The 144,179-nt window shown below is 42.3% G+C and overlaps 2 protein-coding genes, 1 non-coding gene and 1 pseudogene across 3 annotated transcripts; 2 read left to right on the top strand and 2 right to left on the bottom strand.

The window, feature by feature from the left end:
- Positions 1 to 4,553: 4,553 nt before the first annotated feature.
- LOC118642736 lies at positions 4,554 to 6,110 on the bottom strand (annotated as a pseudogene).
- A 49,193-nt stretch (positions 6,111 to 55,303) lies between these two features.
- SLC1A3 (solute carrier family 1 member 3) lies at positions 55,304 to 143,231 on the top strand. Its single transcript, XM_036280547.1, has 10 exons — positions 55,304 to 55,407; positions 56,929 to 57,201; positions 75,966 to 76,103; positions 119,230 to 119,434; positions 122,221 to 122,263; positions 132,619 to 132,911; positions 135,778 to 136,011; positions 136,787 to 136,981; positions 140,283 to 140,417; positions 142,640 to 143,231. Exons 2-10 carry the CDS (start codon positions 57,021 to 57,023, stop codon positions 142,842 to 142,844), a joined length of 1,629 nt encoding a protein of 542 aa, XP_036136440.1. The 5' UTR covers positions 55,304 to 55,407; positions 56,929 to 57,020; the 3' UTR covers positions 142,845 to 143,231.
- LOC118641474 (60S acidic ribosomal protein P1-like) lies at positions 102,712 to 103,032 on the bottom strand. Its single transcript, XM_036278767.1, has 2 exons — positions 102,973 to 103,032; positions 102,712 to 102,891 (listed from the first exon to the last, which is right to left on the bottom strand). Exons 1-2 carry the CDS (start codon positions 103,030 to 103,032, stop codon positions 102,712 to 102,714), a joined length of 240 nt encoding a protein of 79 aa, XP_036134660.1.
- LOC118643040 lies at positions 114,044 to 114,203 on the top strand. The gene has a single exon (XR_004961928.1). It is a non-coding gene; the product is annotated as a U1 spliceosomal RNA (small nuclear RNA).
- Positions 143,232 to 144,179: the final 948 nt, after the last annotated feature.

Raw genomic sequence — 144,179 nt, 5'->3', positions numbered from 1 at the left:
AATCCCCAAATATTTGGAAACTAAATAATACACTTATTTTTTGACAGCTTTATTTAGACCTAAGTGACCAAAAAAAAAAAAAAGTATATATTTAAGGAGTGTAAGTACACTTATAAATAACCCGTGGCTCAAAAAAAAAATTAGAAAAAGAATTTTTATAGACTTTTAGAGATAAAGGAAGGGAAAGAGAGAGAGAAACATCGTTGTGAGAGTGAAACATTGATGGGCTGCCTCCTGCACACCTCTACCAGGGATCGAGCCCGCAACTCTGGGCATGTGCCCTGACCAGGAATTGAACTAGCAATCTTTTGGTGCATGGGATAATGCCAACCAACTGAGCCACACTGGTCAGGGCTAGAAAGTGTTTTTAAATGAAAACATAATATATCAAAATATGTGAGATGCAACTAAAGCAATACTTAGAGATGAATGTATAGCAGTAACTACCTATATTAGAAAAAAAAGAAAGTTCTCAAATCAATGACTTCATCTTCTACCTTAAGAAACAAGAAACAAAAAGCAAATTAAACCAAGAAAATACAGTAAAACAATAGGAAGGAAGTAATGAATAGCAGAGCAAATATCAGTAAATAGATAAACATAAAAACAATAGCAAAATCAAGAACCCAAAAGCTGCTTAAGAAGATCAATAAAATTGATGAACCTCTAGGAAGAATTATCAGGAAAAACACAAGAGAAAACAAAAATTAATATTAGGAATGACAGAGGTGACTGCATTTTAAATTCTACAGATATCAAAAGAATAATAAAGAAATATTATGAACAACTTCATGCCAATAAATTAAAAACTTAGATAAAATGACCCAATTCTTTGAAAGATACAAATTAATAAAGTTCATTTAACATAGATGAATCTAAAAAGAATTATGCTTAGAGAAAGAAGCCAGACAAAAAAGAGTACATGTGTCTGATTTTATTTATATGATGAAAACAAATCTAATATGAGAGAAAGCAGATCAGTGGTTGCCTGGGGAATAGGGGTGGAGGCCAATGGATAGGGGGCAGGAAGAGGGTAGAGGGATGAATTACGAAGGGGCTGGAGGAAACTTTTGGAGGTGACAAATATGATTATTATCTTTATTACACTGATGATTTTGGGGGTGTATACATATGTCTGGACTTATCAAATTGTACACTTTATTTTATGTCAATTGGTCAACCAATTTCATCAACAAAGCTGAGTTGGTTGGTTTTTTCTATTTGAAGTTTTGTTCTATAAATCTTAGCTCAACATATCCATTTTTAAAGTTTGAATTTGAAGGACCATCCAACTATATTTTTTTAAAAATGAGGCACACTTGAAAGAAGGAGTTATGTGTCCATGGTATTCTTATATGTGTGCAGAGAGAGTCTTGTTCTGAAGAGAAAACAGGGAGGGAGGCTGGAAGGGGGAGGGAGGGAGGGAGGGAGGGGGGGAGGGAGGCAGCAAGCTTTGTGGAACTACCCTAAGTGCTACCACAAAAAAAAAAAAAAATGTTTACTCGCCCACCCTCTCCCTAGGCAATACACTGGGCACAAAGTTAGTGAAATCAAGTTTCTTTACTCCTGGCTAGAAGCAAGAGAGCTTGTCCAGCCAGCTTGCTAGTTACACCATTCTGGCCAGGCCACACGCTCAGCAAACTCTAATTCAAGTCTGTGTCCCAGCTAAGCCCCCAAGAGCATTGCTCGGGATCATGCTGTAGGCAGTCCCCAAAGACTTGCATTTGTTTTCTCTGGGGGAGTCCACTGAGGGGGATCAGCTCGGGTGTCTGGAACACAAAATGCAGTTTTGTTTGATCTGTTAAGGAGATTGAGATGTTGTAACTCATTTGTAACTGATTTGATTTTACTCCAAAAGTTTTTCCCTCCAGCCTAGACTTGGCTTGGGTGTCCTGGAAATCAGTAGAACTGTACATGGATAAAAAAGTAAAGAGGTCTGATGGGTGAAAAGAACTTAATGTCTCTCTGTATAGGAGTATTTTAATTACTTTGGAAATCACGCCTTCCTCCTTTATGGTTTCAGGACATGTTTCCTTCCACTGGGGTGGGGAACGGAGCTGCTGGGAGTGCTGCTGGGCTCCCAGAAATGCCACCACAGTTGCCCTTGGCAACCCTCTATTGTGCAATGGCTTTCTCAGGAAGATGAATACAAGCTGTACATACCAAGTGTCAATCAAACACTGAGCAACCACCCATCTCATTAAGCAGAAACTGAAAGGACCCCAGGGAGAAAAAATACGACTGAATCTGGAGTTCAGGGGACAGGGGAGCAAGGGAAAGCAACTTCCTGCAATGTGGAAACCACTTCCAGGCAAAAAACCTGAAGCTGGGTACAGTATATTTCTCTCCCTTCCAAAGGCAAGGGTGTTTGTTTGCTTGCTTGCTTGTTTGTTTGTTTGTTTGTTTTTCCACAACCCCTCACTGCAGCCAGGGCAGTAATTGCTGCTTGTTGATTGAGAACATTGACTAGAGAACCCCCGCTTTGTGGCCAGTCCTCTCAGCAACTCAGAACACAGGGATCAGCTCAAGTCAAGGGCATAAAATAATAAAGAAACAGACCAAGGTAGCCAAGAGAATATTTTTATTGTTTTCTAGGTGCTTATTATATATTTTATATTTATATCCATTTTTATACTCAATAATTTGATTCTGTTTATTTGCTTATGCCTTTTTATGCTTTATAGCAACATGACATAAGAGCACTTTATAGTTTTTAATTGCATAGTTTATGTAGGAGATTTTTATCTCCCAGATCTTATCTAACATACCCAAAGCTCTGGATAATAGTAATAGTGGTAGCCACTCTTCCATCATTATAGAATATATAGCATGGTAGCAGCACACTGTCCCAGAGTTGGACTGCCTAGGTAGGTAGGTAGGTAGGTAGGTTGGTTGATTTCTCAAAGAGCAAATTATTCCAGTACTTTATTTCTATAGTTTCCAGGGTTGGTTGGTTGGTTGGTTTTTTCCTTTTCACCCCACATCCCCTGCTCCTTTGGCAACCATCAGCTTGTTCTCTGTATCTCTGGGTCTGTTTCGGTTTTAATGATCTATTTTGTTTTCTTAGATTACACAAAAAAGTGAACTCATACAATATTTGTCTTTCTCTGTCTGACTTACTTCACTTAGCACTTAGAGGTAAGATCATCCATGGTCACAAAGGGCAGAGTTTCATTCCTTTTTATGGTTGAGTAATATTCCATTGCACATATATCACATTTTCTTTATCCATTCACCTATGGACATCTAGGCTGCTTCCATACCTTGGCTGTTGTAATTAATGCAATCAGACTAAAAAGTTTTGACCAGTGAAGGAAACCATCAATAAAATGAAAAGATAGCCTACTGAATGGGAGAAGATGCTCATAAATGATATATCCAATAAGGGGTTAATATGTAAAATATATAAGCAAGTCATACAACGTAACTCATAGGGGCACATATGGGGGGTACATAAAACATAGGAGTACATATATCTTTTCAAATTATTGTTTTTTCAAAAAATACCTATGGCTCATTCTATTTTTAAATTTTTGAGGAAACACCATACTGTTTTCCAAGGTGGCTGCACCAATTTACAGTCTCGCTAACAGTGCACAAGTGTTCCCTTTTCACCAGCACTAGCTATTCTGACAGGTGTAAGGTGGTATCTCATTGTGGTTTTGATTTATATTTCCCTGATGACTACTGATATGGAGCATTTTTTCATGTCTATTGGCCACCTTTGGAAAAATGTCTATTCAGGTCCTCTGTTCATTTTTTAATTGGATTGTGTTTTGGGAGTTATGTTGTATGACTTGCTTATATATTTTACATATTAACCCTTATTGGATATATCATTTATGAGCATCTTCTCCCATTCAGTAGGCTATCTTTTCATTTTATTGATGGTTTCCTTCACTGGTCAAAACTTTTTAGTCTGATGTAATCCCATTTGTTTCTTTTTGCTTTTGGTTCCCTTGCCCTAGGAGACATATCTAAAATTATATACCTAGGACCCATGTCAAAGACTTTACTGCCTACGTTTTTCTCTAGGGTTTCTTTTGTTGTTGTTGTTTTTGTTGGAATTTAATCTTTATTTATAGAACACTGCAAGATATAAAATTCCACATAGAAATGAGAAATCTATTGAGAGGAGAAGCTTCATACAGTATATACAGTTTGGAACTGTTCTAGTTTCATTGTAAAAAGTGCTACAGTAACAAACCACATTTAAAAAGAGTTCTTAGCCCTGTCTGGTTTGGCTCAGCAGTTAGAGCATCAGCCTGCAGTCCAGAGAGACCCGGGTTCAGTCCCTGCTAAGGAAGGGCACGTACCTTGGTTGCAGTTTGTCCCCAGCCCTGGTTGGGTCGTGCGGGTGGCAGCCACTCGATGTGTCCCTTTCACGTAGATGTTTTTCTCTCTCTCTCTCTTTCTCTTCCTCTCTCTCCCTCCCACTCTGTCTGAACAAAAAATAAAATTAAAAAATAAAGAGTTCTTAGTAGAGAAACAGTAAGACAAACTTATACCAAACATAGTACACAACAACCAATTTGATACCTCAGCTGTACTATCTAAAAGTTAAAGGTCCCAGGAGTGCCACCCTGAACTTAGAATGTATAGCCTTCAGAAGTCGTTTCTGGCACAACATTTTAATTTTTCTCTTCCTCTACAGAGAAATACTTCTCAGTCAACTTTAGTAAAGCTTTGTATACAGGCTCATTTTCATGGTTTTGTAGAGCTTTGATTTTGTTCAAACTTCTACATTCTTCAATCATTATACTAAGTTTTTCACTTTCACCTAGTTTCTCAGCAGCCTGAAATATATTTGAAATAGATGTAGAATAACCAGAATAATTTTGGTATCTTTCGCAGTTAAGAGGTTCATCAATGGTTCTATTATTCTACAATGAATGAGGTATACAATCCGTTCAACTGTTCCACCACTTGTGTAGTTGGTCACAGCCCATACAGGTTCCTTTTGTCTTAAAATCTGCCTCAGAGAGAACAATGAGGAATGGGACTAATCCATGATTCACAACTTGCTGTATCTGGTCCCGGTGGCCAGCTGTGATGTTTGACATTGTCCATGCAGCTTCCTTCTGAATATTAGTCTTAGAATTCATTAGCAGGCTGGGAAAGACAGCGAGTGCTCCTGCATCTATTACAACCTGAGTCTGTTCATCTGTCCAGTGACAATATTTCCTATGGCTCTTAGCACAGGAGTCACGGCTGGCAATTCAGTAGCTCCTAGGAGCTTCACAAGTTGGGGCACAACTCCTGTTTTCACAACCATTTCAGTCCATTCATTTGGACCATCAGTAAGGTAAGAAATGGCCCAACAGCTGTCTGCTAATACTTGAGTCATCATGATACAGGAGACAAACTAAAGTAGGAAGAATCTGCTCAACAGCATCTAATGGGGGTGCAGGATTCTTGTTGTGACGAAGGTTTGAAAGTGTCCAGGTAAGATTATGTATATAACCACATGCTAAATAAAAATGGCATATCAGGAACTGCAAGAGGAGCCAACAGTGGGTCACCTGCATCATACTTGATAAGCAAGTCTCGGAAAACTGAGCCACCACCTGCGATGCTTCCTAGAGCCCGTACTGCTTGTTCACGGATGTGAGCACGGGGAGATGCCCACAGAGAAGTGAATGCTGGCATAGCACCTCATCTACCACAGCTTTGGTCTGCTCTGATGTTCCAGAAGCAATGTTAGTGAGGGCCCAAGCAGGTTCAAACCGGATGGGACTACAATCAGTTCTGCCCAAGGAGGACACAAATTTTGGAACCAAACCAGGCCAGATTACGTTGCCTATGGGTGGCTGTTTTTCTCTAGAAAGCAGTTTCCTCGCAGCCTGAGTAGCTTGGCATCTGCCTTTGACAATGTCTTCAACAGATCAATTGCAGTGCCCCGGCTGTTGCAGTTTTCCTGGAGTGGAGAAGTAGCATCATCAGGAAACAAACTTCCATTTCTCCTTTTCGGCATCTGGTCATTTTCTTAGCTTTCCTCAGCTCCACATCAACTTCCATTCGGCAACACCTCATTTCTGTACTGTCTTTCCCCTTGTTTTTGAGTCTGTTAGGTGGGCAGCTGGTGAATCAGCACTCTCGTCGGTGGACATGTTATGAGACAAAGGGAGAAAGCTGCACAGCCGGCTCGGGCTTTCACAGGAGATGGTGTGGGGAGGACAGACTGCCGTTCGGTTGCTCTGAAAACGTCCACCATGGATTAGCCCTAAACAGTGTTCTCTAGGGGTTTTATGGTTTCTGGTCTTAATATTTAAATCTTAATCCATCTTGAGTTTATTTTTATATATGGTATAATTTCTTTCTTTTTTTTCTTGCATGGGCTTGTTCAGTTTTCCCAGCACCACTTATTGAAGAGATCATCTTTAGCACATTGTATATCCTCCTTTGTCATAGATTAATTGACCATATAAACAAGGACTTATTTCTAGGCTCTTTATTCTACTCCACTGATCTATTTTTTTTTTTTTTCTGGCAGTACCATACTCTTTTGATCTCCTACTTTGTTCTTTCCTAAGGTTTGGTTTGTTTTGGCTACTCAAGGTCTTTTGAGGTTCTATAAAAGTTTTAGATTTAGTTGTTCTAGTTCTGAGAAAAATGTCATTGATATTTTCATAGGGATTGCAATGAATCTATATATTGTTTTAGGTAGTAAGGACATTTTAACAATATCAATTTTTCCAATCCATGAGCATGGTATATCCTTCCAAAAGCCATTATACATTCTCTTTGTCAACCTGTTTCATTGGTAAAACCCCACATTTCGGAGCCATGGTCAGAAAGACTTGCTGTAGGGAAAGGTCTCCTACACTAAACAGGACAGCACTTGTTTCTCTTAGAACTGAAGCTACATCCGTGGAAAGGATGGTGCACCAGAGTTTTTCTAATCCAGATCTGTCTTGTAGGGCAGAATGTTATTTTCCCTCTACCCTGAGATTTTAGCCGAGATCCCCATAATCAAAGACAGATTAACAAGAAAAAACCAAGCAGACATTTATTAACATGTATACCTCTTGTATTCATGGGAGATACCCAGGGAAAATGAGTAAATCAAAGAGATGGCTTTAGAATTCCAGATGAAATACCATCTTAATTGGGAAAGGGAGAGGGAATGTAGGCCTCTTAGGGAAAAGTAAATGAATTTGGGGAACGATGAATGGGCCCTTAGAAGAAGAGCTGAGAGTTATAAAAAGTCTGTGACAGTTTGTCTGGGTGTGGTGTGGACTTCTAGTCTCATCTCCTATAATAAGAGCAAATCCACCCTGGTTGATGAAACTCCCGAGGAGAGGATTTATGACAACTGAGTTGCTTTTGGAGGATCTGCCTCCTGGCAAATAGGGGTTATCAGAGAAAGCCTCTTCTTGCATTTACTGTTCTTCAAATGCCTGCAGCTTAAAATAATCAACATACCAAAGCAGCATATTTTGAGGTTGGGTGTTTTAAATTTCTACAGTCACATGTGGGGTGGCATATTTTGTGTCACTTCAGCCTTGAATTAGTTGTGAAACATGCAAGACACTTAACCTTCCTGGGACTCTGTTTCTCCATCTGCAAAATGAGACTGCAATCTGGTGTTCAATCTGTAAGGTTCGATAGTGAAAGATTTAATAACAAAATCCACGTCTGGTTGCTTTCTGGGACCCTGAGCTCTTAGAAAAGGAGTTAGAATTCAGCAGAAAATGAAAGTCCGCTAAGGAGAGCCATTGTACTTTGATTTGTTTTTGAAGCATTTCACCTTTTGTGTAATATACTTGGCACATACTGACAAATGAAACAATAACCTGCTACAAGGAGCCAAAGTTGTAATGGCAGAAATAATTTAATAAGAAAAACTGTTCTTGGCCCTGTGTCCAAAGAACTCCTTCCAGTGTGCAATGATCAATCAGGCCCCCTTTTTAGACTCTTAGAAAACAGAAACAAATTCTAAATTTGAATGTTTCATGCAGTACTCAGTACTAGGCCCTACTCAGATCACCTTAAAGTTTATCGTTATTGTTTTGATTTATCTGATCTCAATGTACTAACATAAGCCCAATATCATATAGCAAAACATCACATATCCAGTGTCATGAAAGTTCTATTATTCAGTGTTTTTAGTTGCATGCACTAGAACCAATTCACGTTAGTTCGAGCTGAAGAGGAATGTTTTTCTTGAAGGATAATTCTGTGGGTGGGATTTTTAACCTGTGACCTTATGATCAGGGACATTATCTACCAGACTCTGCTGCTGCTGCCTGGGTAACCAAGTCAGTTAACCTTTTCTTTTTTATTTATTTTTGCCAATTTTACTAAGCTATAACATGGACATATAACATCTAATGTAAGGTATACATACAGCACAATGATTCGATATGAGTACATACAATAAAATGATTATCACAATAGGCTTAGTTAACTTTCATCACCCGCTGCTTCCCCCTTCTCCTTTTAAGAACTTTTGTGATTACATTGGGTTCATCCAGATAATCTAGGATAATTTCCCTACCTTAATTCCATCTGCAACTGTAATCCCTCTTAACCATTTAAGGTAACATGTTCACAGGTTCTCAATATTCATGCACAGATAACTTACAGGGTCCTTATTCTGTCTACCACATGTCCTCAGGCTCCCAAACCACCTGACCTGATGTAATTAACAGTCCTCACCACCACCAGTCACTCTTGATTCTCTTCACATAATTTATCGTTTTCTTAGATACTTCCAACCAAGTTTTCGGTCTGCCTCCCCCTAGAAGGTAAGCGGCATGAAGACAGGAGCCTTTTCCAGTTCATCACTGTTGTGCCGAAATGCTTAGCTTAGCACATAATAGGGACTCCCTAAGTATGCAATGAGTGAATGAATGAATGAATGAATTAATTAGAAATATGAGGTTTACCTTCAGTAATAATAAAATAATAACATCTAGCAAATGAGCACTCCATATATACCTTCTTATACAAAATTTACACTGTATTGTTTAAGGTTTAGAATCAGAGCAAGGTGAGAAACCATATTCCTTGGCTACAAGTTGTATAACCTTTAGCCTCAATGTCCTCATCAACAAAATGAGTGTGATAATAGTATTTACCTCAGAATGTGCATAAAGATTAAATGAGATGTTTAAAGTGCTTGGCTATCATCTTCTTCTTCTTCTTTCTTCTTCTTCTTTCTTCTTTCTTCTTCTTCTTTCTTCTTTCTTCCTTCCTTCCTTCCTTCCTTCCTTTCTTTCTTCTTCTTCCTTCTTTCTTCGTCTTCTTCCTTCTTCCTTCTCTTCTTCTTCCTTCTTCTTCTTCTTCCTTTCTTCCTTCTTCCTTCTTCTTCTTCTTCTTCTTCTTCTTCTCCTTCCTTCCTTCCTTCCTTTCCTTTCTTTCTTCTTCTTCCTTCCTTTTCTTTCTTCTTCCTTTCTTTCTTCTTCTTCTTCTTCTTCCTTCTTTCTCTTCTTATCGTTCCTTTCTTCTTCTCTTCCTTTCCTTCTTTCTTCTTTCCTTCCTTTTCTTCTTCTTTCTTCCCTTCCTTTCTCTCGTTATTCCTTCTTCCTCTTCTCTTCTTCTTCTTCTTCCTTTCTTCTTCTTCTCTTCCTTCCTTCTTCTTCTTCTTCTTCCTTCCTTCTTCTTCTTCTTCTTCCTTCCTTTCTTCTTTCTTCTTCCTTCCTTCTTCTCTTCTTCTTCTTCCTTCCTTTCTTCTCTTCTTCTTCCTTCTTCTTCTTCTTCTTCTTCTTCTTCTTCTTCTTCTTCTTCTTCTTCTTCTTCTCTTTCTTTCTTTCCTCCTCCTCCTCCTCCTCCTCCTCCTCCTCCTCCTCCTCCTCCTTCTTTTTTTAATCATTCCATTTTTGCACATGAGAAAACTCAGTTCCAGCTACTATGGGGTATAAATGGCAATCTTATCCTTCTGTTTGACATCAAAACCTAGTAATGTTAGCTCCTGTTTGTCCACACTGACCTGTTGGAATAAGGGCCCAGAGTCCGGCCCATGGAAGTGGGCACAGTTTGTCTCCAGAGCTATAGGGATGATTCAACAAAAATCTAAATGTGCTCTTGGTTTGGAATGATTTGTGGAAAATACCAAATGCATAGGGAACTAATATAAGATAAAAGGTCAGCAAAATGGGGAGAGCTACAACATTGACAAAACCAAGCAGTAACAGTCCCAAGAGAATTCCACAAAACACATGTGAGACAAGTGTAGAGTACTGGGAACATCAGTGTCCAGGAGAAAAGAGTCCTTTACAGAAAGCTATGACTTGACCGATGGGTAGGGAGGAAGCTGAGAAGGGCACTAATGAAATGCAGCCTCTGTTGTGGTCCCACCAGCTGAAGGACTGTGCCCTTGGAAGTCATACTACCCCCTCCCGGTGGAACTTCCTCCCAGGATCCTGACCATAATTGATGACAACTCTAATAACATATTATTCTTCTACTAATCATTTCATTTTGTAGGTCACGCACAAGTGCTATAGAAATGCAGAAACAAGATCCCCACACAGACTATTTTGACACTTGTTAGTGGCCCAGTGTCTCCTATTGTTTCATCCTTTACTGACAGTTATCTCAGAAAAATCTCTGACAATATAATTACACAGCATTGTGACCTCTTTGAGAAAAATCAATACTATTTGGCCCTGACCAGTGTGGCTCAATTGGCTGGAGCATTGTTTTGTGCACCAGAAGGATATGGGTTCGATTCCCAGTCAGGGAACATACCTAGGTTGCGGGTTTGATCCCTAACTGGGGCACATACAAGAGGCAAGCAGTTGACATAGTTATTTCTCTCTCTCTCTTTCTCTCTGCCTCTCCCTTCCTCCCTCTTTAAAACCGATCTTTTAAAAAAATGCTATTTGTTTTTATTGTGAAATTTTATTACAGAATATTGTAGAGTAAAACTGATAAACCTCTAGACATATTACATCAATGTAAAAGCTAACAAGGAAATATTGCAAGCAATTTGAATCCCATAAATTTGAGAAAATAGATGAAATTTAAAAATTCCTCAAAAGATACAAATTACTGAAACAGTAAAAACAGTAAAAAAAAAAAAAGTATAGGAATGTCAATTAGTACAGCCACTATGGAAAACAATATGGAGGTTAATCAAAGCATTAAAAATGATATCACCATATGATCCAGCAATTCCACTTCTGAGTATTTATCTGAAGGAAGTGAAAACACTAACTGAAATGTATACGCATGTTCATTGCTGCGCTGTTTACAATAGCCAAGACATGGGGGCTACCTAAGTGTCATTGATGATGAATGGATAAAGAAAATGTGTATATATAATGGAATATTATTTAGCTATGGAAAAAAAATCTTGCCATTTACAACAACTTGGGCATCTTGAGAGCATTATGCTAAGTGAAATAAATCAGACAAAGACAAATATCACATGATCTCACTTATATGTAGAATCTTCAAAAAAAGTGAACTCATAGATACAGAGAACAGGGGGTGTGGAGGGTGGGTGAAATGGGTGAGGGTAATTAAAAGCTAGAAACTTATGGTGACTATTGTTAACAATACTGTATTGTACATTTGAACGTTGCTAAGAAAGTAAATCTTAAAAATTCTCATCACAATAAAAAACGTGTAATTATATGAGGTTATGGATGCTAACTAGACTTATTACGGTCATTATTTTACAATATATACAAATATCAAATCATGATGTTGTACACCTGAAGTGAATATAATACTATATGTCAATCATATCTTGATAAAAAATCAAAAAATTAAAAGATATATATCATATAAGGTCTCTTCTCTGCCCACAGCAAGATGAAGTTAGAAATCAATAACAGAAGGAAACTGGAAAATTCACAAATTTGTAAAAATTAAACAACACTTTTAAACAACCAAAAGGGATCAAAGAAGAAATTACAGGAGAAATTAGAAAATACATAAAGACAAATGAAAACAAATACACAATATACCAAAATGTATAAGGCACAGGAAAACAGTGCTAACGGGAAAATCTATAGCCTACATTAAAAAATAAGAAAGATCTCAGGTCAACAATAACTTTACAATTTAAGGAACTAGAAAAATAACAATACAAGACAAAAGTTCACAACATTGGTTTTGGCAACACAAAAGGCACCAGTAATAAAAGGAAAAATAGACAAATTAGGCTTTATGAAAATTTTAAAATTTGGTGCATCAAAAGATATTATCAACAGAGTAAAAAGGCAACCCACAGAACGGGAGAAAATATTTGCAAATCATGTCTATTAAGGGTAATATCCAGTATAGCAGTTCCTCAATAAATTAAAAATAGACTTACTGTATGATCAGTCTAGCAATTCCACTTCTGGAAATATACCCCCAAAAAACTGATACCCCCAAAAAACTGAAAGCAGGACCTCAAGTCTCTTTGTACACCCGTGTTCAAAGCAGCTCTTTCAACGTGGAAACCACACAGATGAATAACGAAGTGTGGTATAGACACACAATGGAATAGTTTGCAGCCTTAGAAAGGAAGGAAATTTTGACATGTGCTACAACATGGATGAACCTTGAGGACTTGATGTTAAACGAAATAAGCAAGTCATAGAAAGACTGTATGATTCCTCTTACATGAGGTACTTAGTAAAACTCACAGGGGCAGAAGGTAAAGTGGTAGTGTCCAGGGGCGTAGGGGAGACGTGAGTGGGGAGTTATTGTTTAATAATGCAGAGTTTTAGCTTCAGTTTTACAATATGAAAAGAGTTCTAACAATGGATGGTGGTAATGGTCGTACACCATGATGAATATATTTAATGCCACTGAACTGTACACTTCAAATGGTTAAAGTGATAAATTTATATCATGTATATTTTACCACAATAATAATATTGGGAATATTAGATTACGGAATGAATATAAGATGACATTAGGAAACTACAGTTAATTTTGTTAGTAGAATAATGGTTAGGGAAAATGTTCCTTTTTTACAGTTGAGTGCTGACATACTTCAAGGTGAAATGTCACAATGTATGAACTTTAGTTGTAAATGATTTAGCAAAAAAAAAAAATAAAAGATAAACAGATGGTCAGGTGATAGAGAAATGATAGAGAATTAGAGGAAGGAAACATGGCAAAATCTTAACAAATATTGAACTGGGGTAGGTGTTATATATATGGGTGCTAGTTAAAATTTTTTTTTTACTTTCCTGTTTCAAACTTTTCATAATAAAATTCTTTTAAGGGCATTAAATATTTTACAGAATTTCTAGGAGGGTTAGAAATTGAGGGAGAGAGAGAGAGAGAGAGAGAGAGAGAGAGAGAGAGAGAGAGAAACTGCTAATTGTCCTATCCATACATCTTTGTACCTTTAAATCATTTCCTTAAGATAAGTTGCTAAAAGTAAATTTGCATCAGTAAGTATATATTAATTTAAGGCTTTTGATGTAATATGTCATTAAATTATGTCCCAGAAGATGTTAATATTTGCACTCTTATAAACTGTGTACAAGAGTGCATATTTGCCCTGGCCGGTTTCATTCAGTGGTTAGAGCATCAGTTCATGGACTGAAGAGTCAAGGGTTCAATTCTGGTCAAAGGCACATACCTGGGTTGCAAGTTCAATCCCCAGCCCTGGCCAGGTCATGCAGGAAGCAACCAGTTAATGTGTCTCTCTCACATCGATGTTTCTCTCTCTCTCCCCACCCTTCCCACTATCCCTTCTACTCTCTCTAAAAATCAATGGAAAAATATCCTTGAGTGAGGATTAACCAAAAAAAAAAGTGCATATTTCCTCATATGCTCATCATCATGAAGTATTTATTATTTCAAAACCTTTGCTAAGCAAAAACCTGTCATGTATTTCATGTTGCTTTCATTTCTTTGATTTACAATATTCATTATTTAAATGTCATTTACAATAATCCCTATCATTTCTTGTTCGTTTTCATTGTTCATTTCTGCTGTGGTAGTCTCATTTTCAATTGAGTTCTTTTTTAATTCTTTTTTTCTTTATTGATTTTAAATAGAGAAGAAAGGAGAGGGGAGAAAGAAACATTAATGAGAGAGAACATCAACTGGCCGCCTCCTGCATGCCCTCCACTGGGAATCTGGCCCACAATCTGGGTATGTGCCCTGACCAGGCATCGAACTGGTGACCTCCTGACGCATGGGTCGATGCTCAACCACTGAGCCACACCGGCCAGGCTCAACTGAGTTTTAAAGTCTCTTTATGTATTAACAAAACTACCTGTGTCACTTTTTCACATATATTGTCATTTCTCCCTACTTTATAATTTATCGATAGATAGATAGATGATAGAGATAGTTTTAATTTCAAGCCTTTCCTTTATGATTTGAGCATTTGAGCTTGGGGCCTTTCTCACCTCCATATTAAATACTCAGTAATATTTTCATTTAATTAATGGTCTCTTTTACACTTAATACTTTAATCCTGCAGGAAAATATTTTATTATAAGATATGTATTAGTAGTCTTTTGTTCAAATGGTAAACTAGTTTCTCATTATATATTAAGTCTAAATATATATATATATATATATACTTGAGTTCATTTTTATTATGTTTTCATTTATGTTTGTCTATTCTGAGTCAGTTTCATGTAGTTTTATTTATTGTAGTATTATATCTTAATCTCTAAATCAACAATCTTCTTACTTTCTTCATTTTTAACATTTCCTTCAATTTTCACCTATGATAATTCTCCCATGTGACCTTTAGAAAAATTGCGTCAAATTCAAAAATAAATTCTATTGGCATTTTGATTAAAAATGTCATTGCTATAGATATTTGGGGAGAATTGACATCTTTACTATATTTTGCCTTTTATCCATGAACATGACCTGTTTCTACATTTAAGCAAGTGTTCTTTTATTTTATTTTATTATTATTTTTATTTTTTATCCTCACCTGAGGACATTTTTTCATTTTTTGTTCAGGTAGAGTGGGAAGGAGAGAGAGGAATAGAGAGAGAGAGAGAGAAACATCGACGTGAAAGGGACACACTGAGTGGCTGCCACCTGCACGACCAACCGGGGCCGGAGACAAACTGCAACCGAGGTACATGCCCTTAGCGGACACCGAACCCGGGTCTCTCGGGACCACAGGCCGATGTTCTAACCGCTGAGCCAAACTGGCCAGGGCGCAAGTGTTCTTTTACTTCTCTCAGAAAAGTTTTTAGTTTTCTTCCTATAGAGCTTACACATTTTAAACTTATTCCTAGGTATTCTGTATTTGGATTTTTTTATTGTATGATTTATTCTTTTATTCCATTTTATTTTCCAACAGAAGTTTTATTCTCAAGTTTTACTACCTAGTCAATCTTCAAATGAAATTGGCTTATGGAGTGAGATAAAGAACCGACTCCTTTTCCCCAAAAATGACAAACAGTTTAAGTAGCAGCCTCCCTAGAATACTTAGCCACAAAGAAAGACAATGCACAGTACATACTCACCGTGGTTGTAATTACATACGATATGTCAACAATGATTGTAAAAGAATATAGAACACTGAAAAATGGTTTCATTAAAGCAAATTCTTACTGTTTAAAATGTGTTGGTTTTCTTTCAATCTTTCATAATTACTATAAACTGAGTGTTCAAGAGTTTGTCCTTACTTTTCATTCTTGTCACCTTTTCCTTTAAGTCCTTTTCCAGTAATAATTTCAATGTAAGAGGTTCTTGAGATTTCGCATTAATCGCGCTTGGCATATACTCCCCTTCCGGTGTTTGCTGAGTGGCATCTCTCGAGCTAGACAACCGGTGCCTGCTTAGAATGAGCGCAGATGAAGAGAAGCCCTGTGTGCTCCCAAACATGCGATTTTGGAATAGGTACACCTTCTTATGGCTTGAGTCATGCAATGTTTTTCTTCTTACCAAGAAATCTGGAGCAGACACTGTTCAATGTGACATGAACATGAAAAGGTTTCTGGCAGAACCAGGGCTTCATTGAGCAAACACCTGCCACTCCACTGCCTGGACCAAACGTCCTCAGCCCCTTCCCGGCTGCGGCTCTAACCCTTCATTAGCTGTGTCAAAATAAGAGCTGCACTTTCTAGTGTCTTTATCTCTGCTCTCAGCATAGTTTCTTGTTTCTTTTCCTTTTTTTTTTTGATTGAGGACAATTTCTGATACAAATGCGCATAGACTCTTCATGAGTTCAAATTAGAAGAAGATTCCCCTTTTCAAAAGGATGGCCAACCTATAACCATTGAGGAACATCTTGTCTTATGTTTTGTGAAGTAAAAACAAAATAGGATACAATTACTATTACCCATGTCAAAGGAAAGTGACAGATTTTCTAAAGGATTGAGATACGTAAAATCAACACGCCAAATGTGCCGATACCCCAGTGCCCAGCGTCATGAAAATACACTGGTTCGCATAAGTAAGCTTCCCCGATAACTGAAAGTCCACACTGCCAGCCCGTTCTTACAGGGATGATTTCAGTGCTTGTGAAGTTGTAGGGTAATTAGTCCCCATATTCAATAGCCTCATCAAGCCTGTCTTTTGTCAGACTGCAGGTTTCCCCTTTTTTCTAGCATCTCCCACCTCCCTGCTCCAACTTATTAGTACTGGACTGTGGCAGAGAAACCAGATGACCACACTTGCTGAATTGGGCCCCAAATAAAAGCCTAGGGGAATTCTGGACATGTTCCTTACTTGTCCCCCTGCTACAGCTTTGCAAGGACAATGCCTCGTTAAATCTGTCCTCCTTGGTAGGGCTGCAGAGGAAAAACATATCATTCATTCATTTGTTCGTCCATGTGTTGGTCCATTCATTCAACAAACAGTTATCCTGTGCCTCCATCTACTGCTCCAGATGCTGGACATACAGTCGTGAATAGAGCGGACACCCAGTCCTTGAAAGAGTAAAATTTGAAATCTAGTTGGGCAAATAGATATTGTGAAGAAAGCTTCAAAAAGGACCATGAAAGCATGACACAACAAAATTAATCTATATAGATAACTCAGAATTTAAATCTCAAAAAGAAAAAGAAAAGAAGAAAAAAAAAAAAACCACTGCATTTTCAAAGGACAACTTTGTGGCCAGGAAACCATAATAGTCCTATTAGTGGCATGAGGCAGAGGCTCTTCAGGGAAGGAGCTGTTTCTGGAGGAAGGTCCGGTCCAATCACAGCCTCCCTCCCTGGGGCTGTAACAAGAGACCTGTCCCCGATCCCTTCTGACCCTTCCCAGCCATCTCCTCAGCTGCTTTTCTAACTGAGTCTGCACAAGCCCTTGTGCTACTGGAGAAAGATGTGACCAATTGAGGGGTTTGAACTGCCATCCACAGCCGGCTGCCCCAGGCAGAAAGGTCCGCGACACCTGGTTTCCTGCACATGGGGTGTGGGAGTCAGCCAGAGCGCCTTGCTTTCAAGAGCGAATGCAGTGGGGGGACAGGGCCCTCTCTGGACAGTTTCAAATCTGAAGACACAGCAAAGAAAGTATGAGCCTTTGCATGAGGTGTGTGTCATGGACACTGGTCGAAACATCAAGTTTGCATTTTAGTTTAGGAAAATCTGAACCGGTATTTCTAGTCTTCTTTCCTTACAGTCCTGAATTTTGTGCCAGTAAAATGAAGAACCCTAGTCCCCCAACCCCTGCCCCTCCCCAAACCTCCCACTTTGTGTTTATTTGTGAAAAGAATATAAGCAGTTGGCTGTCTCTAATGACTCTTGACAATAAGCAGGGCAATGGTCTAAATTTTTATTTTTTTAACCTGGAAAAGCATTTAACAAGTGAACTGGTGGTTTCTGATGTGTTTCAAAATGAGAGGATTTAAAAAGAAGGCCCTCTCTGTTGCCTATTCAAGAAGGAACTCAAGATATCAAATCCCAAACCAGGGCCCCTGGAGCAGTAAGATGAGGTCACTGATGACCACATGAGTGGACTTTGTCCAAGAAAATTCTTTGAAGGTATCCCTCCTGGTGACTGAACAGATTGTCCCCTGAGGTTGAAGTAAACAGAAAGAAAGAGAGAAAGAGAGAAAGAGAGAAAGAGAGAAAGAAAGAAAGAAAGAAAGAAAGAAAGAAAGAAAGAAAGAAAGAGAAAGAAAAAGAAAGAGAGAAAGGGAGGAAGCAAAAAGGAAAAGCCACAGAGACAATGATACCTACTGATTTCAGCTACTGACTGCAGGCTCCAAGTCATTTTTTTTTTTTTTTTTTTTTTTTTTGTACGTGCCCCTAGCAGGAACCGAACCTGGCACTCTGTGGTCCGCAGGCCGATGATCCAACCACTGAGCCAAACTGGCCAGGGCCCAAGTCATTTTTTATTAACTAATTCCTATGTTTACCCTAAACTCCAGAACCTTCTATCATGATAAAGAGGCTGATGAATGTCAATTAAGTTTGCTTATCAGAAAAATGATAGGAGAGCGTCCTTCTACTTCATAACAACCCAGGAATTAAAAATGTCTATACATAATAAAAACTCCCTGGTCTCCATCCATCAGAATAATCTTCCTAAAAAGTCACTTCCACTACCCGATGCTCAGAAGCCTACAGTGTCCCCCACATCAGATATAAGTGCTTCATACATAGCCTCTTGACATGAGCTTTGTCCTGGACACAAGCGTTCTGTTCGCCGGAGGCCAGTTTCACACTCTCCCACCAACATATCTTGTTAATGTCGACACCTGTGCCTGAGCACGAACTAGCTTCTCTGCTCAACCCTACTTATTCTCAAGGTGAACTTGAGTCCTGTCTTGTTCATGCACTCCTCTCTCCCACAATTGGCAAGCATTTTATTTCCTCCATTTTTCATGAATACTTTACTGCAGGTAGCTGGGAATTCTGCTCCAAGTAACACCAAATGGCGTCTGTGACCTAGCAACCCGTAGGGAACTAACTAGTTGCCTGAAACCTCGTCCAGACTCCAGGGTAAGGAGAAAAGGGGGGTATTCATTTCCAGACTTTTCACTAAAGCCCAATATTCTCACCCCTCCGAGAATCTGTGGGACATCAGAAATTATTTAAAAGGTTAGGGCTGCCCAGGTGTCAGCAATCCAGGAGATTCCACCATGAGTGAGGTGGTCTGTGCGTTCCCTCCCTCCCCACCTTTTCTGGCCTGCCTTTGACAAGTTTCCATGGAGAGGGTGACAATGTCCACCTGGGTCTCCTTTCAGGACGCATGCTAGCCTTGGGAACATCTTTTACCCCCACCTCTATCCACCCTACACCCTTTCACATGTCCAAGCTTTTGCCTTTGCCCCTTCTAATACCTGGAACGTCCTTGCCCTCCTTTCCTGCCTGGGCAAGGTCTCCCAGCCTTTCCAAGTTCAGCTCAAAGTAAATCCTTTCTTCATCTTCTCTTTACTGAACTCTTAGACAAGATTGACTGTTATCTCTTTCCTATTCCCAAAGTATATTATTCTTTATTTTGCTTTTGAACTTAACATTTGTGTGTACAGTAGCCCTGCCCTTGTTGTGGGGGATATGTTCCAGGGTCTCCAATGAACGCCGGAAACCACAGATGGTGCCCACATATACTATTCTTTGCCCTATACATACATCCCTCCTCACGCAAAGGAAGCAGTTTACAGTTTCTCTTTGGCATACCTGAATTACTCATGCCATTATTAAGTAAAATAAGGGTTACTTGAACACGAGCACTGTTTTGATAACCAAGATAGTTACTACGTAACTAATGGGTGGGGGACATATATAGTGTGGAAATTGCTGGAAAAGGGGTGATTCACATCCCGACAGAACAAAGGACAGCGTGAAAGTTTATCACACTACTCAGAATAGCGTGCAATTTAAAATTTATGAATTGTTGTGTAAATGTGCCAGAGCTTTTGTATCCACTCATCTACTAGACACGTGAGCTGCTTCCAAATCTTACCTAGTGTAAATAATGCTGCAATGAACATAGGGGTAGAAAGAGACACCCTTGGGGTGGTGAACACACAATACAGTGTGTACAGATGCTGTGTTATAGAATTGTGTACCTGAAACTTGTATAATATTGTTAACCAGTGTCTCCCCCAGTATATTCAATAAAAAGGAAAATTAAATTAAATTTATGAAGTGTTTATTTCTGAAATTTTCCATTTAATATTTTCAAACCAAGGTTGACCATGAGTAACTAAAACCGCAGAAAGTGAAACCGCGGATAAGATATTGTAGTCAACCGTTTATACTACATCCCCGGCCCCTGGAGGGGAAGGACTGTCTCACTTGATCTGTATAGCCCCTGTCTCTAACCCTGCGCCAAACACATTAATGTGCGGGACTGAGTGTGAATAGCTAAGAGGTTGTTGAAATGGACCCATAGGCACAAATCCAGCCTGGGACAATATTCTGATGCTTCTGATGCTTGCTAGCGACCCCCGTCCAACTCTCCCATATCAACACGCTATTTTTCGTCCTAGCTCTGATAGTCACTCTGGTTATGTTGACTCTGCAGGATCATTGCGGGCCCACCTCCCTGGCTTTATTTGGTTGAATTCTCTCTGCACAAGCATAAGTACTTGCCTCTGAGCCTCCGTGTCCTCATCTGAGCACAGTTGTACAGAGGAAAATGAGATCTGTATGTAAAAAGTGTTTTGTACTGAAATACCAATAATGTAAACAAAAGAAACTTTAAGTATATATTTTAAGGTAAAATATATTTCTGATAAAAAATAGTGATGATACAAAAATAACTCGCAGAATAAGAATGCAAAGGAGTTGGGTATATTTCTATGAGTGTCCAAATAGATCAAAAAAACAAAATCTAACAATGCAAAAAAAAAATACACTGGATTGAAAAGTTCCTAAATATTACCAATTGTCAGGGGAAAAAAAAAAGCCCGCCTTTCTCCTTATTCCGTGCTTAGAGATCTATTATTATCTCTCCATAGACGCCTCAAATTCAAGATGCTCAAAACTAAACTCAGACTCTCTCACACACCCACCCCCAAAATAACTTGCTTCTATGATTATATTCCTTCTCTTTGTCAATGCCACCACTATGCATCAGTCTCTCTAACCTGGGAGACCTCGCCCCTAACTCCTCCCCGTCCCTATTCCATCTGCCCCTCTATCCAAGCCAGTCCACGTCCTACAGACTCTAAGCCCTAAAATATCTCTTTTATCTGTCTCCTCTTATGCACCTGAGTTGCCCCCACTTTCTATCCCTTACAGTGTCTCACCTGTTCTGCTTCGGTGGTGTTCCATGAGATCTCTGCCTACTATTCGTCCTCCGTAATGCTACTAGAGGGAGCTTTCAAAGACATAACTCTTTTTTTATTTTTTTTTTAATCCTCATCCGAGGACACTTTTCCATTCTTTGTACAGACAGTGTGGGAGGGAGAGAGAGGAAGAGAGAGAGAGGGAAACATCGATGTGAAAGGGACACATCGAGTGGCTGCCACCCGCACGACCAACCAGGGCCGGGGACAAACTGCAACCGAGGTACATGCCCTTAGCGGGAACTGAACCCGGGTCTCTCCGGACCGCAGGCCGACGCTCTAACCGCTGAGCCAAACCGGCCAGGGCTCAAAGACATAACTCTTTTTTTTTTTTTTTTTTTTTTTTTTTTTTTTTTTTTTTTATCCTCACCCGAGGACACTCTTTCATTTTTTGTTCAGGTAGAGTGGGAGGGAGAGAGAGGAACAGAGAGAGAGAGAGAGAAACATCGATGGGAAAGGAACACATCGAGTGGCTGCCACCCGCACAACCGACCAGGGCCGGGGACAAACTGCAACCAAGGTACGTGCCCTTAGCGGGAACCGAACCCGGGTCTCTCAGGACCGCAGGCCGACGCTCTAACCGCTGAGCCAAACCGGCCAGGGCTCAAAGACATAACTCTTAATGCACCACTTACACATACCCCATGGCCGCTCCCCATAATTCAGAGTAAAGACTAAATTTCTTAACATGTCATTTAAATTCTATCATGATTTAGCCTCTGTTTATCTGTCAAGCTATCCTTCTGTGTCTCTTCTCATATGGAAAAACTTCTCAGACCTTCTCCAGGTGAGCTCCTCTTCCATGCCCCATAACAATCTGTTTCAAACATTGTCCTTTCTAATTAGGTATCTTCCCTGCCAGACTGTATTCTCTTTGCTTGTCACCTAAAATTATTACATGAAGACATTAACTAGAATTCTCCCACTGCCTTGCCATCCAGGTAGGCCACCCGTGAGGGAAGTGATAGGAAGTAGAAGAGAGGAAGGAGGGAAATGGAGGGACAAAGAAGAGGTGAGTCCTGACATCGGAGGGGAAAGTGTAGGGCATCGTAGCCTCTGTTGGTACATGACAAAAAAAAACACGGTCTTCAACATAAGCTTGACCTAGCAAGGATCCAGAAATTTAACCCTTCATATAAGTCATCTTAAAACAATACAGGCAGCCCTGGCCAGTTTGGCTTGGCGGTTGGAGTGTCAGCCTGCCGACCAGGGAGGCCTGGGTTCAGTTCCCGCTAAGGGCACGTACCTCGGTTGCAGTTTGTCCCCGACCCCAGTTGGGGTCATGTGAGTGGCAACCAGTCAATGTGTCTCTCTCACATCAATGTTTCTCTCTCTCTCATCGATGTTTCTCTCCCCCCCCTCCACCCCTCCAGCTCTATCTGAAGATAAATGCAAAAATGTCCTTGGGTGAGGATTAAAGAAAAAAAACCATACACGTAGCCAATCTCCCCATCAGGACCTCTAGAAGAAGCAACTGACCAGACAAGCTTTTGCTTGATGGATATAGATTAATTCCAAAGGACAAATGTTTCACCGTGAATTGTCTTGACCACATGCCAATAGGTGATTGCATTTAAAGAACTACCATTTTTGCCCAGTTGGTGTGGCTCAGTGGGTTAGAGCCTCGTCCTGCGCATCAGAAGGTCTGAGGTTCGATTTCCAATCAAGGGCAAACACTTGGGTTGCAGGTTTGACTCCCTGGCCCCAGCTGGGGTGTGTGTGGGAGCAACCGATCCATGTTTCTTTCTCTCTTTCGCCCTCCCTCCCTCCCACTCTCTCTGAAATCAATGGAAAAAAAATATATCCTTGAATGAGGATTAGAGAACTACATACAGAGTTTTTTAAATGTTCTTAAATGTTCTCATCTCTGAAATCTCCAAGGGCAGATAAACATTTCAAAATCAACACACTGGCCCAAAGTAAAAACAGATCACAAAAACAGTAACTCCTAGAAATATAAACATTAAATTTAGTTCCCTGTGTTCTTCTCCTTGGTGTTAACACCAAACCAAGCCCCAATTCATACCATAAAAAATAAGACATTCAAAAATTCTCCTTCTTCAGGAATAAGACTTATACAAATAAAATGAGGATTTTATCCACTTAGTAAATGTATTCTCAACAATACTTTCTGCCTTAAAATCACCAATATTGATAGAGTATAACACAGACAATAGTTTCAGTGTTATCAGGGACTCTGCGGTTTTAGATACATCTCTTAGCTTTTTCAGTGTTATCAGGGACTCTGCAGTTTTAGATACATCTCTTAACTTTTTCAGTGTTATCAGGGACTCTGCAGTTTTAGATACATCTCTTAGCTTTTTCAGTGTTATCATGGACTCTGCAGTTTTAGATACATCTCTTAGCTTTTTTTAAAGATATGTTCTTCTTTACCATAAAATAAGGTATAAAATAAGGCTGTTTTTTTAATATTCACATTAAATAACTATGTAACCTTCTCCTTTACTGTGGAAAAGTATTGCCTCCTTCGTCAGAGTAACTTATCTCCCATTCCACGAGAAAAAACCCCAATGAGTCTTACTCAGCCCAAGGGGTCAGTCGCAGTTATTATCCTCGTGATGCAAGAAAAGTGGAAGCTATAAGAATTCCATCCACTGACAGGTGCCAGGATCTGCGGCAGCTACTGCTGATGGCGTATCTGTGGAAAGTAGATGGTAGGATAGTTAAGACGTAAGACTTGGTTATTGTTTGGAGAACAGTGGTGTCTCATGACATCTGAGCTGGCCACCAATCCACTGAAGAAAGGGACCTGGATAGCAATCCGCAGCTATGCCACTGGTTTGGCAGGAGTTTCTCAAGGTAGAATATGGAAAAATAGAAAGAAGTGTAAAGGTCGGCAGTACTCAACTACACAGCATGGGCACAGTTATTAGTTACCTGGCATGTTCTAAATGATGACATACAGCTGTGTTTTGGAGGTATGTGCAGGATGCCAGGAAGGTTGCATCGGGGGGACTTGCAGCCTTGGCCACATGCTGTGTTCCAAGCCAACCCTTTTCTGGACTTTGGTTCCTGTCCCTCATGGGGAATGTCACTACCCACCAGTTAACCCTCAGTCTGAGCCTCCTCAATCTATTGGAAAATTGGTCTGTTAACACTAATCTGTAAAACAGAGGGTATTGGAGTCTCCATTATAATCCTCTTAGAAGGCTCCTCAGATCTTTACAAATTGCTCACTACTGCAACCCATAGACACATCCTAACTGAGGAGGGTGTCTCTGCAGAGTCCTGACCACAAATAGATGGCACGCATGTCCATTTGGGTACAGTCAATAAAGGGACTATTTAAAGTTGTATAGGCAAGAATATACAATACCATAAGAGTAACAAAGGCCTGACAGGCAAGGGAATGGAGTAGAATCTAAAGAGACCAGCCGTAATGACAGGGCTACCCAACAGGAGCTGTGGCCTTTGGTAGAGGGATGGAGACACAAGCAATCTTCAGTGTCCCATTAAGAAAGAGCTGCAGGAACAAACACTGCAACTTCACTCTTCTCCTGTCCTTCCACTTCCTGCTGGTTATATCCATTGGCCAAATGCAACAGGAAGCCAGAAAGCTAGAGACCACAATCTATGCACGCCAGCCTCCTGAGGACAAAGCAGAGTGGAAAGGATGAGGAATAGCACTGGAGGCGGGGCAGGAGAGAGATCCAGCCCAGAGAGCTAGACGGAGAAAGCTTGTATACGTGTTCTTCATAGTGCGTTTCGTGGACTGGTCCCAGTCTGTAAAATGATTGTGGCTGATCTGCCATGAGATAAATACAGAGTTGGAGAGTATGCACTTAGAAGCCTTGACAGCAATTTGATGTTGCCACAACACTCGAGTACATAATCATAGACTCAGCTCATTAAATAGCAAATAGAGCAGTTCAGGGCTATTGATTAAGCAGGCGAATTACATGTGGCATGAGCTACATTCTAGTGATGCACTAATAGGCTCAGGATAACCCATGAAATACTTTAAGATAAGTTTGTCAACTGTAACCCAATTATTTATAAAAAGTCTTTTAAAATGTATTTATTTTTACAACTTATTATTCTATCATTTTAATTGTTAAGTATATATACAACACATATTTTTTCCTTTATTAAGTAAATTAAAAAATAGCATCTGTATAATGTTTTCATATCTGATATTGGTAAAGTAGCTTGTATTTTCTGCAGATAATGCTGAGAAAATATTTTAAAACAACCATTTAAAGTCTCTGGAGAGCCATAAAAAGCAGTAGAAACTGGACAGCAGTCAATCTTTGAAAGAAAACTAAATTGGATGAAATGTACACATATATAGTTCTTTTGCCTGAAGGTATTCCCCAGTCCACACAAGCATAATGCAACTGGACCTGAAGCAGAAAGTCTCAGTCTTACTGGTTTGAGCACTCAAACTATAGAATTTGAAGAAAGGGTCAATGAACTTATTAATGGATCAATAGAAATTATGTAACATTAAAACAGGGGAAAAAAAGGTTGAAAGAAGATGAACAACATACTTATAGTTAGAGTCCCAGACAAAGAGAAAGAATAAGAAAATCTATTTGAAGAGATAATGGCCAAACAGATCCCAAATTTTGTGAAAAACAACATCCAGATCCACAAAGCACAGCCAACCCCCAGTAGATTAAATACAAAGAGAAGACACACTTAGGCACATCATAAGCACACAACTGAAAACCAAAAATAACAAGAAACTCTTGAAAACATTAAGAGAAAAGAGGCGTATTACTAAAAGGAGAACAATTATATAGATGATGGTGGAATACTCATCAGAAACAATAAAAGTGATGATATCTATTTCACACAAGTCCTACCAAAACCTATATAATCATCTGGCCTCTGCAATAAGGCAAATAAAAGAAACAAAAGACAAAAGATTATAAAATAACAAATAAAACTAAAACATCTTCAATCACAGACATCATAAATATTAAGTTGAAAATCCTTAGGAATCTATAAAACTATAGAATGAATACATGATTTTATCAAAACCACAGGATAAAAAGTCAATATAAAATTTTATTGTATAGCATTTCGATCTACTAGCAGCAACCAATTGAAAAATAAAATTTAAGAACAATTTAATTTATAAAGCATCAAAAAACATAAAATATTTAGGAATACATTTAACAGAAATGTGTCAAAACTACAAAATATATGAGGATAAAAATGAAAGATCTAAGTAAATGGAGAGATATGCCATGTTCATATCAATATTGTCAAAATCTCAATTCTCCAAAAATTGATCTATAGATTCACAATCCCAGTTACAATTCCTGCAGATGTTTTTACAGACACTGACAAGATAATTCTAAATATGTATGAAAGAGAGGCGACCCTCACCTTCTATCTTACCATTCACAAATATTAATTTGGTACAGATCACAGACCTAGCAATAAAAGCATCTAAGGAGATCTAGGAGAATATCTTCATGACCTGCATATGAAATTCTGAAACAGGTAAAACTAAATTAAGGTGGTTTTTAAAAACTAAATTAAGAAAAGAAAAAAAAAAACTTTGAGTATGCATACAGTAAGTCCTCATTTAATTGTTGATAGATTCTGTGAGTTTAAACTTAAGGACAGATAATAAAACCAGTTTTACCATAGGCTAATTGATATAAACAAGAGTTAAATTCCTGGGCATCTCATCAACGTTTTAATGAAGCAGAGTAGAATGAAATGTTATTCGAGGACCTACTGTATTGCTGGGACTTTCGAGCGAAGGGGCACAAAGAAACTCATTGCGGTGATAGAAAAGCTCTTTATCCTGATAAGGGCTGTGTTACACAGGTATATCCATTTGAAAAATTCCATCACATTGTACACTTAAGATTCTACACTTCACTATATGCAATTTTTACCTAATGAAACTATACAGCTATATTAAACTCTAGTGAGTAAGTGTTTTTCACAACAGTATGGTTGAGCAATTCTGAAGCTACTTTCTGTATATTCTAGGCGTGGGCACATGATTATGTATTATGTATTATGATTTATAGAGGGAGGTACTAGAATGTATCCTGTGGTGTTGGATTGAACTGGATGTGTCTGTATAATTCCTGAAGAGAAAGACAGAGAGATTTGTACATGCACAGGTGCGTGTACATATGTGTATGAGTGTGTGCTAGCACCACCACTGAGAGGACCCCCAACAATGACATGCATGTAACAATAAACACATCCAGTGCTTGGATCTTGGTTTATAAATACCAGTATTTACTAAAAAGCCAGAGTTGCTTAGAATAAAGGCCAGTTCCAGGCTTGGAGCAATAAGAGTACAGGAGGATTCTACAATACCTCGTGATGAAAATTAAGGAAATGTTTAAAGAATATGAGATCATAGCAAAAGAACAAAGACCCGTTTGAAGGAGTTCCCACTGGTCATGTTTAGGACAAATGGTAAAATCAACTGACATTAAATATAAGGGGTAAAAATTTGATTTACATAATCTCCAAGTAATTCTCACAACATATATCTCCACCTTTCAGGGGAAAGATCTGGTGGGCACCACCTATCCAAGAGATCTGAGGCAACATCACTAATATTGGGACAAACTGTCCCCTGTACCTCCACTGAGATGCACTGACAAGGACACCTCACTTCAACTCTGCCAAACTGCATGGCCTGAAATTAATCACACCCACACTGAGGGACAGTCTACAGAACAACTGGCTTGTTCCCTTAAGTAATGTCAAGGTTAAGTAAGGCAAGAAAACCCGCGGAACTATTTCAGGTTAAAAGATACCAAAGAAACCTGGCAGCTGCTGTTCTATGTGAGAACTGAGTTGGATCCTGGAACATTATTGCAATAAGACATGAAATTTGAATACAAGCTATGGACTAGTTAATAGTATAGTAATGTTAAATTTTCTGGAGTCAATATCTTTAATTTTCAGATAATCCACATGAAATTATTTTGTACAAAAGGGATGTGATGTCTTGAACTTACATTCAAATGGTCTAGGAAAAAAGTCTGTATATACATAAACACATTGATTTGAGAGAGAAATGGGAAAATGCTAAATTAAATGGACAAAAATGGAAACTGGTGAAGGACAATGGGAGCTTCCTGTAAGATTTTGTAACATTTCTGTAAGTTTGAAATTGCATCAAAATAAAAACTGAAGACTAGCAATTAAAATTATATAATCTTTTCAATATTTAATAAGTGACCAACACATCAATGTTATTTTACTGGAGAACTTGTAAATTATTTTATCAAAAATTATTTTCAAAAATAAAATTTTTTCTTAAAAATTAAAATAATATATCTGAGTAGTTTAGGACAAAACTTTTGAGTCTTTATATTAATTATCTAAACATTAAAAATAACATTTAAAATAATTATGCTTATATATTCAATTATTGAATCAATTTTTAATCTGTCTATAATACCATGTCACTGGTGTTTTTGTGTAGAATTTTTAAAATACAAAATTATTATTTTTAATTTTCTCATAAAATTCCCTGCAATATTCTTTTTTTTTAATCCTCACTGGAGGACATTTTTCCATTTTTTGTTCAGGTAGAGTGGGAGGGAGAGAGAAGAACAGAGAGGGAGAGAGAAACATCGATGTGAAAGGGACACATCGAGTGGCTGCCACCCGCACAACCGACCAAGGCCGGGGACAAACTGCAACCGAGGTACGCACCCTTAGCGGGAACCGAACCCGGGTCTCTCAGGACCACAGGCCGACGCTCTAACCGCTGAGCCAAACCGGCCAGGGCTGCAATAGTCTTTATTATTGAATTATATGATTAATAAACTTGAAATTCATGACAGCTTCAACTGACCCCTTCTTTTGGCCATAATATTTTTATTCAGGAAACCCTTCTCTCTAGAGGTGTTGGAAGCTCTAAGCAAAGTTGGCTATACAGAGCCTATTCCCAAACTTTAATTTTTAAATTGAGATCTGTAAATTTCTCAACCCCAATTTTTTTTTTAATCCTCACCCGAGAATATTCTTTCATTTATTTTCAGATATAGTAGGAATGGGGGCAGAGAGAGAGAAACATGGATGTGAGAGGGATACATCAACTGCTTGCCTCCCACACGACCCCAACTGGAGCCAGAGACTGAACCCAAACCAAGGTATGTGCCCTTGACCGGAATTGAACCTGTGACTCTTTGGTCAGCGGGTTGACACTCTAACCGCTGAGCCAAACCAGCCAGGGCTCGATCCAAATATTTTTGCAGGTACTTTTCTTTAACCCCAGAGTACTTTCTCCAACAAATATTTTTACAAGATAAAATTTATTCTAAAATTTTTAATTAAATTTCTAAATGTTTCTAAATTTCTAAATTTCTAAATCTTCTAAATGTTTAATTAAATTTAGGTTATGTAACATCACAGGCCTTCTCAGTTCCAATCCATTCCAGAAAGGATTATAAATTTATCAAATTAAAAATAAAATCTTCATTGAAAGATTTTTTTTACATGTTGAACTATTTCATCACTTAAATTCTCATTAATTTTGTTCACGTCTTCCCTTGCTTTTGTGCGGATAAATATCAATACCTCCCTGTTGACAGCTTTGTTTTTAAATTATTGCATTTTGCCATAAACTTTAAAAACTAAAGGGTTGGGTTGTTTCCTTTGTTGAATAATTTGCTTACATATTTCCAACAAACTTTTAACAAAACTCAATAAAAATGTAGATAATTTGTTTCCCATGGTTGACACTTAAGTTGATTTTCCACGTGATTCTTCAAAAATTTCAAACATTTATAACATTCAGTTGATGATGCATGACAAAGAGAAAGTACATACTGCCATGCTCAAATGTTTGTTTGTTTTTTAACATCAGCTTCATCACACATGCACACACAAATTATAATGCAGTTACTCTGTGTACATGGGAAAATATTTGCAATATTTAGCCACTATCAGTTTCTATTTCAACTGGCAAAATACTGAGATTTGTTTGGATGCCATTAGGAGTTGTATGTTCACCAAAATCAATTCTAAGAATATTTCTGCTCCACAGTTATGATTAGAACAGTTTTTACCATCATTCCAGGCTCTGCCAACATTTATGTTCATCATATCACCACAACAACAAATAATTTCATCTTCAATGTTGAATTTTAACTGAATTTATCACAGTATTACAATGCTATCAGATGTTTCACCTTCAACAGATGAGCTTCTGAAAGCTTTACTTTGATTTCATGAACTGGCAGGTGGAAAAAGAATTGAATCATTAACTGGAATTAACTTGGCTGATTTCCTACTTCAAGTATCTGCTGACCTTGACACGAAACTGGAATTAACTGTTTGTAAAATTCTTTGATTGCTAATGAAGCCAACACTTTAACGTTGCTTTGCACATGCGCAAGAAATCTTGAAATTGAAAATGACACTCGATCTAAATGAAAAGTCACACTTCAAAGAGTAATGTGAAAACGTTAGCTTTCCACAGCTGCACATGTAGTTTTTTTTGGCCACAATCCTCTTAAAATAAGTTTTAACTTTGAAGTAGGTGTTGTTGCTTCTTCAGCAGATGTGTGTCTCTGCTTTTTCTACATTTAGTGATATCACTAAAACCCGGATGTTAACAAACGTGTGCAAGTTTTGTATTTGTTATCAACTATCTTGAGAAAGGAACATTCAGGATCTTGTTTTTCATTAAATATGCTCTTTCAGGTCTTTGGTTTTACTTTGTTGTTGTAGCTTTTGCCTTTGAGCTGGTCGATGCTGAAAGTACTTACTGCACAGTTTTTAAGCAGCATTCCCAGTACAGCAAGAGTTTTCTGTATATCGATCTGTCTCGGGACTGCTGAGCCTTTACATCCAACGTGTATTTTGTACACACCCAACCTGTCATTTCCTATGTTCACTAATGGACAGTCTCGTGGCTTTGTTGAATCTCTGTGGCCATGGTACATGCCTGGAGGCAGCCACTTGTCAAAGAGCAGAAGGAGTTAGTTCAAGAGGGGATGCACTTCCGCGTAACAGCTAACCCTCTGCATGCTATTCTTGAAAACATTGTACCTAATTACATTGTACCTGGAAACAGCTGGGAACAGAGCTATCAGTTATCATTGGTCCTCTTTCAGATTTAATCACACCCTGAAGTAAAAACTGTTCACTACACAAGTATCTTTTTTCTTTGTTTTGAGAGAGAGAGGAAGGGGGGGGGGGGGAGAGAGATATCAATGAGAGAGAATATCGATTGGCCGCCTCCTGCATGCCCCCCACTGGAGATAGGGCCCACAACCTGGGCATGTGCCCTGAGCGGGTATCGAACCAGTGACCTCTTGGTGCATGAGTTGATGCTCAAACACTGAGCCACACTGGCCGTGTTGCACATGTGTCTTATAATACAACCACAGCAGAAGCTAAAAGCACAGGGTGAAGGGCTGCTCTATTTGTTATTTATGCTGCATAACAAATTCTATTCATCCATAAACTGGGAATAATAACAGGTCTACTCATGAAGGTGTTGCAAGGAATAAAAGAGTTAATACATATAAATATGCCTGGGTCAAGGAAACTGTTTTATCAGAATTAGGTATTATTATTATAATAATTATTGCTTTCTAGGAAAAAAGAAAAACAACACTCTGATTCCTTCAACAATCCTTCATTGTTGAAATAGTTCGAAACCAGCATACTTTCCAGACCCTTTGTCATCATGAATACTCTCTTAGTGCTCTGTTGGCCAATTCTTGTTCCTTTACAGTTGTATTTCTGCAGATAATACTTCTATTGCTGCAGCCACAAGAATCAGCTTTGGTGGAGAGCCATCTTAAATGTGTTGGCTCATATTAAACTTAAACCTAAAAAAAAGAAGTAAACTTAAGGGTATTTGACATAAACTGTTACTAACCCATAGTTCCTCCGTTTAAAACTCAAGCAGCTGGTTTCATAAAGGTACGCTCAGAATTTTTCATCTAGCTTCATTTTAGCATAGCTCTATTTCTTTAATATCTTTTTGATCTTCCAATTATTAGCTTTGGATTCTTCATCATCAAGAACATGGGTTTCGATGCAAATAGTTGTAGACGTAAATACCAGCTCTTTTGTTAACCATGTAGACCTGAGCAATTTCTTCCTAAGTCTCAGTTTTCTCATCTGTCAAGTGAGAATAATAATATTTTTGCATCGCAGGATTCTTGGAATGACAAAATAGCTGGTATATCTCCTTAATATCTTATTATAGGAATAAAATATTACTATAAATATATTTATTATATTTAACATAACATTAAATATTTTGTTTATTATTTATTATAATAATTAATAAAGTATTATGGAACACACTTCAGGAGAAGGGTGATCCTGTGATCTCCTAATTGAGACCTTCCAGGTCGGCGTATGACTGTTTAACAGCTACACATTGACCTAGCGACCAAATGCAAAACCCTACCAGTAAGAAATAGGATTCCTTTGTTATGAGAGTCAACACAAATTTTGGTTGGCTTCTTATGCTTAGATCTTTCATTTGTGATGTGTTATTTTTCATGCCTTATTCCCATTTTATTCTTCAACTTTTTGTGGGTGTCCAAATCAGTGTATGCACCTCAGAAAGCAGGTCCCTGGGCGGAAGACATGTCCTCCATCCAGCGCCATACATAAGCATAGAACAGGTACTCAGACAGTATTCCATGTGATCATTTTCCTGACAACAGTTAACATTTATTAAATGTCATCTAAGATCCAGATACTTCATAATAGTGACGGTCAACACTTCCTAGTTCTTGCCATGTGCCACCCAGTCTTCTCAGACTTCATATGTGGAGACCTATCTAACCCTGTCACAACCCTACAGCGGACACTTATTCCATTTTACAACTGAGGAAACTAAATTCCAGGGAAGTTAAGTTTTGTCCAAGTGGCAGAGCTATGTCACAAAACCAGAGAGTATGGCGCCAAAGTCCGTGTTTTTAACATCTAACTATGCAGCCTCTCTGCTGCACGAGACAGTGCTTGGCCCAGCGATGGCACCAGGTACCACACTGCCCTGGGGGAGCGCCTGGGACAGCATCTGCTGTGTGGAACGTATGCACAGTAAACACGCCCCAAGATAACACATCGCCAATGCTGCAAACTCTGCTCCATTCAGGAAAAGCCACCTGCTTCAGCTCCGTACACAGAGTAGGTGTTGCACAGACACGGAGACAGCGGTCCCTGCCCTGCTGAGTTGCAGATGCCCTGCTGAGTTGCAGATTCCCTGCCTGGTCCCAGAGCCCGGTGAAAGGACCCTAGGATATCCCACATGTTCCCTCTAAGCCCATCTTCTTCTACATTATTTTCAAAGCACCTTAACACCCAATGGATCCTGTCTCTGTCTCTGTCTGGGTGGACTTCTGGCTGGCAGGAGGAAGGGGTGGTGAGGAGGGCCGCACTGGATCTTGTACATTATGTCTGATGCTGAACAAAGCCCAGCGCTTCTCAGGACATCTCTCCCTCCTGCACAGGCCAAGCACTCAGCCCAGCTGCCCGCTCACTACTGTCCTGGCAACCCCTGCTTGGTTTATCTTTCCCTTGCCCTACTTTTTTATTCTTTTTTTTTTAAGGCTCTTTCAACACAGCCTTTCCCTTTGGAATATAACAAGGAGGGACAGAGATAGAGCAATGGCAGCTCCTTGTCACATTCTTGCCTCCCCGGTACTAGGTGACCTGAATTTCCAGAGCAGTCACCCCATCCCTAAACCCTGAGCTGCCTGGGCACCCACCCCTGCTGGCACCTGAGCTGGGTTGACCGGCAGTGTGGTCAGCTGACGCTGCCCCCTTCCCCTTTGCTCCATTTCCCTTTCCTTGGCGTGCCTTTGCCATGTCACCACGTCAGGCCCCCTCCCAGCGACTGCTGCTGGACAGTGCCCTCCTGCCAAGGAACCGTAACTCCGCGGTGAATGCCAGAATCTTCCCTAAAAAGCCCCCTGGAGAAGTCTCTTCCTTAAGATCACAACTCATCTCTCCCTCCTTCCAGAACCACAGTAACGTCCGGGCTGTGCCAAATGCTCCCTACTCAGGGCCTCATCTATACTCCCTCTGGGAGAAATACAGTTCACACCCTTAGGGTCTGCAAACCGAGACTAGATTAGTAACCGGAGGAAAGGAGAAAGCACCAGCTCTTCAGTGTCTGATAGAGTCCTCAGCTCTACCTGCATTACCTCCAGCTGAGGGCTGCTTTGGCTGTTTACTGAAGCCCCCAGCCCTCACCTGGCCCCTCCCACTGCAAACCCAGCGTTCTCCCCACCAGGCCAGAAAGAACAGTCCCCGAGATCTCTCAGGGAGAAAGTCGGTTCCTCCTCAACGCCTCCCCCCCCCCCAGCACATGGTGGATACACTCCCCCCTCCCACCTTGTCACTCGCTTTCACAGCTGCCTTTTTCCATCACTGTCTGGGAGGGTAAGGCTAATGTCTTATTCACCTTTATAGACAACTCCCTCGCCCCCATCTTGGAGGTTCTCAACAGTATTTGCTTTACGGATATGAATTAAGACACACAAGAGAGTGTTCGTTAATATTCTGGACCAGGCTCGTAATAAAGGGAATTGAGAACAGTTTGCCTTTTTGCGAGGTGATCTGCCACTATTAAGACCCAGCCACCCAGCACCACTGAAAACACAACTGGTTATCTCCTTCTTCTGTCCTTCCATGGGATTTAGTGATCGTCTCTACTATAGCACCTTTCACAATACGTCAATACAGATTTTTGTCCTATTTCCCTCCTGGACCGTGACTTCATCCAGGTTAGGAGACCATGTCATTCCTCTGTGGTCGAGGAATAAAATAGTGCTGGATTAATGCTTCTTGAACAAATGAATGAGCTGAAGACTGAATGAATGAGATTCCCCATTGAAATAGGAAGTGGGGTGGGTTGATATTAGAAGCTATCAGGGTCTTAGAGCTGTAGAATACTAGCATTTAAAGGCACTTTAAAAGTGAAGCCCAACTCCTCATTTTACCCAGGGGGAGGCCAGGGAAATTGAGCAATTTGCCCAAAGTCACACAGTTAGTCATTAGCAGGAAATGAACCTCAGGCCTTCCCAATTCAGTGAGTCCCCAACACTTTGAGAATTTGAGACAGAAAAAAAAAAAGAGTGAAGACTGAGAAATCTCCCAAAGTGACCTCCTTTTTCCTTCCGCCCAGGCTGCCCGAGAAGCCAGCCCTAAGCTGCCACCTTCCTCCGAGACCTTGCACGGGGGCAGCGCAGGAGGCTGGGAGGCTCTGGGCTGTGATGGGTGAGGAAAACCACCTCCACAGACACTCCCCACCTTTTCCCCAACAATTCCTTCCACGTTCAGGAATTTTCCTTCACGTGAAACATGGACAAAGTTTGATATTCAAGGAAATTGCATCACAAAACCATTTATAATAGCAAAAATTTTACCCAATATATGTCCAAAATAGGGTAACAGTTAAATAAATCATGATGCATTATACAAAGACATATTATTCCCTCACTGAAAAATCATACTTCAATAATATAATGAATTAATGCATGACTTGAAAAATATTAATGTTAGCTAACAGTTAATGAGTGCTAAGCATGTGCCAGGTACAAACATAGATAGATAGATAGATAGATAGATAGATAGATAGATAGATAGATAGATAGATAGATGGATGATAGACATAGACACAGAGACAGATATAATCTTATAGATATATATTTTCTAGAGAGAAATATAATCTTATTTAGTCCTGACAGAAATCTTGTGAAGTAGGTATTATTATTATCTCCATTTTATAGAAGAGGCTACTGAGGTTCACAGAAGTAACTTGCCCAAGCTAGTACAATAAGTAAAAGAAGACCTAGAAATGTTAGGAAAATGTTTGTATTATAATGTTAGGTTTTTTTAAATCAGATGCACAACTTTATGCATTACATTACTCAAACTAGCTCTTTTATTAAAAGTAAATGCCACCCAAGGTAATTGTCCATGGCTAGTGGAAGTTTGTATAGCTCTTGTTTTCTAAGGATGCTTAATATTTTTTTAAGTACATATTTCTATTATTTGTTTTAGTTTATTTATTTAAAGACACATTGAAAGCCTTTATAAAAGTGCTGCTCCTAGGAAAATGGCAGGTGCATCTCCAGAATTTGAAGAAAAGAGGGGAGACCTCAGAGAAGGCACACGGGAAAGTGACAGAGGCTGAGCTATTCGGGGTGCCTGCACCCCAGTCTTGCCTCCTCCATCTCCTGCCCCAAGATCTAGTTCAGGTTCTGCCTTCACCAGTAAGAACCTGGAGTAGAAAGACAGAAAACCTACACAAAACAATGAATAGTGTAATAAGGGGTAAATATGAAGATAAATATACAAGCCATTCCTTTCTTAACATTGAAAGTTTTTAAATGATAGTTGACTTTTAAAACAAACCAAAAAATGGTACTCTGAGGTTTATACCATATGGAAAGGTAAAATCCATCACAATAATGAAACAAAGAAAGGAAGGGGGGAAGGGAAGTATATTGCTGTGAAGTTTTTAAATTTTATGGGAAGTGGTATAAAGTCAATGTCTTACCTAACCCTCTTACCCTTACCCTTTCTTATGCCAGCAAATCCTAATGACTCCAATCTTTGTCCTCATCATGACTTCCAGTCCCTATTCTTCAACTCGACTAGAATTACTCCCTTGCCTTCCAACTCAGCAGGACCCCGTGGCCACAACATAGAACCATAAACACTACAGAGCTAAAGGTTATCTATTGCAAAACCTCACTTTATAGATAAAGAAAGAGAATTCAGACCTCCAGCTTCTTTCCCTGCAATGATCCTCTTATCATGAGCCTTTGTCTCCATGACCAATGCCCGGCTTGTCTTGCCAATCCTGTGCTATGCAAACATCTCCATTCAATGTCTCCACCTTTGTATGCTCATTGCTGCAGTTAATTGCTTAAGAAATTCATTAATAACATCAAGAACTTCTATTGATATTGTCTGCATCTAACCTCGGCCAAGTTTTCAAACACTGTTTTGCATTCCTTTTTTCATCTCTTTAATTTCTTAGTGGGATTCTTAACTTCAGTCTCAGTTGCTTACCTTTTAGTTTTCTTGTGTCTTCACATACAGTCTTTCCTCCTGTGGTAGACATCTGTAGAGCTTCTGTTTTCTGACATTGGAACCGTCTATACATCTTTCTCTGTTGAGACTTTCCCATGGTGGAAGGCAGGCTTCTCAAACAGCCTCTAGACCTCCGAGCCCCTGATGTACACACACCTGCTCCCAGTTATCCAGGCACTAGCGCTCTGAGCTCCCAGTTATTTAAACACCAATTTCAGACGTAACGAAATTTCCAAATCAATTGACTTTAAAATAGGGAGATTATCCAGGTGAGAGTGACCTAATCATGGTAACCCTTTAAATCTGGGTCTAGAGATCAGAGACAGAGAAATTTAAATCATTAGGAGAGGTATTCAACGTGAGAAAAATTCTCCATTGCTGGCTTTGGAGATGGAGGGGCCACATGGCAAGGAACACAGGTCGTCTCTAGTCTTACAGTTGTCACTAGCCGACAGCCAGCAAGGAAGCGAAGACCTCAGTATTACAACCACAAGGAACTGGATTTTCCAAAACCATGTGAAGCTCTACATGAGAAATCAATCTGAGCAACACCTTGACTTGAGTCTTGTAAAACCCTAAGCAGAGAACCCAAGACTTCTGGCCTGCAGAGCTGAGGGCTGTTTTAAGCCACTAAAATTTTGGTAGTTGGTTATACAGCAGGAAAAAAGCTACGCTCACCCTTTACCTTTGGGTAAAAGCAGAAATCAGTCCCCTGTAGGCTGTAGGATGTGGTTCAGGTTTTGCCTCTGTTGAAAACAAGACAATGGGCCCAAAATAAGAGTCCCTCATGCTAAGCCTCATGTCACCAAATGAAAACTTAGTGATAGTTTCCTGTCTTCCAGCAATGGAATCTTAGGCCAGCCCATCAGAAACTGCCCGGCCAAACCTAGTGGAGGTAATCTTCCTGATTAGACCCTGCCATCCCGGAAAGGAAAGTAAATGTGCAACAATCAGCTCGCTTTTCGGCCTCATATACTTTCTCGTTCCCAGTCTCTTCTGCCTGTAAGTCTTTTGTCTCGTACAGCACCTCAGAGCTTCTTTCTATCTGCTGGATTGGATGCTGCCTGATTCAAACTGATGTTTCTGCTCAAATAAATTTCAATTTTTTCATACGCCTTTGCCTTTCAACAGTGGTAGTGTCAGAAGGGGGACTGAAGGAGGCCGGGGGCCCTGGAACACGGAGCAGCAGAGAGGTACCTGCGGAGTCCCTTCCACCGCTGCCTGTGGGCGTCGTGGGACAGCCCCCGGGGCGAGCCTGCAGCTTGTGCGTGACGAAATTGCAGACTCTATCTGAGCATTTCCTTTTCCAGCCTGGGTCCGGAAACCGGACTGGGTCCGACTTAGAAACCAGTCCGGGTGGGACTCGGTTTGACTTAGAAACACACTGAGACCACTGTGAGGCCTCAGGTGAGTAAAATTTTGTTTTAAGGCTGAACAAGTAGGTTAACGTTATCAAGAGTGATCTGGAGTTGCACTGGCCACAGTGGAGAACTTCTAACCTAGACAAGCTTATCCGTTTACTTACAAGACGCCCTGGAGAAACTGGGATCTCAGCCAAGCACCCACTACAAGGGTAGAGGGAAAATTATTTTTACTCTTCTACAGTTTCTGCTCACCAGTATCAGACCCACCGGGCCACCCACTCACTCTGGAAACTGCAGATGGCATTCCGGGGAAGCTGGCAGAAGCCAGCAAAAGGTGAGAATTCTTGTCAAAGTCGGTTCTCCTGATCATGGTCTCCCATGCTGACTCCTAGCCAGGTCAGTGCAAATCTGCCAAAGGAAGTTCATTTTGAATCATTAGTGCCTCTTGGTAAAGCCTATTTGAGTCTGTGGCTCAGGACTAGAAAGCAGGCAGCCATGGAGGTCAGTAAAATTTAAGGGTTTGGAGACACACAGTCGGTTCTGTTCTGGTTACCCTTGCCTTATGTCCCACTCTCTCCTTTCATTTTGTACAGCCTGAACTCTTAAAATTTTTAATTTCCCTCAATCGATCTTTTAACACCTCTCGGATCCACTTGCACCGTACTCAGGAGCCAGTGGCATAATAAAAAGGGGTTGTGATGTTCTCAATCTCCCAGGGGTATTCATGGCAGCTGCTGAAAATCGAGTTTCCCCTGGAGAAGTGAAGACCTGGTCTGGGTTGTGCAGGAGGCAACCAGTCGATGTATCCCTCTCTCTTCGATGTCTCTCTCGCTCGCTCTCTCCCTCCCTCCCTCTCTCTCCCTCTTTCTCCCCCTCCCTCCTACTCTATCTGAAGATAAAATAGGAAAATATCCTTGAGTGAGGATTAAAAAAATGTTTTTTAAAAAACTGTACTATCTCTTCACTGCCTGAAAAATACAGTCCAGATATCGCAGGCCCTTCATGACCAGCTGCTAACCTGCGCTCTGGTTTGCTTGCTCCACAGTTCTGTTCTCGCGATGCACTCCAGATAATCCGGACTTCTCAGTGTTCTCTGGCCACACCCCTCCTTGATGTCTCTGTGCTCTCTATCCCTCTATTGCAAATGCCTTTTCCTTACCCCTGTGTCCAGGAGTCTGCCTCCTGTGATCCACCGATGCTCCTATTTCACACAACAGACATCAGGATTTTAGCTGAGCTCATGGCCAGCTAGACACTACAATTCTCACCTTTCTAATGCAGCTTGACACAATCATAGGACTACGTTCTGGAAAAAGGAATATAACCCGTAACGGTATGTGCCTTCTCGGTTATACCCGGAAAGGGACAAGCATGCCCTCCCTGGCCTTTTTCCTTCCTTGCTGGCTGGGATGTGCAAGGGCTGGAGCAACTGTCCTGGTGTCAGAGATGAAGCTGCCTGTTGAAATGAAGGGGATACAGTCTGACCTGTGACCTCTAGACAGAAAAAAATAAGCTTCTGTCAAGCTGTGCTACTGGATTTGGGGGTCTCTTTGCTGCAGCAGCTTAGTCCAAACCCTATCTAATATCCCAGCTAATCTTCATATTGTGGGTTTTTTATGTGGAAGACATTGTGAGTCACATCATTTCATCCTTACAACAATATTATGAGGAAGCTGATATTAGAGATGAGGAAACTGAAGCTCAGAAAGGGTCTGCAACTTGCCCAAGGCCGCACAGCTAGTAGGGAGTGAAGCGAGAACGTGAATGTAGTCCACTTGATTTGAGAGACTATACTTTCAGTCATTACTACCCCTCCGCTGCGATCCACAGCCACAGAGGCAAAGACAGATCTTACTGAGGTTTGCCAAGTGTCTGCATAAACATTTACAAAAACACACTGCATGTGGTGGATGCTCGATATTTGTTTGCTGAATGAGTGATTGATTTGTTTCAGGAAAACAATCTTTTTGAAAGTTCTTAACTATAATAATATGATACAGTTGTTTCTGGCTAACCAGCAACCCTGCCTCCCTGTTTGATACAGAACACTCTCCTAGGTGTTTAATACCAGATCATCTTCCCTCTGAAAGAGTACGATATACTGCGGTACCTTGGCCATGTCTTTATCCACGCTATACACAATCAACAGAAAGCCCGTGTGAGTGTAGCAGGCGACTGGGGCAAGCATTCAGCCTGCTGCAGTCCTCGGTATTTATTTACACAGCTGTTCTTCCCGCGTTCAAGCAGCAGACTCTGGCCTCGAAATCAGAGATGGAAATAAAATGAGGGGGCTTTTTGAAGACTGCTGTGCAGCATCCTGCATCCTGGGCTCGCAGCGGGGATGTGGGGTCCGGGCACTTTCAGCGTCGGCCTTTGTGCTGGGTTAAGGGTACTAGGACAAAGTGAATAGTGCTCAGAGCTCGGGGCTGTGGGAGAGGTTATTATAAAGCACTGACGTCCTGCAGAGAGGGCTGAATGTGTTCCCTTCTTCATGGCTCTTATCTGGAGCCCTTCGATAGAGAGGGAGAGAACAGAACGCCTGGACCGTTCTGGGGTTGCCCTCAGCCCTCTCCTGGGAAAACTTGTAGCAATAAACACAAATCAAGAGGAAACTAAAGAATGATTTTTTTAAGTGTCTTCAAACAGCTAGGCTTTATTTTTTCAAGTGAGGGGACTAAAAGACGAAATTAAAGCCAACTTTCTTTCTAATTAAGTTCTACGGACCTCCCAAAATGCAACTCAGATGCTGTGATGAACAAGAACAAGCTTTTCAATAGAGTGTGCTTGAACTCAGTAGATCTTAGATAATTATTTTTAAAACTAAAAACAAAAACATAAAAGCCATCACACAGGGAGAAAGACCATAAAAGTTTGTTGTAATCAGGACTTGCATTAGCTCTTCGGGAAGTTATGCAATAGGCTGAATTCCTTTTCGTCAGTACGTACATTTAAAGATAAACTCACTCTTCTGTTTCGATTCCAATAATGACATACATTCAAGAGTATTCTTTCTTTTCTATGAGCATATACCATATTAAGGTATCCATTCAAAAGTAAGCATTATTTTGTGTCAGAACATGCATTTGGGAATCATGCCCCTGCCCTGGGGTTCTCCAGAGCCCTGTGTTTTCAGGGCTAAAGTGTAAGGGTTGGAGGGGCAAACTGGATCTCCCACCTAATCTGCATATGAATTAGGAGGAGCTAGATGATTATTGAAGAGGCACTTTGACTGACTGGTGGTCAGTTTTAGTACAGCCAGATCTCATGTGATAGGAATAGAATGGGTGTAGCCTGGCTTCAAGTTCAAAAAATCAGAAAGGATGTGGGTCTTCCCCACCAGTGTTAGGGTCCACAGCAATAATCCCATAGATACCATCAAGGACATGATAAACACACTGTGTAGAGGGAACCAGGTGGTATCACTTTGGGGTTAATTAATTTGAGGAGGGATAGTCAGAGCCGAGCTATGTGATAGATGCCCAGAAAGATCAATGATGCTGTCTTGAAATACGCACTGGAAACAGTTGAATTCGATGTCAGAATTTTAACTGGAAGCAGTTGAAGTTTGGACTGAGGATTATTTGCCTGTGAGCTTATATTAAGGATTATTTGTAAATCATTTCAATGAAGGAGAAAAGCCCACGGGGAAATGTTTCTTTATGAGTTCCTTCGTGTTTACATTGGGGTGAGAGAACACACCCACGTAATTAATGCAGGGGATCCGTGGAAAGCAAGATAGGCCCTGAACATGGAATGAACTCGGTGGAAGCTGAAGGTTGCAGTGTCTCTTCCTAACATCTCTGTGTACCATGTCTATCATCTTAAAAAGCGAGATAATAATTTACTCCTACCAGCATCAATTTATCAGAAGGACAAGACTGTTTTCTTTCCTATGAAGGGTAATTTTCAAGGGTTCTTTCCAACGTCTCACTCTCCTCCCCCTTCTCCTTTGGCAAATTTGGGGAAATATGAAGAGTTTATTGCATATCAATTATACTTCAGTCAAGCTGCTTTAAAAATACCATAAATGAGAAAAACACTGACTATTCAGTAAATGGTGCTAGAATAGTTGGCTGCCATTTTAGGAGAACAAATTAAAGTTAGATCCTTAGCCCTGGCCGGTTTGGCTCAGCGGTTGGAGCGTGGGCCTGCGGTCCAGAGACCCGGGTTCGGTTCCCGCTAAGGGCACGTACCTCGGTTGCAGTTTGTCCCCAGGCCTGGTTGGGTCATGCGGGAGGCAGCCACTCGATATGTCCCTTTCACATCAATGTTTCTCTCTCTCTCTCCCTCTATCTGAATAAAAAATAGAAAAATGTCCTTGGGTGAGGATAAAAAAAATAATAATAATAATTAAAGTTAGATCCTTAGCCCTGGCCGGTTTGGTTCAGCGGTTAGAGCGTCGGCCCGCAGACCAGAGTCCTGGGTTTGGTTCCCGCTAAGGGCATGTACCTGGGTTGCAGTTTGTCCCTGGCCCTGGTTGGGGTTGTGTGGGTGGCAGCCAGTCGATGTTTATCTCTCTCTCTTCCTCCATCTCTCCCTCCCACTCTATCCGAAGATAAATGCAAAAAAAAAAAGTTAGATCCTTATATCATAGCAGACACAAAAACAAATTCCAATTGGATTAAAGTGCTAGATGAAAAACAAAACCCTACAAAAACATTGAAAGATGTCAACATAAGAAACGTCCAAACGGATAAGAATTTTTATAAGTTTTTTTTTTTTTTTTAGCCAAACTGGTAACAATTGCCAGGAAGCAGAATCTCAAGGGATTGAGGAAATGCTCCAGAGAATGGCAGTTTTGCACCTACTTCATACATTACAATCAAAGGAGGGGGCATAAGGGGTTACATGAAATTCACTGGCGATAGATTAGGGAGGCCAGAGAAAGCAAAATGGGGAAATCTCTGGGACTGGATAAAAAGTAAAATGAATAGACACATACTTCTTTTATATAGGTGGGTATAGGATAGTTAACAGTTACCAGTTTACTTGATAACAATAACAATGAGGGGCTCTGTGTTCTGCTCTGGGGGGAGATTGTGCCCTCAGAGGTCTGGAAAAAAATTACCCTGGAATTCCAAAGGTATGTTATCTCAGATGCAAAACGACAATAGACAGACTTAAGTTAAGACTGACCTTTGTCTGGAAAGATACTGACCCAGGAAATAACTGCCTGCCATGACCTGCTTTTAGTTATGTTGCTGATGGAAATGAGGTCCTTCCATAGAGTCACAAAACATGCATTTCCAGGGACCCGTGCATGGGAGGATGAGGTGAACTGGTCAGGTTTATTGAAGCTGGAACAAACACAAAGGACTGTACCCTGGTGCCCAGAGTCTGTGTCTCATCCACAGCCAGGTGGTTCAGCTCCATCTGCTGTGGAAGAAGTCTAGCCATGTCTTCATCAAGCCCAGAAGAAGAACCAGGGAACAGAAGTTCTGTGCCATCAGTTCAGTCTCTGTCCCTTGCCCGCTAGTGTAGTCTCTGTTCCTGGCTGCAGTCTGATGGACACTGCTCTGCCGTACCCAGGCTCTCGCTTGGAGCCCATACTGTTGCTAGGCCCGCATGGCTGCTATGGAGAGAGAACATGTGACCCAGTGGGCCAGTCAATGCATGTTACCAAAAGAGAGGCCTTTGTTAAGCTTTGATTATATTACCTTGGCTTTCAAACTAACCCATCTCTTTTCCAATCCTTTGGCAAGCTTGTGCTGAGCCCTCCTCCTAACCAAATCAGTCTTTTTCTCCTTTATGGTCACCATGTTGGTTTCTACAACACATGCCTCAAAGTAGAAGCACCTCCCCCTGTGTCATCTTGGCTTCTACTGGGCATGTGCCCAACAGAGAAATGTCCCCCTAAATGCCCCATAGTTCAGGTGACTGCACTGGTTGTACCCAGGCAGATTGGAAAGTTGGTTCTTCCTCCCTACATGGGGACAAAGGGGCATTAAGCCTTTTGGCAGGGTAATGCTGCTATACCCTGGAGTTTGTGAAGCTGTAGCTTCCTACCTAATTAAGCTTAGCCAGTTTTGCTCACCTCTCATTTATTAATATCCACCTACCTATGCTAACAGAAAGTTTTGATTTCAGGCCATCCTATGTGGTTACTTCCGGTCTCCGAGTTGGTAAGGCCACCATGCAGGCCTCCCCTGAGCTTGTCAGGTTTAGTATGTGCCCCTTTGCATCCACAAAGAAAACATTGGAGAATACTGTACTTTTATAACTTTAAACAGAAGAAGGTCTTTCCAAGAAATACTCAACACACAGAGGCCATGGAGGAAAACAAGTAACAATAGCAGACTTCACTACTTAAAATTTAAAACCTCAGATGAGAAAAGACACCATGAACAAAGCTAATATCATTGACAAAAGCCTCAAGATATTCAGTAGACTATCATCACCCTACCTGTCTTTAAGAGTTTGGTGGTGCCAAGAAGTGGAGCATATGGAAAGAATCCAAGAGACAGCAGGGGTTCTGCACCTGTCTGTACCATTGTTCTCTTTGGGAGTCTAATAAGGTCCATTCTCAGAATGAAGTAAAAAATATAAGTACATAAAACAAAATACAACAGATAACAAAGGGAGCCAATTATATTGAAATATATGTGTATGTGCTTTTTGCTGACACAATTAAAAGATAAAAGATATAGTATCAGGTCTAATCACTACTGCAATTTTAAAGTAATGAGGAGCATAGATAACATTTTGAAATATCTGAAACAATTATAAGATGATATAATTATCTGTGCTTTCTATTGGTGAGAAAGTCCACATACTGCTAATACCATTATGGTTTATCGCCTACATTCATAATTGAATGAATTGTTGAATTTCAATTAAAAGTTAATGAAAACAAAGTTGTGATTTTTACCCAACCAAGTTCACAGATCCCTGGGTGCTATCCACAGAAGTCCCCATAGAGACCTCATCCAACTCTAGCTTCAGAATTCCAGGGAAATATATTCACAGAACCTCAAAAGATAAAGACATGTAAAGTTCAATCAAGTGTTGTAGCTGCCCTGTGATTGTTTAAAGACTCCAACCTTATTTGAATGTCAGATAAAAAAAAATTTTTTTAACTCAACTGCCCCTCCGATGTGTCTCAGTGGTTGAGCACTGACCCATGCACCAAGAGGTCACTGGTTCAATTCCTGGTCAGGGCACATCCCCAGGTTGTGGGCCAAATCCCCAGTGTGGGGCATGCAGGAGGCAGCCAATCCATGTTCTCTGTCATTGATGTTTTTATCTCTCTCTCCCTCTCCCTTCCTCTCTCTCTGTAATATCAATAAAGAAAAAAAAAGATCATTATAACAGTTTGGTGAAGTAAGGGTGGGAGCTGGGAGGAGGGTATCAATGGGGGAAAAAAGGAAGGACATCTGTAGTACTTTCAACAATTAAGATTATAAAAAGTAAAAAAGATCATGACTCACCTTTCTCTCCTGGTGGTAAAACAGTATCAGCAGACATCATAAGGTACATGCCAGCAATTAAGGGCTGTCTGGAGAGCTCCCAGGGCTAGTCATCGTCCTTGATGATCTACTCTTAAAGATCTATTCTCTGGCTACACTCACTACTATTAAGATGACATCCATGTCATTAACATTAAACTGTACAATAGTTTTAAACACTATCTAGATGCTGATAACACCAAATCTAATCTCAAACTAGATCTCTTCCTCAAATTCCTTCTCTTACATCTAATACCCTATTTAACAGCTTTACTTGATTATCTCAAGTTTTGATTTCCTGCCCTGACCACACCCCATATAAATCTGTTTCTGGTCTTCCCCAAATCAGTAAATCATAACTATAGTCTGACTGGTTTATCAGACCAAAAAACCTTCCTGTTCTTTTTGAGCCAAAAGAGCTTCTAAAAATGTGGCTAACAATATGAGGCAGAATAACAGAGATTCCACTAGATATCATTGCAGTCTTTGTAATTATGTCATAGTACCCTTTGCCATGGTGGACTAACATGGATAATGTTAAACAAAACAACTGGGACTCTAAGTTTTAGTTCTCCACTCCATTTGCATTAGGAGTCTCTGTCTTCAAGCGCGCTCATGCACCCCTTGGCGCGCTCATGCAGAGGTGTAGCTTTGAATTCCGTGTGTGTGCAGAGTCCCAAACGTGGGGTTCCGGCTTCCTCTCCTCCTTGAATGCCATTGCCACCTGGACACGCCCATTTAGAGATGAAAGGATCCAGAACAGAACTCTTCATTCACCTACCTCGCCCTGAACTTGTGGCTCTCCGCCCATTTCAGGTCAACTCCATTCACCCAGTTGCTCAAACCTAAAACCTTAATTTTATCTTTCACTACTCTTTTTCTTTTATACCCTCTGTCCAATTTATTAGCAATTTCTGACCGTTGTCTTTCGAAATGCATGCCCAAATGGGGTCACTTCTCACCACCCCTCTGGTTAGTCACCTTAATCCCAGCCACCATCATCTTTTATTGCTACTTTCTCAGGAAACTCCTAACTAATCTCTCACCCTACTCAGCACGAAACTGCTCTGGAATAGGCTTTACCTGGCAACTCCAATTTCCTGGAAGAATTTGAAAACGGAACCAGCAGTGAAAGTTCTAGTCCTATTGGATTTGGTGGAGGAAAGATGCAGCCCTCGTGAAAGGGAAACTCCATCCATGTGTCAAGGATGTGAGGAGTGAGCTCTGTCTTAAATACAACATTTAAAAAACATGGTAGACGTCTAAAAAGGGATGCCAGCAGATGATCTAATAAACGTATTCACTCTCTTCTACCCCTGGTGAAAGATGCTTTTTCTAATCTTTTCTACCTGCTCCATCATATGTCAGCAATTGCTATCCCTTGGTGAATCAGTTGCCCCTGAAACAGGTCTTCCTCTGATGGAAGAGAAGAAAGCCGGGCTTTTGACCAGAGCGTGGCTTGCGGTGGGAGTGGGGCGGGTAAGCAGGCCTCTGTCCCTGCGGATGGAGACGCTGGGATATGGAAGAATATTGGCCACCAGAGGATTGCTCCCCTGATGTCTTTGTGACACTTGCATATATTCCTTTTGGTTCATGAGATTGGGTAGTTCTAGGAAGATTTTAGGGGCTGATTTTATTTAGTTGGTGTTATCGCTTGTTATGACAAATTCTAGATAAAAGGACTTAGCATTCCATAACATACATGAAAACAAGGCTACCTTTGATTTTGCAAGTCCCACCCAAAGACTTTTTTTCAACCTAAGAAATGCTGTTTCCAACTTCTCTACTTGTCCAAAACACGGTATGCTCTAGCTGTTCGGTCTTTGTTTCACCTTTGCCAAGTGTCAGTGACCACCCTGGAGTCCTTGCTGGCCCCGTCCCACAACTGCCTCTGCCGCTGGGGTTTTCTCCACCTGGAGGGCTTCTCCTGCTATTTTCAACTGTGGACAAACTCCCTCACCTTTCCAGTTCCTTCTAAAATGCCGCGTCTTCCATGAAACCCTGCCTTTCCCCACACAACTAGAATCACTCCGTCTCCTGTCTGTCTAGAGAATTGTATTTTTTAATCTCTCGTCAGGTCTTGTTTTGTCATATATTTCACATGTGTTTCCCCTACTGTATTGTAAGATCCTCGAAGAGTACAACTACTTGGCCCTTCTCTGTGTGGTCCACCTCCCCTCCGGCGCCTTCAAACATAGGGGGAGAATTTGTAGAATTCTGAGGCAGTATTTTCACTGGGAGTGTGATGTCCAGCAAAATAGAACCGCGTGGCACTCGAGTGCTGAGCTTTCGATGCAAGGGGCCTGGGGTGGCTTTCCAGACCAACCCCTTACCAGCTCGTGACCTTGGCTGGTTGCTCAGAACCTCAATTCCTTCATTGGTAAAATGGGAATAATGAAACTTAGTGAGAATAAAGTCGTCGTGACAAGTAAATGAGGCACATGTAAAGCACTCGGCACAGTGCCGGCACATAGAAAAGACTTAATAAGTGGTAGCCATCATCATCATCATCATTATTATTATTATTACGATTACCATTAGGATTAAACCTCTGTGAGGAGAACAAAATATTCTTACCACATATTAATCTGTTTAAACAAATTGGGAGAGAATTAACTAGAGAGAAGATTTTGCTAGTTCTGCTAATTCCAAGGACTCCCCTATGAAGAGTAATCACTATATAACAATGCTACGCAATAGAAACATGAGTCATATATGCAATTTAAAATTTTCTTCTAGTCCCATTAAAAGCCAAAAAGAACAGATGGAATTGATTTTATTATATTTTAACAATATATTTATTTAACCCAGTATTTAAAATACTATCATTGTAACATGTATTCAATATAAATAATTCCTAATGAGATACTTTACTTTTTTCTTTTATTAACTTTTCAAAATCCCGTGCGTTCTCTACACTTTCAGCACATCTCAGTTTGCCCTGGCACATGCGGGTGCTCATGGTGTGTGTGGCTAGTGGCTACCATATTGGGCAACACAACTTTATGACACTAGATTTTAAAAATCTATCTCATAAATGAATCAAATCATACCAGGCTTTCACTAAATATAATTGGTGTTATAGGACAATATGTTTCTCTGAAAATGATTGGGGCTGGGAGTAAGCACTGGGTTCTGGTCTTGACTTTGACATTCACTTGTTTGACTTTGGGCAAACCATTAATTTGGTTGTATTCGTTCCCCACATGTCCTGTGCCATAAAAAAATATGACCGGTCCTCAGTCCAGTCTGTGTTATCGCCACCACTATCCCCATACTCCCAGGCCTAGAACTGAGACCTGAAACATATGTCCCCACACAGATTGCCTGTGGTTGAATTTTCTAAAGCAAGTCATAACTCTATAAGTTGTATTAATTGAAGCATCACCAATACCGTGGGAGTTTACTTTATGCCTTTCACCTTTTCCTCAGCGGTTACTCCAGCTTATGAGAGTCTTATTCTTAGAATGGGAGTACTTTGAGTCACCTGATCTAGTCAAAGAGAGACAGGGAAAGGACAAATCTGGTGGCGCTGGGCTCCCTGGCCTAGGCTGATCCCTGATGTGCTATATTGCTTTTTGTCTCATCATGAGATTTTATTTGAACAAAGGATTAAAAAAAACTTTGAAACCAAGTTCTTATTTCACCTTTCACTTAGTGGGGAGGACCACAACATTAGCCCAAACTTACACAACCCAGTCCCAGTGTGTTTTTCTTCAATACCATATTACCTCCCCTACTTTGACCTGTTGATGTTAAGAGATTTTGAAGAACTTACTAATAGAAATACTTTTCTCCAAATGAGGACTGTTGACAAGAATGAACTGGTCACCCTGAGTTCATATCACCTGAGCAGGTGTGATCTCATGTGGGGAGGCAGGTGGGTGCCTCTGCCTCTTCTGTGACCCAGAGGTGACCTGCCTCACCGCATGACAGCAGTTCCTCTGCCAGCCCAGGAAAATGGGATCAGTAGGGATTCTACCGACTTTCTTTCCTCGTCTTTCTGCTTAGAATCAATCCATAATCACATTAGCAGGAGGTAAACTTTGACTCAGAAGCACAACACCAATCTTGAATGTATGTTTTAAAGCATAGAATAGTATTCCGACCTTACCCCAGATTACTGTAATAACATCCAATGACCAAAAATTATTTCAGCCACCAAGGTTGATTTGTGTTCGAGGCCCAGTCGGTTTCTGCCATTTGTTTTCTCAACTCAAAGCTGCATTTTCTCTTGCTTAAAAAATTTGCATATTTTCTCAGTGCCCGTTTCTGACTCACAATAAACAATGCCCAGACCTCCTGCCAAAAAAATGTCCAAATGTGAAATAGTTACCATAATAGTCGTTTTTGTGATGGCAACTTTGAGTGGTATGCTTTTAAATTATAATTACTTTTTTTTCCCTTACACATGATGTGTATGTGTCTTGATGGCTGTAATTATGATTCCATACCAGCAAATGCTTATGAAAGATGCATGTCATTGCTGTGCTTCATAAAACCCATGCCCTTCAATAAGATTCCTTTGGTTACTGTTTAAATGTTTGTGTTTAATTTGTGGCAGAGAAATCTAATGAGAAGCCATTAATCATTGAGTGCATATAAAAATATGTGTTTTTGGCCCTGGCCGGTTTGGCTCAGCGGTTGGAGCGTTGGCCTGCGAACCAGAGAGTCCTGGGTTCAGTTCCGGCCAGGGGCACATACCAAAAATATATATATATGTATGTGTATCTTTAACTAAATAAACCAAAGTGAATGGGGCCAGCCCATTATTGGCATGGCATGATTTAGAATCATAGAATGCTAATTGGGAAAGTGACTTCAGAAAAATAATCTAGTCGAACCTCATTTTACAGATGACATGCAAATTGGGAGGGAGGAACATGTGATTTAGTGATGGAAAACCCAAGCTCTAAACCTGGACCTGGCACCAAGGAATCATGGCACCAGGACTTGACTTCCTCGTGCATCTTTGTTTTCAAGGATGATGGGTTGGATCCACAAACTGATGCAGTGCCTCAGGGCCTGCCCGAGGGAGACAAGGGATCTCTTAGGAACTCCTCTTGTTCTTCTTCCCCTTTCCATTGGGGTCCCCAGGCCTGTGCCCTTGCTCAGCCTGCTTCTTTTTATTTTTTATCCTCACCCGAGGACATTTTTGCATTTATTTCTAGAGCAGAAGAAAGAGAGGGAGGAAGAGAGAGAGAAACATCAATGTGAAAGAGACACGGCTAGTGGCCGCCACCCACACAACCCCAACCAGGGCCAGGGACAAACGGCAACCGAGGTACGTGCCCTTAGTGGGAACTGAGCCCCAGTCTCTCTGGTCTTCAGGCCAACGCTCTAACCACGGAGCAAACCGGTCAGGGCTCAGACTGCTTCTTAGACCCCATCAGTGGTCTAAACGTTAGAATGTGCTAGGGGAAGATGCTGGAAACTAAAAGGAATTAAGTGGGCAGGCCCAGTGGCCTGGAGAGTACACACCTCAGGTACTGATCAGTCCAGACTCTGGGCCAGCCCGTCACTTGAAGGGCCTCAGTAGTGTGAGGGCGTCTGCATTTTCCAGTGGCATTTATTTTTTTAATGTGTGAACTATCCCAGTTTGCAAATGCTCCTCCTCTTCCTTGCTTTCTAATTCAAGCTTATTCACTTAAAGGGTTTGCATCAACCGACGAGTAAAATCACCCCTATGCTTATATCCTATGGCTCCCTCTTGCCTAGGAGTAGAGTTCAAGTTCTTTGTTTTGGTGTTGTGGGTCCTCTGTACAGACGAGGTTGAGCCAGGCACAGTTCCTTCGAGGAGCTCGGTCCCGCAGGGAGCCCTGGGAAATGGGCCTCAGCACAGAGTGACGTAACTCCCTGGGGGCCCTCCCAGGGGGCCCTCCCACTGCTCGCTGCAGAGTAAGGTGCTGTGGGCTCCCGAAGGAAAGGGACTGATATTTGGAGCACAGTACTTGCCTAAGGTTTGTTGAATGAATGAATGAATAAATGAATGAATGAAATCAAGGTTAATTATAGTTCACCAGTACTTGAGATTTTCAGTTTTCATATAGCCTAAAATAAACCCAGTCAGTTAAAAATCCAACTAGCTAGAGTTTAGTACAGATTTTTCTGTTGGGCTGCTTTTATTTTGTTTTATTTTTTTCCCATTCAAACCCAGGAAGAAAAAATATTTAAGACTAAACAAGCCCTGGCCAGTTTTGCTCAGTGGTTAGAGCGTCGGCCTGTGGTCCAGAGAGACCCGGGTTCGGTTCCGGCTAAGGGCATGCATCTCGGTTGCAGTTTGTCCCCGACCCTAGTTGGTCGTGCAGGTGGCAGCCACTCAATGTGTCCCTTTCACGTTGATGTTTCTCTCTCTCTTCCTCTCTCTCCCTCCCACTCCGTCTGAACAAAACATGGAAAAATGTCCACGGGTGAGGATAAAAAAAAAAAAAGACTAAACAAGAGACCAACTACCACAAATGCTCCTTCTAGTCCTACAACTTCTAGTACTTCCACTGGGGTTAAACCTGGTCCTGTCCACTCTGGTAATATTCTATAATTTCCAACTTCTGGAAAGAGAATTGACACTCTTCAGATGATCCTAAAATACAAGCTATTTGAATGAGGAATGACAAGATCCCTCATGAATTTTTTTAAGTGAAAAATATTAATAAACATTCAAAGTTTTGCTAATCCATTTTCTTCCTCAAATATCAGAATTCCCTCATCTTGAATGCTGAAATGTGACTCTTCTGTACTATATTATAGCACTTACTTATTGATCACAATCCCTCACACTTTAAACTAATGAACGGGAGGATCAGTTAAGGTTAGGTTGGATTTGGTTGTTTCATGTTACAGTGACATTTTTCTCAAAAAAAAAAATCACCACCAATATACTTTATAATAGTTTATTCAAAGAAAATTCTTGAAAGCATTTTCAAAAGCAGCATTTGCCAATATTTTTTTTTCCACTCTGAAATACCACAATTAATATGACTCCCTGGCTCTGTCTCCTGCCCAGAGTTTTAAATAAAATGCAGCACACAGAGGCTTGTTATAATTTCTTGATCTTTTACACATTTAGTATTTCTGTGAAGAGAACATTTTTCTAATGCTCAAGGGTTTTGTTTATAAAGCAGGGGGAAATAGGATGTGTGTTGAGTGAACCCAGGTTGCCCCAAGGGCATTATTGTTACAGCTTTTCCCAAAGAGAAAGCGGTGCCTGAAAGAGGAATTCCCAATTTTTCTCCCAGACTAAAAGCCTTGTAATTCAGAAGAACTCTGCACTGAGACTCTGTGCATCTCATTTTCTCATTAGGTTTTATAAAGTTAACAAAACGTTCGGTGGTGAATTACTTCCCTTCTCAAGGGTACACCAGACTCCCAGAATGTCTGTGCAAACCCAAATAATGAAATGATTTTAAACCAAGCTTTAGGAATTAGAAAAAAAGGAGAGGAAAAGAGGGTACTGGGGCCTTCTCTCCTCTATGTTAACCAAAGTGTGGTTTTTCTGGTCCTTTTTCTTCCCTGTGGTGGTGGGGGGTGGACAGGATTAAAAAGCGGAAATGCCACTTGGCTTGAAATTTCACTTAAAACCATTTAAAGATTTCGCTTTTCAATTCCCTAGAAATACAGGTCGCTGCCACAAGAAATATGAACAAATTAGCCTTAAACCCATGGCCCAGTAAGGACTTCATATAGTAAATAAATGCTTTAAAATGCAGTCACTGTGTTGAGAAATGACATCTGCTCCACGCACCTAGGCCAGAGGTGCCAACATAAAATCCAGTGGTTTTGTTTTAACATGGAAGGTTGAAAAGCATTTTGCTTCATACCCTCATATTATGCCATCCACTTATGAGTTATTTAATGTTAACTCTGCATCATGCATAAGACTGGTTCTTGTCCTCAAAGAACATATACTTTAGGTGAGGAGCCAAAGTTTAACAGGATTTTAAACAGAAAGGAGCAGCAGAAGACAGTATAATTAAGTGCTAAACAATGCGGCACAAATGCTAAGTGACCTAGGATATCAGTGGAAGAGAAAGACCGCTGAGGGCCAGCACTGTCAAAAGCATGTATTTTCAATAAACTCTTAAAGTGATGCCAGATTTAAAAGTTGTTATACTTGCTGCTAATTTGTCATCTTAAAGCATTTTCGTGATTCACCATCGCTTTGCACCCAGCAGCTATTCAAACGGAACAGCTGAAGCAGGCAGGAGACATATCTTTAGAATCTCGCCTGGATTTGCTAATGAGGGGAAAAGACATGCTTGCTTCTTGGATAACAGGCACAAAAATTAAGCTGGTTTTGCATGGGGAAAATGAAACTTAATGAACAGGAATGCAGACCTCTGGTTGTAAGTTTTGGTACAGGTTTTCGTTTCTATTAAACTTTTTTCTTCATGTTAAACAAGTTCTACGTTTTGGAGCTGAGTTGGGCTTAAAAAAATTTTTTTTTATTTTTTAGAATCTATTTTCACCACCTATTTCCCTTCTTAAGGAAAGAGCACTAGATGTGCAAGGTACATTCTCAAGGCAACGAGAATTTTCTTGTCCCTAAACATGATGGGGGGCGGAATACATTTAGCATCCTTTAAAATTGAGGTATCTATCTGCACAGCATCTTCCGAAACCATAAAACTTCAAGTGTGTATTTACACTCTTGACCATAAAATCATTTTAAGTCTCTAGTTTAGCAAAGATCCTCGTCTCTCTGCGTCTAATCAGTTCAGTGTTTGCAAGGCCGGCCCTTGGAGCTCAGTTAGATTTGTTATAACAGAGTTTGAACTGCTTAACTAGAGGCATGTCCCATCTTGTGTTTTGAGTAACTTTAGGCAAGTTTAAAGAATTGTAGTAAGCTGCTTCCCCTCGGTACTTGATTGCTTTCCGGATCTTCCCAAGAAATGTCAGTTATTACCCCAATTCTAAAACGAGAGACTCTTTCATAACAGTTGTACAACCAGGCAAAAGAGCACGCTCTCGTGTTTCCTTAAGGGGAGGAAACCTGCAATAATGTGAGATAATTCAATTTAGCCTCAGAAAAGTCTTCTTAGAAACGTTCTAATCCAGACTCCCAGCTTTCTGAGGGGGCGCTGGCCCTATTCTTACATCCTCCCCGGTCCCGGTTTTGCATTTCTAATGAAAATGAACTGACAATGCGTGAAAGTGGCGTAAGGAGCAAAACAAAGCCAGCAAGCACGCTCCTGGTGCGCCAAGGTTCATCAGTATTCCAGAAACCTCGGGCTTCCCCGCTCCTTCCCCGGGGTGTTGTCCTTTTCCCCACGCCCCCTTCCCCGGCCAGACTCCGCCCCTTTCCTTAAGTGGCCCTGGTAGTAAGCAGCAGTGTCAGAGCACATGCACGCCTGGCCGCTGCGAGCTCCTGGGCTCTTACCTGCGGGGGAATTCACCTTGTCATTGCCTGGGCTGCCTCCCAGCCGCTACAACAGCAGAAAAGGTAAGTCGAACATCCTGTATTCCTGCTGGGTTGAATTTCTCCTTTCCCAAGCAGAGGACTTGCCAGAGTAAAAGCTAGCCATTTTGGTCAAGTTCATGATGGCAATTTAATGTCATGAGCGTGTGGGGTGCCTTTATGCCATGTCTTAATTTGAAAGTTAGTCACTCAGGGCGATGAGGGGTAGATGGTGCTTCGAGATCTAGAAAATAATCAAGGCTGAGCTGGTCTCTTTAAAAGTGACTGGTAAAGGGGATCAGAGATTAGAGGGAAAAAAAATCTGGTGTCTGGCGTCACCTCTTCTAAATTTGTAATCTGCTGTGAGGTGTTAAAAAACGTGCAAGTCTTATTATCGCTGACGCCACCCTGTAATTTTATTTAAAAGTCACACTGTTGAGCACGTCTTTCTTTCCACGCTTGGATTCGCCAGAAGCTCCAAGGAGTCCTCTCCAGTTGCCTCCCCCACGCCGCGCACGCTGGCTGCTTGTGTTGCCAGAAACACACGTCCCCAGGCAGAGTAGATTTTCCTCTCCGCCTGATCCATGGTGAAGATTAAGGATTTGAAATTTTGTAAAACAGCAGGAGGTATGCTTTGATTCTTAAAAATAGAGGATTTCTACCTCTGCAAAGATGTACTTATATAGATTTCAATAACGTAGGAACACTTTAAAGAAACTGGAAACCACACACTGTAATGTTTGGAATGGAGACTAGATTCACCTCATCTGTTCTAGAAACACTAAAATTTAAAATACTTAGAAGTTGGGATATTTTTCTCAGAAGACCTCAGTGTGTTTGCCACAAAGACAAATGCTACTTTGTGCTTCTACTTGAGACAAAAATGAAAAATAATTATGATTTCAGATCATTTATAGATGTGCCCAAAGTACTTTTCTTATTTCACAGGAAAAATTAAAAAGTTACCTTGTGAAATAGTCAGATGTAGTTCCCAAGTCCTGTGGTTGCTTGTGTTCTTTTCATGGCCATGTTTGCTACTTGGTATTATGATGATTTGTTTTTAATAAAAAAAAATAGTTGTTTTATTATATATAGCAGGAAGCTCCAACTGCGAAATGGCAATACCATAATCCACTTCATTGACCTGCTTATGCCTTCACCATGCAATACAACATAAGCCATCAAGTAATTAAGTGTTTCCTGTGCATCCAATTCAACTGAACATTTATTGAGGGTGAACATTGTGCATAGCACTTTTCTAGGTTCTGGGGGATAGGGTGGGTATAGGGGGTGCTCAGTCAACCTGGCTCTGATGAACCCTTTTATAGCCTGGTTGGAGGAGGCATGACAAGTTTTTAAAAATAGAACGCAGGTTTCTGCTCATATATTCTGAATTTATGCACATTCCTCACACGTGGTCCGTAAAATATGCAGTCTAGGCTTTGTGACTCCAGCCCTTGATTCCTACCGAGATTATGCAGTTTGCCAATAGCTTCTCCTAGTGTGGAACTCACTGACTTCTCACTGCTGGGGAGGTAACTCTTGTCTCTTTCTCTCCCGCTCTAGCTGTGTTCTCAAACACCGAAGAGGTCTGGCTTTCTGGGGGTGATTCTGGGACACTGAAGTGCAAAGAAGAGACACTCCTAGAGAAGTAAAATATGACTAAGAGCAATGGAGAAGAGCCCAGGGTGGGAGGCAGGATGCAGAGATTCCAGCAAGGAGTCCGTAAACGCACGCTCTTGGCCAAGAAGAAAGTGCAGAACATCACAAAGGAGGATGTTAAAAATTACCTATTTCGGAATGCTTTTGTGCTGCTCACCGTCACTGCGGTCATTGTGGGTAAGTCATTTGATAACAACCAAAAAAACTAGATCTTGTTTCTCTGGGCATCTGGCTGCCTGGGAATACTATCGTGTAGGTATGCAAAATTATAGCCTAGGCTTTCCTCTGGCTTTGAAGACTTTTTTCCCCCGTTAAATGACAGTCCACTGACATGTTTGGAGCAATAAACACATGGGAATCTGAGAGAAGCATCATTAGGCATTATGCAAATCAACTGATTGTGCGGAAAGGGAAGTAAATCAAAGGTTTTCCCAACTCATAGGACAAAAGAGTAATCATTTAATCATTAGGCCTGAGCAGTTAAATAACAATAAAAGTAAAAAACAAGCAAGCACCCTAGATTTGGCTAAAATGTAATCATTATACAATGTCACTTTCACGTAAAACTAATTTATACAATTAGTACACCCAAAATGAGATCCAGGTCCCTAAGAGTAATTATATCCTAACTGTTGCTGACTTGCGTATCCAACGTTTAGACATAAAGGCTGACTCTTTCAATGTGTTTGCACTCACTTTCTGAGAGTAAACAGGGGAAAATGTAAACACAGGTCTCTCTCATTTGTTGCCTTGACACGCCTGCCATAAATAGCTATACCTTTTCCGAAACATTTCAGTTCTTAGAAATTCTGAACGGTTAAAACTTGTACTAATCTGTACTAATAAAACATTATTGTTTTGTTTGATGTATTGGTATCTAAAATAATAGTTTATTACTTTTGGGTGGCATTTATCCTACTTGAAAAAACTACTTACATCCTTGGAACTTTTGACCTACCCTCATATAGAAATCCTTTGGATGATAAACATGTAAGTTAATGTCATGCTGTTAAAAAAAAGAAAAAAGTTTTAACTTAAATTTCTAATAATGTGTCAACTCAAATTTCTAATAATCTGTCACCAAAAAAGGCATTTGGGGACAGTTTCCATCTCTACCTGGTGTTTGCTAAGGTCTCCATCAAATATAAAGAGGTAATGACAATAAAAACTAAGAAAATTCTGTAGCATGTAAATGTAATTATAACTTTACCACCAAAATCGGGATTCTAAAATTGGGATTCTAAAATTGCAGATAAATAGAAATATAGCGGAAGAGTAGTTTGTCACAAGACCTTAGATACATTCCATTTCAATATCTTTGGCTCCTGTTAGTAATAGTTGTTGATGAATGACTTGAGTTCTTTATAGAGATGTTCAAAGACAAAGTATCCTGATTGACTCAGGGAAGTAAAGACTTTCTTTCGTAGGTTCCCAGGTTTGAATTCATTCCTGGAAGAGTGTTTCAGTACTGTGTCATTGTCTTGAAAGTTGATGTAATATGCTGTATTATGTAATATGCTCACCTCGTTTTTGTTCTCTTTGCTTTTGTTTTTTTGTTTGAATTGTGGTTGTCATCAAGACAAGCAATCACTACATAATAATAGTAAACAGTTACATATAGTACTATTCCAGCTACTTTCTGGTGTCTTGTGTATATTCGCTTGCTTATTCTTTAAACAAGCCTGTGAAGTGAGTGGGCAGGGATGAGTACTTTATTTTGTAGATGCGAAGACTGAACATGGAGAGATTAAGTAACTTGACCAATGACGTGCAGCTAGTAAATGCTTGAGCTGGAAGCCAGACTGGGCTGTCTCGTGCCAGAGGCCATTCTCTTACCCACTCTGCCATCCCCCCTCTCTGCTCTGCTGGTTACTTGACATCTTGTTAGAGATGCCAGGCGGGAAAATGTTGCTATGTCTTGGTGGAGGCCAACAAACAAGCAGTGCCTGTTGCATTCATGTAGCATTGTCATTTTACTATGTGATTTACCCATTTAAACTCAGCAGGAAACATAAATCTTCTGCACATGATTAAACCACATCCCTCTCGTTCATTTAACAATACCCATTTATTTGGCAATCCTATCCGTATGGTAATAGAGCTCTGGAGTGATACTGGAGTATGTTTGGAAATGACGCAGAAACGCTTTTTCAGAATGGCATTCTAAACAGCAGAAGAGTTCAATTTCTAGGACAGAAACTTTTCAGTTAAAGAATAGAAGAATGGAAAGTAATAAAACCAGAGCATAGAAAGCAGGCTGATGGAGAAGGAAGTTCATGATTACAAACAAATAATGTCTCTAATAGAAGGAAGAGCGTGCCAGAATGAAAGAATCCGTTTTCTCCATGAGTTCTGGGATCATTTCCTCGCCCAAGGAGGACTTTCCTAAGACTGGTGAGAACCGCAATGAGTTGGCTGAGCTGGGGTACATAACTTGGCCGGATGCCCTCGTGGTTGGCTTTTCTAATGGAAACTGAGGAGGTAGAAGTAACAAGAAGAAGGCACTAACAAAGAAACTAATAAAAAGAGCTCATTGACAGTCAGAGAGACCACTGAGTCTGCACCAAAGACTTGGAGCCACAAACAGACAACTTACTAGCAAACAGAGTTGGGACAGAAGGAAGGACCCTTCTGTTATCTCCCAGTGCATCTTTCATTGAGGGCCGAGCGGAAACAAAGGCTCCATTTAGCTTGTCATGGGTAGGTGCTGTGTCTACATCAGCCCTAAAAGAAATAATAGGGAAAGCACCTATTTAAAATCAACTCTCAAAATAATATTGAAACAAGAAAAATAAAATAAACATTAAAATAAAAATTAAGTAAATTAGCGTCGACTCTAATTTATTTGCCGCAGTGTAGGAACAAGCTGGAAAGATGCTAGCAAGGGAGAATAAAATAGTTACTTTTCCCAAAGAAGAGATGAGAAGAACTGTAGCTGTTACTTAGTTTTCAAATTCTTCCATTTTAATCACTTAGAAGTAAAAAAGACGGAGGAAACCTATATATTGAGGTACATTTTTTGTTCAATCTCTTTTGTTTTGTCTTTTAGAAATAAAGTGAGTGTACCTGTAGCATGTAGAAATGGAAACTAGAAAATATTATGGAGGAGTAGAGACATGGGAACCCATATATTCAGAATAAAGCAGAGCATTGTAAATATCGTATACCAATTCCTCTGCAAGCACAGGCACAGTACCACTTGTGCAACTTGTCATTTCTAAGGAATGACATTTGTGATGTCATTTCAAAGTGTCGTCCAAGTCTGAGTGTGCTGTGCCCATGTAACAAAGCCCATGTAACAGGAGCAGGTTAGCAACCCGAGGGAAGGCAGTGCCAAGTGCTAAGTCCCTTTAAGAGTTCATTATTAAAGTATTAGGTGAAGTGCCTTCCAGTGCGGTTGCAGACATCTGTCTGACAAAACCACACTGAGGAGGGTGCTTTCTGTCTTTCTTCCCCAGGAAGCGATTTCTTGTTTCAAATTATGGTAAGTTGTGCTAGAGTAACCTCAGACATCTCTCTGAGAGACATGCAGTCCTTTGTCACGTTCATGTCACAGAATGCCTAGTCTTCCCATGCCCAGGGAATGAATAGCACAATAAAAATGAAATCTCAGACCAAAGAAATGATTGGCCATGTGCTCAGCTGCAAGGGGAGGGAATCTGCAAATAGAATTGGATGGTGGTTTTACCTGAGGAGTTCACAGACACAACTAGCACCGTCCTCTGGGTTGGTACACACACACATACACACACACACACACACACACACAAGTTTATGTATGGGTTGTCCTTTATATGGGTTTGCGAGAAATCGGTGACTTCTGAGGAAAGAAAACACACTGCCTAAATGTGCATATCTTTGGCAATACTTTACATTGCACCAAAATTCAATGCAGTTCACTAATGTCCCTGAAGGGTGCATATATAAGAAACTGGTCACCAGGGCTGCTTCTTGAGATAGGAGCTGGTTGTCTGGGGCATGGGATAGAAGAAATAAAACTTTCTTCTAAATAATTTTTTGTAGGTTGACTGCATTAACCACAATCAAATATTATCTCTTAGTATCTAGTGTCTGCTAAATAAATACGTTTATTTTTATAAAAAGATCCCATGCAAGTCAGCAATTTAACAAATATGAAATGCTATGTCCCTGGCCCTGTGCCGCTGTGCAACGGGGAATCTTCCCTCAGGTGGTTTAGGAGGAGAGATGGGTGAAAAGGAGATGACGAAGGAATATGCAAGGTTCACAGGAGTCACAGGCAAGTTTGTAATTAACTCTAAATGTTTTTTTTAAATGAGATCATATTATGCATACTGTTCTACATACATCTGTCTGTATTGGCACTTTAGAGGTTCCACTTTCTTATTAACAACCTAGATGTGCCAGGTGCAGGGAAAAATAAGAGCGTTGCTGTAGATCTGGATGCACATGCTGTGTTGCTGGGTAGCCGGGGATCCTGAGGAAGGTGTTTCACTGCTCCGAGCCGCCATTCCCTCATCTGCCATTACCCGTGGAGTACGTCTGCCGACTCCACTGTGTGCCGAGACTGGTGTAAGTGTTGGTAGTATATTAGCTTTATTTTGTCCTCACAGCAAGCCAGGGAGGGAGGGATTTTTTTCTCATTTTGTGGATGAGAGAACTGAAGCCCCGATTCTTATCCCACAGTTGATGAGCAGCGACTGGGATTCAAATTCACCATTCTGGCTCCAAGGGCATAGCCCCGTCCACCACACCGTCCTGGCTGCTGGTCACTGTCCTCAGGGAATGTCCCTTCTTGTTTCATGGCAGCAATTAGCTAAGGGTGTGTACTGGCCTATCAGCAGAGGGGTGGAAAGGAGAGGTTGATTGGAGACCTCTTTCCAAGGGTCTCCCTGCGTCCTGGTGACTGACTACCTGTGAGCTTGACAGGTAAGGTAGACTGCAAGCCAATGGTCCGATTTCTGGCTTGGGCGACCAAGGCATGATGGTGACACCAGTAAAGGCAGAATAGAGGAAGAAATTGGGATAATAAGTTCAGTTAGGGGAGTGTTGAGGTTGATTTGTTAGATGCCACTGCAGTGGAGACACCATGCCAGAGGCACACCATACAGATCGGGAAGGTGTCCCTACCATCTCCAGATGGAGCAAGGACAGGCGCTGTCTTTGAATGTTAAGTGAATAACAATCAATGTTCAGGTCATCCTACTGCATGCACTCCTGTGAGCGGACCCCAGGGCCCCTCTTTACGACACAAACCATCATCTCCCCAGGGTGCTGCAGCGGTGTTCTGTTTCATATGCAGTATCCAGTGAGGCAGTTAGTCAGCCACACCGCCCATAGGCGTGGTCAGCTATCAGCTGGAGAGATGGTTGTGAGACCAAACAGGCCAACTACTTGAGTTAGTAGTGTGGGCACAGTCTGCTACCCCCCTGTTCACCAAGAAAACGCATCTCCACACAGGTCGAACAACAGGAATCCAGAGAACAGGTTTCTGGGTTCAGATGTATGGTTTCTCCAACACTTCCTAGAAATAAGAAGGGAGGGAGGCAGCTTCAGGAAGCTTGTGGGAGGAGGGGTCCCCGGGCAGAGGGCTGGGAGGGGAGGGTTAGGCCTTCAGAGCTGAGAAGTGGGGATTCGCAATGCCCTGCTCTGGAGAATTAGCAGGAATGGGGGTAAGGACTGGAGGCTGAGGTTTCTCTGCTGCGTCTTCTGCCCCAGGACACAGAAACAGAACAATGGTCAGGGACAGCCACACCTGCCACGCGCTTACGGCACACTCGGATCCCAGCCCTCTCTCCCATCTTCTCAAAAAGCATTCTGGGGGGCTGCCTCCTGCTGTGGGGGTGCAGCCCAGACAGTCTTGCGGAGTAGATCAGAGCTGCCGATTCTGCAGTCAGGCCCGTGGGTTTCTGTCCCAGTTCTGGAACTGAGGCTCTGTTCCTTCATGTGTTACACAGTAATTATAGCGCCTCTCTGCCAAGATTTGTATCTCAGTTCTGCCACTTACAACCATGTAACCTTAAATAATTTCGTCAATGCCGGCAGGCAAAATGTTCAGAGAAACTGGAAAGGCCTCGTCTTTTGCTTCCGCCTTTGCTCTGGCGTCGAGTGCAAACGCACACTAATTTGACGATGCTGGCATGCAGGGGACAGAGACCCAGGGACAAGGGCAAAGAGGGACAGGGAGGAGAGAGGACGGTCGCCTGGTTTAGGTCTAACAGTGGCTCATTTCCTTGGCTAGAGAAGAGGCCAAGAGGGTTGTAGAAAGAGACTTACTAGTTGTAAAGGGCTTTGAGAGGCAGAGATGAAAGCCCAGAGTAAGCGATCCGGCATTATCAACCCTTACCTGCCTGGCCTCCTGAGCCAAAGCAGAAAGTAATCCCAGGCCGCTGTTATCACAATCCAGGCAGCTCCGTGGAGGGAGCGCTTGACAGCAGACCCATCTCAGGAAAACGGGAAGCTGCTGAGAAGAGGTTTGCAATTCATGTTTTCACATACTCAGTAGTGCATTTCCGTCCCTACCACTTGGGACCAGTGTGAGTTCACCTGCTCCCTGCTTCCTCCTTTGCTCCAGTTTTGGTGTCTACTGCTCATGAACTGCCACCCCGTCCCCTGAGATAAGGGGTTTGGGAAATTTGGGAGAAATGTTTCTGGTTTCTAGCACAGTTGGTGAAGGTTATTTTGAAGGTTCAATGTTCTGAGATTATCTCTGGCTCTATGTTTTCCCTGCTACTTCAGATAACAAGAAAACTGAAATAAATTCAAATTTATTTCTCTTTCAAGTAGGTAATCAGATTAGCAGGTGTGCCCAGAACAGCTGCCCGCAGTAATAATCCTTCCCACAGTTACCGTGTTCCGGGTCACAGAGTGCTGTCCCTCTGCACTCGACAGCAGCGAGTCCAGGGCCAGGCCAGCCCCTTCCGATCAGCACCTGCGAATGTCCAGAAAGCGCTGAGAAAGCAGAGTCTAAAGTCCTGGGTACAGACCGGCTCTGCCATCAACTAACTCACTTTATGATTTACAGCAAATCTCTGGGCCTCTGATTTTTTTTCATCAGCAAAGTGCATTTGGACTAATGTCAGCTTCCAACTACAAAATTCTATCATTAAAAGTCTCCCTTGCCTTCTCCTAAAGCAGAATGTGCAGGAGTGGATCGACAAGCGTTCTCTCCTGGTCCATGACACCGTGTGATCAGAAGGGCCTTTTCCCCATACTGACTACCTCCCAATCCATCCTCTCCAATCTGACAAGCAGCCTCTTTCTCTTGCTTTGAGTTCTTGAGGGCTGTCCAGTGCCTGCCTCTGGATGTGATGGCCAAGGTTTGGGCACACAAGGGAGGCACACCTTTGCAGGAGCTGCTGCCCTTCAGCCTTCTGCGCAACCCTTATCAATCAGACTAGGGAGATTGTGGACCTTTGTGCTGTAAACAAGGTTGGGAAGAGCCTGCACCGGTTGGAGAGGCAACTGGAACGTAGGCACCGTCTTTTCCAAGTTGTACATTCCAAGCGTTAGAGCACCGATATTTATGGAACTGAGATGCTATCATTCATCAAGTATTTGGCCTAGCAGCTAGGTGGGCTGGATCATTGCTGAGAGATGAGGAAACACACAGAACTTCAGGACACGAAATTCCGTCGTTGTGCTCACCGAGGACAAAAATTATGAGTTCACATCAAGCGTCCGTGCTGTCAAAACAGCCCAGAGCTTGTTCCTTAGACCAAGAATATCCCCACCCCTGTGCCCAATCAAGAAACATACGCAAGTGGTTTTGAAACCAAACAGAGAAGAATAAAAAAAAGCACGCAAACCAGATAAAGGCAGTTATGCCCTGGATGGATTAAGATAGCATGGGGAAAAGGCATTTCTGTTCTTCTCTGTGTATCGTATCAGAGATTCGAAGGTAAATTTAGGAGCAGCAAGTTGAAAGGCACACTTAAGTTTTGAATTTCAAGACTGAGTTTCTGTCTCCAGAGAGGGCAACTCCATTCTTCTTGTCCCCAAAGAGACTTCTCCAGTTCTCCAACAGTGGTTCCAGGGCCAAGACCACTGCTGCTCCCCAGGGAGGGGACCGCGGGCTATTAGTGAGAGACTGTGTTCAGGATCTTGTAAGAGGAGGCTCATTTATCCCTAATGAGCGTAGAGGTGAACAATTGCTGCCCTTCTCACCCCGAAAAGATGGCCCCTGCTTTTAGACACATTGCATCACTTGAAATTGCATCTTTAAAGCAAGGAAGGCAAAACCCCAGGGTTAGCTACACCTGCTGGTGTCTTCAGCTGGTTGATGAATGTGAAGAAGGCATCAAGAAGGACATTACGAATCTTTTAAGAGACTGCTTCTAACCAAAGTTGTCTTCTTATCTGATTATTTATTTTTGCGTTCTTAGATTTCCTTTTTTAAGGCAAATGAAGTAGTCATGTAAACAGAGCTGAGATTCAATAAATTTCCCAGGGCTTTGTAAGTTCTGGCATTGCAATGTTTTGCACGCTATGATGGATGATGAACATGTGTGTTTCCTCTGCCGAGTGGCTTGCAGTGTGAGTTTTCAGCTTTAGGATCCTTGCAACTCCAGTGGCTGACTAGTTGAAGCAGCACATGAGCCTATAATGATTGAGTTCATGGTTTTTTTAGATCCACTTCCTGGTCTCCAGAGAAAAAGCCGTTTGGTGAGAAAGTGATCCACTCACCATAAATCTGAGCACTCGTGACTTTTTTCTTTATGGCCCAAATTAAATAAATTCATTGTTAAAGCAGGATTGAGGAGAAACCAATTCAGACCCAAAGAGACTTTTTAGAAAGATCAAAGCATCTAGCAGAAAAGATGTAGAATACAATTCAGTCCGATTTTTTAAAAATTGTGGGCCATTTCTTTGGGTTTATTTATTTTGTTATTTTGCTTATGAATGAATAAATGTATATTGTCCCAAATCAAAAAGTACTAAATGGTATAGAATGAAAGAATGGAAGTATTCTACCCCCCCCCATGTCCCCATTATTCAACTCACTCCGTTATCAGTTTCTTGTGTGCCTTTAGAGTTCTTTTATGAGCATAAAAATAAACACTGTTTGGGGGGGGTTTTGCCTCTTATATACAAATGGTAGCACAGTGTAGATAGCCCACTTCACACCTTGAGTTTTTCACTTTACAATATTTCTTGGATATTGTTCCTTATTAGCACATAAAAAGCCTCCTCATTCTGCCTTGGGGCTGCATTGCATGGGTGTACCATGTCCTATTTAAGCAATCCCCAGTTGATGGACACTTGGGTTGTTTCCAACCCTTAGATATTTTTTTTAATGGTGTAATGAATAATAGTGTATAAAAGTTACTTCCTCCAGGCAACTGTGAGATATATCCCTAGAAATGGAATTGCTGAGGCTCCGGGTATACACGTTTGTAATTTTGAAAAGTATTGCTAACTTATACCCCATAGAGGTTGTAATTTGCTCTCCCAGTTTGTAGTGTTTAAAAGCCACTGGGCCCACTGCTGCCACTGCCCGAGGTAAGGACGCGTGGACGGTGCCATCTGCGGGCTGGCAAGCCTGTGACCACACAAGCCGAAGGCACAAGGGGGACGTGGGAATGTCACGTACATTCCATGTCCAGTTCTACTCGCTCAGAACAGTATTTTGACCGGAGAGGAAGGTAACAGGTTCTGATGCTTTTACTTCTGATGATTGTTATTTCTCAAATAGAAGTCATTTTTAAATGGCAATGGCTTGGAACTTCAAAAGACCTGCAGGGTTATTTATAAATTAAATTGCCATTCCACACAGCCTATTAGTGCAGTTTTAGGCCTCTGGACTCCACGGTTCTTCTGGGCTAGCTGTCTCTCAGGCCGCCCAACGGGTGGACTTGAGTCTGCACGTGTACCCTGCTTGGCCATCAGTCGCTCAGGGCTGGTTCATCTGGGCACCACCACCGGTAGAACAATGTCGCAGCAGGTATTTCCTACCTCCAGCAACAGGAAATACCAAAGGACAAAAGAATAAGCCAAGCCAGGGCCCAAACCTCCGAAGGATGTGGGAATTGGGTGGTGGTGGTGGTGGTGGTGGTAGTTGGGGCCAGGGAAGGGGGGTGGTTGAAAGGTGCCCTCAAACAGTGGCTTCTCACCAGGAAATGAAGTTTGGGCTGAAACAAAATACCAGCAACCAGCAGACTTCTTTTGCAGGTAATTGTATTAGTATGCCCTTGTCCTCTCTGTGAAAACAAGCTGACGGAACTTGACGTCCACCAGCTTCATCAGGCTGGCAAGAGACAGGCCATGACTTCTCCAAAGTGGGCTAATCAAGCCGACATCTGAAAGAGACACTTTTATTCGATCTCGCAAATAATTATTAATTGCATACTTGTCATAATAACTGTAATGGCAAATTGATATAGCATTTTTTGACATGTGTGCTTTCGTATTCATTATCCAGGACTTTAGAATTCATTAGAAGAAACAAGATGAACTCATATAAAGCAACTAAGCTTTAGGATGTTTTGTTTGTTAGTTTTACATGGTTCTGTTAAATGCAGAACATTTAACTGAGCATATTCAAGTTTAAGAGGATCTTAGATACCGTGCATTCCTATTGATCCATCCCATTTTTCAGAATGAAAAAAGAGAGGGAGAGAGGTTCAAAATGATCATGTGATTTAAAGATATGGGCTATGGAAACAGGCAGGTCAAAGTTTGAGACCTTATTCTGCCCATATCACTTAGTAGTCATGTAATCTTGGACAAATGGTTTATTCTTTCTAGGGCCCAGTCTCCTCATCTATGAAATGGTGATATTAAATCCTGTTGGTTAGATAAGAAGGTTAAAACATTTAAATAAAGTATTTACTAGCATAATTTACTGGCAGTATCAGGTCCAAAAACCTCATCTCTGACTCTGAGCCCATGACCTTTCTACAGCATCAATCATAGCTACTGGCCTTCATGTTCCAACAACCTGCCTTGTGAGAGATTTAGGGATTGGGAGCTATCACTCCTAGTTTGTGAATCTAGAAATCACGGTTCAGTCAATTACCAGTTTCACAGATCATGAGAGAGGAATCACAGTTTGAAAGAGAGGATGTTCCTAAGAGTAGGCTCTATGTTCATGGAGGGCAGTAGGAAATAAGATTTATTATAACAAAACAATGCCTCCATCCAGAAAACTGTTCAGTGCCAGCTGGGGGCCAGGCACTCATGAATACCATCCATCTGAAAGGGAGTAGTCATCCTTTTTGTTCATTTATTCAGCAATATATTGAGCACCTGCTGTGCCAGGAACTGTTTTGAGGGCTTACTATACAGTGAACAAAACTGAAAAAAACAAACAAAACTCTGATCTTGTGGAGCTTATATTTTAGCAAGGAGAGACGATTATAAATAATAAGCATGATAAATTAGAAAAGCATATTGGATTTTGGAAGGTGATAAGAACTACTGAAAGAACTAAAGCTAGATGAGGGAGAAGACAGTTTGGGGTAGGCATTATGAAGAAAGACTACATTTGAACTAAATCGTAAAGGAAGTAAACCGTGTAACTCTCTGGGAAGTGTGTTCTAGGCAGAAAGAAGAACCAGTACAAGGACCATACGTGAGATCATGTCAACAAGGAGGCAGATGTTGAAGCAGAGGTGGGGGGTGGAGAAGGGGTGAGGCCTGAGTACCGCGGAGCTGGGGAAGCAGGCCAGGTACAGACATGGCATGGCCTGCGGCCTTCACTCCCGTGGGATGGGCAGCCAGTGGAGGAAGCCGGGAGGAGAGACGTTCTGACCTAGGTTCTGAAAGGGAACCTCTGGGTTTTATCCTGGGAATAGACTTGGGGCCCAAAGTGGAAACAGAGAAGCCAGTTAGAAGGCTACTGCAGTATTCCAGGCAAAAAAAAAAGAGGGTTCTTTGGAGCCTTCTTTGTTTATAAATCAGGGGCAGTGGTGAACTGAGGCATACAGAAGGTCACACAGAGAGGTAAAGGCAGGACCAGGACTAGAATCCCAGCATCACTCATTCACCAAACATCCAGAGGACACCTTCTCTATGAAGGTGTTCTACACCTTTCTCAGGACTTCTACACCACAGGAGAAGCAGCATGATGAGGAGGCTTAGAGACTTTGCAGGTTACACAGACCCCTAACCACTCTGTGCCACTCACTTGTGAGTGTAGGTGGGACCTGTGGCCTTGTTTCTAACCAATAGAATATGGCAAAGGAGAAGGGTGTCACTTCAACAATGTTGCTACATCATGCAGCACATCTAATACATTACAGCTCCTGACAGTTGTTACCTTGAGACAAAGTACTGCTAGGTTTGTTTTGTTACAAAAACGAAAAAAATTTTCTTTGCTGAGAAATGGTGATATTTTGTCATATAAAACCAGTGATCCACCAGCAACAAAAATATTTGGTACTGTCATTTCCTTGACCATCGTGCATACTAGTGGACAGCATGGTCCTCTTTCTGACTCAAGATTGATAAGCCACGGTTTTTCTGAGTCTGAATTGAATGCCGTGGACTGGGTGGGCAGTGTGAGGCTGGCAGAGCTGGTGGGCCCGTCTCCGGTGGGCACTGGGTGGTTCTCTCATGGCCGGCCTCCGAACGTGAGCCTTTCAAGATCAACGCCACAACTACTTTTAGATTCTCTTCTGGCATCTGAGCAATGTGGGGACATCATCTCTTTTCCTGGAGAATTTTGCATTCTGAGTAATAATTCTAGAAGGCATCAGCCTGCCAATCTGTTCATGACACAGTTTGGAGATGAGGTGGCATCTTTAGGAATGTTGCATTAGTAAATAGGTTATTTGGTCCAAATTTCACCTCAAAGTATGCCTCACCTTTTACTCTTAAAACTGGCTTTTTAATATTTTCAAAGTTGTGGGGTTTTTTTCCAGGTTCATAGTGGACCAAATTCTTAAAATAGGCCTTTAGCGTTTTAACTCGTGTGTTTGAATTTCAAAAACAAGCCCACTGTCTTCTCCCTGTGGCTCCCGTGTGCACATTGTGTCTTAGTTTAGAAAGCGAAGTGATATTTAATCTTCCAAAGAAGCGATTGTTGTACAGACTCCCAGGGGAAACAGTAAATCCCTGAAGGACTATCTTCTTGGGCTTTCCACAGAAGGGGAGAAAAAGTATTTAAATTAAAATACGTCTTTTTTAAAGCATTCCACCAGCAGAGTTAATTTTGATCACCTTAAGCATCCCAGTTAAGATATGTCCTAGATTCTAGAAACCTTGCTAAAATAGGAAAACAGGAACGAGAGAAGGCTGTTGACTGAGACTGGGCAATCTGGATATTGCTCATAATATCTATGTATTGCATAATGTCACCAAGAGGGAAACTTAGCAAAGTTTGCTTCAGCTCTCACAAAATCCTGTTGGGAAGTCATTCTGCTAATTATTGTTATTTTTGTCGAGTCATCGATAATAAAGCATCTGTTCTTTTGCACTAAAGATCTGGTGGCCACAGAGGTTTCTATTAGCTCTGGGAACATCAATCAATGTGCTTCACATAAGTGCCCACTAATGGGGCCCAGCTCCGCAGGGGCCGTGAGCTGCTCTTCTGAAGGGCAGCAGCGCCCCCTCCCCCGCCCGCCACCTCCAGTTGACCAGCAGGGCAGGGCCGAGGGGCTCTGGGAAGCCTGCGCATCAGGCTGTGAGAACGTCGTGTTTCAGGGCAAGTTTTTTCATAGTTGGGGCGGAACGTAATCAGAAACTTGAAGTGTTTGCCCAAAAAGCAGCCCTCGCATTCAGAGCGTTTCCCCCGGACGTGATGCTCAAGGCCCCTGACCTGGTCACACTGACCACCGCGCTGCTGCCCCTGGGCGCGCAACGCTGGAGAAAAATGTCTTTTGTTTGTTCGTTCAACAAACGCATTGAAAAATGCTGGACGTTGACTTCACCAAGTAAAATTAACAAAACTTCTTCCCAGCGTAAGCTCTACGTTTAGTTAACCTGATTCAACATAGACAAGGCCAGGCATTATATTGTGTATTCGCTTGGGCTCTTTAAATGACGATGAGCAACCAGAGGCCCGAGTTCAGCATGTGAGTGGAGCCTGGGCCTGGAGCTGCCTGCAGGGGCGTGAACATGGCCTCGGGCACCCCCCCCCCCCCCCCCCCCCGGCCGTGGGGAAGCAGACTGAGCCCTCTCTGCAGAGAGCACAGCTCCCACCAGTACCATCTGTGTGGTTTCGGCAGTTTTCCTGGCCTCTCATTGACGCTGGCCCTTCCTCCGTGAGTGGTGGGCATCCCTAGCCCCGGCCCCAGTGTCTGTGAGGCAGTGTGCTGTGCGGACTTGGCGTCTTGCACGTGCTGAAGACTGGTAGCTGCTGACGTTGCCCACGGAGACCGAAGCATGTTTTTCTGTAATGTTCTTTCCACCTTTGCTGCTGATGGTTTCCAAGAGTTCAAATGTGTCTGTGGAGGGGAAAGGAGGGCTGTTTCAATTAATAAATTGTATCTACGTTTAGTTACATCGTCCCATAAAAAGAGATTTAGTGTAACTCTTTTCAACAGTGACCTGGTACAAATAACCATGAGGTCCTCATATGGGGGACCTGTGACGGGTTCCAAGATGTGCTGGGTGCCTCCAGGACCCCTCCAGCAGATCCAAGATTATTACTCAAATGCATCCCTAGTTTAGAGGTTAGAGATACCGAAGTCCCAGGAGCCAGGCTCATCTGAGACTGGTTCTCAGGACCCAGGCTGCCGCGGTGTGTTTGTGTTGGAGAGGCATGAAAGGGTAGCAGAGGCTTTGTTGACAGTCTCCCGCTTACTACTCTGTAACCTGGAGCAAGCTCACTAATTTCTGAGCATCCATGTATTCGTCTTGAAAACAGACATGATAATCTCTATTTCATAAAGTTGCCATGAGCATCATACCACCGTTAACACATAGTATGAGCTCAGTAAATTTTCCCCTTCCCCACCATGGTCCCAAGAGTAGACATGACTCACTTGGTAAACCCAGAGACAGTAAACAGACCAAAGCATAGTCAGGGTTCAAACTGATTTAAAGTATTAACAATATTTATTAGTCTAAACAACTCTTGTCTTCAAAGCATTGGACTTAAAACTATCCCTTATAAATAAGTGATGTCTTCTCGGTTGTTCCTACTATAAATAAGAGCTTTTAGAAAATGTGGTTTCCGCATTGGAGAATGTAAAGAAACAGACATTCTAGAGTCGTGGATGTCAGGGCTGTACTTCTAAGCAAGACCTGCTTGTTGACTGGAAGAAAACAGAAGAAATATATCACCACCTCTTAAGACTCTGGCTCCTTGACTGTCTTGCTGTTGTTCTGTTAGATGTTTATTTGGCAGATTGGGGAGTTAAGAGACTTTGTCATTCACATGTTGCCCAGAATCCATTCACTGAGCTTGCTTACTTTCCCCTCCTAACACCAAGATGAAACTTGGTTGTACTGAGTAAAGGTGGGGTTTGATGGGGGAAGAGCAGAGAAGGTGTGTGGAGCGTCCAAGGAGAGAAAGAGGCTGGATACATACAGCAGGTGCAGTTGTAGAGAGGGGAAGAGAGTCCGTGTTGGCAGAGATTAGACTTTGGGGGATGGGATCAAGTACCCTTAGTATTTAGAAAGAATTGTGTCTTTCTTCATCGACATTGACTTGACTCTTGATCCTAGAATCTGTATCATTTGTAGAGCAGCTATTCTATCCATTTGTTCTCAATTATAACTTAAATAGGTTTCTGGACTAGCCTGGATCCTACTCACCCTTGGAAATATTCTTGTATATGAGTAAATACATTTCTAGTAACAGCCAACTTAGAGATGACCTTGTAAAGCCAAACCTGGTGTTAAATTGTTACTTGAAGGATATTGAAAATTTCTAATAGCTTGATATATTCAAATTCCAAATGACCAAAACAAGTTTCCTGTGTTTACTGTGCATATTTTTCTGCTATAATCGAATGACAAAAGTTTAAAATCATTCACATAGAGGCCAGAAAACATAATTCCAGTGAAATTACATTTGACTAGAAGTAAAGTAAAATTTATAAATCTTTATTGATTTACTTACTTGTTATAAGATGAAGCACTTATCTCACTGTGACTTAGCCTTTATATGAACAAGCAGGAAAGAGCTATACATAACCAGAGCCTTATATAATTCCTATGTGCACTGAAACTCAGAATTCAATACCTTACCCCAAACCAAATTCAAAAAGATGAAAAGTTCAGTATTTTAAAACAAAGTAAACAGCCCAGCAGGTGTGGCTCAGTGGATTGAGCATCATCCCATGGACTGAGAGGTCCTGGTTTGATTCCCAGTCAGGGCACATGCCCGGGTTGCGGGCTCAATCCCCAGTGGGGAGCAAGCAGGAGGCAGGTGATCGATGTTTCTCTCTCACATCGATGTTCCTATCTTTCTCTCCCTTCCTTTCTCTCTAAAAAATCAATTAAAAAATATTTAAAATAAATAAATTAAAGTGAAAAATGCTGAGCAACCTAAGTGTTCAACAAGAAAGGAAGTATTAAGTCAAATTTATTATAATCATTGGATCTGATATCATGAGATAGAAGTGAAGTTTATCATGACCATATATAGGGAAGTATATTTTTCGTGACTTCCACATATTTAACTCTGCGTGGGAACATTCTGGAAAGAAACTCTCAGAAGTGCTAACGGTAGTTGTCTGTTCCCGACTTGGAGAGGCAGGAAGGATGTGAGACCTGAATCCAAACTGCCTGGGTTTAAATCCCAGCTCTGCCACTTTAGTAACTATTTGACTTTAATTTTTTTTTTTTTTTTTATCCTCACCCGAGGATATTTTTCCATTTTTTGTACAGATAGAGTGGGAGGGAGAGAGAGAGGAAGGGAGAGAGAGAGAGAGAAACATCGACGTGAAGGGACACATCGAGTGGCTGCCACCCGCACGACCAACCAGGGCCGGGGACAAACCGCAACCGAAGTACATGCCCTTAGCGGGAACCGAACCCGGGTCTCTCCGGACCGCAGGCCGACACTCTAACCGCTGAGCCAAACTGGCCAGGGCTTGACTTTAATTTTTTAATTTATTTATCTTTATTGTTGAAGGTATTACAGATGTTCTCCACTGTTCCCTAGCCCAGGCCTTCACCATACCATTGTCTGTGTCCACAGATTTTGCATATGTGCGTATAAATTCTGTTGTTATTCTCTGCACCCCACCCCACCCCCAATCTTCCCTCTGAGATCCGTCAGTCTGTGCCATACTACTTGACTTTGATATTGAGTAGCTATTGGAATTGGGCAAGTTTTAAGTTCACTTTGATTAGATTTCTCCATCAGTAAACTAGGATTAAACAGAACCTACATGCTGGGTTTTTTGTGAGGACTAAAGTTTCTAACCGAGGAAAGCATGGCCAACAATGCCCAGCCTGGACGAAGAGCTCGGCTAAGCATTAGCTATTTGCTATCTAAGTGGTAGGACCAATATGGGCAGACTTTTGCTGACAGTTCTCTACATGTTCCAAATCACCTTTTCTCTCTTGAACATATTTCTGTTACAGGAGAATGAACGCAATAAACGTTTTCCCGAAGACCCTGAAAACTGGGTCAGCCAGGTTTTCTAGTCACATAGATGCAGACTCCTAATTGGAATATTGCAGTATGTAAGCAAATAGATACTTCGTGGTTGCTGAGACCCGCGTTGAAATGGGAGTTGCAGTAACAATTAACTTTATGCCCCATTTCATAAGAAGTTAGGATGGTTCAGCTTCCTTAAAGGACTGCTTGCTTCTTTGGAAAAGCTTGTGTGTACCCAGCGTTCTCTCCCATCCCCTAACCAGTAACGTCTACTACTTCTCTATAACATACGTTTAGTAATAGCTGGGCAAAAAAAAAAAAAATTGAAAATATCTACACTAATGAAATAACTAAATTTTCCTGGGAAAGGAAAGTAAATTAGGGAAAGGGGAGAAGTAGTAAATTTATTCACTACCTTTGTTAATTTCCAAATATTTTAAAAGGTAACCTGTTCGATTTGATTTACCTATAGAGTTATTATTTTAAAAATCTATTGTAAAGTTTCAGGAGCAGAAGGAAAATTAAAGAGAAAATCACTTTCTCTTTCCCCTGATTTCTCCTAAGTTTCAGGGAAAATTTTGGGGGAAAAGTCTCTGTGATCATTTCATAGTCTTCTCTTGCCAACAACTAACAGATCTGTACAATACAGTCGCCAAGGCAACGCCAAGACCATGTAGACAGAAAGAAAGCGTGATGTGCAGGCAGGGAAATGATGAAAATGGATTAGCAATGTGAACAAGGGGAGGGGTTCTTTTGTGTTTTGGGGAAAAAATAAAATTATACCACCCTTTCTAAGTAGTTATGCTAGCCGTTCTAAGATGTGTTGTTACAAAGGAACTTCATCATAATAAGGCTTTTATTTTCTTATACTGCCTTGTTCAGGGGCACATCATTTGTCTCCCAGTTATACCCCTAGTCTCTGCAGCTCTGTCCTGAGCCATGTCAAAATTGATTCCATTGCATTTATTTATTTATTTCTAATTGATTTTTTTTTAAGAGAGAAAAGAAGGGAGAGAGAGATAGCAACATTGATGTGAGAAACATCAATCGGCCGCCTCCTGCATGCCCCCGAAATGGGGATCAAGCCTCAAACCTGGGCATGTGGCCTGACTGGGAATCGAACCGGGACCTCTCAGTCCATGGGATGACGCTCCACCCACTGAGCCACACCGGCCAGGCACTTCCAGTGCATTTAAGTTCAGACAAAGAAATTTTTCGTTTGCCGAAACCAGAAGTTTTTTTTCTATAAGTTCCACTTGAAGTCCTGGGTTCAAGCCACGCCCTTCAGACTGACTGAGAAGACAGGCACACCCTTTTCTCTCCAAACAGCACACATATTTGTTGCTTAAGTAAAGTACTCTTGTTAGACAGGAATGATCTCCAGGCAAATACTTATTCATTTTTCTAGGATTGTTACCTCAGTTTCAAAAAGACTCAGTTTTTCTTCTTTTATTCCCCCCCTCAGGTACAATCCTTGGATTTGGACTCCGATCTTACAAAATGAGCTACCGGGAAGTCAAGTACTTCTCCTTTCCTGGGGAGCTTCTGATGAGGATGTTACAGATGTTGGTGTTGCCACTGATCATCTCCAGTCTGGTCACAGGTACCATAGGCAGTGCTGTTAAATGTGCGCTCAAAGATTGCTTCGAAGGACACGTTCTTTAGGTTTCTGTGGGATGCATGCTCTGTTCTAGAGAAAAGAAAAGAAAAAGCCCCTTCAGAAGGATGGAAAGGCGGCTTTAGTAATGCATGAATGATAATAACGTGTACTTTACCAATCACAAGAGGAAACAGATTTAAGCAAGCACGCAATCTGGTCTGCCTCGCGGCTGCGGAGGCGCCTTGCTAAACAAACACTACACAGCCAGCCTCCCTGACCACAGCGATCTCATTGACAAGCGCGTACAACAGGTCTGTTTTCTCACCCTCTCATCCCACCCAGATAACATCTGGTTGGACAGCCTCTTAGCTATTGATGCCAGAATGCTTGTTCTCAGGACCACCAGGACTTGAGCGGGAGCCTTCTTGGAAGCCTCATCCAGAGGTAATGCTCACGGCACACTTACCAGCTGTGCTGCCATCAACACTCTTTTCCTGGTGAACCCGCATGATTTCATTGCCTTCTCCAGTTGCCCCACCCCGGCCCCTCCCCCCACCCCCGTCACCTGTTACGCTCTTGGGAGAAGGGGGAAGGGGTGGGAGATGTCCTCATCCTGATATTTTGTCAGTTGACACTTGGGTTTCCAATGAGTGCAGACTTTGCAGGATAGGATTCTACTTCCTATGACCGTGAGATAATGATGTACTCTTGCATGGGAAATGGTTACTCATTTGTGTATGTGATTGGTGGACGCAAACAGAGCCAAGAAGTTGCAGGAAAATGCTACTACATTCCTTTCTGCCCACTCTTCTCTTTCCCCATAGCACATCTCTGACTTAGAGGAGGAATGTCCATAGACACTGCCCAACACGATGGTTTCTGGGTCTATAGCTACGACCCAGAACTCAGGTATTACTGACCCTGTTCTCTTCTACCCTTGGCTCACTGTGCCCCCTTAGGCAAGTCACTCCACCTATGTGAGCTGGCTCTGCACATCCATTCCCCTCCCAGGGAGTTCTCAAGGACATTTACAATCTCCTTTCAAGATCTCTGGGTAATAAGAGCTTCACAGTGCAACTCACAAGTCATGAAGCAAAGTTCTAACTACTGCATACCTTAGAGAGCTGGCCATACTTGAACAGAAACTATGTCAGATTTTTCCTCAGTGCCTGGCAGGTGGCAGGTGGCTGCTGGCTTCCACTTGCCTGAGTCTTTAAGCAAGTGACTGCACATACAGGAGCCCCCATTGGAGGAGGGATCGCCCATAAAACAGTCATGCAGATGAGGTGGCTTGGGGCACTTGTGTTTGAAGCTGGCCTGGCCCACCGCTGACCAGGGGTAATCACTGCAGCCTCAGTTCTTACCACAGAGGCTAGAGTAATGCTAACGTGAGGGCACAGTGTCATGTTATTATCCACATGCTGCTGTTTTTCTGGGAAACAAGGTCTTTGCAATAAGCACTTAGAGGACAGAACTCACACATGTCATTTTATTTTGTGGAGCTGGAAGTCCCTCCTCACCATGCTGCTGGTGTCTGCATCAAGGACCTGCAGTTTTCCTGGGTGCAGACCGGGGGTCCTGCATCCTTTATCCTGTCTCTTCACGGGAGACCAGTGTTTCCAGGTTTCGGCTTCTGGGGATTGTGCTGAAAACCCCACTGTGTCACCCTTTGTAAGGGGAAAGCCCTCATTAGGTATCAGTTGAGAAAATATTACTTCCCTTTGGATTACTTCCCTTTAGGATTATTATCCCAATCCTAGCTGATGGATACCTTGAAGTGGAATTTTCCGGTATTTTCTGATACTTAATACATCGACTTTACCGAAGGAATAAGAGCATACTGAGTAATTTGAAGGAGAAATTACTCTAACACAATCCCTTTCGCATGGTTAAAAGGAAATGCGTGGGTAACCTCAGCAAGATCATCAACATTTATGATGTTGTTAAAGAGAAAGAAATTATAAGCTGCGAACAACCGATATAAAATGGACTTTTAAAATGTAACCTAATCACAAGTTGGGAATGCTGTCACTTGGGACCATTAAAAAAGCAGTATAACCCTGCCAGTGTGGCTCAGTGGTTGAGCATTGACCCATGCACCAAGAGGTCACCAGTCCGATTCCCGGTCAGGGCACATGCCCAGGTTGTGGGCCAAATCCCCAGTTGGGGGCATGCAGGAGGCGGCCAGTATATGTTCTCTCTCATCAATGTTTCTATCTCTCTCTCTCCCTCTCCCTTCCTCTTTCTCTAAAATCAATAAGGAAAAAAGAAAGGAGTATCCGCTCTTTTCCAGGATGGTGTTAAGACAAGGGGCATAGTTATTTAGTTTGCCGAAAATCTTTCTAAAGAGTAATTTCCAAGCTACACAGTAATTTAGATACTTATAAATAATTGGAATGCATGAATGATTCGATGAGAATTTCCTTCAAAGTTTTAAGTACAGTGATTCTACACCAAAGTGGGGTATGAGCCAGTGAGAAGGAGAGGGAGGGGTACTTCTGCACATTGCACGCACCCCTGGAGGGAGGGGTACTTCTGCACACTGCCTGAGGAGGAACGAAGTCAGGGGCCACTCTTAGACTGGAAAAGCAAACTCAAATGCCTCCAGTGGCCAAGCAGGTGGCCTCTATATCTGAAACTGCCATTTCTGCCTGCTGTTTGTTTTCCTACTTTGCTAGAGTCATGGATGCAGAGAAATACTTCTGTTTGACAGAAGTAACATGGACAAGTGTGGTGATAAGTGGAAAGTGACCCGGCTTGCAGAGCAGTGTAGACAAAGGGGGGTGAGGAGACTATTGTGACCTAAAAATGATCAGTTCCAGCCTATTGTTTCCATCTGTCAACAAGGGCCGAATCTTCTAACTTTTCAAAAGAATCCAGAAATCCTCAACGTTTTAAGAACCTCTAGAGTTGTATATGTTGATGCTATCAACAGAACCAAACGCGGCAGGCCAAGCAGATTACATCTGCCGACCCGGTACAACCCTCAGGCCGCCAGTATCAGCATCGGGGTTGAGTGTCCATGATATAAATTATAAGCGATGGCACTGATAGACCTGTGCATCCATCGGACTCGCGCTTTATTCCACTGTTGACGGTTCCATGCCGAAGCCTAACGCAGCGTGAAATCGGCTCCTGAACCCCACATGCATTGCCCACGAAACAAACAGCATTGGAAAACACCTCGTCCCCATCCCCTGGCCTTCACCACGTTATGTCGTAGCTGTTCTGAACTCCTCAGCACCCAACAGGAACACCGGAATAAGAACTCAGAGGTCCTGCTTTCACAGAAAGAATCTCCCAGTAGGAAAGGGCTTGACAGGCATAGTGCTCTTAAGTTCAAAAGTCCCAGGGTGCAGACAGAAATTGAAATGCATGAAACCCTCTATTGCATGTCTTGGATTAGGCGTTTTGTTTGGGAAGAGTCTGTACATTTAATTGTACTAAGGTCACATTTACACTCTGAGAAAACGGACTTGGGTTTTTGTACATGAAACACCGTGTTTGAGCTCTGGCTCTAAGCCTCTGCAAGCTGTGCTCTCTGTTCCCTGAACTTGAAATTCTACTCCTTCCCAACTTCATTGGTCATTGGTGTGTATTAGCATTCCAGAAGCTGCTAGGTTTGTACTCAAGTACCTTTTTTTTTTTTTTTTTGGAACAAGAATAGTATGTCTGTGCCAAAACACCACACAATAAAATAAGAGTTTGGCATCAATTTCTATTGATTTGGTCAGGATAGATAGCCAAACTAGATATTTCATGCCAGAAATATGAGTTGGCTTAGCTGGCTTCGTCTGATTAAAGTCGCTAGATGATAATGAAATTCCATTTCCGGTTGTGCTGTGTAAACGTAACGATCACCTCCTCTTTACTTCTGAGTCCTTTCAGAAAACGAATGCTTTCTCTTCCCTCATCCTCAGGGCGCATCCCTCCTCAGCCCCTTGCCTAAAGGAAATCTTTTGTGCCTCTAGTTTTCTGAAATGGGGGGATCATCACTTTAGACAAGTGATCACTGTGGAGTTGGGCGAATTGTAAGGTTGGTAGGGGGTTGTCCACAGCAACAGTACATGTAGCAGCAATGTCTGGGCTTGTGGTAAGGCACACTGGAGGCAGGGTTATCAAACATGAAGTGTATCTTTTAACCTTCACTTATCTATTAGCAGCTATTTTTTGAGCTCTTGATATATAAGAACTGAGCCAGGCACAGAGGATACATGAATACAGTGGTCTAGTCCCCTAGAAGATGTATTTTGGGTGGAGCGGGGGATGTTTCCCTGCATTGCCTTAAATCATACAATATATGTAAATTCCAATTTCAACTCTAAGGGAAGGAGTAGGGCTGGTTCTCTGTACTCCCAGCAAGAAGGAGACAAGTTGATTGATTTTTAAGAAATTGATCCCAACTGATTTTTCAAGTCATGGCATCTCCATCATTCACTGAAAATGTTCCTCAAGTCAACATGCTTCTCTTCTAATGCCTCAAGTCATCAGGGAAGAGGGAGTCCAGGTGATGCTATTGGCTGCCAAAGACTCTGGGAGCCTGAGACCTGGGAGCGAAATTGCAAATGTTTGGTGGAGTTAAATACATGTGGGCACCAAAATAAGACTTTGTTTTACCTGTCATCCAGAGGATAGACAGAGAATTGAGAAGAACGACTTTCTCACTATATGATTTAAAATTAGCCCAGTCGGTATGGCCCAGTGGATTGAGCGATGATGTCTCATGAACTAAGAGGTCCCGGTTTGGTTTCCGGTCGGAGCACATTCCTGGGTTTTGGGATTGATCCCCAGTAGGGGGTGTGCAGGAGGCAGCTGATCGATGTTTCTCTCTCACATCGATTTTTTTCTCTCTCTCTCCCTTTCTCTCTAAAAAAAAAAAAAAAAAATCAATAAAATTAAGGAGGGGGTTCTGCACCACCAGAATAAATAAATACTGTTGTATTTATTCCATTTTGGGAAATTGATCTAGTCCAATCATCCCTTCCAAGTCATTGTCCAGCTTCTGCCTAAACATTTCCAAGGACAAGAGCTCTTTGGAACCCACTGGTCCTTAGAAAACCATAACAGTTCTTTTTTGCATCCAAAATGAAACAAATTAAAAAAAAAAAATCAAACCAAATCAAACATCCACCTGCCTGTATCCCTCCTCTATATGACAAGCTCCAAGGTGTGTCACATGTGCCTCAAGCAGCTCCTTCCAAATCTGTCACCTGGGACTTGGCTGTAATTGAAGCCAACAAGCAGCAATCGCTGGCAAATACCTGAGAAAATAAAAGTAGAGACAATAATAAAAAATAAAAGTAGCGACAATCAATGTACCTCAAAGTATGGCCCTTGGCTTCCAAAATATGACAGTTGCAATACAAGTGTCATTTTTGTCATTTCATTTAACACAAGAGGGCAAAAAAAGGAGCTGGGCAATTCTTAATTCAGCACATGAAGAGGGTTTGTTGAGGATTTGCCAAAACTTAAGAAAAATGTAATATTTTAAACTATTCACCGCCGTGGTTCTGGTGTACGGCAGAGGCCTATTTGAAATATTCGAGGCATTTATGTACAAGAAACGAGACTGTAGAGTTATCCTTCCCCCACACGTATATTGATTGAAGAAAACAAGAAGTGTCTCTTTGGAGTGGGGAGGAGGTGAGCTTCCCTTTCATCCTCTGCAAAATGAAGGTGGAAACAACCTGTGTCGCGGGGCTCGGGGGAGCACTCACACCTGGCACAGGTGTGGCAGCTCAGTTAGTGGCAGCTATTGGCAGTAATAGTAGCTGCAGTAAGGGCTGTCCTGTGGTCCACATCGTAGCCGTGAAAATTCTAGAGCAAGAGGAGAGAGCTCGGTTGAGGAGCGTGTAACTAAGCCTCCAGATTCCATGCGTCCCATTTGTCTGTGATCCTTGCAGCGATCACTGTCCTATTAAGCAGAGATTGAAGAAACCATGAAGCTCATGGAGTAACAACATGGGAGCCAGAGAATTCCGTCCTCACCACTGGAGGGGCTGGTTTCTGCCCTGCAGCATGGCATGTGATTACCTTCTCACAGCTGCATAATTCTAAAAGCTATCGCCGGTGATACATCTCCCCAGTCTCTCCTGAGACGCCCCAGCCCCAGCGTGCGGCACCCTGGGGTCCACGCGCAGCAAATTCTGCGTGCCGCTGACCTACTGCAGCAGAGCCTTCCCAGCTAGCACAAGCTTCAGACAAGCCGAGTCTGTCTCGACACGTCAGCACCCATCGTGGGGGCCTGGAAACAAGCCAGGAAGGCGCTCTAGCCAACAGGCTGGTCCTGCTTTATTTTCTCCCCAAGGCCATTCAAAACACAGGAGGGAAGCCAAGCCATGTCCATCCCGAGAGGGAGGTTGTGGGATAAAAGTGGGCAGACACATCTGAGGGGTAAAGAGATCACCTGGCTTTTTCACATCATATAGAAAGTAAATCTGGGTGGTAAAATGCCTTCTTTTTTTTTTTTTTAGTGGATTTGGACTTTGGAAAGGTGTAGACAAAGCCATCTAATTCTAGTTGTCCCAGAAAGTGTCATCCTTTCCTTCGCATACAGTCTCATTCGAGAAGCCTCTGTTGATGTTTTCATGAACCAGCCGCTTTCCTAGGACTTGGGTACCAAATCGAAAAAGACAAGGTCCCTGACCTCAGGGAGTTCAGAGGCTGGTTAGGGGTGGACTTGTGATTGAAATAGTACAGGGTGACGGGGCCCGGGCAGGACGGCCGGGAAGGCAACACGGAGGGAAGGGGCGACGCCACCTTCTGACGCTCCGGCTGTCCGGCTCCCTGGTCAGGAGTCACTATTGGCAGAGAAGGTTTTGTGTGTTCGGTTGGTTCTGGTTTTGGTTCTATGGTCCTGCCTTGTTTTCTTATACCCTACTCTTTCACCACTAAACTAGGGTGGGACCCTGAGAGGTTCCCAGCAAAAGTCACCTCAGGGAATGTTTCAACCCCAGAAACACCCCTTTCAGACGGGAGCCACTCAGCTTTCAGGGGGCAAGCCCAGAGGGGCGGGGCTGTGTGAGCCGGAAGGCAGGTGGGAGTGAACTGGAGCCTGGCACCCAGAGTGGGATCCCCTCTCCAGCACGCCTAGAAGGTGGCCATCGCTGCCACCCGAACGTTCCTTTCTCTGACGGTCCGAACTATCGAGCTGAAGCCTGCGTCCTGTCTGGCCCACCTGTGGTCCCAGTCGCCCTGTGGAGCTAGGCCGTGATGGTTCTTGTCACGGTGTCAGGAGTGCACCTGAGCAAGCCTAAGTGTCTCAGTTCTTCTAGGCCCTTCCCCACCCTCCCCTGCACCCCTTTGTTCCCAGAACGGAACCCAGTGCCCCAGATGTCCCGTAACTGGGTGGAACAATGACCTGGACCCCACCCTCTGTGTATACCAGCTGGGGCTGGGTCGGCAGGTGTATCAGCTGCATTGGCTCAGAGGAGCTCAACCTGTGGTCACCTGATGCTCAGAATTGAATGCGTATGGGGGAAAGAATTGTGGTAAAAATACAATTAGTCTTGATGTGAAAGATCGGAAGCCGCAGGCCGGAGGCTCTGTGTGAGACGAGACTCCAGAAAGCTCGGGCCTGTGGGGGTTGGGATTTCTTATCTGTGAATTTCAGCAGCTTCAAGTTTGCCTTTGGTTGTGATCTGTTCTGGTTTATAAGAAATTCCTTTTAAAAAACATTAAAAAGATCATTGTAAAGCTTCCTTTGAAATTAAATTATTCTCTAAGACAGATGAGATTTTACCAATTTGATAGTTTCCTTCAAACCGCTGTTGGAACTGCAAGCCTGCGGGAAGTGTGGGGAAGGGATGCTCTCCTCCTGTGGACACGTGGTTTCCGGGAGAGGCGCTGTCTGCTGAATTCCCACTAGAGATGTGTGCTCAAGGCTAGAGGTGGTGGTGGGGGCTGAGGGTGGGAGATGCTTCTGCATGAGCCACCAACCTGTGCACTTTAACTGCTGCGTTCACACGAGAGTGTCTACCCTCCGATTCAGGTTAGTTACACTACGTGGGACGTAGGCCCCGGGCTCCACCTCCCACCAGCTCCAGAACTGGTCTGAAATGAGGCCTGGGGATTGATGTTCTTTATAGTTCTACAGATGACTTTACTGTGTGCCCGGGGCTGAGAACCATCACTACGGTTTTTCTAGAAGTGTTCTTTGGGATGTGAATACTTAGCTCAGGTCCTCGTTAGTTCAGATAGCCTCTCTTCCAAGAAGCCTTCCGGGCTTTCCCTTGGCCCTTCTAATACTTGCTTCCAAAGGAGTAGCTTCATTATTTATTCCATGTGGTTTTACTTCAAATCATTTCAATAAAATGAATGCTTACCATCTGTATAAGTAAAATAATACAGAAATACACAGAGCAAACCACAAAACTACACACACACACACACACATACACACACGTCTATTGGGTCAGATTTAAATGGCTTCTGCTAGAAGAAATGTTTATCCTGGAAATTATTGGGAATCTGCATTCCATTATAAAAGACTTCTGGAGGCAGACAAAGCTTTCTGTGACGATGTCATGGATTGCAGGTTTCCAGGGGACAGTGCCCTGTCTCCCCTGTGTTCCATGGGCAGTGGGCATTTCATGAGAAGCAGAAAGAAGGTTTTGGGGTGGTGGTTTACTCCGCTGGAGGAATGATCTGCCGGAATGATCCAGCCAACTTTGAGTCTGGGTAGATCTAGGTTCCCAAGTCTTATGTTTCTGCAAATTCATTTCTCCAGGCAAGATAAACTTCTTAGCTTCTTCGCGGAGAAGAGCTTGTCCATAATCTCAGGTCCCCAGGCCACAAGTGATTGCACTTGTTCTGCTAACCCATCGACACCTACACACCAGTGGGGCACTGTTCAAAGGTTCGTTTCCTGGACTTGCTCATATGGGAAAGAGGTTTTGCCACCTTTGTATTTATTTAATTTTTTAAACAAGTTCTTGAGTTTCCATTGGAGTTTTCTTTAGAGGGAAGAAACTTCCCCTGAATCACTAAGGGGGTCTCCTCTCACAGGGCATTGGATTGAGATTGGCCTGAGAGTACCTGAGCCCTGTGATTCTGGGGACAAGTGGAACAGTCAGAGGAGCTATTGGCTAATCTTTTCAGATGAGTTCTATAAGAAGCAGCTGGATGACTGAAGGCCTCCTAGGTCCAGTCTGTTAAAATTATATCCATATTACCAGGGCTTGTCGTTAATGTTGGGGGAGGGGAACCTATATAGAGAGAGATGTATATACACACACACACAGTCTTGTTTGATCTGTAATATCCCTGGGCCCCCTCCCCCACAAACCTTCCCTCCAACTACTGAACTATTTTGAAACAAATGCCAGCCATTTCATTACATTTCGAAAGCAAAGGAAACATAAGAGAAGTGAAATATTTTAAATAATTTTAACATACCTTATGTTTTTCTTTTTACTGTCCTAACACACACACACACACACACACACACACACACACACCAACAGCTGTCGGTCACCTGAAGAAAGTGTTGCCAACCAAATTCTTTGCTTTCTTTCCACTTATGGTGCAAACTTCTCTATTATATTTATATTGATTATGCTTAATTCTCTATTATGCTTTATATTAATTACCCAAACTCCTCTGCAGCCAGAGCATGGTGGGTCTTTCATAGGAAATCATGCAATAAAACGTTTATGCTATGAGACTTTGGGACACAGCTGTTCCCTACAGCACAATATGAGTATGTGTACAAGCATAGCTCCGTGTGTTTGTTCTTTTCTCCAAAGTCCTTCCAGCTCTTAAAGTATTGTAGTCTGACCATGCCTCTACCGTTGATAGTTCTTTTTTCATTTACAACTTTTCCAGAATTTGCTTCTGTACTTTATAAGTTTTCTCAAGTAGATTATTTGAGAAAATAATCTTTGAATGCATTGTCCTCAGAGGTGTTTGTGCTAAGAGCGTAAGTTTTATTATTTCAAAGCTGTCTTCCTGGAAGCATATTGCAAAGCTTTCCCAAATTGTAATATAGTGATATATACAAAAACTTCTTTGTATCAGCATACCTGACCTACACACACTAAGTATTTAAGAAAGAAATGGAAGCATTGCCCTGGCCGGTATGGCTCAGCGGTAAGAGCGTCACCTGTGGACCAAATTGTTCTGGGATTGAGTCCAGCTAAGGGCATGTACCTTGGTTGCAGTTCGTACCCCGCCATGGTTGGGGTCGTACGGGAGGCAACCAGTCGATGTGGCTCTATTACATCGATGTTTCTCTCTCTCTTCCAGCTCTATCTGAAGATAAATGTCAAAATATCCTCAGATGAGGATTTAAAAAAAAAAAAAAAGAAAAAAAAAAACGGAAGCATTTAGTAGCTTCTATACTGGAATCTTGGAATCTGACATGTCTGAGAGCACCCGCTGGTATGGACCCCAAAGACAGTCTTAGAGCTGGACATGAGTATAGTGGTTCTAAACGTACTTAGGAATAAAACTAAATCATAACACTCTTATAGGTACATCAGAAATGTTTGCATTTTGAAGCTATGACATAGGAACACATTTACTGTGAAAGCATGTGGCTCTTGTGCAGACTAAGAGCAGGCTAACTATGAGCACATTTCCATGAGTCATACATACTCTCTCATCTAAGCACGACTGACAATTTCAAATTTTCTAACATCATTTAGGTATAATAGTTCATAGATTTCAAGCCCTGATTCTGCTATCATTCAAGTGAGTAGACAACAAGAAAGTTTAAGAAAAATTTACAGTGAAAAAATCTTTAAACTGAGAGAATTCATTGGATTGACTTTAATCTATTCCTATCGTCCCTCTGAATTGAACACACAGTGTCGTTATTTGTTTTACCAGAAAACATTTGGGTTGAGCTTCTAGAACACAGATGTCCTATGGGAACATGGCCTGAAGTCACCATGTAATTTCCCATTAAATAAACATCTGAACACTAACTTAACAACTACCAAGTGAGGTCCAGTGCCTGGGAAGTGCTGAGTACATCACATAAGCAAGTTTTCCTTCTGCGAAAGACAAAGACACAGCAATGTGATCGGATTTTCAACAGCTAGAGACATACTTATTACCAAATTTTTCCATTCACTACTAAACTCCTTTTGTTCCTTAGAATGATAGAAACCTATTTCACAATAGAAAAAAAAAAAAGTTCTTTTATTTATATCAAGCCTCTCAAGTTATTTCTTCACATCGTTTTTCAGGATTGTGCTTATTTTTTGACAGCTTTAAAAAAACTGAGACATAATTCCCATGCATACAAAGTATCTACATTAAGTGTATAATTCAATGGCTTTTAGTAAATTCAAAGTTGTGCATTCATCACCACAATCAATTTCAGGATGTTTTTATTACCCTAAAAAGAAACCCTAAGGGTAAGAGATCTCTTCCTTACAACTGCATAGTGTTCCATTGTGTACATGTGCCACAGCTGTTTTATCCACTTGTCTGCTGATGGACACTTGGGCTGTTTCCAGAGCTTAACAATTGTAAATAGTGCTGCTATGAACATAGGGGCACATATATTCTTTCTGATTGGTGTTTCAGGCTTCTTAGGATATGTTCCTAGAAGTGGGATCACTGGGTCAAACTCCATATTGTTTTCCATAGTGGCTGCACCAGTCTGCATTCCCACCAGCAGTGTGCCAGGGTCCCCTTTTCTCCACATTCTGGCCAGCGCTTGTTGTTTGATGATTTGCTGTTTGATTCTGGCTTACACTTTTTTTTTTTTTTTTATCCTCACCCGAGGATATTTTTCCATTTTTTGTACAGATAGAGTGGGAGGGAGAGAGAGGAAGGGAGAGACAGACAGAAACATCGACGTGAAGGGACACATCGAGTGGCTGCCACCCGCACGACCAACCAGGGCCGGGGACAAACTGCAACCGAAGTACGTGCCCTTAGCGGGAACCGAACCCGGGTCTCTCCAGACCGCAGGCCGACGCTCTAACCGCTGAGCCAAACTGGCCAGGGCCTGGCTTACACTTTGATACGACATGGAAGGACCTGGAGAGTATTATGCTAAGTGAAATAAGCCAATCAGAGAAAGACAAGTATCACATGATCTCACTTATTTGTAGAATATAATGAACAAAACAAACTGACAAACAAAATAGATCCAGAGACATGGGAGCAGAAAACAGACTGACAAACCCCAGAGGGAAGGTGAGTAACGGGGCAGGAAGAGATAAACCAAAGAACTTACATGCATGTATGCATAACCATTGGTCACAGACAGAAGTGTGGTGAAGGCAGGGGGATCCGGAGAAGGGTATCAGGCTTGGGGGAGGGGAGATCTGTAATCCTTACAGCAATAAAGATAATAATAGTAATACAAAGAAACCCCAAACATCTTAGCTATCAACCCCTAAGAACTCTATTCCCCCAGCACTAGGCAAACACCAATCTATTTTCTGTCTCTTTAGGTCTGACTATTCAGGACACTTCATGTAAATAGAATCATACAATATATGGTTCTTTGTGATGGCTTCTTTCACTTTGCATAATGTTTTCAAGGATCATCCATGTTGTCAAAAGTATTAGTATTTCATTTCTTTTTATGGTCAATTGTATTCCATTGTATAGACATACCACAGTTTATTTATCTATCCATCAGTTGGTGGACATTTGGGTTGTTCACTGCTTTTTTTTTTTTCTTTTGGCTATTATGAATAATGCTGCTATGAACATTCATGGACATACGTTTTTATTTCTCTTGGGTATGTACTTTGGAGTGGAATTGCTGCATCCTATAGTAACCCTGCTTAACCTTTGAAGAACTTTGTTTCCCAAAGTGGCTGCAATATTTATATTCCCTCTAGCAGTGGGTGAAGGTTCTAATTTCTGCACATTCTCACCACACTTGTTTTTAATCTTTTTGGTTATAGCCATCCTAGTGGCTATGAAGTGGTATCTCATTGTGGTTTTAATTTTGCATTTCCCTGACAGTTAAAGATGCTGAGCATCTTTTCATGTGCTTATTGACCATTTGTATGTCTTCTTTGGAGAAACATCTGTTCATGTCCTTTGCTCATTTTTTTTAATTGGGTTGTCTTTTTATTATTGAGTGTTATGTATTAAAATTGAATTTCTTGAAAGCTCTGGACACTAGACTATTTACAGTGATGACTATAAATTCGTCATAAACCACAGTTACAGTCATTCTTGAGATTCTTCACTGTGATTAATTCCTACTATAAACAACACTGTGAAGTTCTTGTTACAAAGGATACAGCAAATGATAAAACAATGGTTAAAATGGCTTGTTCTATAATATTATTTTCTTTTGAAATAAAATTTTCCTCTTCCCCTCCAATAGGAAATAGTTGAATGACATTATCAAATACAGTGGCATTTTGTTTGCCCTAGGTGCAGGAGGACTCTTGCTTTTCCCTATAAAGATTTGTGTTTTAGCTAAATTTTTTTTTTTTATCCTCACCCGAGGACATTTTTCCTTTTTTTTTTTTTTGTTCAGATAGAGTGGGAGGGAGGGAGAGAGAGAGAGAGAGAGAAACATTGACATGAAAGGGACACATCGAGTGGCTGCCTCCCTCACCACCAACCAGGGCAGGGGACAAACTGCAACCGAGGTACGTGCCCTTAGCGGGAACCGAACCCGGGTCTCTCTGGACCGCAGGCCGACACTCTAACCGCTGAGCCAAACTGGCCAGGGCTTAGCTAAAATTTTTGAAGGCATAAGATATGTAGTCTGGGTATTAGAATTACACATTTTATGTTTCGAAGTGGTAGAATTCAAATAGTAAGTCTTTGGCTGTACTAAAATAATTGTTGTAATCCTTTAAAGTGTAGATATAAATGCATCAATTGTAACTTTTTGGAACATTAAAATACAATGTTCATTTCTTTAGGTATAGTGAATAAAAGTAAAGTTAAAAATAAGGCAAGTGACACAACAATGTGAATATACTTCACACTTCTGAACTGTATATTTTAAAATAATTAAGATGGCAAACTGTATGTTTTTTACCACAATTGTTTAAAATTTCATTAAGTTAGGTATAATATTTTAATGTCAATTCTTTTGAAAGGGACATTCTAAATGACTTTTCGCATATCAATCTAACCTTCACAGTTCAAGTTTTCACCCAAAGCTTTGGAAGGACTTCATACAGTGCTCGAGTCAGGTAGCTTTCTCCCTATTTTCCCCCTAATTTTACTTTTGGAAATGTGTGGTACAGATACTTGGGTTATCCAGAATGTTAGTTCTTGAGGACGGACGACAATCAGATAATCTGTCTAATGGAGACATTCTTAGCTGTCCCTGTGGTTGTCCTGAGGAGGTGAGTAGGGGTGGGTGGGGGGAGAGACAGGGTGAGGCAAGAGGACCTCTGGATTACATACTCAAGTTCCCGCCAAGGAATGTGGATGCGAAGACTGGAATGTGGATACAAATGTCCCTGCTATGAAGTAGATTTTATGAGCTGTTCAGTGGTCTGGTACATTTCAATTGATAAAAAGGTCCCGTTGCTGAAAGTTCTGTTCAGGTCTTTTACAATACTGCCGAATTACATATATTCACTACAAGTCTTTTTATTATGAGCTATAATTCCAGCTCAGTTATTTCCAATTCAGACAGACAGTAAATGTTCGCTTTCCTTCGGTGTCTGTACTTGGGTGATTGCCAGAAGAGCCCCTTCGGTTGTGTTCTTTAGGACACCCCCCCCCCCCCTTTCCTTTGTTTTTAGGGCGAGAGAGAGAGAAACATTGGTCAGTTGCTTTCCATACATGCCCCAACCAGGGACCCAACCGGCAACCCAGGCATGTGCCCTCACCGGGAATCGAACCAACAACCTTTCCGTGCACAGGACAATGTCGGCTCAACCAACTGAGCCACTCTGGTCAGGCAGGACATTCCCCGTTTTAAAGCGCTAGCTAGAACTCAAATTCAATTCTTGAACTCCGCATCTTTGAAGAATGATTTTTACTGCTTTTTGACCATTATTTAGAGCCGAAATGAAGCTTGCCCTTGACCATTCTCAGTAATTTGGGGTTTTTTTCATTCTGCTTCTCTCTTGTGTCTGGAATTCCCAGCAATGAGTTTTACTTTTACTTGATGAGCTCTTTTATCATGGTGCTGATTATTGCTCATTTTTATACCTAAATATGGCTACAGCCCAAACAACTTCTTGCATTAATGTTGACATCTTCTTTCAGATATATAAGTAATGCACAGGCTAATTACAAGTCATTTCTCTGTGTTCATTAAAGAAAACCCCCAAAGAGTCTTCGGTGTATGCTAAATTTAAGCCACTGAATAGTCTTTAAAGAAACAAAAGTATATTGGTAAGGGAAACTAAAGATGGTCGGGTCTTTTGAAATTGATGCCAAGGAGGGCAACGTTGGTGCTGGTGCCAGAGACAGGGTGTATTAGTGGTCTGACCAAGGGAACACTGGAATTTTAAAGAATACTGATAAAGTATTATACAGACTTTATTCGATAATAAAGGGCTGACTTTTTTTCACTAACAATTGGTTTCCTCTGTTTATTTTGCTGTTTCAGATGATCCTTTCTGTGTTGAAATCCACACAAGGATTATAACATTAAAATCCTCAACAAAATAAACAAAATATTTCAGTCTTTCTGGAAAACGAAATGTTAAGCATTATTCAGTAATGTCTGCTCCTTCCTCCATGACTGAACAAAACCACACTCTGGTGTGTGTGTTGGCTCCGTCCTCAGCCCCATGACCTGCTGGTGGTGGCTCAGGGCAAGGGGCCCATCCAAGCGCAGGCTGTGTGAAGGCAGACAGTGCGTCTCACTCTGATTAAATGGTGGAGCCCAGCTCCTCCGAAGGTGACACTGGCGTGGGGCTGGGGCAGTGCAGCGCAGCTGTGTGTCCATGCTGACAGTGACCGTGTACCCTCCCTCCTGGGAGATGGGATGTGGATATTAGAAAGAAGACAATTTCCACCATCATTTTTGTGGTCTCTTTAAGGAGAAAATTCCACCAAGTGGTTTCTTAGTCTTTGAAAACACTCTATTTCAATATGTCTATTTCAAGACTACTCACAAATAATGCTCAATGGGGTATTTTTTGAGGGGGGTGGGAAGATTCCTTGAAACTTTGCAGGTAGAAGTAATTCCTGCCTTGATGGAGTCCAAACAGTACTAAGTGAGGTAGGCAGAGGCATGGGCAGCAATTTGGAAGTACACTCTATCCTCCCTGAGCACACTGTGCTATTGGGATAGGAGGTCAGAGGTGGAATTGGTCCCATGGGATGTTTCTCATTGAAATCATCTCTGTCCACAGCCCTGGTGCCGCGAGCCAAAATGTATTCTAATAAATGCAGATCCCATATGACAGCACATTATAAAATACATACTTGTGAGAGTTGTAATGGGATTGGACTCTGCCCACCCCATACACACACACGAGATGCCGAGAATGCTTTGTGATCCTGCATAACTAAGTTTTAGTTTTTCATTTGTTCTTCTTTAATTACCCTAATGAAAACGTGTCGTTTTTCTTTTGTAGTTTCAAATTAGAGTCTAATTTGATTATTTTCCTCTTAAAATATTCTAGGATCCCCAGGAGTACTCAGCAAACACTCACTTTCAACCAATTTTTTCTGTTTTTGGCTACATGCCAGTCATAATGCAACTTACTAAGAGGACTGAATGAAATAATTCTTTTCAATGGACAAAAGGCAAAGTTAGCTGCCATGAATTTCTCTGGGGCAAAGCATACCTAATCTTTCAAAGTAAATATTTTCATTTTTGACATTCAATCAGGATACACTCAAATTCAAATATGTCTTTTGTTAAGTAGGATATTTCCTTTGGCCTTCAAAATGATTCCAAACTTTGCTGGGAAAAGAGAGAAAGAGAGAGAGCAAGAGTCTTAAAGCAAGTTTGATCAATTTTACTTGGGCACATTATTCCTGCCTACCTACCCATTGGTCTTCTCTCACCAAAGAATACATATAAAAATTAACATAGATTCAGTGAGTATTTCATGGAAAGAGACTTTTGTCAACAACAGAAAAAGGCAGATTTGGGTCAAATTTTGACTGAAAGACTATTTTCTTAACAAACATCCAGACTCCAGTCATTCCTTTTATTTTATTTTTACAACTGAAATCAGTTTCTGAGAAAAGGCAGCAGTCACAATTATGATACTTAAAGAGAGCAGTTTCTTTTATTGCAAGTTATCACATTAACTTCATGGCTATTTTTTGTTTCTGGTTTTTAATGTATCCCAACTTTTATGTGGAGGATAAATAGTCTCTGATTGCTGTGAGTTTACAGTGAGCATTTTTGGATCCTGTTATTTGGATCATCCATTATTTTCCATAGCATTACAGAGTAGGGATTAATATAAACTATTCCGTATTTCTATGTAATCACTTAGAAGTTTATTTTAATTAAGGCATTAATTAGCATTAAAGTTACCATTAGTTTATATTTATCCTTTTTTTGAGGACCAAGAACATAGATGTACAAGAAATAGTATTTTGTTCTTCTAAATACTTTTCTTATTGTTTTAAAATATGAATGTACTTTCTAGATGTTGAAAGGAAATTTTAAAAGATTTGTATGTTCAATTATTTTATCTACGGGCAGGACTATGCCACTTTGATCCACAAACTTAAGTTTAGAAAGTTTAACTTAGGAAGTTTTCAAGGATATCTGAAATTTGTGTCAATAAACCTTTCTTCCTGATGTCTAGCATAATTTGGAACACAAACTAATATTATGATGACTAGTATTATTTGGAGCACACATTAATTTGAGCCTGCAAAATCTATCATTTTTTGTTCCCATAATTAGTCAGATCTTTGGACAAGCTCCAAATATATTCTGTACCACACCTCAGACTGTCATCTCTACAGATGTAGTTTGAGAGGCTGGCTTTTACAAACTTTGTGTGCCCTTGGAAGGTATTTAAGGCTTTGATGAGCTTCGTTTACAATCAGAGTGGTCTTGTAGGATAAACCCTCTGGCCTTCTCGTGACACTGAGCTACTGATACAAATTTCCACATGTACAGATAGTCGAAAACCACGTTCAGAAAGTGCAGCCTCATTAGGAGAGAGACCTGAAAAGGACTTGTTTCGGCATGAACAGGCCCAGTGTGTGACGGCCTGTGAGAGAGTGCTGCTTCTGTGTTTCCCTCCAACCACATACATGTGAAAAGACTCAGTGGAAGAACGTGTAGGGTTTGATGTCTCGTGATTCTAGCTGCATTAATCGCCTATGGTTCAGGGCCATAGAAAAGAAAAAAATATGAAAAAATACATTCAAAAGAAACAGCACAAATATATATTTTTATACTATATATAATGAACAGTCCTATTTTCCTATTTGTACAGTTCGGTTCTTATGTTCTTTATGTGTGTTTAATTATGAAAGTCACAAGTCTATTCTAGCTGGATAAATTTACAGGTAAAAGATTCTCTGAAAAGTTAAGTATGTCTGTCACAAAAATGGACAATTGACTTAAATCCCTATTTTTCGTCTTCCCAAAGAAAAACACAATCTTATCTTCTGTTGGTTGATAAGATCAAGTTTGAAAAGTGAGCAGAGTTCTAGCCTTACTTACTCTAGCTTGTTTGTTAAAAAGAAAGATATTTCTCTCTTTCATGAACTTTTTTCCAAATAAATTTGTTCTAAAATAATTATTTTTATTTTTTATTATTTTTTTTATCCTCATCCGAGGACATTCTTCCATCTTTTGTTCAGATAGAGTGGGATGGGGAGAGAGGGAGAGAAAGAAAGAAACATCAACGTGAAAGGGACACATTGAGTGGCTGCCACCCACACCAACCCAACCAGGGCTGGGGACAAACTGCAACCAAGGCATGTACCCCCATCAGGAACCGAACCAGGAACTCTCCGGACTGCAGGCCGATGCTCTAACCACTGAGCCAAACTGGCCAGGGCTGTTCTAAAATAATTCTTGATTGTGTTGAAAGACAAGGTATAGTTCACATTGAGAAAATACCCTAAAGAAAAATCTAAATCAATGGTTCTCACAATTTTTCTAGTTCCACCATATTTGAGTAATAAAAATCACTCTTCGCCCTGGCCAGTTTGGCTCAGTGGTTAGAGCATCGGCCTGCGGTCCGGAGAGACCCGAGTTCGGTTCCCGCTAAGGGCACGTACTTCGGTTGCAGTTTGTCCCCAGCCCTGGTTGGTCATGCGGGTGGCAGCCACTCGATGTGTCCCTTCACATCGATGTTTCTCTCTCTCTCTCCCTTCCTCTCTCTCCCTCCCACTCTATCTGTACAAAAAATGGAAAAATATCCTCGGGTGAGGATAAAAAAAAATAAAATAAAAAAATAAATAAAATAAAAAATCACTCTTCTTAGTAATTAATGGTAGCTAATATAATCTCTTACTTTTGTTTTTACTGGTGTAAGGAAGACAGAACGTGTATGATTTAAAAGGACTCTAAAGATTTTTCTAATACCCTGATAGTAATGTCCCCCACTCCCCAACCCTTGAGGGACATGTACCTTTCCAACTGAGAATAATTGTGTGAGTTTTCCAAAAGTAAAGAATTATAAAATGCTCCACATGGATTATTTTAGTGCATTTAAAGTTTGACTCAAATTTTAGGAACATTGATTCATTTTCGGTTCACTTTAGGAATAAATTGCTGGGCAGATGTGAAAGTAGTTTGAGAATGTCAGTCAACCTTACTGTTTTTATCTGGGGCATCCAACTCTTAGTGTAGAGGCAGGCGGGGAAACTGGATTAAATGTTGGGTGAACTTGTCCACTGCTTCTCCCTTGACCTCTAGCTCTGGGATGAGAGTGAAAGCCTTTTCTCCTACATACAGGATAGGGATTGTCTATCATCTGGGGAAAAGACTGGTTTCTGTTGCAGTCATTTATGTCTAAAAAGATAAGGATTCTTTTCCCTAAACATAACCAAAATCCCTATTATCACTTATTTAGAAATTAACAATAATCCCTTTATAATATCATCTAGTTTTCAAAAATCTCCATTTCTTTTTCTCTCTCACTCTTTTTAGTTTGTTGGTTTGAATTAAACCACATTTGTATGTTGGATTTGTTCTATACATCCTTTAAGTCTCTTAATCTGTAGTCTCTCTCTCTCTCTCTCTCTCTCTCTCTCTCTCTCTCTCTCCTCTGTATCTCTTTTATTCTATCTTTTCCACCCTTTTCTTCTTCTTTTTTTTAATCCTCACCGAGGACATTTTTTGTTCAGATAGAGTGGGGAGGGAGAGAGAGAGAGAAACATCGATGTGAAAGGGACACATGGAGTGGCTGCCACCCACATGACCAACCAGGGCCGGGGACAAACTGCAACCAAGGCACGCGCCCCTAGCAGGAACCGAACCCGGGTCTCTCTGGACCACAGGCCAATGCTCTAACCGCTGAGCCAAACCGGCCAGGGCTCCACCCTTTTCTTTTGCTATTTGTTTTTCACAATCTGGATTTTGCTGATTACATCTTTCTAGCATCACTTACCATCTTTCTCTGTTCCTGGGACCAACTTCCTTAGACTCACAAAAAGTCTTTTTGTTTTGTTTTGTTTCAAAATGGGAGAGAGCTGCATGATGAGTCAAAAGGTGTATGCACAACTAGAATTGTCTGCAAAATAGACCTAAAGACACACTCAGGCTTTATAATTCTAAGCCTCGCTCCCTTCCTGGAAGGGATCCACTGTCTCTTTCAAGGTACGAAGATTTCACAGAGCTGGTTCATGATTATGAAGGCGATGAGTGCATGTAGAATAAATGTATTCCTGGTGAAAGAACATGAACATGGAGGAGAATTCAGCTATTTTAGATTTAGAACGAGAGTAGAAAAACTATTGAAAAGCTGTTTTTGTAAAATCAAAGGAAATGTAGAAACTAGAGGCTAGCCAGAAACTTTGTCCCCTGCTCTGACTCATCCCCAGGCTTGACCTTCTTAACTCTGACTTCTGACTCTGGCACTGCTACCCGCCTGGTCCGGACAACACCAAGTCAATCCAAGTCTACAGCAACAACTTCCTTGCCAGCCTCCCTGCCCTCCTTACCCCACTCCCCATAGCTGTGGGTCACAACCCCTCTGCGGGTCAGTGACTCTTGCACAGGGGTAGCCTAAGACCATCGGAAAACACATATTTCCGATGGTCTTAGGAACCCAGACAGGGCCCCTCTACCCGTCTCCAGGCGGGTCCGCCCACAGGCAGATACGCCCACATATAAGGTGAGGAGCTGTGTTAAAGGGTCAGGGCATTGGGAAGGTTGAGAACCACTGCCCCATAGGGGCTTGCCCTTTTCCAATCTGTTTTTTCACATGAAGACAGCATGGCCGTCCTAAAACTCAACTCTGAGCTTACCCCCACATTGCTTTTGGAATACGGGTCATGGTTCCTGCTTCTCTCTCTCTCCATCTCATTTCTCACCGCCTCCCCTGTCTGCCTGGACTCTCTCCTCCAGCCTCTCCTCCTGAAATCCCTCCCACCTTCAGGTCTCACTGGGACGTCACTTCCTCCAGGAAGCCTTCAACCCAGAGCAGTGTAATTCGGGGGCCCCATTGGCACTGCCACCTCCTCTAGCCAACTATAGGTTTCATTAAAGAACAGGGCTGTTTTGTTTGGCACTTCATCCCTGGGGGGCGGGCAAGGTCATTTTCTGAGCTCCCAGGGAATCCTCAGCTATTTTAGAAAGTGTCATGGACGTCTCCACTTTCGTGTAAAAATGTACCATCCACTGCATAACATTCCTTCAGCGAGCTGAGCTCCTCCACTACTCGCTCCTGGAGCAGTGTCCGACCAGAAAGGGACTCGTGACTTAGAGAAACATTGCGCCTCACTGCCAATTCATGCGGTTGGCTCTTTTTCCTTTCTTTCTTTCTTTCGTTCGTTCGTTCGTTCGTTCGTTCGTTCGTTCGTTCGTTCGTTCGTTCGCTGGTTTCTAAACAGGCTAAGAGAGCTTTTCCATGCGTTCGCTGGAAAGACTCCTGGTCCGATCTTTCCCGTGACATTTGGTGGCGTGCCTCCTGAAGGCCCGGCGCGCGGCTCTGCCCCAGGACACGTGTGCCGTTGAGAGCAGGCAGCGCTGCACGGAAGTTTCCGGTTGCCAGCTACTTCGCTTTCCCGATCGGCATTTCCGGGGATGAGCAAAGGTTCGTTCTGGCACCCCACCCCCACCCCGGCGCCAACCGGTGTGCGCATGCGCGGGCGCGCTGCACCCCCTCCGCTGCCCGGGATTATCTGTTCAATGTTTGGGTATTGAGTTTACACTACAGCGGAGTAGCTGACTCGCGGTGACTTTCCAGGGGAGAAAGGGCATCTTTCCCTGCCCTGGAACGAGTACAGCCGCTTAAAAATAGAACAATGCGTGTTTGGGGTTTGCTTTTCGTCCTCTGCATCAATAACAGGTGTACAGTTACAGACACAAAGAGCTAGATTCACGCCGTCTACGCCTCCGGAGAGTTCCCAGAGTTACCCCGGGAGCACGAGCTGGGCCCCAAATGTTTAGTAAAAAGAAAGTAACCCAATATCGCTCCGTGTTACTGACCCAGCTGGGTCACATGGCTGCATTATTGTCCCCTCTTCGTGACTCTCGGGCGTCCATGCGCAGGGGAAGAAAATATCACCCAGAACGAGTCCTAGGCATCAGAAAACAAAGTAAAGACCCCTCCAAGCTGAATTAGAGGGACTGACGTGGCTACTGTACATTGTGGGCTTTGGAAGGGGGAGGGCGAGGGTGGGGACCGGAGATGGAAGGGCGGCCACTGGAGAGCCGCGACCGCGCTGGGAACCCAGCGTGAGCCGTCAGATGGATTTGCTGGCTTGCTTTTTAAAGCCTTTCCTGAGATGTACGTACTTCTCGAATTGTAATATGACCTCTCGGAAGCACTGGCCTCACGCTTGCTCTGTGATTCGGTGCCTCGCCCGCCTCGCGGCGTGTCCACGATCAGTAACAGTGTCACTTGGGGATAAGTTCGCGCGAACTCTGCAGCGTGGGAGCCGCTTCCCCTGCTAGCACGCTCCTCGGCAGCTGCTTGCAATTCTTCCCCCTTCCCTCCCCTGGAAATGGTTCCTAATAAATCTGAACAGATGCTAGGTGTCTGGCAGCGTTGTGAGGGGTACTCGTTTTCAAATGTGGGTTATTTCATGTCTCCTAATGAAAATTTCATCAGCCTGTATGCCTTCGATGTGCTCCAGTGTTCACATAAATACCTAACCCCTGACTCCGCGTGTCCCACTCGCGAGTTCTCCTAACCTATTTATTGGTTCTGACACCACCGCTACTAAATCCTTGGCTCTCAAAGACCGATCTGGTAAACATGCACAGGCAGATCTGACTTGGCACTGAACGTGGCTCCTTCTTTCTAAATGTGCTTTTCCAGTTGCCCCTGACAGCCAAGTCAAGTGTTGCCGGAGCTCACGCTTACAGGTTATTACAGCTCCCCAAGCTCCCTCTCCAGGGCCCCTCTTTTCTTCTGCCCCAGCCCCCGAATGTGGCTCACTCGACACTGCTGTGCCTGCGGAACGCTGTGCTCCCCAGGGCCTGAGTTTTGAGAGCAAGCACTGGGCCATCCTTCCATGCACAGCCCTGGGCCTCGCATACAATAAATGCTCAATAAATCAATCTCGCCCTGGCCGGTTTGGCTCAGTGGTTGGAGGGTCGGCCTGCGGTACAGAGAGACCCGGGTGCGGTTCCCGCTAAGGGCACGTACCTCGGTTGCAGTTTGTCCCCGGCCCTGGTTGGTCCTGCGGGTGGCAGCCACTCGATGTGTCCCTTCACATCGATGTTTCTCTCTCTCTCTCTTCCTCTCTTTCCCTCCCACTCTATCTGTACAAAAAATGGAAAAATGTCCTCAGGTGAGGATAAAAAAAAAAAAAAAAATCTATCTCGACGGAACCGAGGATGCCTATAGAAAACAAAAATATGCATGTTTTCTTATTCATCAGCTCTCACGTCAGAAGACAGAATCCACTTCTGAGGGAGTTCTCACTCCCCTCCGGTGGCTGTTAGGGAACATATAGAAGGTCGTGCATACAGAAAGTCCACGGCGAGCTGGACAAGCCGGTGGAAATGTTCTCATGCCCCGAAACACTCAGTGGTAGGTGAAGGGGCATGTTTGTTTGTGTAGCCTGCATACCGATTCCCTGTGAACGGTTACTTCATTCATCTCAGTTCCTTACATCGTTTATCTCCCTACTTGAAATACTTGACATTTCTACTCATTTGAGAGTGACGCCACAAGCATCCCTGAGGCATTTACACGGGCTGTGGCCTCCGGAAGACGTGGATACACTTCTCAGGGGCACGGACTGCCCCACTTCCTTTATTTTCCCTGTCTAACCTTGCACCGCTCTGTGCGTTCCCTGGGTAGGCAGTAAATAGTCCTGACAGCATCTGCCATATGTTTTCATGCTTCATTCCCTCACTGCATGTGTGCTCTGGGTCATGCACAGCAGCTTTTGTCTAGTTGAGGTTATTAATTCCTGCAGTATGGAGCCCCCCCAGGCAGCTGTGCTGGGTGCTGAGGAAGGAAGTCACGGAGCTGTTAAACCCACAGACGCCAGGCCCTGGATCTCCCCCTCCTCTGCAGAGAGACGAGGTACTTACATCTGAAAAGTTGAAGAGGGGCCAGCCGAGTGGTGCAGAGCATACGATCAAAGCAGCAGAGGCTCACCCCACTGCATTTACTTGTGGTAATCCCTGCTTGGGTCTTAAGAACACCAACTTTGGAGCTACCTGAGTCATTTCTCTGCCGGTCACAGCACTGGTTAGCTTTATGGAAAGTCATTTTGGCATTCAATGTTCATTGTGGAGTGGAAATAATAGTAGTGACAGTGATAGAACACTTGTCATTCATACCAAGTGGGGGACCCCAGAGTGGGCTTTGTGGAAATCATGGCTGTGGGCGTGGTTGTGTGGACTGTAGGCGCTGCACTAATGTTAGTGATGACGGCCGCTCACATTCCGCCTCAGTTCTGTAAACATCAAGTTCAAAGGCCTTTGGCGTCCTTGCTGGAGAGTATCAGGTGCTTGGCCTTTTCCTGCTTGTGCATCTGGGGTCCACCTAGAGAGGATCATTTTCTCAGTGTTGGCCCAAATCATCTGATGGCATTCTCCCTGACCAAGCCTTGGCTTTGTTGCTAATTGGTAGCTTGTTTCAGAGCTCGTGTTGCTTATTTCTTCTCCTTCTTCCAGCCAACTTGCTACTTCCTAAGTCATGCTCGCTGCAGCTTGTCAGTGTTTCTAGACAAGAAGCCTGCTTGGGGATGACCCTGAATAAACAACTGAAGTCACTCTATTTTTCTATGTTAGAGTAAAATACCTACTTCCCAAGAAAGCTCGTGACCTTCCAAGATTGGGCAAACTTCACTTGTAAACCGAACCAGTTTTGCGTTGGTGTGCTAAAGCAAAGCTTGAAACTGCTTTGCCAAAGGCTTTCATTCTGCCCAAGCCTCGCCACTAACTACTGGTGTCATTCTGTACATCACTGCACCTCTTGATTTCTTGGCCTCACTCTCCAAACCTGGAGGTCCTCAGCCATGACTAAGCCCCAGTGTTAGGCATTTAATTTTGGCTTTTTGATAACAGACTTGGTTTCCAAGGGTGTTTGCAGGTCCCCTGTGGGATCATGTTCTCTACAATCAAGGTTCCATAGTAGTCATATGTGTGCAAATTAGAAACAATGCCACATGATTCACTGAGTCTGGGACAGAGCCTGGCACATGGTAATTCTCAATAATCAGCTATAAATGTATGAGAACATTGGTATTGCCATTCAGATTGTGTTTACTCTCTTCTACCCTGAAGTAGTAAAATGATCCTCTTGATTGCAGATTTATTCTTTGATGGGTGACATTTTTTATTTTACCTGCATGATCATTGCTAGCAGTTGTTAAGAATAAAAGACATGCTGGTTGTTGAACATATGTACTTGTTATCCCTTCGGCAACATCGTCATCTCTGTTTTACAAATGAGAAAACTTCCCGAAGTCTTCCTGCTAGCAAGGGGCTGAGCCTGAATTCACACTCAGATCTCTTTGTCACTAACCCCCCCTCTCTGTAAGGCCATGCAATCCCTAATGTGGTGTGGCCTCTAGATTTGTCCTGGATCAGTCTATAATGCTAAAGTGTATCTGTGGCCTTAATTTATGCCTATGATAAAAAGTCTATTCTCCACATAAGCTACATATGATCCACAATTTTCTCACACTTGTGCACTTAACTTATGTCACGTATGGTTGGACATTTGGTTATTTGATGAGAATATGACTTGTCTACTCAACAAAAGAATGTTTGAGAGTAGGAATTACTGTTTGTATATTTGCATCCCAGCACTAATCAGTGTGATAATCTCTTGTTATGGTAGATGTTACATAAATAACCCATGGGTTTGTGGGTTGGCTACAGTTGCTTAATTAGTCTCAACTATGAATTTGCAGACTTTGTCATCATCCTTCATTCACCAAGTCTCTATTGTATCTCTACTATGATAGCCACTGGGCATACAGAAATAAGTAGAGACCATCATGTATATTTATAATCGAAGAACTAGAATCTGGAAAATCACAAGCTAATATGTTATTGTGGAAGGAGTAAAGTAAAGATGAATTAAAGCATTACTTTTTGTTTTAGAGTTCAGCTTTTTATTAAATGTGTTACAAAAGAAGTTTAGTCAAAAAGACCAAAGTCCATGTTATCATCAGACTCCTCAGATTCTTCTTTCTTTGCTTCTACTTTCTCCTCCACAGCTGGAGCAGCAGGGGTGGAGGGGGCAGGACCTCCTGCTGGGGCAGGTCCACCTGCCCCTACATTGCAGACTAGGCTCCCGATGTTGACATTGGCCAGAGCCTTTGCAAACAAGCCTGGCCAGAAAGACTCCACATTTACATCAACTACTTTAATGAGGGCATGGATCTTATTCTCCCTGACCCTCACCTCATCATCCTGAAGGATGAGGGCTGAGTAGATGCAGGTGGGTTCTGAGACCATGCACTACAAGGAATCCCTTTGTATTTTAAAAATACTCACTTCCTATAATAACATTTTGCTGTAGAATTTCTGATAGTTTGTTTTCATTATTCTGAAAATGTTTGAGTCTTCTGTAATATCTTTGACAATAAAATAGAACCTAATAAAACAGTGAAATAGATTTTCAACAGGCTGAGCGCTTGGACCTACTGAGTATTTAAGGCTCCCTGTCAACCTGGAAAGATACCTGGTAAAGTACCTGGTGTGTTTCTTTAAAACCTTGTCCTGTTCCATGTTTTGATCAACAACTTAAAGACCTAGAATACACATACATTGTGTTTTCAGATGACATAAGGCCCCCCCAAACACACACAAAACCGTTTCTACCACATATGCCTATGATCGTGATTGAAAATGACTTCAGTAGGCTGCAATGCTGGACGGAAACCAACAAGGCGAAATTGAGCGGGGAATAAATGTACATTTCTGCTTTTAGGCTCAAAAGGAAATTGCGCAATTGCAGGATGGGGAGTGACTGAGCTTGGCAGCACTGCCGGTGACTAAAAGCTCAGTATGAACTAACAGTGGGATGTGGTGGCTCAAAAGAATGAAAATAGTTGTGTGCTGCCTCGGTAGAATTAATACTTCACTGTGCTCTGCACTACTCTCGCTGCATCAGGAGTAATTTGTTTAGTTCCGAGAACATTCAAGAGCAACTCTGACAAAGTCGAGTAGCTGCTAAGAGGGTGTTGAATCCTATCCAAGACACATTTATTGGACTCCTGGCCCCGTGCTAACCGTCGTGGAGAAGAAAGATAGGAAGAGACTGCTGGTCTGTAGCCTCAAGGAGTTGGAAATTTAAATAGAGAGCCTGACAGGTACACACAGGACTAAAACAAAGCCGCCCGGGAAGCCAAGAAGCACAAAGGCAGTGCTGTGGGAATGCAGAGGCTGGATGAGTGGGAGGGTTTCCACAGGAAATGAGGATGAAGGCAGAGGAAGCCTTGAAAGCGAAGATGCAGAGACAGGAAAAGTCCAGGCCCGTCTCGGGAGCGCTGAGTAGTCTGGACTGCCCGGGAGGGGAGGGAGGGGAGGAGATGGAGCCGGGAAGGACCGTGTAGACCCCAGCACGGGGCACTGGGAGGCCATGGGAGGCATTACAGGTTGGTGAACATCTGGAAATAATGATACATGAGGAACAGTTGGAGAAGTTATGTGTGTTTAGTCTGGAGAAAAGAAGACCAAAGTCCTTCTGGAAAATGTGGACCAGACTTACTCTCTGTTCCTCCAGAAGCAAAAATCGATCTCAGGGAGGAAAGGGTACAAGGAACTAGATTTTGGTTGATTCTAAGCATCGTTTTGTTTGTTTGTTTGTTTCTTTGGTTGGTTGGTTGTTTGTTTTTAAATCCTCACCCGAGGACATTTTTCCATTTTTTGTCCAGGTAGAGTGGGAGGGAGAGAGAGAGAGAGAGAGAAACATCGACGTGAAAGGGACACATCGAGTGGCTGCCACCCGCACGACCCACCAGGGCTGGGGACAAACTGCAACCGAGGTACGTGCCCTTAGCAGGAAGCGAACCCGGGTCTCTCTGGACCGCAGGCCGATGCTCTAACTGCTGAGCCAAACCGGCCAGGGCTGTTTCTTTGTTTTTTCATTAAAGCTGCCCAACAGTGAATAGCTAGCCTTGAGAAGATCATGGATGGGCTGAGAGAGAGCTGAGAACTGACACTCCGAAGGGAATGTGGAGAGGGATGCTGCAGCTTCCCCGAGAGAACTGGGAGTTCTAGGAATTGCCCAAGGCCTCCCAATGTGTAATTATCCATTGCTGAGTTTTCGTTATTTGTTAGGTTATCAATTAGTGTATCAGCTTCTGAATAAAGCTTGCATATCACGACTCTCCAGTTCAGTGAGATGTCAGACTAACTCGAGTGCAGGCTGCCCGTTGCTTTGACAGTAGACCCTCATCATCACCGCTTGACTTTTCAACACAGGCACCATCCTTTTTTACTGATATACGGCCTCCTTTCAAATATGAACTTAACAGATTTTTGTGAGAATTCCCCCCTAGGTGAATCAAATGCAAATCAACAACTAATACAAGTCCGGTGCAAAGAAGACAATTTACAAAGACTCTCCATGGTGGTAGGTGTAGGATTTCATAGTGGGTTCTGGAGGTGGAAAGACTTGAGCTCAGATGCCAGCAGTGCCGGTGACTAGCTGTGTGATCCTAGGTGAGTGATGTAAGCGTCCTGTTTCCGAATCTGTAGATGGGAATTGGCCGCTGTTAGCCCAGACCTTGCAGGGAGGTGCCTGGCAGTGCAAGGTCCAATTTTACTTACCGAGTTCTCACGTTTTACAGGGGTGTTCCTAGGAGCCCTTCAGAGCTAAAAATAGTTTTTAATGGAAACATCACCACATCATGGCTAATTTGTATGTGCCAGATAGTGTTCTGAGGATCATATGTTGAACTCATTTAATCCTCAGAACAACTCTATAAAGTAAATACTGTTATTATCCCTCATTTACTGAGACACCAAGAGATTACCTATCTTGACCAGTCCAAGCTAATACATGAGGGATCCAGGATTCAAACCAAGCAAATTATAGAGGTTATTGCAACCATTTCCTAACAATTTCAAGTTTGGGAAACAAACAAATTTCCCTACTTTCTTCCCAGTTTCATTCCAAATACTCTGTTGTGTAATTTCATGCGATTTTATTTGTTCAGGGCTGTTTCACACTAAGATATTTCTCAGTCTTACTTATTTACTAAAACACAGGGGCCCTATGGTCATGATTTGGCCAGAGCTTTGAGAAGTTCCTTAATAAAAGTCAAATGATGCGTGAATAAGTAAAAAAAAAATTAATTATAGAAGCAGTTATTATGGCCACTCTTAAAAGAAGCAAGTAATCTTTACTATAACTTCACTACTTTACCACTGTGGGGGCCAAGAAAAAAAGAAAGAATAATAAAAAATATTTTTCCTTCTACCTGCTAAATTCTAGCTGGGCTAGTAATCAAATGAACAGAGACAGATTAACAGGAGAAAGTCCAATTTTAATAACATGCATGGGGAATTTACATAAGCATGAAAATGCCAGACAATGAGGCAACATTTGGGATATAAGACATTTTGGACAAAGGAGGAAGCGGGGGATGGGTATTGGATTTCGGAAGTGAGACGGGCGATTTACAGGGAGTTGAGGAGCAGAGCATGCAAGGCAGGAAAATTCCTGCTGGGCGACTCAGAAACGATTAAACACAGGGGTGTCTAGCTAATAGGCCCCTGTTGACCTCTCTACCATACTGAATTCAAGTTACGCTAAAGCAAATATGTTCAGATTTCTTTTCTGGAGCAGGTATATCCATCTGAATCTCTCAAGCAGGAAAGAGGGCAGGGCCCAGGGTTCTTTCTGAATCTTGTTTCTTAATAACCAACTTAAAATCAATATCCCCAAAGGCAGCCTTAGGTTTGTAAAACCAGTTCCATTCACCGCCTCTTTCCACTATTTGTTTTGGAGGCGTCATAGCCCTTGGAATCATTCACCCGAAATCAGTGTCTTGTACCTGCTTTCCTTTACCTTGTTTGTAAATCTTGTAACCCCTATTCCTTTATAGCAACAAGGTCCTCTCTCTCTCTCTCTCCCTCTCTCCCTCTCTCTCATCATTTAGTGTTACCAGATATTACTCAAATGTACCCACCTACCAGTTGTGTTTTGTTCAAACACTGAGGGTTGTGTCGTTACCCACCCTCTTTATAAATTCCAAGTTAAAGAATAATTTTACTGCCCGGCTGCTGTGGCTCACTGGTTGAGCATTGGATACCCATGCACCAAGAGGTCGCCAGTTTGATTCCAGGTCAGGGCACATGCCCAGGTTGCAGGCCCGATCCCCAGAGGGGGGCATGCAGGAGGTGGCCAGTCGATGTTCTCTCTCATCGATGTTTCTATCTCTCTCTCCCTCTCCCTTCCTCTCTCTCTAAAAATCAATAAAGAAAAAAAATATATACAAAAAAACGAATAATTTTACCAATCCAATCCATGCTACTCCCGCCTCAAATCAGCCGAATGCCATTTCCACACGCTTTCTTTGACACCCTCCCAGATCCCTGCAGAATAGTCAGGGTAAGCGAAGTTTCAGGTAAGGGGCTGCCCCTCATTTTCTTGGGAGCATTTTGAGGAATTCCTACACACCCCTTGAAAAAACACATCCAGATAGGAACCTGAGGCTCACCTCGAAACTATGTACACAAAGGTTACCAAACCAAAGGAGAATGCGCGGAAACAGCCCCTTTCTGTCCAGGGAAAGGAGCTGTGTGTGCTGCGACACCGCTGGTGGAATATATCAGGAGTAGCCCAATTCTATTGTCGGGGCCAAAATGCAGCTTTTCCTGTCGCAGCGAGAGACCTCTCACCCCCAGGAAGGCAGAGACGAGGGGAGCCGACCAGCCCCAGAGCTCAGCACGGTCTTTTCCACTCGGTGAAGTGATACTGCTTTATTGTTTGGGTCAGGTAGCCGGGCTCGTAATCTCCCTCTCCACGGGCGCGACTATTCCTTTATAGATTAGATAAGAACAACTGATGAACTTTTAAATGCTGAGAAAACTAATCAGAACTGAAGGGGGGGGGGTTGGCCATAGACCAAGAAATATGCTGACGGAGATAAAGTACCTGCTGAACTTTCTCTTCATTCCACACTTCGCTGCTCTGTAGTCTCCCTTTCTTTTTCTTTCTCTTTCCGCTCTTGTCCTATCTGTAATTCATTCAGCTCGCTCATGCCACAGTCTTCTTTCCTCTTCCTTCAGCCCCAACCCTTCTCCAGAGACTTAATTTTGCATACTTTCTTAACTGGCCAAAACATGGACTTAAAATTTTTTTTTTTTTTTTTTTAGTTTTTCTTCTTTATTGATATTACAGAGAGAGAGGAAGGGAGAGAGAGAGAGAGAAACATCGATGAGGGAGAACATCGATTGGCCACCTCCGACATGACCTCCACTGGGGATCGGGCCCACAACCTGGGCATGTGCCCTGACCAGGAATCGAACCAGTGACCTCTTGGTGTATGGGTTGATGTTCAACCACCGAGCCACACTGACCAGGCTGGACTTAAATTTTTAAAAATTTCTTCTTGTATATAGTATTTAAGATTGCGCATTCTGGCTTTAATTTGGAAAATTGCTGAGGGAAACGCATTTTATTCTCAATTGTTTCTCTTTACATGAGAAATATATCTTTTAAAAACAAGCAGCAGTGTTAACCTCCGTTCGTTTCGGAGTTGTCCGGTTGGGTTCCGCTTCCAGAATCTTTTGATGGCGAGGAACCGGGGCATGGAGGTAGACCGTCACACAGTGTGTGCCTCCTCTGCCCAGGACTCTCTGCTGCTTCCCAGCCTCGTTTCCCAGCCTGGAGTCGAACTGCTTCCACCATTCCGCATCAGAAAACCAGGCCGCGTTGGTTTTCGATGTCCCTGTGTTGCTTTCGGTTTTATGAGGCTTTCAGTTCCTTTTCCTCTATGAGGGACAGACCCTCAGTCCACTTGAGACGCCTTTTGATGAACGTTGAACAAGTCTGGCCCAGTGGTGGGATTTGGTCCCACTCTGCCACTAGGAAACGTGCTGTCTTCATCATCTTCACCCCAAGAACGTTGCTCAAGACCCAGAACACAAAGGTCTTTTACACAGCAAGGAACACAATGCAAAGTAAAAAGGGCTCTTTGGGAAATTGCAAACTACCCATCCAGTGGTTGGTTGTAAATCACACCTCTTTGGGGGGAAAGGCAGGGGGGGTTGGAGCCCTGGCCCCTAAAGAACTTCCTCCCATTGAGTCAAAGCAATTTGCTGCTCTGCGCTCGCTCTTCCTCCTGTGAATGAAGTCACCTGACTGTCCCCATAGATGCCACTGCTCCTGGCGGGTGCTGGTTGGTGGCCCACCGCACGTTGGTGTGTCTTTCCACATGACAGGTCTCGTTCGGAGCAGGCTTCACAGGTGTGAGTGAGAGCTGGTCCCGCCCGCGCCTCGCCCCCACTGCCCACGCCGCACTCCTAGCTGCTGCTTCCTGTGGTCCTGAGTTGCGCAATGTTGGCCAGAGGACAGTGATCCCTTTGTGTGCGGCTGGTACAATGAGATAACCAAAGAAAGGGTCTGGTCTGAGGCTGTCAGCTGTTACTAATCACAGCTCCCCACTCCTCCTGGGTCCGCTCGCCTCTCCTTGCTCTGCTGAGCACACATAAAGAAGATGAATGACTCCCTGGTTCCTCTTCAGAAAAGCATATTGTGCGGCGCATTCCAATACCGTGAGCGAAGGGCGGGCTCCTGCGCGGGGCGAATGGGCATCTGCGCGCACCAGCGGGCGCGCAGCTGTGGGCCTGGGAGAAGGGAAGCTCGGAGCTGGCCCTTCCGAGGGCTTCCCGAGCCCTTGCTGAGAGGAAGAGGAGGTCCCTGTGGTGGGCTCTCTGGCAGAGCATTTCTGGCCCAGGGCTGTGGCAGGCCGCAAGGAAGTCCGAGGGATGGCTAGACCAGTGCAGAGAAAGGCAAAGCTCGGCCACTCGGAGGACCCCAGCAGTGGTGACCTGGGAGAAGAGCACTCGCCGCTCTGTCATTAGAGCTACCGGCAGTTGGAGGTGAACTTCAGGGTCCCCTCTGCCTCCCCGCACGAAAGTTCATGTTCAAAGGACGACCATAGGCAGGGAAAGGATCGTCTGCTTAGTCCTACCAGACTGAGGATAAAAGGTGACTTATGTGACTTTGTCTGCCATGAATACTACTGTCTGCTCCACTGATGTTTTTATTTAACCACCTCTCAAAGGGAAGGTTTCCCTTACCTCTCCCCCTTCTTTTTACTGGTGAACACTAGCATGAAAAGACAGACTTTTGTTGACAAGTTTTAAGGGTCATAGGAAGAGATATTAGAAAGACCACAGCTCTTGGTTTCTTTTCTAAAGCTTCTACTGGATGGGGTATATATCAGTGTTGCAAACTTTTGTTTGTTTGTTTACCAGAACCCACAAAGAAAATATAAATGTATTTTACATTGTGACCTGGCCATGCTCCTACATACACACACAGCTAAAAAAAAGTTCCACAAAATAATATTTACCTTTACCACAGATGATACACTCAATAGTTTCTATTCTATTCTCTTTCATTAATGGATAAGCATATTAGTCGTGAGCCACTAAATTGACTTCATGACCTGTATCACAAGACCTTGGTAGATCCCGCCCCTCCCCTCCACTCCTTTCTCTGTGTTTACCTTTTTATTTGTTCACTCGTTCTTCTGTTAAGATGTGGACTGATAGTACTATAGAAATTACTCATACAGGCTCATCTGCAAGAGTGAATCATGGTGGGAAAATAATACAGGGGTGGGAGAGGGAGAAAGCAGGGAGAGAGGGAGGGATGCTTCCGGTGGTGGGAGCAGAGGTATGGCAGCCCCTGCCCTCCGGTCCAGCCTGCAGACACCTGCTGGGAATGGCCCCCCAGCTCTGCAAAAAAACCTTCCAGCAATGCTGGGTCATTTCCTCCTCAAGATGGGCCTCACTCTTCAAGACTGAATTAATTGGATTACTCTGGGGAAGAGCAACCAAGATTGGTGATTTGGAATTTCAGAGTATTTTTATTAAAAAAATCTTTAGAGCCCTGGCCGGTTTGGTTCAGCGGTTAGAGCGTCGGCCCGCAGACCAGAGTCCTGGGTTCGGTTCCCGCTAAGGGCGTGTACCTCGGTTGCAATTTGTCCCCGGCCCTGGTTGGGTTGTGCGGGTGGCAGCCACTCGATGTGTCTCTTTCACATTGATGTTTCTCTCTCTCTCTCTGTTCCTCTCTCTCCCTCCCACTCTACCTGAACAAAAAATGGAAAAATGTCCTCGGGTGAGGATAAAAAAATCTTTAGAAATTGTAATTCATACAATAACCTAATCTAAATGTTTGTGGGTTTGTTTTCTTTTTAAGTGTGTGGCCTCTACCCAGCACAACAATAACAGTGATAAGAATGACTAGCAACAAATAATTTGGGGGTGACTTCCCATGCAGGCACTGTGCTAGGCCGTCAAAGCACTGGTTCTGCTCTCTTGGTGCTCAAATTCTAGTAAAGAAACACATGTAACAGTCATACCTAGCACTTATCAAGGGCCTACTTTGTACAGATTCATGTACGTTCTCCCTAAGCTTACAATGTAGGTATTACTAGCTTCTTGTCTGGAGGAATGGAGGCTTATAGAGGTCAAATAGCTTGTTTATTATCATTATTATTTTAATCCTCATGCGAGGATCTTTTTCCATTTATCTTCAGATAGAGTGGGAAGGAGCGAGAGAAAGAGAGAGAAAGAAAAAAACATCGGTTGGTTGCCTCCCACACAACCCCGACCAGAGCTGGGGACCGAACCACAACCAAGGTACATGCCCTTGACCGGAATCAGGCCCAAGACTCTTTGGTCTGCAGGTCAACACTCTAACCACTGAGCCAAACCAGACAGAGTGATTATTTATCAGTTTAATTAATAACAACAGCTAACATTTGTTGAGTGCTTCCTGTGTGCCGAACACTGTGCTGAGTGCTTTCTGTTCGGAAGTCCCTGTATTGCCAATGAAAACGCTCTGCGGGGGCTTTCATTATTCCCATTCTTCAGATGAGAAAACTGAGGTTTACAGAGGTCACACAGGACCAGAACCAGAAGCAGGATCCAAGTAGTCTAACCTCTTAATCTCTGTGACATAATTTAAAACAAAAAACAAAAACAGAATGTGCTTCTAAAAATGCCTGAGGTTGGCCATAAGCAGTTTGCAATATTGCCTAAAAGGCAAAGGTTAAGTTCAGAGGCTCTAACTTGCTAATTAATTGTGATTCAAAATTGAGATGAGATACAATCACTTATTCCCAGCAATTTCTAACCTAAATTTTAAAGGTTTGCCTCTGTTCTACAACCCACAGCATCACAGAACTTTACTATTGTTGTCTTTACAATCTAGTCCAGAAGGAGACATTTTAGAGAGAAGAATGCAGTAGAGCTATAGACGAGACTCCATGTGATTGGTGTGTGCTCCCCCACCCCTCACTGTGCCTATCCTCTGAGCCTGGGTTCTTCTGGGTCATTCTCCTTCCTGCGGGGCCCAGTGGGCACCAGCTCCAGCACTGGGCAGCTGCCCCAGGGCACCAGACCCCAGTTTTCAATCTGTAACTATGAAGCATATTGCATTTTTAGAATTCAACTTCGGTATTTAAAAAGAAGCCACCACCTTATATTCAAATGAAGTCGGTACATGTTAGAACTCATCCTTGATTTCCTTGTTGTAAGTTTCCCCATCTTGAGATGCTAGGAGCGTCGAGAACAGGGGGCTTTCGTTAGATGAGTGTTTGAGAAGCCCATTGAGAGAAGGAGTATGTCTAAATACAGTGAAAACTGAAACAGAACAACAGTCTCAAACCAGCGGTTGCCACCCCCTCCCCCACCCCCACCCCCTCCCCCACCGCCACTCTTTCTGGGCCTGATCCAGTGGCCCCACCAGCAGTGGAACACTGAGGATGAGTAGAGAGACAATTCGTAACAGACAGCTTCTTTGTTAGATTTCTTGTTTCAGAGACAGGAAGTATTGGAGGAGATGCAGTGAGACACATGAATGTGTCGGACATAGGTTTTCAGCAGAGGAAGAATAAAATGTATGCAAATAATAGTCTTGGGAATTTCACATTATTTATGTGTTATTCTTTAATACATGGCTGAATACATATTTCACTTATCCAAGAAGCCATAGGAAATATTATGCCAAAAGAAATCTGACTTAAAATACAAACTTACAGCCCAGCAGTGTGGCTCAGTGGATTGAGCGTCGTCCCATGGACTGAGAGGTCCCAGTTTGCTTCCTGATCAGGGCACAGTGGGCTCGACCCCCAGTAGGGGGCGTGCAGGAGGCAGTCGATCGATGTTTCTCTCTCACTTCAATGTTTCTATCTCTCTCTCCCTTCCTATCTCTCTAAAAAAGGCAATAAAAACATATTTTAAAAAAATACATATTGACTTACAGAGTTCCACATATATATTTATGAAACACTCCTTCCCCACCCTCACTCCCCCCCCAAAAAAAACATGAATTGGGAGTATACTTGTTGTGCTAAACAGATTGCCAAAAGATTGTCTTCGCAAATAAAGAGGTAAATGCATTTACCCATTTGCATCAAGAAACTCTTCCATTCCTCTCTTTTCAAAGTGACTGCTGCCTAAAATACCCAGATACTTGAAGCGAAGTCTTAATCTCTTATACTCTGGAAAACATCTTGTTCAATCTCCTTTAGATGCCTAACTCATTGGTGAACATGGAAGAGATCCGCGGAAATGACTGGTTGATTGATTGATTGATTGATTGATGACTGATTATTGCTGGACTGACTTTTAGAAAGGAAAATAGGATTCATGCACCCAAAGTCAGCATTCACGGCCCTCCACACTCCATGCTGCAGGTTGTTTTCCTAGGAATCATGAGGAATTTGATCTGATTGATCAGCTCTCTAGCTGGCCCATCTTGTGACCAGAAAAAGCTCAGCATTTTCCATGGTTACCTCCTCCATGGAAGCTTCCTCCAGCCAGCTGGCTCACCTCAACATTGAACTCAAATGCAAGAGAGTTAAGAAAGCTAGCATGGCCCTGACCGGTTTGGCTCAGCAGTTGGAGCATCGGCCTGCAGACCGAGGGGTCTCAGGTTTGATTCCCAGTCAAGGGCACGTACCTGGGTTGCAGGTTCAATTCCCCAGCCCTGGTCAGGGTCATGCAGTAAGCAGCCAATTGATGTGTCTCTCTCACATTGATGCTTCTCTCTCTCTCTCTCTCTCTCTCTCTCTCTCGATATCGCTCTCTCTCTCTCTCTCTCTCTCCCCTTCCCTCCCCCCTCCCTCCCTTCCTCCTTTCCACTCTATCTGGGAATCGATGGAGGAATGTCTTCAGATGAAAATTAACAAAAAACTTTTTTTTAAAGAAATCTAGCATGGAAAACAAGCAAATTAAATGTAGGTGACTTCTTGCTCGTCCATAAAAAGAGAGGTCCGTACTTACCTGGCAGGGGAGATACCGTGATCATGGAGGTGGTTCTCCCAGAGCGAGGCTTATCCATTGCACTCTGATTGCTGACCCCTGCGATTTCCCCAAATGTGGGAAACTCGACTACATAATTTGTGGTAGTGGGAACTGCGTTCATGCTCTCCCCTGGGGGGGAAAAATAGATAGAGAGGTATAGTAGAAAGGGCACTTGAGAGTGTGAGTTCAAGTCCTGCCACCACTGTTTACTAGCTGTGCAACACTGGGCAAGTTAAACTTAACTTCTCTGGCCTCTTGTATCTTCATCTTTAAAATGGTATCACTGCCCTGGCCGGTTTGGCTCAGCGGTTAGAGCGTCGGCCTGCAGTCCTGAGAGGCCCGGGTTCGGTTCCCGCTAAGGGCACGTACCTCGGTTGCAGTTTGTCCCCGGCCCTGGTCGGTCGTGCGGGTGGCAGCCACTCGATGTTTCCCTTTCACATCGATGTTTCTCTCTCTCTCTCCCTCCCGCTCTACCTGAACAAAAAACAAACAAAAAAAAATGTCCTCGGGTGAGGATTAAAAAATAATAATAATAAAATAAAAAAATAAAATGGTATCACTGTCCGGCCAGTGTGGCTCAGTGGTTGAGTGTCGATCCATGCACCAAAAGGTCGCTGGTTCAATTCCCAGTCAGGACACATGCCCAGGTTGTTGGCCTGATCCCCAGTGTGGGGCATGCAGGAGGCAGCCAATCGATGTTCTCTCTCATTGATGTTTCTATCTCTCTCTTTCTCATTTCCTCACTCTCTAAAATCAATAAAGGGGGAAAAAATTGTTAATAAATAAATAAAATAAAATAAAATGGTATCACCAATATACAACATAGAGTTGTCATGAAATTGGATGAATATGTTTCATTGATTGGAGGTAGAATTTGGTGAGTTAGTGGACCAGCATAAAAGTCAACTCATACAAAACATATGAACATACAAACATGTCACTGTAATTGGAAGACTAATCACACCACTCATAGCAGTTGCACAAGATGGTATTTCTTTGGGTTTCAAAATGGCAGATTGTTTTCATGATAAAGATGTTAAAATGTCTTAAACATGGCTGGTTTAGCTGAGCTCACATCAAATGAAGAAAAGGAGCCCAGTGAAGATCATTATCTTTATGACTTGGTCTGAGATGTGTTTCTCAATATGCACTTAGAGGAATGATAGTTATTTAACACACTCCTATTACTACCTACATGGCCCCTAATCTCCTTTCTCCCCCTCACCCTGGTGCTCTTCCACATATTTATAAGTGACAAGGCTCAAGGCAAACTTTCCCCTTTCCAAGCATTTAGCGCACTTCCTGTGAAAGTTCCCTTTTGTAAAAAGTAATTTAGCACTGTCCTTGTCCCAGACACTCTGACATCCATGTGTGGTCTCTGGTGCAGAGCTTTGCCTCAGATTTCATGAGGCTGGGGAAGGGAGGTGCTCAGTGTGTGGGGAGGGGAGAAATGACCCTGCTCATTTGCGGTTGTCTTCCAGAGCTCTTCCTCCATTTTCCTGGTTCTTCTACTATTAAGGCCATTCTCTTTCAGGCCTGGGGTGTATCCATGTCTGTCCTGCTGTTGCCCTGATGACGGTGTTGGCCTTGTTTCTGGTGGTTCCTTTAGTTTGACAAGCCTGTCTCAGGGAAAGGGGGAGTGATCAGAGTTGGAAGGAGGGAGGAGGAAGATGCTGGAGTACCAGGGACAGAGGTGGACCTGCAGCTCTGTGGGGGACACCAGACCCCTGTTAGGGGAAGGAGCTACATAGAGAATTGGTCAGTGAAGAAATCACACATGCACACCCCTTCCTTGGCTGAAACAATAGCAGCGATTGCTTTATTCTCTTTCAAAGGGAAAAGCCAATAGGCAGAGGTTGAGGAGGCTATTGACTATTGAATCTCTTTCGGGGGTCACTGCTTAGGGGAAAAAAATGCCTCTATAGTTGTCTTCAGCTATTTTAGAACTAGAAAGTGGGGAGAAAATGCTTTCATGTTGGTTTGCATTTTAAAAATTAAACAAACAAAACATCTGCAAATTTCGTTTCCTTGATCACCCGGTGGCTGTGGATTCTGGGATAACTTCTCTCACTCCTTCGCCCTTGGTGGGGGGAGAGAGGGAGGGAGACCTAGGCCACCTCCCTTTTTTTTGCCACTTTGGTTCAAGATATTTTTGAGATGTGATTCAGACCTAAGAATGAAAATGGGGGATGGGACACTCTGGAAAAGGACTAGCTTTTTTTTTTATTGTTGAAAGTATTACAGATGTCCCCCTCTGACCCCCTCCTGCCCACTTCCACCCCATCCTGCCTTCACCAAGCTCATTTTACATGGCGAAGGGTTGAAGAAGTGCCATCCCAATAAATGGATACTTAACCCTGGGTTTTTGGGTTTTTTTAATCTTCACCCGAGGACATTTTTCCCCCCATTTTTTGTTCAGATAGAGTGGGAGGGAGAAAGAGGAAGAGAGAGAGAGAGAGAAACATCGATGTGAAAGGGACACATCGAGTGGCTGCCACCCGCTGAACCAAACCGGCCAGGGCTTAACCCTGGGTTTTAAGAAGCCAAGTTCATGCATTAAAGCCAGAATTGGCCTCCTGGTTTGTGGGAGCTGCAAATGTTTTTTTCAGGAACAAAAAGTATGCTAAACTTAGTCACTTAAGATCTGGGTTCAAGTTCCCACTCCATTGTACTTGGTGATAAGCCTTAGAGATACTTGTCTTTTAATCTGCCTTACAAGTTGTGGTTAAAAATAAGAACGTAGCAGGTACCAAGTGAGTGCTTACTGTGAAAATTATAGATGATATAATTAAAACACAAATGAAATTATAAATTGAAGATCATAGCTTCCATTCCCATATAAGCTCATTACCATCATATTAAGATTTGGGGGCAAATCCAGCCAGTTATCTGGCAATCATGAGCGCTATTTTTTTAATACTTTACCTTACTCTCAATATTTTTGTATGAACAGGGTCACTACCTAAATGTTAAACCACTATTAGAATCTGATACTGATCATTGAATTACAGTATAACCTTTTAATACATTTCTAGAAATAGAATGTTTAAAATAGTGAAAGAAAATAGTACCATGAACTATAATTGGATTTTACTATTTCAGTGGGAGGAGGAGGAAGGAAGGAAGAAAATAGCTGATTATCTGCATATATGCACAACCGATGGACACAGACATCGGGTTGGGGAAAGCAGGAGGGGGTGGGAGCGGGGAGGAGGGGTCAATGGGGGACTAAGGGGTGCAGCTATAATACCTTTAACAATAAAAATTTAATTAAATAAATAAAATCACTGGACAGAACAAAAAAGAAAAGAAAAGAAAGTAGCTAATGCAACAGAAGAGCTCATTATCTTATCTTTTGAGATTTGCTTTTTTCCCATCCCGAGAGGCATGGAGACGGTTCCCTTCGCTAGAGCAGTTAGAGGAACCTTCGAAGTTGTGCCTCCTAAAAGAGCATCTTCCTGAGGTAAACTGTAACATGTCCTGAAAGTCAGAAGGAGAATGTTGAGTATAAGATGAGGTGCTCCATTACATGAGATGAGGTGATGTCATTGGAACAAGGTGATGGAAGGCAGGATACAAAAATGAGAAGAACCCCACTCAAATAATTCTTTATAAAAAGTTTGGATTAAATGAGATGAAATAAAACAGCAGAGAAGCTATTTGAGAACTTTGGCCTTATAACCCAATTGTACTTTGAAAACAAATGGAAGCCCTGGCCAGTTTGGCTCAGCGGTTAAAGCATCAGCCCAAGGACCAAAGAATCACGGGTTCGATTCCAATCAAGGGCACGTACCTCAGTTGCAGTTTGGTCCCTGGCCCTGGTCAGTGTCATGCGGGAGGCGACCAGTCAATGTGTCCCTCTCACATCGATATTTCTCTCTCTTTCCCTTTCTCTCTCTCTCTCTCCCTCCCACTCTATCTGAAGATAAATAGAAAAATATTCTCGGGTGAGGATTAAAAAATAAATAAATAAAAACAAATTGAAGATCATTTAGTATAGTATGGGAATAATCACTTAAATTTTATATACAAACATCAAAAAAAAAGACTCCCCAAGTACATTTATAAAATCATAATTCTTTTTTAAAAATTTAATGGCAGTTAATCTATGAGAGTCACCACAGTGCTTGGATTTGAGATATGCTTAGATGATCCTGCCAGAGATTTTTTGTTGTTTGTTTGGTTTTTGGTTTTTGGTTTTTAAAAGGTTTATTGAGGGATGATTTAGAGTAAAATTTACCCTTTTTAGGCATAATCTTATAGCCACCCCCACAATTAAGATATAGATAATTTCCATTGCAGTTTCCTAGTGTCCCTTGGTTGTCTGTCCTCCCTTTACCCTTAGACTTTGACAACCACCAATCTGTTTTCTGTCCCTACATTTTTGTCTTTTCCTGAGTATTATATGAATGAAGTTAGTAAATCCCCTTTTGAATTAGGGACTTTCACAATCCTTTCAAGATTCATCTAACTTGCTGCGTAACAGTAGTTTGTTTCTTTTATTGCTGCATAGTATCCCAGAGGACAGATACACAGTGTGTCTGTCTGTTCACCACTTGGTGGCCATTTGGGCTGTGTCTAGTTTTTGGTCATTATGCATAGCTGCTAAAAATATTTGCACAGAGGTTTTTAGGTGAGCATACGTTTTTATTACTCTTAGGTAAATACCAAAGAGTGGGAGAGCTGAGTTGATGGTAAGTGTGTATTTGACTTTATAAGAAGTTACTAAACTGTTTTGCACTTGCCAAAACATTAGAAAAAAATTTTTAATTGTCTATCTCTTCATCCACGGACACACACACATATGCACACTTAAAACATACTACCATTCCCACTCATAGCTTCCCCAACTAGTAGTAACCTAGGAAAGAATTTGAAAAATCAAATCATTTAGAGAGACACATGAAATCAACTCTTGAGGCAGAAAAGAGGTGACGGTGTGTTTGTGGACACAGTGTGATGCTTAGCCATCAATGGCTGTTTCCCTTCACCTTTTGTGATGCCCTGATTCAATTTGGTGCCAAGTTCTTATAACATGTGTGAAATCCCATTGCCGGGTGGGATGAGGGCAGGGAAGGAAATATTGTTCCCACCATCTTCCACTGGAGAATGCCCGGGACTGACTTCCTGACGATCTCCTCTGTTTGCCTTCACCAGGAATGGCGGCCCTAGACAGGAAGGCGTCGGGGAAGATGGGCATGCGAGCTGTAGTCTATTACATGACGACCACCATCATTGCCGTGGTGATTGGCATCATCATCGTCATCATCATCCATCCCGGGAAGGGCACAAAGGAAAACATGCACAGAGAAGGCAAAATTATGCAAGTGACAGCCGCAGACGCCTTCCTGGACTTGATCAGGTACCCAAGCCCTCTTATCTGAGGCAGCTAATCAAACTCTGAAAGTGGTATCCAACCGAACCAGCCTTGCTGGGCTTGAAATGAAGGCCACATCTTTACTTCTTTCTGACAGAAATTAAATTAAGGATCCATATTTGATCTTATGTGAAGGAGGTAAGAAGAGCAAGGAGTGGACATAGATGGATTTTGAGAGCCCTGCTCTTAGGATTTGGAATCTTATCACTCAGTTTTCCTCTCAACTGTGTGGCTCACCTTGGAACATTAATAATTCTTAACTTACTTTTCTCAAGTTTTGCTTTTCAAGACTAGTTTTTATTCAAGTGTAGCCTGTTTATTGGACTCTTCTAATTTAGAACTTGTGATCTGTATAATCATTCATTACACACAATTTCTTTCCAAAGGGGACTTCAGAGATCATCTAGTCAAACCTGTTTCAAGGTCTTTTGGGGGGTGGGAGGGACTCTTTATGAAGAAAGGAGTTGCCAGATCAGTAATAAAAGGCTAAAGGATGGCTTCTTTAGCATTGTTTTATACACAAGCCATACACTGATTACAACTAAGTCTTACCTAGTCTTGAAACAGACTTGATGATAGAGGTTGTCTTACACAAAACTATAACATAAACCAAAGTTTGACTCTGGAACCTTCCTGCTCGCTCTCTCTACTCTTGTATCAGTCAGGTCCTGGCAAGAAGCATATTACACTTTCAAAGGGATCATTGAAAAGGGCTGGCAAAGGTACAAGCAGGGTAAGGGAACCTACAAGGGATGGTGAGGCAACAGGAGACTAACAGCAATAGGAAACTCTTTTATTACCACCCCGAACTCTGAAGGATAAAGGCATGAGCTGTTACTGAAACTCGGGAAGAGCTGTGGCCTTGGTTTTGAAAAGGCCCTCAGGAGAGGGGCTAGAGCTCCAGTTCGGAGGGAGGGAGATGCTGCCCAATCTGTCAAAGAGAGAGCTAGGAGAATATGGACATCCACTTCCCTCTTTGCTACTTTGTGCATTCCACTGACAAACCCAACAGGAAGCCAGAAGGTAAGAGAATCCACGTGCTACAGTCCAAGGGGTCAGCTTCCCTGAGCTCAGAGCAGCATGGAGAGTGGATCTGGAAGGGTGAATGGAAGATATCCCAGCATAGGCTTCTAGATTCCCCACCTGCTTAGATCCCTCACCCACCGTGGAGCCCCACACAGCCTGTTGTCCCCGAACCTAGCTCTTTCCTCCCTTCCTTACAACCTATTTGCAAAGTAACTGGTTTACCAAACCTAGATACCAACCCAAAAGGGATTCCCATTGATCATCGAAAAGAAACTCCTCCTAGGGACTTGATTTCACTTGCCATCACTATGACTGGATCTATGGCAGGTAGAATCAAGAGAGATTTGGAAACAAAGGGTCTCTTTGACCACACCTCTCAGTTCCTACTATGGGTGACTTTGTACCATGTGTATGAAAGCTCACCCAGCCCCACAGAGCCTCTTCTTGAAAGTTTTTTTCAGGGGATTAATTGCAATGATCTGAAGGTAGTAAGCTACCCTATAAAATTTCATATCAAGTTGTCACCCAATAGCTATGTTTTTATTTAGTTCATATCGTTAATAAGACTTTTTACTATTTTTTTCATAACTTTATTATCCTCAGGTAGTTTTAATCAGAAATGCTTTATTATATTCTCTTTCTCTATAATTTGTATTTTTTGTTTGAATATGGATCTTGTCATTCCCTGTCTGGTTGATCCATCACAGTACCATGTGTAGTTCTGCCCATCCTTGCCCCAGTGGTAACTATATGACTAGACTCTCCCCACCCAATCACTGGGCTTAAACATTTATCCTGGACTCTCCTGAACTCACATTTCTATTGAGGTTTATAGAAACAGACCCATAGAACATGGGAATGAAAAGGAAACAGGATGGTCTAGGCAGTAGGAAGAAAGGGACACAAATGTATTACCTTAAAATATGACTTTGGCAGCCTACAGCTCTACAGTCTTGGGCTTTACAGCTGCCCAAGTTATGTCTCCTTCTCCCACAGTCTTCAATCTTGGAGCTCTTATGATAGTTTAAGCCAATTTCCTCTTTAACAGATTAGTCTACTGAGACCTAAATGGGTGCCATGACTTGGCCAAGGTCACACATCTGGTTAGAGACTCTCCAGCTAGCCTGCTAGAGTGTTGTTCTTTGTCCTTTCAAACACTGCTCTGAGGAAGTAACGAATCTTGCCACATAAGCCTCAAGGTCAAATTTTGTGGCCCTTCTTCCCACTCGTCAACAGAAGAGCCTGAGAAGCTCCAGTAATACAGGGTCAATGTCCCATCCCCCAGGGGACCTTTAGGAGGACTTTTGGGAAAACAAATTTCCACAATCTGACCGTGACTTTTAACTCAGAATATTTGGTCCCTAAACACATGGCGCCAAAATGGTCATTATTGAATAATACTGCAACTAACTAGAATGCTTCTGACAAGAGGCATTTCTATTCTCACTTTGATTCTTCCAAAGAGCAGGGTTTTGATGATATAGTGTCTGAACAAAGAATCCCATTGTCTAACAAGAGGACAGGTGAGTTAAATTTGGGACTGCCCTGAAAAATATGACCTACATGGGCCACATGCAGGGATGACCATATGTCCCATTGTAAGTCATAAGTCCACCAAAATCTTTCTCTTTTTCCATTTGCTGCTTAGTTCAATGCAATCTTTACCTTAGACACAATAAAATAGTATTTAAGGAGATAATTTATTATTGGGAAAATTTTTCAAGTGACTATTATTTTCTTTTCAGGAATATGTTCCCTCCAAATCTGGTGGAAGCCTGCTTTAAACAGGTAAACACTCTATAGCTACTAATGTAACCTAGTAACGCCTCTAAGCAGTGGTTCTCAACCTTCCTAATGCCGCGACCCTCTAATACAGCTCCTCATGTGGTGGTGACCCCCAACCATAAACTTATTTTTGTTGCTACTTCATAACTGTAATTTTGCTACTGTTATGTCTTAGGCGACTCCTGTGAAAGGGTCGTTAGACCCCCAAAGGGGTTGCAACCCACAGGTTGAGAACCGCTGCTCAATGGCATACCAACAGAGTGGAACCCTCTTTTTTATTTTTTATTTTTTCCATTTCTCTGCAATAGGAAATAACTTCTCAACCAGATGGGAAAGTACTAGGGTTTTCTCATGAATTCATTTTCTAATGAATTTCTACTGATGGTCTCATATGTTCTGTTCACCTCATACTGAAGGCTTATTAGTTGCCAAATACTGCATGTCTTACATACAAATAGCTTATTGAATCTCTGTTGATTTATAAGAAAAATAATCAGGAAACTCCCTCTCTCTCCCCACCCCCAATCTCACATACAAAAGCCCACCACGCAGACAAACTCCATATGAAATGCATTTGCAAGCTGTTTTCAAGATTAGGGAGGCCTTAGCCACTTTGGCTCAGCAGTTAGAGCGTTGGCCTGAGGACCAGAGTCCCAGGTTTAATTCCGGTCAAGGGCATGTACCTCAGTTGCAGTTCGGTCCCCAGCCCTGGTTGGGGTCATGCCAGAGGCAACCAATCAATGTGTCTCTCTCATATCAATACTGTATTTCTCTATCTCCCTCCCTCTCTCTCTTTCTCCCTCCCTCCCACTCTGTCTGAAAATAAATGGAAAAATATCTTCAGGTGAGACTTAAAAAAATTAATAAATAAAGATTAGGGAGATAATTCAAGTTTCTGGATTTGATTTTTTTTTTTTAATCAATGGGCCATTCTTTAAAAGTCTACTAAGACCTTATGGATTCTGAATGAGTAACCATATCAGAAAGTAATGACATTTGCATATATTGAATGCCAGCTATGTGCCCAGCACTCATGTTACATTTAGTCCTCACGTAAGTATGATGGATATCACTGTCTTCATTTCAGTGATGAGGCAACTTGTCCAGGATAACTCAGAGGGATTATACGTACGTATAAGAGGCACAAGATCTCCCAAGTAGTAAATGTCAGACCCAGATTCAAATCCATTGTATTGACTCCAAATTCTATCATCTTTCTGTTCCAACAACCTGCTTAGAAAGGGATGTCAGGGTGATGAGACACCTACCTGGAGGCTATAGTGAGATCCACTCCTTTTAGCTCCTGATATCCAAGGAACTCTTGGCTCTCTGTGCTTTGGATACAAATATATTTTACTATTAGGGGATAAAATTAGTAAAGTTCATTCTAACCATACTTGAATAAAAAAATAAAAATAAAAAACTGGGTGCAACCCAACAGCCCACAAGACCAGTGGGAAGCCGGAGCCCAAGAGGGACTGGTGCGATCCAGCTGACTGCCCACAGGACCTGCAGGGTGCAGGGGCATCAGCAAGGCCTGTGCAGCCCAGCAGGGGGTATTTGATCCAGTTACCCGCAGAACCTTCGGGATGCTGAAGCACCAGAGAGGCCTGGGCAACTCAGCAGGGACTGTGCAATCTAGTTACCCGCAGGACCTATGGGGTGCTGAAGCACCAGAGAGGCCTGTGTGACCCAGCAGCCCATAGGACTGTGCAATCCAGTTACCCACGGGACCTGCAGAGTGCGGGGGCACCAGAGAGGTCTGTGCAACCCAGCTGCGCACAAGATAGGCGTAGAGGATGTGAAAATGGAGGCGGAGTGAAGGGAAGCTACACAGATGATTTCCCTGGACCAAATGGGAATTACAACTAAAATAAAGATAAATCCTCAGAAAAAAAGCCACAGTAAAGCAGCAGGACAAGACCATAGAACCAGGGACATTGGTAGGCTCTGCGGAGGTGCAAGAGGATGGTGGGCTGGGAGCCCACGAACAGCAGCAGTCTTAGCTGTGAGCAGCGCCCTTGAGGATAAAGACCAAACCCACTCCACAGTGCAGAGAGCAAGGACAGTGCTAAAATAGCCACAGCCACTCACCTGGGAGCTACTGCAGAGGGAGGGCAGACTGGGCTGGAACTCTGTGGGAACACCTAGGATTTGGAGGGCACTCAGAGTTTTTGCTGAGTTGTGGCCACAAAGGATGGTGGCCAGTGTGCTCCTTCCCAGAGCTGTGGGGAAAAGCAGCAGACTGCCCCCCTCCCCCGCCCCTTGGAGATTCAGCCTTTCCCAGGTGAGGCAAAGAAATGCAAATTGAGGCTCATTAACAACCAGCATCTGTCCCACCCTCTGGAAATCCTCTTATGCAGAACACCAGAGCTACATTCCAAGGCACTGAGTAACTGAGACTACTAGCCTCAAGGAAAAAGCTAGAGGATAACCGAACCTTTCCTGGGCTTGCAAATCTACCCAGGAAAGTAAAACTTGACAGTGGTGTTTAACGTGGGCCCACCCAGGCTCATCGAAACCCAGTAGAGGGAGCCACAAACAACAGAACACCAACACCCACAGGGAAAATTTGGCAGGCTCCAAAACCCACTGAGATAGCCAAAATGGTGAAACAAAGAAACAAATCCCAAATGAAAGAGCAAGAGACCTCTACCGAAGATGAGATAAATGAAACGCAGTTAAGCAAGTTAGCAGAGCTAGAATTCAGAGCCATGATCTTGAGGAAGCTCAACGGCATGTGTAAGGACATGAGCACCATGAGTAAAGACATAGAAACATTGAAAATCAACCAATTGGAAATGAAAAACCACCAAGAAGAAATGAAGAATGACATAACAGAAATAAAGAACACATTGGAAGGACTAACCAGCAGAGTAGAGGAAGCTGAGGACCGGGTCAGTGAATTAGAAGACAGGGTAGAAAAAAATCAACCAATCAGAAAACCAAAAGGAAAAAACAAGTAAAAAACTAGGAAGACAGCTCAAGAGAACTGTGGGACAACTGGAAATGCAGTAACATTCACATCATAGGAGTCCCCGAACAGGAAGAAAATGGGAAAGGGTTAGAGAATTTATTTGAAGAAATAGTGACAGAAAACTTTGCTAACTTGGTGAAGGAAGAAGGCATTCAAGTTCAAGAAGCACAGAGAGCCCCAAGTAAAAAGAACCCAAACAGGCCCACACCAAGGCACATAGTAATTAAAATGCCAAAAATTAAAGACAAGGAGAGAATCTTAAAGGCAGCTAGAGATAAGCAACAGGTTACCTACAAAGACAATCCCATAAGGCTCTCAGTTGACTTCTCAACAGAAACACTACAGGCCAGAAGGAAGTGGCATGAAGTAATCAAGGTCATGAAAAACAAGGATCTGAATCCAAGACTACTCTATCCAGCAAGGCTATCATTCAAAATAGAAGGTCAAATAAAGAGCTCTCCAGACAAAAAAAAAAGGCTAAGGGCATATATTAATACCAAACCAGCTCTGCAAGATATGCTAAAAGGACTGCTATAATTAGTAGAAGAAATAGGAAGAAAAATATAACCACACTAAACAAAAACAGCAATAAATAAGTACATATCAATTATCACCTTAAATGTGAATGGTTTAAATGCTCTGATAAAAAGACACAGAGTAGCTGTGGGACAGATGCTGGTTGTTAATGAGCCTCAATTTTCACAGAGTAGCTGTGACTGGATAAGAAAGCATGACTCACATATATATTGTTTACAAGAGACCCACCTCACAACAAAAGATTCACATAGGTTGAAAGTGAAGGGATGGAAAAAATCTTTCAAGCAAATGGAAAGCAAAAAAAGCTGGGGTAGCAATACTCATATCTGATAAAGTAGATTTCAAAATGAAGGCCATAACTAGAGACAAAGAAGGCCACTACATAGTATTGAAAGGATCTATCCAACAGGAAGATATAACCTTGGTAAACATATATGCACCTAATATAGGAGCACCAACATATATTAAAAATCCTTTCGAGGACTTCAAAGGAGAAATCAACAGCAATACAATCATAGCAGGGGACTTCAACACCCTGCTGACATCACTGGATAGGTCATCTAGACAAAAAATTAACAAGGAAACACAGACTCTAAATGAAGTGCTAGATCAAATGGATTTAATAGACATCTACAGAGAATTACACCCCAAAACTTCAAAATTCACATTCTTCTCAAGTACGCATGGGACATTCTCAAAGATAGACCACATGTTAGGGCACAAACTAAGACTCTACAAGTTCAAGAAGATTGAAATCATGTCAAGCATCTTCTCAGATCACAAATGCATGAAGCTAGAAATTAATTGCAACAAGAACATGCAAAGACATTTGAAAATATAGAGGCTAAATAGCATGTTATTGAACAATGAATAGTTTACCATGGAGATCAAGGAAGAAATTTAAAAATTCCTGGAAACCAATGAAAATAAACACACAACAACACAAAATCTATCAGATACAGCGAAAGCAGTTCTGAGAGGAAAGTTCATAGCACTGCAGGCCTACCTCAAGAAACAAGAAAAATTTCTAATATCTAGCCTCACAACTTAAAGAACTAGAAAGCAAACAAAAAGAAAACCCCAGAGCAAGTAGAAGAAAGGAAATAGTAAAGATCAGAGCAGAAATAAATGACATGGAGACCAAAAAACAATTCAAAGGATCAATGAAACAAAGAGCTGGTTCTTTGAAAAGATAAGCAAGATTGATAGACACTTAGCTAGACTCACCAAAAAACAAAGAGAGAGAACCCAAATACACAAAATCAGAAATGAAAGAGGAGAAATAATAACTGACACCACAGAAATACAAAGGATTGTTAACAAATATTATGAACAATTATACGGCAACCAATTTGACAATCTAAGTGAAATGGACAAATTTCTAGAAACACATAGTCTCACAAAACTGAACCAGGAAGAGAGAGAAAACTTGAACAGACCAATAACAATATAAGAAATTGAAGGTGTAATCAAGACTCTCCCAGCAAACAAAAGCCCAGGCCCGGATGGCTTCACGGGAGACTTTTACCGAACATTCAAAGAAGAACTAATACCCATTGTCTTCAAACGATTTCAAAAAATTCAGAAGAAGGAAGTCTTCCAAATTTGTTCTTATGAGGCCAGCATAATTCTAATTCCAAAACCAGAAAAAGACACTACAAAGGAAGAAAACTACAGGCCAATATCCCTGATGAACATAGATGCCAAAATCCTGAACAAAATACTAGCAAATCGAATCCAACAATACATCAGAAAAATTATTCACCATGACCAAGTGGGATTCATCCCAGGGATGCAAGGCTGGTACAATATTTGCAAATCAATAAATGTGATATACCACATAAACAAAATGAAAGATAAAAATTATATGATCATATCAATAGACGCTGAGAAAGCATTCTACAAAATCCAGCACCCATATCAGATAAAAATGCTCAGCAATCTGGGAATAGAGGGATCATATCTCGACATAATAAAGGCCATATATGAAAGACCTACAGCCAACATCATACTCAATGGGCAAAAATTTAAAGCATTTCCCTTAAGAACAGGAACAATTACAAGGGTGCCCACTTTTGCCACTCTTAACATAGTACTGGAAGTCTTAGCCATAGAAATCAGACAGGAAGACAAAATAAAAGGGATCCAAATTGGAAAGGAGGAAGAGAAACTGTCATTATTCACAGATGACATGATATACGTAGAAAACCCCAAAGACTACATCAAAAATTTACTAGACTTAATAAATGAATTTGGCAAAGTAGCAGGATACAAAATTAACATCAAGAAATTGACGGCATTCTTATACACCAATGATGAACTCACAGAAAGAGAAACTAAAAAAAAAAAATCCCATTTACCATCACAGCAAAAAAATTAAGATACCTAGGAATAAACTTAACCAAAGAAATAAAGGATCTAGTCGCAGAAAACTACAGGTCATTGAAAAAAGAAATAGAGGAAGATATTAAAAAGCGAAAGCACATACCTTGTTCATGGATTGGAAGAATTGACATCATTAAAATGTCCATACTACCCAAAGAAATCTGTAGATTCAATGCAATCCCCTTCAAAATACCAATGACATACTTCAGAGAACCAGAACAAATACTTCAAAAGTTCATATGGAACCAAAAGAGATCCCAAATAGCCACAGCAATCTTGAAAAAAAAAAAGACAAAGTTGACGATCCATTACAGATGGCAGGTTCTACACAAGCCAATGTATCGAACAGCCTGTATGGCACAAGAACAGACATCTCCCCGGGAAAGGACAGAGAACCCCGGAAAGGACCAGGCAATATGCTCAATTAATATTTGACAAGGGTGGCAAGAACATACAGTGGAGTAAGACAGCCTCTTTATAAATGGTGTGGGAAAATTGGAAGCTATGTGCAAATAATGAAACAAGACATAAACTTACACCTTACACAAGAATAACTCAAAATGGATAAAAGACTTATGTGACTCATGCATCATAAAAATCTAGCAGAAATGTCGGCAACAAATTTCGACATCGTACACAGCAGAACTTTCACTATACATCACCTAAGGCAACAGAAACAAAGGAGAAATGAAATACATGGACTCCATCAACTCAAACGTTTCTCAGCTAAAGATACAACTTCAAAATGGCGGAAGGGGCTACCACTCATGGGCGAGTATAGTTGCCAATGATACAATCAGTAAGGGGTTAATTCCAAACTATTATTAGAATTGTGCCTATACAACTCAACAAGGAAGCCAAAGAATCCAATTAACAACATGGGCAGAGGAACTAAACAAGACACTTCCCAAACAGAACATTACAAATGGCTAAGAGACATATGAAGAAATGCTCAACATTATTATCATCAGAGAGATATGCAAATTAAAAACAAACCAAATGATAGGAACCTCACCTAAACGTCAGACTGGCCGCCCATCACAAATCATGCAAACAACAAGTGTTGGCGGGGTTGTGATGGGAAAAAGGAGAAAAAACTAAAAAACAATACTAAAAAGCCAAGCACAAAAAAAACTAAAACAAAACAAACAAAAAAACTAATAAAAAACACCACACTAAACCAAATCTAACAAACTAAACCCGACAACTCACTAAATAGACTAAAAGAAAAAAAAAAAAAAGACCAAAAAAAAAAAAAATAAAAAAATAAAAAAAAAAAAAAAAACAAAAAAAAAAAAAAAAAATTAAAATAAAAAAAAAAAAAAATAAAATAAAAATTAAAAAAAAAAAAAAAAAAAAAAAACAAAAAAAAATAAAAGAAAAAAAAAAAAAAAAATAACAAAAACAAAAAAACAAAAAAAAAAACAACTATCACAACCAAACAACACACCAAAAAAACAAAAACCAACAAAACAAAACTAAACAAGAACTAAAAAAAAAAAAAAAAAAAAAAAAAAAAAAAAAAAAAAAACAAAAAAAAAAAAAAAAAAAAAAAAAAAAAAAAAAATAAAAAAAATAAATAAAAAAAAAAAAAAAAAAAAAAAAAAAAAAAAAAAAAAAAAAAAAAATATAAAAAAAAAAAAAAAAAAATAAAATAAAAAATAAAAAAAAAAAAAAAAACAAAAAAAAAGAAACTCTAGGTTAACTGTGGTGGGAATGCAGACTGGTGGCAACCACTCTGGAAAACACTATGGTTTTACCTCAAAAAGTTGAAAATGGAACTGCCGTTGATGCAGTGATCTCTTCTAGGATATACCCTAAGAAGCATGAAACACCAATCAGAAACTATAGAACCCACATGGTCATAGTACCATTTTTACAATAGCTAAGATCTGGAAAAACAGCCCAACTGTTCATCCGTAGAAGAATGGATAAAAAAAGCAGTGCGTACATATACACAATGGAAGTACTATGCAGCTGTAAGAAAGAAGAGATCTTATCCTTTGAGAGACATGGTGGGATGGAAAGTAGTATCCTAGGAAAACAATCAAGCAGAAAACGCCAATACCACAGGATCTCATATTTGTCGGATATAATGACATAACAGTCTGAGGAATGGGGTAGTCCCAGAGATGTGGGAGTGGGGTACAGTGACAATCCCAGAAGAGGGGGTGGGGGAGAGATAACAAAGAACTTAATGCATGTATGCATGGAATGGCATGGACAACACAGCTGGGGACAGGGGAGGCAGGGAGGTGGAGGGGGGAATCAGTGGGGGGAAAAAGGAGAAACATCTGTAACAAAAATTAATTAATTTTAAAAAATAAAGAAAAAATAATAATAAACTGTGTTGTTCAGATGTTAAAAGGGAAGTAATTAGCCTTTCTGGGTTTAATAATAGTTTCCAAACATTTTTCCAGATGGTGTCATTTTACCCTCATTGTAATTCCCTAATTTTTCTGTTTAGGATTGGTAAAGCAAACAAAACAAACCGCCAACCTCGTGGAAGACCAAGTTTTACACAAATAAGCCAACCTTTGTTTTTTTCTCCATTTAAAAAATTTATTGACTTGTTAATGGGTATAATATGCACACACAGCAATATTCTAACAGTATTCTTACTTTAAAAAAAAAAAAAAGAGCCTAAGAGGCCAAAATCTAACTTTTGTATTCAAAAACAACTTACCCATAAATAATAAACCCTTTTCAATCTGACCAACCAACCCCAGTAGCGTGGGGTGGCTATTCTAGTTAGCCAGCTGGCACTGGGTGCCATCAAAAATGCTGATTTCCAGCAGCACTGGGGAAAGTGTTGATGACTTGTGTTTGTTTTTGTATTTTTTTGTGGTTTTTAGATTGCATTTACGGATTTGGAGAAACAAAGTATCACCCCCGTTTCTTGTTTTAGACCCGAATCAAGAGGTTACAATTTCTACATAGGCTACAAACTGTCTAAGGGGAAAGAGTTGGAGGCATAGGAAAGGCTAATCAGGATTGAAAATCCACCCTAGACAATCCATGAAATGCATCCACACCCCAGTGGAATAGAGATCTGAGAACTCATTAGAATAGGAGACAACAGGGATCAGTTCCTTTGTTCTTTGAAATTACCAGTAGTACCACTGATTGTTCTGCGGTATGTCCACAGTTTTGATAGCTGGCCATGTCTTTGTTTGGGTGATTTTGCAATGGACAAGAAAGTCTCCCATTTATTCTTGGTAAAGAAATGGCCCAGCACTTCATACATAGCTGTGCTTTCTTCCCCTAGACTCCAGAGCCAGTCAATATCCACATGTTACTACTCCCTCTGAAGCTTTCCTACCATCAACATGAAGGCCAGGAATTCTGCCCACATTAAAATCATAGAGGGATGGCCCAGTCAGTGTGGCTCAGTGGTTGAGCATCAACCCATGCACCAGAAAGTTGCTGGTTTGATTCCCGGTCAGGCCACCTGCCCAGGCTGTGGGCCAAATTCCCCCAGTGGGGAGCATGCAGGAGGCAGCCAATTGATGTTCTCTCTCATTGATGTTTCTATCTCTCTCTCCCTCTCCCTTCCTCTCTCTCTAGAAAATTAATAAAGAAAAAAAATAAAATCATAGAGGGATGAGCTAAATTATTTTATTTGGCCTCAGTAATATACTTAGCATCTCCTGCCTGGAACATATATATAGAATCAATGGGGAAAAGACCGTCTCTTAAATAAGAACAAAAATATCACTATGGACTTGAGAAGTGGGTTGTCAATTGATACTATCAGGAATGCCTTAAAGACTATTGTTTGGAGATTACAAAATTTTAATATCCACTGAAATCTCCAACCAAGTCTAGTCCCTGAAGGGCATTGTTATTGAGTACCATTAGCCAACATCAGTATAGTACTTTAAAATTTACAAGATGGTCTCATATGTTCTGTTTAATTTGATCATCACAACCCTGTGAGGTAGGACCAGCACAGTTATCCCTGTTTCACAGCCGTAGAATAGGAACGAAAGGATGTTAGGTGATTTGTCCATAATTCCATAGCATGATTCCATTGAGAGGAAAGAGACTATTGTGAATATTTGGATTTATAGGTTTTTAAAAGTAATTATATTCATTTTATTAGGGTTTCAGAATAAAACAAAACACATGTGTGTTTAGTCAAACATCTTCAACCAGATATGGCTTTCCTATTATGATTTGTTATGTATACGAGTGTGTGTGTGTGTGTGTGTGTGTGTGTGTGTGTGTGCACGTGCTGAGGAAGTAGTAAGGGTTTGTCACAGATTAGATGAATGATAGATGTTAGGTAGGTAGGTAGGTAGATAGATAGATAGATAGATAGATAGATAGATAGATAGATAGATAACAATGTTATTTGAATGCAGATTAATGTATATCATAGAAAATTTGGGCAACAAAAAACTACAAAGAAGAAAAAATATCACCTTTAATCTCTGTTGTGCCTTTTCTCTTGAAGTTTAAAACCAACTATGAGAAGAAAAGCTTCAAAGTGCCTGTCCAGTCCAACGAAACGCTCATTGGCGCTGTGATAAACAATGTGTCAGAGGCCATGGAAACTCTTTCAAGGATCACAGAGGAAATGATCCCAGTTCCAGGCTCTGTGAACGGGATCAATGCCCTGGGACTGGTTGTCTTCTCTATGTGCTTTGGTTTTGTGATTGGAAACATGAAGGAGCAGGGACAAGCCCTGAGAGACTTCTTTGATTCTCTGAATGAAGCCATCATGAGATTGGTAGCCGTGATAATGTGGTATGTATTTCCACTTGCTATATATGCTATATATGAGATGTTTATTGCCGTGAACATGTATTCGGTTCTGAGGAAATGCCACCAGGCAGGATAGCCCATTGCGATGACCCCAGCCTGGTAAGCACAAGAAAAGCAATGACTTTCTGGGTGCAGGGTGGTCTTGAACTGTCTGCAAGCCTCTTTTAATAAATCTGCTTCCTTGTTTTTGAAAAGTGTTAACTCCTTTACCTCAGTGCTGATGGGATCCCATTCTTCATTCCTCCATTTCCAATCCATTTATTCATTTAAGGCATATTTATTCAGTGTTACTGTATACCAATCATATAATGCCAGGGACTACGGGTGTGGCAATGAAGAAAACATACAAGAATGTCCTGAATCTCACTTTCTTTTAAGGGAGGTAGAAGATAAACAAATAAATCAACCAGATGCTTCAGTCACAAGTGCTATGAAGAAAAATAAAACAGGTTTTATTTGATGTGATGTCATGTGATAAAAAGTGACTAGGGAGGAGGCATAAAATTTGCCTTGAGGAGGTGATCTTTTTTGCTAAGACCTGCATGACCTGGAGGAGCCAGGCATCCAAAGTGCCAGGAGAAGAGAATTCCCAGTAGCAGGAGAAACAAATGTAGGGTCCCCTGGACCACCAGAAAAACTGAGACGCCCTCCTCTGTTTGAGCCCTAAGAAAGAAATCCATTGTGGTCTTGCTGCATGACCGAAGCATTCATGGGACATAGTATAGCATGCCAGCCACAATTTATAACAAACTTCTTTCAGATAAAGTTGAGAGCAGGAGACAAAGGAAAAGACTACTAAATTCAAAGAGGAACATTGACCTTGGAAAGTAAATTCTCTCCAGCAGGGAGAGGATCTTTTGATTGGTTTAGCCTTTATTTTTAATCCAGACCCCTCCTTGGCACCTGAGGCAGGAAGTCATCCGTTTCTAAAAAAAAAAATACTCACCAACGTGATTAAAAATATTCCTTGTCTTTATTGCTTCCAAAGCCCAGAGAAATTCATTTTTCAGAAGTTTGTACGAGATGGATATGAAAACTTGGACACAAAGACGGATCAGAATGTGGTCTCCGCAGGAGCCCCCAAATGAAATCCTGCGGGCCCTCCTTTGAAATCCTGGCAGGGCTGAAAGTGGACATTTGTCTTCATATTATTAAAATGCCTGCACCTTTCACCTCTTTTATGAAAGAAGCCCATTCAAGGCTGCTGAATGAACCTCACATGCAGCATTTCTAGGTGTGCGTTTTGCCTGCATCCAACGTCGAGTTATTACATTTATGCAAACAGGTGCTCTTATAATTTCCTGGCCTGTGTTTCTAAAGGACTTCTAAAAGAAGCATTGTACCTTTCTGTTTGAAATAAGTCCTCCCCAGTTCCCAGCAGACCCTTCTCCTTCAGGCTGATAGCCTCTCTGGTTCTGGTAATGAGTTTGGCTGTAGTTTACAGCACACATCAGACCGAGTCGAATGCCTGGCAGCAGGCCCTCGAAGCAACCGGGCTGTTTCAACATGTAGAAGTCGTTCTGTGTCTCAGTTTCACTCTTGCCGAGTCTACAGGGGAAAGATCTCAAATGGCAGGGCAGCCTGTGGGTAATAATGACTTAGCTGGAACACCTATAATCTGATCGTGGTGGACACACGCACGTGATTAATTTGAATAGCTCTGCACCTATTTGATGGTTGCCTTCTATTGATGGCAAATAGCACTAGTTTTCCATTTGCACTGTAACCAAGTCTCCTCTTAGGAGAAATTTAAGTAAGAGAGTTCATTTGAAGATACATATGAAGTAATATGGTAAGTCGTGTGTCACCTGGGAAAAAATCATGAAAGCAGTCCTTGAATGAGCGCGGACAGCAAGTCTGAAACACCCACTGGGCGTGGTGTGCGTCCGGCTTGAACTCAGGGGTCAGGCTCTGATGTGGGAAATGTTTCTCAGAGTCTGGGCGTTGTGGATCCTGGTGGTTCAGAGCACTTAGCGGGGGGCCGGACGCAGGACGGGGTGCTCTGAGGCTGGGAAGGTGGCCCAGGTGAAGTGAGAGTCAATCCAGGAGAAAAGAGGTGGGCAACCAAACCTCTGCCCTGTCTCTTCTCACAGGTTTAGGAGAAAACAAACGTGACCTAGAGAAACTCTGAGTGAGAGGAAGGCCCAACCTGCAGTGTTTATATTTAAATTTATATTTTAAAAAGGAAAGAAGGAGCCCTGGCCAGTTTGGCTCAGCGGTTAGAGCGTCGGCCTGCGGTCCAGAGAGACCCGGGTTCGGTTCCCGCTAAGGGCACGTACTTCGGTTGCAGTTTGTCCCCGGCCCTGGTTGGTCGTGCGGGTGGCAGCCACTCGATGTGTCCCTTCACGTCGATGTTTCTCTCTCTCTCTCCCTTCCTCTCTCTCCCTCCCACTCTGTCTGTACAAAAAATGGAAAAATGTCCTCGGGTGAGGATAAAAAAAAAAAAAAAAAAAAGGAAAGAAGGACATTCACAGTTTCTACAAGTCCTAAGAGTGTCCTGGGCAGAAAAGTATGGAGATCAACTCCCTTTCACTTTTTGTTTTCTCTCTCTCTCTCTCTTTTTAATATTTTTATTGATTGTTGAGAGAGAGGGAGAGAGAGAGAAACATCGATGTGAGAGGGAAACATGGATGGGCCGCCTCCTGCACGCCCCCTACTGGGGATGGAGCTAGAAACCGGGCACGTGCCCGGACCAGGAATGGAACCAGGACCCCTCAGCCCATGGGACGGCGCTCGATCCACTGAGCCGCCCCGTCTGGGCCCTTCCAGTTTTCCTCTCCAGTCGGTGGCCTCTGTAGACGAGCTCGTTGGCGATCAGACCTCCGACGGTGTGTGTGCTTCCGCACAGGTACGCCCCTCTGGGCATCCTCTTCCTGATCGCAGGGAAGATCGTGGAGATGGAGGACATGGGAGTGATCGGGGGCCAGCTCGCCATGTACACCGTCACTGTCATCATCGGCTTGCTCATCCACGCCGTCATTGTCCTGCCCCTCCTCTACTTCTTGGTAACCCGGAAAAACCCCTGGGTTTTTATCGGAGGGTTGCTGCAAGCGCTCATCACAGCCCTAGGCACCTCCTCCAGGTAAGTGTGTGTGTGGCTTACTCCTCTCAGAAAAGGTACCTCAACGTACACATCAAACCAGAACCCTCAGTTCAGGCAGAGGGAGACGCTGCGGGGAGGGGGGTGGTTAACTTCCAGGAATATGAATTGGCTCTTTCACTTCCGATGTTAATCAGACCAACTGTGTTCCCTTTGGGGGCACAAAATGGGAATCAACTCTCCTTGCCTGCCCACTGTCATCTCCCTCTTCCACTTGACATTCGCCTGAGGGAGAGATGGCTGTCACTTGGCACAAGCTGTGTGATGGGAAAATAATGACAAGTGAGGCCCACAGAGGAACCCAGAAGCAGTAAAGTTGCCAAGTGACGCAGTGAGGGGACCCACACTGTTCCTCACCATGCTTCCCTACCTACATTAGTGCTGACTCAGCTCCCTTTATTTTTGTTATTATTTTTTCTAATCCTCACCTGAGGATATTTTTCTATGTATCTTCAGAAAGAATGGGAGGGAGAGAGAGGGAGAGAGAAACATCGATGCAAGAGGGGCACATCGACTGGTTGCCTCCACACAACCCCTCCAGGGCCGGGGACAAACCACAGCTGAGGTACGTGCCCTTGGCCGGAATCGAACCCAAGACTCATTGGTCCAAGGGCCGACACTCTAACGTTGAGCCACACCAGCCAGGGCTCACTCAGTTCCCTTTAACAGGAAGGAACTCTCTGTCCAAAATACAGACACAGGCATGGTCTAAACTGCCAGGATGGTCAGCTGACCCGCCCTGTGTTGCTGTTCTCAGCTCTGCCACCCTGCCCATCACCTTCAAGTGCCTGGAAGAGAACAACAACGTGGACAAGCGTGTCACCAGATTCGTGCTCCCGGTGGGGGCCACGATTAACATGGACGGGACCGCCCTCTACGAGGCTTTGGCTGCCATTTTCATCGCTCAAGTTAACAACTTTGAGCTGAACTTTGGACAGATTATTACAATCAGGTACAAGGGAAGCTCTCCAACATTTTCTTAAGAATCCCTTCAAACAATGAGCTGGTGATGAGGGATTAGGTGAAGAAACAGCTGGGGAGGGGGCTTGAGCATAAATAGGAGGTTGGGGTTTGTGGGAATATCGTTAGTCATTTTTATCTATTTTTTAAGTTACAGATGTGCACATTCATTAATCATAAAGTTCTAATAATATGGGAATGTATAAGGTAGAAAGTGGCACTTGCCTGCACCCCATCTTTCTTTTCTTTCTATAATCCTCACCAGCGGATATTTTTCCATTTATCTTCAGATAGAGTGGGAGGGTGAGAGAGAGAGAGAGAAACACCGATGTGAGAGAGACACCTGGACTGGCTGCCTCCCGCACAACCCCAACCAGGACCAGGGACCAAACTACAACTGAGGTACATGCCCTTGACTAGAATCGAACCCATGACTCTTTGGTCCATGGGCTGATGCTCTAACCACTGAGAAAAACTGGCCAGGGCTGCACCCCATCTTTCTGTAGGTGACCACTGTTGATATTTGGTATATAAAGACCTTTCCTTATGCATAGATATACACACACTTTTGTTTGTAATTTATGGAATCACATCAGACATAGTATTTGTCACTTGACTGATTGACCTATTACTATATCATCTACAAATATATCTAGCTCTTTCTTTTTGAAGAAATACACAAAAATATGTGATACATAGAAATAGAAAAATATATCTTTTTGCAGAATACATGGTATGGCTATTTCTCTCTCTTTTTAAATGTTAGATTATACTTCAGTTTGAACAGGCATTAAAATATGTTAGCTGTTATTGACAGTATTAGAAAATAAAACTATACTTGAAAAACTGGATTAACATTTTCTCTTAGGTCAATTTTTAGGCCGTGTAAAATGGATGAGAGACCACATTGGCAAATAGGTTGAGATTTAATTTCTGTGGACTATTTATTTTAACCATTATATTTGAGGTGTCAAGTGAAAGGTGATTTTTCCTCCCATACCTTCCCCTAATCTTAGTTTTCTTCAGAGGCAACCACTGTTGCTTGCTAGTTTCTTTAGTGTCCTTATACAATGGTCCATGCATATCCCCGTGCACATGTGAACATTATCGCTCTGGAAGTCCGTGTGCACACAGACCAGTAAGTAACTGGAGTGGACAGTCTAAGCCTCACAGTCCAGATCAGAAACTGTTCATCATCGTGTCTGTGTGTTGATTATTTTAAGCAATTTATTTTGGAGATCAAAGTAAGTTGGGTTTTTTCCACAACTTTTTATTATAAAAATTATTGTTTCGCATATAGGAAAGTTGAAAGAATATCACAGCAAACATCTTCTACCTAGATCCAACCGTTGTTAATATTTTCCACTTTTGTGTTTCTCTCTCTCTCCCCTCCCCACTTTTTCTTTCTGCCTTCATGACATTTCACTTGTGCACCGTTCGGCATACATCTCCTAAGAATAGGGATAATTTTCTACATACCCACAATAGTAAAAAATCTTAAAAATACTTCCAGAATATCTAGCCTATATTCAAATTTCCCCCGTTGTTCCCAAAATGTCTTTTATAGCTTTTTTTCCCCAGACAAAGATCAAATTTAGATTTATGGCTTGCATTTGGTTTTTATGTCACTTTAATCTTTTTAAATCTCTATCTGTTCCCACACATTTTTTGCGTGTATATATAATGTATATATATCATACATATATATGTGTTTATTTTTTATTTTTATTTTTTTTATCCTCACCCGAGGACATTTTTCCATTTTTTTGTTCAGGTAGAGTGGGAGGGAGAGAGAGGAACAGAGAGAGAGAGAAACATCGATGTGAAAGGAACACATCAAGTGGCTGCCACCCGCACAACCGACCAGGGCCGGGGACAAACTGCAACCGAGGTACGCGCCCTTAGCGGGAACCGAACCCGGGTCTCTCAGGACCGCAGGCCGACGCTCTAACCGCTGAGCCAAACCGGCCAGGGCTATATGTGTTTATTTTTAAATGTTCTGTTAAACTCTGTATGTATGTTTTGTGCAGCTGGAAAATGATAATAGTTATAGGATGCATTAGGGTTAAAAAAGAAGAAACTGGTCATGTCCAGAGGTGACCGGCCGAAGAATTCTGGGAGTCCCAGGCCCAGTCTAGCCATACTGAGGCTGAGAGAGCAATACCTCAGCTCACCATAACCTCTTTTCCGGCATACATTGGCATACTGGTTGTATAGCCCTGAGTTACGAAAAAGGTTCAGTTGCATGGAACAGAGTTAAAAAATAATAATATCAGTAACAGTGCCTTTAATAAGGCAGAACTGCATTTCTCCTGGGTCGCAGCTCTGCTCCACAAAGCCCCAAGGCTGGTAGGTGTTCCATGTGTAAGGAACCGAGGCCTGTGGTTCCATCGTCCCTGGGGTGTTACCCTCATTCAGATGGTCCAGGGGGGTTCACCACCACCTCAGTTTTAGCCATAAGGGAGAGGAGGAGCTGCACAGCCTGCAAGTTGCCTGATCACTTTCATTGGTGTCTCATTGGCCAGAACATTGTCTAAAGGAGTTCCAAGGGAGGCTGGGAAATGTAGTCTTCATTCTGGGCAGCTATACACCAGCTAAAAATTCCAATACTATGGAAGGGGAACAGTGTCAGGGAACCATGGACAGTCTCTTCCACAGACTTATTACTTTATTAATACTTTGTATCTAGGTAACACTTAACTATTTTGAAAACATTTTCACATTCTCACATCAGCCTATTAAATAGGTATTTAACAAACTGAGTCCCAAACAGGGTATGTTCCTGATATACCAGGTCCATACTGTCTCCCTAAAAATATATTCATAGTGCTACAGAACTTGGTTCATAACCATTTGCTTTTTAATTAATACATCTGATTTTTTTCTGACCTCATTAACCATACAAGTTCAGTATCTTTACAATCCTCTACTTGGACAGAGGAGTTATTAGAAACAAGTTGTTATTGAACTATACAGTATTTTACCTCACGAAGTACTTTCATGTACGTGAAAAGTCCACAGCCACCAATTTTTTTCATTTAGAAATGGCAGTCGTAATAAAACCAACATTCTAAAGGTTGGCGTGTAGATCAAACGAGATAAGCCACGTTCAGCCTATCAGAGGGCACAGAATAAATATTAGTCAATATGCCTGTTAGTTCCGTGGGTTTTCTAAAGTGCGTCCTCTTCTGTTATCCTGGCAAGTCAGACCGCGCTGTGTTTATTTACCGGGTATACTTCCTACTTGGGGAGATGTGTACAAATGGTTTCTGTTTGGGGGCTTCTTTTAACAGCATCACAGCCACGGCTGCCAGTATTGGGGCAGCTGGGATTCCTCAGGCAGGCCTGGTCACCATGGTCATCGTGCTGACATCCGTGGGCCTGCCCACCGACGACATCACCCTCATCATCGCGGTGGACTGGTTCCTGTGAGTATCCTGGGACTGTGCTCGGGCTCACGGTCAAAGGGCCCCGGGAAGCCCGGCATGCCTGCCGGAAGGGCTGCACAAGACGGGCAGCTCGGCCAGATATGAAGTTGTCTGGGTGCTTGATCCCGGCCCTTATCTGGAGGCCAGGCCCCAGACGCCATGTGCGTTCGCTCCCTTATCAGCCTGCGTTCACATGTGGCTGCTGCACTTCTCACTCCATAAAGCCGTCCAGGGTTGGGAAACCCGCTGTCTGCAAGGCCCGTCTGCGTTGCACAACATCCCCATGGCGGCTGGAACGGAGCCGCGGGCCTCGCACGCTGGCTCAGGCCCTTCCTCCTGGGCTGCCCATTCCAGCGGCGTAATGCAGCACAGATGTTCCCATCTGAGCCCAACTCGGAGCAGGGCAGCCGTGCAGACAGCAGACAGACAGCAGACAGACAGCTAGCATCCCTCAGTGGAATGAGTTTGGGCTCTGGGGAAGGTTCCAAAACAAGTACCCTCTAGGCCCCATCCCTCTACCCTTCCACCTCACCCTTCCAGCTGACGCTTCCTGCCTCTTTTCTCTCATAAATTCCCATCCAGTTGCAAAATATCTCCCCCGGGACTCCCAAAGTGAATGCTTAGAAGGACACAGTCCATGCTGGAGCCAACATTAGGTTGACATCTGTAGGTCTGCTGACCATAGAGAGCCTGACAGTGTGCCCAAGGCAGGACAGGTGCAGGGAGGAAGATCCAGCTGAGAGCATGAGGCCCAGGTCACTTGGATCTGTGTTTACAACCTGGCTCTTTGTGACACGGGGCAGGTTACCCAGCCACCTTTGTTGTCTAGTCTGTACAACCGGGACGATGATGTCATCTACCTCCCTGTGGTGCTGTGAGGGTTAAGTGTAGTGACACAGGGACGCATTCAGCCCTGTCTGGCCCACAGTCGGCCCTTAGCTAACGTGAGGGCTTTCAGAGTAGAAATCTGTGGTTCTCAAAGTTTCTAGTCTCAGGACTCCTTTACACTTAACAATTAATGGGGACCAAACGCGCTTTTATCTCTGTGGGTCAGATCTGCCAGTACGTGTCCTATTAGAAAAATTTAGACATTTTTCAAATGCTGAATTCTTTATTGCTTTCTTTATTTATTTTATTCCTCACTCAAGGATATTTTTCTATTTATCATTAGATAGAGTGGGAGGGAAGGAGAGAGAGAGAGACAGAGAGAAACATCAATGTGATAGAGCCACATTGACTGGTTGCCTCCCGCATAACCCAACCAGGGCCGGGACAAACAGCAACCGAGGTACGTGCCCTTGACCGGAATCAAACCTGTGACTGACTCATTGGTCCGTGGGCCGACGCTCTAACCACTTAGCCAAACCGTCCAGGGCCAAATGTTGAATTCTTTTAAAGGTTACAATAATAAATTCATTACCTGCTAATATAAATAACATTTTTATGGAAGAAATATACATAATTTTCCAAACCAAAAATTCAGGGGAAAGAATGATACCATTTTACATTTTTGCAAATCACCTTACTATCTGGCTTAATAAAAGACAGCTAGAATCTCCTACTGCTTCTGCATTCAATCAGTTATGGTATCTTCTGTGTTGTGTTGTAGTCTTTGCAAAACTCTGTTAGACATTCGTGAGGAGAGGAGAGTAAAAAGGGCAAATAATATTGTCGCATTATTATGAAAACAGTTTTGACCTCAGGAACCCCCAGAGGTCTCTGGACCACACTTTGAGAAATGCTGATGTAAAGAAAGGTGAGTTGTAGGAAAGAGAATCAAAAAGAAATTTTAAATAAAACAAGAAAGGGAAGGGTCATGCCCCCACTGTTGATAGTCTGGTAACTTTTTAAAAAAATTTTTATTAATTTTTTAGAGAGAGGAAGGGAGAGAGAGAGACAGAAACATCGATGAGAGAGAAACATGGATTGGCTGCCTCCCACACGCCCCCTACTGGGGATCGAGCCCCCAATCCCGGCATGTGTCCTGACCCAGAATCGGCCTGGGACCTCTCAGTCCGTGGGATGATGCTCAATCCACGGAGCCACACGGGCCGGGCTGTCCTTATAAGTTTTAATAACTGCTATCATAAAGGTTATGTAATGAGGCAGTTGGGGGACACATCACGCAAAATTTAGGGGGTGCTTCCAAACACGTCCCCAGTAGCTCAGAAGCTGGGCTGGCGCCCCAGGTGGCTTCACCGTCCCTCTCCCGCCCTCCCCAGGGACCGCCTGCGCACCACCACCAACGTGCTGGGAGACTCCCTGGGCGCCGGCATCGTGGAGCACTTGTCCCGGCACGAACTGAAGACCCAGGACGTGGAGATGGGTAACTCCGTGATCGAGGAGAACGAAATGAAGAAACCCTACCAGCTGATTGCCCAGGACAGCGAAACTGAGAAGCCCATCGACAGTGAAACCAAGATGTAGACTCGCAGAATGAAATGCTTTCCTGAGCACCAGGTGTTTGGAAACCACGACAAAACGTTTCCATCTTGTTACAACGATTCTCTCCCCTTTGCCCCTTACCTCCCTCTTCCTCCCAGCTCTGGTAGGATCTGGAAGTGTGCATCCAAAACCAAGGGAGGATTTTGCAGCGGCCAAAATGTAATGTTTTCATCCCACATTTGAAAGTTTTACGTCATTTCATGTTAGTCTTACGGAATAAGGTACTGAGATCAAAAATAGTCTTGATCAGATTTTGCAAGTTTATGTGACACACAATCCTTTAAATGTGATTTTTTTTTATATAAGTTAAAGAGTCAAATAGTAGGCTAAAAACATGCTTTTAAATCAACTTTCAAAATTTAAAAATCCTCTAGAACACACTTCGGTTTTAGTGTCAAAACAAAACAACGTGCTAAACGGCACTCGGTTTTCAGTTGGACAGAAGGGTTTTTCCCCCTTTCTGTTCTGATTTGCATTCTTGTTTTATTGGGAGCAGGGCAGTACGAATCCACGCCCAGCACAGCTGTGAGCAGGTGCATACAGTGAAATGCCCCTGTGGCCATGAGCAAGTTACATCTTTTCTCCAGGCCTCGGTGTCCTCATCTGTAAAATGGCTGAGTTCCCTAAATGCCACTGTGGTCTCTTGTAGCCCAAACATCCCGTGGCATCATGAAAGAGCTGTCCTCGATTCCCCCTGGGAACATCCTGTAGAGAGTCCCATCGCGTGGAGCATGCGACTTTCAGAAAGGACGTTTATTGGGAATGAACTCTCCTAAGTAGGGTCGGGATGGCGGTGTGGTTTACCAGGCCCTGTATACAAAATGTCAGTTGTACGAGTCACCAGGCCAAAGGCCATTCTCGGAGTGGAATTATGCTTGATCTCTTCACTCAGTTCTTCCCCGCAGGGTAAGTTTTCACTTCTTTCCGCCCTTCCCTGGACTGCTCCGGGAAGGACGTCTCCCGCCACTCCTCAACTGACAACAGACTGTTAGGAGCTAAGATGCGAGGCTAGCAATTAGCAAGGGTGCTCGTGGTCTTAGGGGACACTTGAAGAGCCAGCCAGGAAAGAACGAAGCACAGGTGACTCTATTAAGAGAGGATTTTAAAACACCAAGGTTATAAATAGGTCATCTTGAAGGAAGAATTTTTTTTTAATAAAAGAGGTTTATTTTTTTTTTAGCCGGAAACACTTTTTCTCTTCAGTTCAAAAACATTCCCCAAGGAAGTCTGCATAGCAAAATATAAGGTCACTTCTTAAATATTTTAAACAAGTCAAATGGATGAGTTCTCCCTCTAATAGAGGTCTGTGAGCTGGGT

This window comes from Molossus molossus, unplaced genomic scaffold (genome assembly GCF_014108415.1).
Source record: "Molossus molossus isolate mMolMol1 unplaced genomic scaffold, mMolMol1.p scaffold_m16_p_3, whole genome shotgun sequence".
NCBI lineage: Eukaryota > Metazoa > Chordata > Mammalia > Chiroptera > Molossidae > Molossus > Molossus molossus.
Note: the sequence above shows the minus strand (reverse complement) of the source record. Positions and strands in the feature narration are given on the sequence as shown.

What these genes read in the sequence shown, in the direction of transcription:
- SLC1A3 (XM_036280547.1), top strand. Translation starts at nt 57,021, where the DNA reads ATGACTAAGAGCAATGGAGAAGAGCCCAGGGTGGGAGGCAGGATGCAG. An exon ending in GCCTTCCTGGACTTGATCAG is followed by an intron (nt 119,435 to 122,220) that starts GTACCCAAGCCC and finishes TTTTCTTTTCAG; the next exon opens with GAATATGTTCCCTCCAAATC. An exon ending in ATCGCGGTGGACTGGTTCCT is followed by an intron (nt 140,418 to 142,639) that starts GTGAGTATCCTG and finishes CGCCCTCCCCAG; the next exon opens with GGACCGCCTGCGCACCACCA.
- LOC118641474 (XM_036278767.1), bottom strand. Translation starts at nt 103,032, where the DNA reads ATGGTCTCAGAACCCACCTGCATCTACTCAGCCCTCATCCTTCAGGAT. An exon ending in TTCAGGATGATGAGGTGAGG is followed by an intron (nt 102,892 to 102,972) that starts GTCAGGGAGAAT and finishes TTGTTTGCAAAG; the next exon opens with GCTCTGGCCAATGTCAACAT.